We start from the raw sequence: 144,179 nt of genomic DNA, 5'->3' as shown, positions 1-144,179 counted from the left end.
TCCATTTACTGATTCATTGTTCAACTTCTTGCATTTTATGGAAATGAGCCATCTCTCTTCATCCTAAGAGTTTGAGGTATGAGCTTGCAGAGTCTCTTGCTTGAGCCCAAAGTGGTATTTAACAAGCCACAATTTCTCATTACTGTATCTACAATATGGGGGAAAATCATGCTTGTCTAGCTTACATAGTTGCTATTAGGAGCATCAAGAGAATGTAAGTGAAATATTTTGAACACTAGAAAGGGCTACATAAAGCCAAAGTATTATTATAAAAATCCCAATTTGTGGCCAGAATAAAAATATTCTCCATAGTGGAATTTCAGATTAATCATGACTGAACAAAGCAACTGCTTAAGATGAGAATATGTTTAAACTCTACTGAGTTCATCAGAAGTGCTGCATTAAGTTTTTGCCTAGACAGGTCCATGAATAGTATTTGTGCTATTTTTGTTCTACAAACCGTTCAACTTTTTGATGAAGTGTAACACAGCTATGTACAGGGTTTTCAAACACATACATTGCACAATCCTGGCAGATTGCAATTGTAGTTCTTTGCACTTGCCATAAGAGAACAACTTGCCTGGAAAAGGTTGTCACGGTGACGCAGAAGGAGCACACATTTTATAATCTTGAAATGCAAACAATTCTTATAATACAAGCAGGGCTCATTTTGAGGGAGAATGCGCTGGAACGCAGTTCCGGCAGTTCCCCAAAGAAGTCACATGACAGGTGGCCCCACCCACCAGACTCTCAGCCATTTGGGGCCCGTTTTGGCATGGATTGGGGCTGAAACAGCCCAGTTTGGGCATCTGATAGGTGGCGGATCACTCTCCCGCTCAGCAGCAGCCTGATCCTGACCATTTTGGGGCCCTTTTCAGCCCCTTTTTGCTATTTTGAGCCCAATTTCAGCCCTGAATGGCTAGGATTGGGTCCAAAACAGCCAGGATAGGCGATGTCAGGGGGTGTGGCATATGCAAATCAGTTATGCTAATGACACACCTCCAGTGGCGTGGCATATGCTAATGAAATATGCTGATGAGTTCCTCCAGCTCTTTTTCTACAAAATGACCTCTGAATACAAGTGTTTATAGTACAAGTAGGCAGGGCTTTTTTTCTGGGAAAAGAAGTGGTGGAACTCAGTGGGTTGCCAGCACAGGGGGCAACTCCTGGTGGGAGGTGGTGCCCCTGGTACCACATGCAGGACTGCACAATGATGTCACTTTGGGTCAGCTGGAACAAGGGGGGAGTTTTTCAAAGTTTAAATTGCCCTCGGCGAAAATGTTCACATGGCTGGTGGCCCCGCCCCCTGATCTCCAGACAGAGGGGAGTTGAGATTGCCCTCCGTGCCGAGTGGCGCGAAGGGCACTCTAAACTCCCCTCTGTCTGGAGATCAGGGGGCGGGGCCACCAGCCATGTGACCATTTTCAGGAGGTGCCTGAACTCTGTTCCACTGCATTCCAGCTGAAAAAAAGCCCTGCAAGTAGTTGACTTTAATGTCCTGGTCATGATGACTCCAAGAGATAAATTCCTCTTCTCTGCTAAATGAGACAGGCTGGGGGGAAAGCAGCCATAAGCTGTAACAGTTTGTCCCTGTAGCAGAAGCATCTATTGCTTAGTACAGTGCTATGCTTGAGGTGAACTTTGCCAGAAACATTGAAAGGGGATTTATTTAAAGTATTCTGCATTTCAACTTAAACCCCTTCTATCAGCCAAATAACTTCACACATAATCAAGACACCAAAAGCAACGATCTTCAAACAAATATAGGTTTCTTATTTATTAAATAACCCCATGACACATACCATCATTTCTTTTTTTAATAAAATTTTTATTTATTTAAAATAATAATAAACAAAAAATATTAAATGTTAAACAGTGAATACAGAAGGTAGTGTTGTGGAATAACAAGAAAGTTGCTTACAAATATGCTTTAACAGCAAAATACCGTAGTTTTTAACCTTTACAACTAGAAATAATGTATAAAATGCTTTTAATATAAATTTGCTTGTAGAACTAACTATCCAAAGTTTTTTGATATAAATGGTTTGGAGGGTGTGCTTCTGTCCTATCTATAAAATCTAGAAAATGCCACCATTTTTCATAGAAATTAGACAAAGATGAGGTGTTGGCTAAATTTTCTGTTATTTTGTCTATGATAAGTTGGTCCCATACTTTAGAGAACCAGTGAGAAATTGATGGTGGTGTTTGTTTCTTCCAAAAGTAGGCTATTGAGGATTTAGCAATGGTTAATAAATTGTTGATTAGCTCTTTCTGTGAGGATGGTACGTTTTGATTTTGCCAGAGATACACATACCACCATTTCAGGCAGAAATGTGTAAGGACCAATTACATTTAAGGTCTTTATATACCTTAACACTAATTATTTACAGAATAAAAGCTCAAAGGTTAGTGCAAACATCCACAAACACCCTATCAGAGTGATGCAAAAGGATGCATTTCCCAGAATTCATGATATCTGACAAGACATTGAGTGACAAATGAATTATACAAACGTTTGAGAAGCTGGAGCCATATATCTGACATACTCTTGGGAATGGAATGCAATCAAGGTCAAAGTCTTCAGAATCACAGCCTTACCTTGGTGATGTGTTAATGATGGCTCCTCTAAGGAGCAACTCATGGATTGACTCCAGAAAGTTCAGCAGAAGTTTGATCTTTCTGGCATCACAGTTAAGAAAGAAAAATGCCAGCCTGGAGTTTCCAGCGTCACCTTCCTGCGATACCAGATGGATGCAGCTGGTACCCACCCTACATAGGATAAGGTTATGGATGGCAGGATATGGCAGACAGATCCCTGTACTATGGCAACAAGAAGTCCAGGCTCTTGGTTAAATGGTTTTATTCAGAAATCGAATCATTTCCATATATATGTCCATAGGATTACTCAGAAGCAAGGTAAACAGCTAAGCAGTAAGTGCAAGATTGACAGGAATAGTAATTCTTGGGAAAACCCTTCCTCTTAACACACACATTAGATAAGCACCTGCAAGAAGCTTGTGAAAAAAACAGTTACGGCATTGGACATAGGACATCAAGTTACAGTATGAAACATTGGTTCAGTATTAGCATTGGCATGGATGGGGCTCAGACATGACATTTAGACCAAAATGCAGGCAAGATCTTCAGGCATTTCTGGGACTCCTAAATTTATATCACACTTTCTTAAAAAACGAAGCCATTACTGCAGAAGCCCTTCACCGCCTGTTCAATAAAAGTGCTCAGTAGGAGTGGACTCACAAACATAGAATCATAGAATCATAGAGTTGGAAGGGGCCATACAGACCATCTAGTCCAACCCCCTGCCCAGTGCATAAGGAAGCATTTCTGGCTATAAAGAAGCTACTGACCTTCAACTCTGTACTTGTTCACTGTGATGAAAAGAGACCTCTGTCCATTACATGTGATGCTTTCCCATTTGTGGCTGGGGCTGTCCTCAGTCACATACTACCAGATGGTACAGAAGCACTAACAGTTCTTTATTGTAGGACAATGACCTCAGCTGAAAGGAGCTATGCTCAAATTGATAAAGAAGCTTTGGCTATTGTGGCAGGAGTTTTTAAAAAATCACAATTATGTGTATGGTTGTTCTTTTGTAATTCAAATAGTCCACAAACCACATCTTGGAATTTTCACTAAAGACAAACCAATGCCTCTCATTTTGAGTGATTCCGCACACTTCGGATAATGCACTTCCAATCCTCTTTATAGATCATTTGAAATGGATTTTTTTTGTGTGCAGAACAAAAAAATCCACCTCAAACGATTGATAAAGTGCATTGAAAGTGCATTATCCAACGTGTGCAGAATCAGCGTCTCCCTGTATGCAATGCTGGAGAATTATGCCGAATGCATACGATTACCAACTCACATACAGGCCAGGGAAAGAAATTACAAATGTGGATCCTTTAAGCCATCTAACATTGTAGATACTTGACTGTGCCATTTTTCTACCAATGGAAGTCTTTGTGCTGGAGTCAATGGCAGAGCCCCCTCTTCAAGTTGCACAGATTGCTAAGATGGCATCAAAAGATCCCATCTTGGCACATGTTCTCAACTGGGTGTGGAGGGGCTGTCCCACAAAAATACTGGCTGAAGTATTCAGGCCGTTTTCATCTTGTCGGAACTAATTGTCTGCTCATAGGGTTGTTTATTATGGGGGAACAGGTTGTCCTTCCAGAAGCAGGACGCCGAGTCATCCTGAGAACTCTACATATGCAGCACACTCTTGCATGGCATAGATGAAAGCACTGGCCAGAAGTTATCTGTGGTGGCCTGGACTAGACATTGACATTGAAAGGGTTTGGAGTGAATGCAACATATGTCAAGCTACCCACCACAATCCACCAAAAGCTCCAGTATTGGGGAGTGACATATCTCCACATAGACTTTGCTGGCCCTTTCCAGGGCAAAACTTTCTTAGTTATTGTAGATTCATTTTCAAAATGGCTTCAAGTAGCCATCATCCCAGTCATAACCTCAAATGCTGCCATCACAGTTGTCTATCAACTTGTTGCAACTCATGGAGTACCTGTCAGGCAGGCTTTGCTGACAGGTGTTATCAGTACATTAGATTAGACTACTGTAACTCGCTCTACGCAGAGCTTCCCTTGGGCTTGATCCGGAAACTGCACGAGTGGTTGCCAGAGCTCCAATCATGGCACATATAACACCTATCCTCCGTCAGCTGCACTGGTTACCAGTTGAGTACCGGGTCCAGTTCAAGGTTCTGGTGCTGACCTATAAAGCCCTATGTGGACTGGGTCCAGCATACCTTCGGGACCGCCTCTCCCCATATGTTCCCTGGAGGTCACTTCGATCAGCCCAGAAGCACTTGCTGATGGTCCCTGGCCCCACGGAGGTCTGCCTGGCCTCTACCAAAGCCAGGGCCTTTTCAGTCCTGGCTCCGACCTGGTGGAACTCTCTGTCTAAGGAAACTAGGGCCCAGCGGGACTTGTTATCTATCCGCCAAGCCTGCAAGATGGAGATGTTCCTCCAGGCATTTGGTGGGGGCTAGGCTGTCCTCTCGCCGGCCATACCACTGAAGACCGTCCACCACCCATGCAGGAGCTCATAAGTGTGATGCAGGGCATGATGTAAGAGCCAAGCCCTGCGCCTAAAAAGCTGTATTTTAATATCTATATCTGCCAACTGAGAAATTTTTATTGTATGGAATAGTGTTTTAATGTTTATTTATAATGTTTTTACTGTTTTCAGACTGTATGTTGCAAATTGTGTGTTGTCACACCACCCTGAGCCCATCTGACGGGAAGGGCGGTCTAGAAGTGCAATAAATAAATAAATACATCTGGGAACCGACCTTGGGAAATTCAGCTTTGCATCTCTTTCAGGACTTTCGCTGACTTCAACTGACTCTTGTTTGCACTGCGGGGAGGGGACTGGAGGTATAACCTCTCGGGGGAGACTTTGCTTCAGCATTCCAGGCAATTACTATGTATCAGTGCACTTCTAGGGAGTTTTATCTAAATAAAGTCGTTTAACTCATACAACCATGTTTGATGAAGTGGAGAGTCTGAGAGAATCCCCTAGCCAGGGCCGATTCCAGACAGCCCTCCCCATGCTGAAACGTTGCACGTTGTCATGCGGAAAATGCAAAATATCGCGTTTTCTTGTGCGATGACGCGTGACGTCGCGCAAAACTCGCGCGAGAAAATGCGATATTTCACGTTTTCCGCACGATGACGCGCGATGTTTCGGCATGGGGAGGGCTGTCTGGAATAGGCCCAGGCCTGACATTTTGCCTGGAATCACTTCAGTCTTCGAAACCAAGATTCCCTACGTGCAGCATGGCAGCTGGAGGGGATAATGGCTCTCCTGTGAACCCCGAGGACCTTTCTCAAGACCCTGCGGAACTGCCGAAGCTTGGGACTAGCTCGGAGCGTGGGGCTGGGGTGATGCCCAAGAGAGGAGCCAGGTTTCTGAACTGGTTGGGTATAGCACCCCAAGGATGGAGGTCACATCCTTCATACGGAAGGATGAAGGACCAGAGGGAGCGGTGGCAAGCACACTTGTTCCAATCCAGCTTGGGAGGAGGAACGGGAGCTCCAGAGGATCCAGGAGGGGACCTGGAGGATGAGGAGCAACTATTTGGATTGGCAACTCTTCGGGGGACCCAAACCAAGGACATCAAGGAAGGAGACTTTGCCACGATGGAGGACCAGGGCATGGGTGCAGATAATGAGGATGAAGAGCCCCAAGATCAGACTGGAGTGTCTGACCTACAGCTGATGCGCAAGGAGATGGAGGAGGTCAGGGAAACGGTGCTGGAAATTATGGATGGAATGCGTGAACTGTACTTAGACGCGGGCCTGCGGAGGTGGAGGGAGGCACCAGTGAGGCCTCTCAACCAAGGAGGGCTCCGGGGGGATTGCCTCCCGGTCCAGTTGCACCTGCCCTCCCAGCAGGCCCAGCACCACCTCGTCTCCCAGCAGGCCCAGCACCACCGGTCCCCCAAGGGGGCCACAAGACCACGCACGAGAGGAGCGAGGGTCCCATGGGACTGGAACCCACTGCCCCTGCCTTGGCATAAACTAGAAGCCCACTTTAATGGAGACCTCGAGGAATTGGGCTATTTCTTGGTGCAAGTGGGGGAGTTCCTAAGAGAATGGAGCCACACTTTCCCAGATGAACTGAGCCAAGTAAGCTACATCAGGTCTTGGCTCAGCAGCTAAATGGTATGTGACTTTATACTCAATGCAAGCCCCAGAACTGGGGAGTGTGGATGTGTTCATCCAGGCATTTAAAGAGCAGTACGAGGACCCTCTCGAGGAGGGGAGGGCAAGAACCTGAAGTGGATAAGGCAGGGCAACCGTCCGGTCCAAGAGTATGCAGCAGAATTCTGAGAGTATGCGGCTAAACTGAGGGACTGGATGGAAGGAGTGAAGATAAGAGTTTTTCAGAGCCTGCCTGAACTCTGATCTGGTGGCCAAAGTGATGGTGCAAGATGACCCTTGAACCCTCCTGGGCTGGATCCAACTGGTTTGCGAGATGAAAAATCGGGAGCAAATAATGAAGTTGCTGAAGTTGCAGCATCAGACCGGTCAGTGGAAAGGATTTGTGGACACCCAACCCCGGGAACCAGGGAGGCCACAAGCCAACATTCCCTTGAGTGAGAGAGATTGGAGAATGAGACAAGGGCTGTGCTTGAGATGCGGGGAAGCGGGCCACTTTGCCGCCGAGTGTCTGGGTGAAGGTAGGAGCCACCCAGAGATGGAGCTGAAGCTGAGGAGGCTACCAGAAAGGCTCTCGAAGGAGCAGCCCTGACTTAATTCCAGGAATGAAGCTGCAGCGGCGGCTGCAGCGCCAGAGGAGGGAAGGGATACTGCGAGTGAAGATCTCGTCGGACAACAAAGAGGAGCTGAAATTGCCAATGAGAAACGGTGGAGACCTGCTGTGAAGGGCACCAGCCGGTGGGTTGCAGAAGTCCTAGTGCCGCAGAAGGTGAGACCTAAGAGAGTGTTGTTTTTCTTAGTGGTCACTTCGTTAAACCCCTGGAGAGGGACGAACATCAAGGTTCCTTGATTGACTTGGGATGCAGCAGAGACTTGATTGTCCCTGTGCTCATGACGGGGTTGGGCCTGGAGTTGGCAAAGCTACCTGAGCCTCTGGTGTTTGAACAGATGGATGGGACAATGATGAAGGGGATCCCCTCTAATTACAAAACCAAGACCACCCCAGTGGGAATGGGGGGACATTGGGAGGAATGGACTTTTGTGGTCAGCCCAGCCACCAAGTTCCCTCTGGTGTTGGGAGTAAGATGGCTGTGGGACCACGATCCCTACATGAGATGGAAGGGCGGGGAGCTGTTTCCCTTCGGAAGCTTGCCAAAAACATGTATGGGACGTCAAGTGGGGCCAAAACCCTCCCCCCCTCCCCAACTGTATGTTTAACTATGGAGGAGAGGTCCCCTCCCCCCAGCACAAACAAGAGTCAGTTGAAGTCAGTGAAAGTCCTGAAAGAGCTGCACAGCTGAATTTCCCAAGGTTGTTTCCCAGATGTTCCCAGATGTACTGATAACACCTCTCAGCAAAGCGTATCCAAGATACAGTGAAAGAAGAAAGCTACACAGCCGGAAGAAAGCCCATCCCCCTTAGGAGACAGACATTCACAGTTATGGCAGGCAGGCTGGCTTGCCAGCATAACAGTGTCAAACAATGGCACAGCTTTCACCTCTGCAGTTTTCCAAGACTTTGCCAATAACAATCTCATGAGAACCATCACAGCGGCACCACATAGACCCCACGTGAATGGGAAAGTAGAGCGGATGATGCAGACCACAAAAGATGTACTGAAAAGAATAATTTGGGGGGACTGAGCAACAAGACAGACAAGATTCCTGTTGGCACATCATGTTATACCCTGTGTTGCAACTGGGTCCTGCCTAGCTGAGTTGCTTATGGGACATTGTCTCGGGACATGCCCAGATCACGCCCACTCTGACATCGCAAGTGACTTGCAATGCCTGCTCTACAATCTCCCCTCCCCATATCCTCATATCAACCTACCCCCCTCCTGCTACCCATCTGCCTGGCTTACCTGATGCCGGCAGTGCTGTGGGAGAGTGTGAGACCTCCCTAGCCCCCCCAGCACACACACACACAAAACAATGCCAGTCCCACCCTGTTCCCAACAGTGTGTCTGAGGGGGAAGTGGGGGAAAGCTGAGCGGGGCTGCAGCCTCCAAGGTATCATTGGCCCCGTCTTGCAGCAGAACAAAACAGATATCCAGAGGCACCAAGAGCATCTTCCAGGGCCAACTTATCCTTAGCAGCCCCGAGCCAGGGACCATCTTCTGGGATCTGCAGAAAGGTAGCCCTGCCGGGAAGTAAAAAATAGGGGTGACGCAGGTGGGTCAGGGAGGGCATACAGCTACTGTCATCCAATGGCAAGCTAACAGGCAGGGAGAGAATTGTACAATTTTATTGAACTGCCAAAAGTAGAGGGGATGTCTGGACCCAGGTTGCCTCCTGGGAGCTGCACCGTCATGTATGTATGTATGTATGTATGTATGTATGTACGTATGTCATTTATAGTCTGCCTTTCTCACTGAGACTCAAGGCGGATTATATAGTGTGAGATTAGTACAATCAGTATCAAGGACATTTCCATACAGTGTCAAGGACACTTCCATAAACAATGTCATAGGGTAAATAAATACAAGTTTACAAAGACATAGCATTATCAAGGATCCAATACAGAACCGAAGAAATGCTGAAACAGAACATAATTAGTTCTAGGACTGACATGAAGCTCAGATAGTATATAGGAGCACATATTTAAAGCAACAGATAGTACGTAAGGCAACATAGTGGTGAAGTGTATGGTCCCTAACTCATTAGAGAAACATCTGAGACACGCTCCCTACAATACAGCCCTCCTATCTGAGTAAAAAGACTTATTGAATAATTCGATTTTGTACATGGGTTTACGATGACATAATCTAAGTTGCCATTGTACCTCCTAGTTGGCTCCCAAAGCACTTTCGGTCCCCCGCCCCCATAGGACTGCACTGTTAGACAGAATTAGGCTTTCTGACATTCACATAGTTTGCCTGACTTAGCCAGTATTTTTTCTATGAAACATTCAAAAACTGTCAGAAAACATTTTCCCTCAGCTCTCTGACTAAAAACTGTAGTTTACACCTCCTCCCAGGGTACAACTACAGGCCAATCATATCAGACTCCATTCATCCATCCAGTGCCCCTGCTTCTTGATTCAAAGCCCTGCATTTAATATATATGTTAATACAATTATATTATATTATATTATATTATATTATATTATATTATATTATATTATATTATATTATATTATATTATATTGGGGAGGGAAGGCAGCATGGTATAGACCAATCTCATCAGATCTCAGAAGTTAAGCAGGGTTAGTACTTGGATGGGCAGCCACCAAGGAAGACTGCAGATGAAATAATAAAGAGTCCAGTAGCACTTTTAAGACTAACCAACTTAATTGTAGCATAAGCTTTCAAGAACCACAGCTCTCTTCGTCAGATAAAGGGAACTGAGGTTCTCAAAAGCTTTTATTTATATATATATATGTATGTATATATATATATTCTAATATATATATTAGAAATATATACATATATAATATATATTAGAAATATTATATATTAAATACACACACACATATAAGCAAGCAGAAATGAAATTGAATACATTACATGCAACACATTACATAGCACCTCTATTATTACTTACTTACTTATTTATTTATTTATTGAAAAAGCACTGCCTGAGGCTTGGGAAAGATCCACATTAATTGCAAACATGTTGGGGCAGTCAATGGATTTAGAAGGGTGTAACTCTGTTTATGATTTCACTGTGCATTTGAACTCGTCACCGTTATAAACCTGCCCTCCCTTTCTCATTCCTACAGATTTCCAAGCTTCCGATTCCAAGTTTCCATCTACAGTTTTCTAATTATGCTGTTTCACAACTTGCAGCTTCATTTTCAATTAACTTGGTAAGCATCCAGAATACATACTGTGGGTAAACTATGCCTCTGGCTCAGTCCAAATGTTCTGTTTCCCAGAATATGTTAATTTGGAAGAATTTGGGCTTCCTCTCTTTAAAAAAAAGAAAAGAAACACCGATTGCCAAGTAATATGTTTTTCAAAATATTGCCTACTGGCCCAATCTCAAGACTCTCCGTGCTGGCAAATAAGAGCTAACAACTTGACTGCTGTTCCAATTGAATGTCATAAATCATACCAGTACATCAGTACTGCACAGACTAGAAGTATTCATTCTGTGGCTCACAGAAAGCCATGTGCACAGTTACCATAAACCAGGGCATTTTTCTGGGAAAAGAGGTGGTGGAACTCAGTGGGTTGCCCTCGGAGAAAATGGTCTCATGGCCGGCGGCCCCGCCCCCTGATCTCCAGACAGAGGGGAGTTGAGATTGCCCTCTGCACCGCTCAATCTAAACTCCCCTCTGTCTGGAGATCAGGGGGCGGGGCCACCAGCCATGTGACCATTTTCAAGAGGTTCTGGAACTCTGTTCCACCGCGTTCCCGCTGAAAAAATGCCCTGCCATAAACCAAAAGATCTGTATTACTTCCATTCTTAGCATGTGTCCTGCACCTCAGGGACGTTCACTGCTTACCTATTCTTCTACCAATGGCTGTTTCAAGGTGGGAACTACCTGCCAACCCCAAGCCCCTCCAGCCTCAATTTCCTGACACATGGGACAGTGCCCCATTGGGGAACAGGGCTCAGAAAAGCCACAGGTAGCATGTCAAATAGCTACAAGGGGCTCCCAAGCTTCAAGTCTGTACCAGTGCCATAGACACAATTTCAGCATGAGAGTTTTAAATGCTGCCAATAATCATATGGAATGAAATCCTGCCCTCAAGTCATAGCTAACTGATGGCAACCCCTGGTGGGATTTTCATGGCAAGAGACTAACAGAGGTGGTGTGCCATTGCCTGCCTCTGCAACCCTGGTCTTCGTTGGAGGTCTCCCATCCAATTACTAACCAAGGACGACTCTGCTTAGCTTCTGAGATCTGATGAGATCAGGCTCACCAGGGGCATCCAGGACAGGGCATGCCACTTTTAGTAAATGTGATATTTTAGCTTGGTGTTGTGGTTAAAGTATTACACTAAGATCTCGGAGAGCTGGATGCAAATTCCCAAAGATCCCCAAAGATCTGAATTTTAGAAGGACCACATATGTCTATATGAGCCGCTATGGCAACTCTGCTCCACACAACATTTTATAGGTTCTGTATTATTATGGTTAATACAAAACATGGCTTGGCACACCATTTCAATTGATCTCTCAGTCAAGTGAGATTGGATTTGAACAAAACTGGATTGCACGTAGACATTCCTTTCTTTATAGGTTACCATGGCTAAGTGCAGTGATAGTTTAATGTCAAAGACTCAGTGTATATCCTTAATTTGTGTTCTTTTAAAAGATCTGAACATTTTTTTTCAAAATGTACAAAACTAGACAATTCTGCGTGATTTATTTGTAGAAAATTTCTTTTGCATCTCTTTGACTGCTTTTCCCAGCACTGAATTTGATTTTTTTTCTTCTTAATATGATTTTCCTGGTGCAGAATTCAGGGGTTTGGGGTGACTGCTTATATCCAGTAGAACAAAGCTAGTGTGTAATTGTGGCATTGTAAAAAAACTTACATCTGTTAGTATTTGTAAAGCAATTACCCAATGATTCTGAATCTTAAAGAAGAAGGGCTCTCTGCCCTTATTCGCCACAATTGTCGATCTCTTTCCTAGTAATCAGGACATTTTTCAGGGGGAACGTGGGGGAACAGAGTTCCGGAACCTCTTGAAAATGGACACATGGCTGGTGGCCCCGCCCCCTGATCTCCAGACAGAGGGGAGTTGAGATGGCCCTCCGCGCCGCTCTATCTAAACTCCCCTCTGTCTGGAGATCAGGGGGCGGGGCCACCAGCCATGTGGCCATTTTCTCCAAGGGCAACCCACTGAGTTCCACCACCTCTTTCCCCAGAAAAAAAGCCCTGCTAGTAATGATAATACGAATGACCTTACGGTTAACTATTTCTCTGCAACTGAATACACTTAGAAACAGGGCTGGACGTGAACTACACAGTGGAATGGATGAGGCCAGTGCTGGGGATTCATTATGTGCTACTTGTGTTGTGGGAAAGGTGTTAAAAAATTACCCAATCCAGTCCTCAAAGCTGTGACTCACGCATGCCCCTTTGACCTTCAGCGAGAGCTTTGCAACAGGCAAGCATTCTGAGAATTAGGTCATTATCTTGGTGCAGAGTTTCTGACCTCCATTCGATTCTCATGGGTGGAATGTTTGAGCAAAGTTTCTTAGGGGGTGGCAGGGCATTGATCCTCTTAAGTCAGACACATCCCGAAAACCCAAGGCTCTACATGTCAATGCAAGGTTCTGTCACGCCGTTCCTTTTGGGGGGTAACTTTCTCCAAAGATCCAGGAGGGTTTGTGCAGACGCATCCAGTGTCCCTCTCCTTTCAATGTGGAGATCTCATATCTACAATGAAGGGCATCAAGTCTTCACACACGCATTGTACAAACAAAGCAATCTGTGGATAGCACATACACCCAACACGTACTTACTTACGTATACACAGTCTGTCAGGAGCAGCTGGGACATGAGTGAGTAATCGTCACATCCAAGGACAAATTAAGACATGCTGGGGCCCTAAAGCTTAAGAGACCTACAGCATTACCAAAAATGGCAATTTAGTCATTTTTAGTATTTTTTTATTTAGAGGCCCCTCTTAATCAGACACCCTGCAACTGAGTTTACTTAGTTTGTACATAAATCCAGCTTTGATCTCATGTGTCTGTTGCTGCCATTCACGACTGCAGAGTAGAGAGAGCACAGAGCAATATTGGCCGTTATCACACTCTTTAACATCGCATCAAACTCGCCGAACGAGGGCAACTTCATGGCACGATTTCTGATGTCACCTCGTCATGACTCCGTTTTTGTGGTGCGATGATGTCAGAAATCGTGCCATGAAGACGCCCTCGTTCAGGGAGTTTTGTGTGATGTTAAAGAGTGTGAAAACAGCCACTACTATTTTCAGGCTCTAGCACGGCTCCCCATCCTAAGAGTCTGTTGGTTTCTCCCTGACCTGGTGTTGGGACACTTCCAGATCAGGCCCAAGACTTTGTCCAGTAGCATTGCCAGCCTCCATGTGGGGCTGGAGATCTCCCAGAATTACAACCGATCTCCAGATTATAGAGATCAGTTCCCCTGGAGAAAATAGCTGCCTTGGAGGGTGGACTGAATGGAGTTAGGCCCCACTGAAGTCTCTTCCCTCCCTAGATACTACTACCCTCCCATGGTTCTATCCCCAGATATCCAGGAATTTCCCAATTCAGAAGCGGCTACCCTATTTGTCCAGCCAAAGCCATAGTTTTTGGTCTTAACTATATACAGGGCTTTTCCCCAGCTGGAACGCGGTGGAACGGAGTTCCGGAACCTCTTGAAAACGGTCACATGGCTGGTGGCCCCGCCCCCTGATCTCCAGACAACGGCGCGGAGGGCAATCTCAACTCCCCTCTGTCTGGAGATCAGGGGGCGGGGCCACCAGACATGTGACCACTTTCTCCGAGGGCAACCCACTGAGTTCCACCACCTCTTTTCCCAGAAAAAAGCCCTGACTATATAGCAGTCTGTTTTCATTCGACTCTGCATGTATGCCTGCTCCCTTGAACCATCATCTTTGACCTCATCCACCAAATGACTCCATTTTCAACAGCCCTTTCTTCATGATGATTTGAAGCTGCAATTCGTTTCCATCCCCAGTTTTTTCCTGTGAATGTGGGTGTCAAATATTTTCCACATGCCTGTGCTTTAATATTTGCTGAATATTTGGAGTCTGTATTTGGCATACTTTTACTATGAAGTTCAGTGGCATTTGCTTTGTAATTCTATTTCGATCTTTCAAATACTAAATTTTACTACAGTCAAATATGAAATAGCATTGCATGCCAATGATCAAATGCTGCTAAATATCAATTATTGAAATCATCACACGCATGGTAGTATTTGACAAGTAGGGTATCCACAGGGATTTGAAGGGGGCATTTCACTTCCTCTCCCCCCACTATTTCCTCTTTTCCTTCTCTGAAAGCTCCAATAAGCTATTCCCTTTTCCTGCTTCCTTCTGTCCTTCCTTCCTTCATTTATTTTATGTCATTTATATCCGCCTTTCTCACTGAGACTCAAGGTGGATTACACAGTATGAGATTAGTACAATCAGAATCAAGTACATTTCAATACAGTATCAAGGACATTTCCACAAACAATGTCATGGGATAAACAGAAAAGAGTCCAGTAGCACCTTTAAGACTAACCAACTTCACTGTAGCATAAGCTTTCGAGAATCACAGTTCTCTTAGATGCATAGGATAAACAGACACAAGTTTGAAAGACACAGCATTAGCAAGAATCCAATAGATTCCGCACAAGTAGGATAATGCACTTTCAATGCACTTTATCAATCGGTTGAGGTGGATTTTTTGTTCCGCACACAAAAAAATCCGTTCCAATGATCTATAAAGAAGATTGAAAGTGCATTATCCAACGTGTGTGGAATCAGCCATAGAGCAGAAAAAATACTGAAACAGAACATAATCAATTCTAGGACTGACAACCCACCCACCGGCCAACCTGTCAGCTTTCCCTTTTCCCCTCCCCCTGGCAGACACTCCTTGGGAAAACTACGGCCCAGATGCTCAGTGCTGGCTGCTGGGACAAGCCCAGTTGCATGGTGGGGAACCTGGAGGGACTTTTGGCGGGCACCTCATTTCCCCCTGCACCCCCCTCCCTGCAATATTTCCTCTTTCCCTTGTCCGGACAATTGCCATATCCGTTCCCCTTTCCCCGCCTCTTCCTCTTCTCAGCCTCTCCTTCTCAACCTACCTTTAATCTGCGCCCTATCTTCAGCTACATTTATGAATTATTTACTTCATTTCTCCACAATGGCAACCCAATGTAGCTTATATCATTCTTCTCTTCTTCATTTTATCCTGACAACCTTGTGAAGTGGGTTAGGTAGAGTATATGACCAGCACATGCTCACCTGGTGAGCAGACTGGTGACTTGAACCTGGTTCTCCCAGATCCTAATCTGAAACTCTAACTACTATACCACACTGGTTTTGTGGGACGGCTGTAGTTTAACATTAGCAAGCAGCTGGAAAGGGTGAATCCTGTAAGTTGGGTGGTAGACAGTTGCTGGGTGGTTGCTGCAGGGCCTGACCCCAACTAGTCCTCCCTTAAAGGCCCGAATAACCCTTTAAAGTGCCCTGCTCTCCCCCAACCCCGGCTTTTACTGGCAGAAACGAAGGCTGTTTTGGTTGCAACTAAAAGTTCTTCTTTTATCATTTGGGGGAGCGGATTGCCCTCCATTTAAAAAAAAGGTTTTAGATTTGTCTGCAAACCTGGGGATTTCCTCAAGTTTGAAGAAAGACATTCTTGGCTGTTCATGATGACTCCACTCTCTGGATTTAAGTATCTACATATGGGGCCACATTGGGGACATGCGAGGAGTCGAGGGCTTGTGGGGGGGGGGGGATCTCATTTCCCCTCCCCCACTATTTCCTCATTCTTTCCCTGAAAGCCCCCATAGTCTTTTCCTGCTTCCTTCTTGCCTTACCACCCACCAGCAAACCTATCTTTATCTGCCCTCCTGGCTTTAGCTTTCCTTCCTTCCCTTCCCCTGGCAGTTTTCCCCCAGGAAAACTCTGACCAAATCGTGCAGTGCCAGCTGAGCCTGGTTGTACAGTGGGGAACCTGCAAGAATTTGCGGAGGTAGGGTTCCCGGGTGCCCACCAGTGGTGGACAAACTCCTGGGGGCTTGCCCCATTGCCTGCCAATTCATTGGCGATCAGCGGGAAGTGGCAAGCCCTCCAGAGGTCACTCACCACTGGCAGGCACCTTGGGAGCATATGCAGTGTGTGCACTCCAAGAGGGGGGCACGATGATGTCACTTCCTGAAGTGTCATCACACTGGCCGTGGGCATGCTTCCGCACTTTGCTGGGGCCAATTTTGGCCCCAAATGGGCCAGAATTAGCCCCATGCAAAGCACAGGAGCATGCCCATGGCCAGCATGATGACATCATTTCCTGGAAGTGATGTCATCAAGCAAGCACCGGGAGTGCGCTCGTGAAAGGATCATGGGCAAGGCACAAGGTCCCCTCCCTCCCTCAGGGCGGGTAAGAGGACTTGGCAACCTTATGCAGAGGGTACCTCACTTTCCCTTGTATCCTCTCACTGCACAATTTTCTCTTTCCCGCCTCCTAGCAATCCCCATATCCTCATCTTTTACTGCTTCCGTCCCTTCTTTCCACCTATTCACCAACCTACCCTTTATCTGCCCCTCATCTTCAGCTATATTTTAAAAATATGTACTTCATTTATAGTTGCTTCATATTTATTGTGCATGTTATGTGCTGTCAAATTGTCTCTGAGTTATGGTGACCCTGTGAATTTATGACTTCCACAATGTCCTGTGTCATTAACCACCTTGCCGAGGCCTTGCAAACCATGATGTTCCTTATTGAGCCAAAGTTTTACTTGGTTTTACAGGAGGGTTAGGAGGACTAGATTTGCTCTGAAAATGTAAATGAGTTTTTAAAAGCTGTAAACCCTGTAATGAAATAACAGAAACCAGATCCATTGTATTGAAATGTTGTGCGATAGTGTTTTAGAGGCTTGTACTTGGCTTTCAGTCACAATGGGTTGCAATTTTTTAAACAAATTAATAAAGAGAACAAAAGACTGCTAAACAGTTCCAACATAGCAAAACAGACAAGTTCTAAATCGGTCACCTAAATATCTGTGAATATATACATACCTACGGGACTGCCTCTCACCATATGTTCCCCAGAAGGCCCTTTGTTCGACTGACCGACACCTTCTGGGGTCCCTGTCCCAAGGGACATTCGCCTAGCCTAGACCAGGGTCTGTCACAGTTCCGCCAGGCCTGTAAGACGGAGATGTTCCACCAGGCCTATGGTAGTGGTTGAGGTTGGAGGAGCTATTTGGTCAGCCTCTCTACTGTGGCCTTGGTCCACTGTTAACTGAGACATCTGTAACCTGCCCTCTTTACCCTAATGAATTCTGATGAGCAGGGCTTTTTTTCAGTGGGAACGCAGTGGAACAGAGTTCCAGCACCTCTTGAAAATGGTCACATGGCCGGTGGCCCCACCCCCTGATCTCCAGACAGTGGGGAGTTTAGATTGCCCTCCGCACAGTGGTGCGGAGGGCAATCTCAACTCCCCTCTGTCTGGAGATCAGGGGGCGGGGCCACCGGCCATGTGACCATTTTCGCCAAGGGTGGTTTAAACTTTAAAAAACTCCCCCCTTGTTCCAGCTGCCCCAAAGTGACATCATTGTGCGGTCCTGAGTTCCACCACTGAGTTCCACCGCCTCTTTTCCCAGAAAAAAAGCCCTGCTGATGAGGTGTATTAACATCACACATCGCTGCTTGGATTTAGTTTTAATTTTATATCTTGTCCTGTATTATTGATTTTATGTTGTATTGATTTTATGTTGTAGCCTAACTCAAACAGGGCACAGTATCTTATTCCAGGACACCAAAATACTGGACAACACTTCCAACTACTTTGTCAGACTGCACAGGGAAGCCATTGAAATTCACAAGCATAAGCAAAACTTCAACAGGAAAGAAGAAACCTTAAGAATGAACAGAGCATGGGCTCCAGTTCTGAAAAACACCAGGCCAACAAAACACTCCACACCCGACAATAGCCCTGCAGAGAAGATTAGCACATCAAGCACCAATCCATATGCAAAAGAACCTTCTCAGGATACAGTGAAGCCTCCTGCCATTAGCATTCCACACCCTGGGAAACTCTTACAGAATGACTCAGCTCAACCCCACCCCTCCTGAGTAGATACAAATGACCTACATCTTTTCCACACTGTGACACTGAGAGATCTCTGTCTTTTGGTGCTACACCTCTGAAGATGCCAGCCACAGCTGCTGGCGAAACGTCAGGAACTACAATGCCAAGACCACGGCAATACAGCCCGGAAAACCCCCAACAACCATCGTTCTCCGGCCGTGAAAGCCTTCGACAGTTACTTTTTGTCTTATGGAATTCAAATATAATTTGTAGTCATTTCTGATGCTGTTCTGTCTGTTAAAAATGTGTCATTTTAACTGATTGCTATTTGAGCAATTTTACTTTATCATTCGACTTTTATTCGCTCTCTTGAGTATTTTTTAAACAATTGTGTAAAAAAAAAATACATGCTATTTTTTCTGTTTCGTCAGACCAAACAAAAAGTATGGTTTGGTGTGCTCTTGATCCATGGGGGAAGAAAAGTTAAAGCACAATTATATTGTACTTTATGTTTGCTGTTTAGGGGCAGAGTTTCAGAAAATGTGTTAACCGATCTGTGGAATTTGTCAGGGGAGAAAATGGACTGTGAATTGTGAAATTCCCAGACTTCCCCTTCCTCCAAACGGGTCAGATTTTTTTCAAGTGAAGAAATATAGGCAGCTTACGGAGGTGTAGGAGTTCAGTTTTAGTCATGCCCAGGGATTTTTTTCTGGGAAAAGAGGTGGTGGAACTCAGTGGGTTGCCCTTGGAGAAAATGGTCACATGGCTGGTGGCCCCGCCCCCTGATCTCCGTGGCACGGAGGGCAATCTCAACTCCCCTCTGTCTGGAGATCAGGGGGCGGGGCCACCAGCCATGTGACCATTTTCAAGAGATTCCGGAACTCTGTTCCACCCTGTTCCCGCTGAAAAAAAGCCCTGGTCATGCCTCTCAATGTCCTGTCATTTGTGGACTAAACCTTGGGGATGTGTAGTGTACACAAAGTCTGTTGGCACTTGCTTCAGGGTTGCAGAACCATTTGGTACTTTTCTAGCATTTATTCCCTAAAATACTGAACTTCGTGGCTGCAAGGCTATCAGCAGGTTGTGGTTGAGGATCCACTCTTGTCAAGGGACCACCCAGGCATGCAAGCATGCATGTCCTCGAGATCTCCCAAGATTACAACTGATCTCCAAAGATCAATTCCCCTGGAGAAAATGGCAACTTTGGTATTATACCTAGGCTCCGCATCCAAAATCTCCAGGAATTTCCCAACCTGGAATTAGCAACCCTTGTAGAAGAAGCCATTATGAAGTGAAGAGTTACCTACGTGCATACCTGCTATGTCATAAAAATCAGGAGGCAGCACAGGTTTAAACAGCTGCAGAGTTTAATAAAGGACTTCCTTCTGTGCAGTTATCACAACCACTAACTTAATTTGCTTCCAGAACTTCCCTTTTTTTGCCCTTCCAGTCTACTGTAGGTTCTTCAGAGTGGTTAATTCCGGACAGTCCAAAATGCTGGCATTGATCGAGGAATAGAATTGTTGCAAATACCACAACAGCTACAAGTGCATAGCCCTGAGTTTTGTTTGCTGGCCGTCTGGAATGTGATAAGGTTCTTGGCAACCAACTTGTTTGCACTGCTTTGTATCAGTGTAACCCTAATTAATAAAGCTTTGCATTTATCTCAAGTACACTTCTCCTAACTGTTAAAAAACTCTTATATTAACATATTTATCTACTAATTCATTTGAGTATTTTTACTCCTGCCCTTTCTAAAAAATCAAGGCAGACTCATACAAAACAATTAAAAATAGATAGCAACTGTTTCAAACTTACAAGCACTGGCAATAAATTTAACTAAAAAGGGCTTTGCAGAATTTTTTAAAAAGTTTTCAGCTGATACTGAAAGGCCTAGAAAGAAAGAAACTTCTTTTGCTGTGAAGAGGGACTAAGGCCGGTTCCACACTCTTCACCTTCAATCGGAACGCCTCGGAACGTTGCGAATAAAACGCAGAAGATAGCGTTTTCTCGTGCGAGTGTTGTGCGACATTGCTCAAAACTCGTGCAAGAAAACGCTATCTTCCAGGTTTTGTTCACAACGTTCTGCGGCATTCCGGCTGAAGGTGAGTAGTGTGGAAACAGCCTAAGTTTCAAAGACTAGGTATGATTGCAAAGAAGGGCTCTCAGGCAGGTTCCTACTGAATGGATTTCTCTGATAGGGGGATCCTTCCATAGAACTTCCTTAAATGACCTCAGAGCATGTAATGATGAAAGCTGTCCTCCAGATATGCTATTATTTTACTTTAATAGAGCACCATGAGGTATATTATCTTTCTGGTCTATATAACAGTGCCCTGACCTGGATAGCGGGTGATCCTGATCTCATCAGATCTCAGAAGCTAAGCAGGGTCAATATTGTTTAGTAATTGGACAAGAGCAGGGCTTTTTTTCAGCGGGAACACGGTGGAACGGAGTTCCAACACCTCTTAAAAATGGTCACATGGCCGGTGGCCCCGCCCCCTGATCTCCAGACAGAGGGGAGTTGACATTGCCCTCCGTGCCACTGAGCGGCACAGAGAGCAATCTAAACTCCCTTCTGTCTGGAGATCAGGGGGCGGGGCCACCAGCCATGTGACCATTTTCGCCAAGGGCCATTTAAACATTAAAAAACTCCTCCCTTGTTCCAGCTGACCCAAATTGACGTCATTGTGCGGTCTTGAGTTCCACCACTGAGTCCCACCACCTCTTTTCCCAGAAAAAAAGCCCTGGACAGGAGACCTCCAATGAAGACTAGGGCTGCAGAGGCAGACCCACCAGGGGTTGCCATAAGTCAGCTATGACTTGAGGGCACTACACACACACACACTATATAACAGCACTGCACAGTAGATCAGTAGTCTATCCATTGGAGACCTAGAAAAAGGGGTGTGCTGTTGAAGAGAGTCTTGCTTGGTGAGTGAAGTGATGGTTGAAGTGAGATTTGAACTGGGAACGTTCTCCTCATGGTCCCCTTTCTGTAAAATTAAAAGATCAAAGATCGTTACTTTTCTTCAAATGAAAATACGAGGATGGATTCTTTGATCCACCCCCCCCCCCCGCACGTCTGTGAACACTTGCTGTTCTTTACTTCTGATCACTGACTTTATTTTTATCCCAGGTCAGCTTTTACGGTGCTTATTAAGGTCCTTCTTGCACACCATTGACACAGCAGTTTCCTGTTTATGGCACTTCTATTTCTTGTCCCTGAGCAGCCAGAGTAAATCTAATTTTAGAGAGCTTGTGTAATGACCTACCGGCTGAAACCCAGCTGTGAGCTAGGAAGTCCACAGGTCCTATGTCTCCCCTGCCCTGAACGCACTTGGTAGCCTAGGCATCAGCACCCCCCCCCCCGGTATAGTATGGAGATTCTAACACTGACTTGCTCCACAGCTCTGATGTCAAGAATATTGAGATAGTTTATGGGGAGCACTCAGAGCAAATCAAAATGTTACATACTGCTGAGGACTGTTGTTGTTCTTTATTCCCATATATGTGTTTTGTAGTTACTTATCTCGTTGTGCATGTGTGTTATGTGCTGTCAAGTTGCCTCTGACCTATGGCGACCCTATGAAGGGAAGACCTCCAAAACGTCCCATCATTAACAGACTTGCTCAGATCCTGCAAACTGGAGAACGTGGCTTTGATTGAGTCCAACCATCTCTTTTTAGATCTTCTCTTCCTATTGCCTTCCACTTTTCCTAGTATTATTGACTTTTCCAGAGAATCTTGTCTTCCCATTAATTATCCAGTTACTATTTATTTCATTTACACCCAAGCTTCCTCTCCAATGGGGACCCAAAACAGCTTACATTGTCCACCTCTCCTCCTTTTTATCCTCACAACAAACCTGTGAGGTGGGTTCGCCTGAGAATGTGTGACTGGCCGAAAGCCACCTAGCCATTCTTCCATGGTGGTGGGGGGTATCTGAACTTGAGTCTCTCAGACTGGCTCTCTAGTAGTAAATGGATAGGGCAGGAGAATTCCTGGGAATCCTGCATGAACTGGCTTACGTTCCTTGATGGAATAAAATAAGGTGATAAATACAATCGATTTAAAAAAGAGATACTCCCTTGTTGAGGAAAAGCAGAGTAGCAGTGTTTAATCAATAAAGTGATAGAGGAATTAACTCTTTTGATCAATTTCTTTTTCTTTCTTTCTTCGACAATATATTAAAAAACTTTGGGGATTTTTCCTTTTAACACAAGAGCTAGTATTAGGACTGCTGGAGATAAGGGAACATGACCAGTATCTATAAATACTGCTAACAGCCGCCCGTAACCACCGTAAGTACTACTATAGTTATTGCTACTAGCAGTAGTTATAACCGAGGTTTACCAAGCTTTTAAGGAAAGTGATCCGTATCTTTTAAGTACCTCACCCTCGAAATAGCTTTGATAATTATTCCCAACTCCACTCTGCAGGCTGAAACTCTGCTCACACTTGCCCAGTGGAAGAACCATGAACTACATACAAAACTTCCTTGTTGAGGAAAAGCAGAGTAGCAACGTTTAATCAATGAAGTGATAGAGGAATTAACGCTTTTGATCCATTTCTTTTTCTTTTTCTTTCTTTCTTTCTTTCCTTTCTTTCTTTTCTTTCTTTCTTTTTCTTTCTTTTTTCTTTCTTTCTTTCCTTGCTTGCTTGCTGTCATTTATAACCCGCCTTTCTCACGGAGACTATTTCCAGGTTAGGCGTAAGGAAGTTAGAATTGCTGAACACAATGAATCAGTGACTACACAATCCTATGCATGTCTACTCAGAAGCAAGTCCCACCACGTTCAATGGTAAACATTAAAGGATTGTACCCTTCCTGTCTTTAACGGTACAATCCTATGCAGAATTATATTGTCGAAGGCTTTCACGGCCGGAGAACGATGGTTGTTGTGGATTTTCCGGGCTGTATAGCCGTGGTCTTGGCATTGTAGTTCCTGACGTTTCGCCTGACACTGGGAGATCTCTCTTTTGGTGCTACACCTCTGAAGATGCCAGTCACAGCTGCTGGCGAAACCTACCTCACAGCTCTTTTGTTGTGCAGATAAAATGGAGAACATTGTTGTAAACTACTTTGGATCCCCATTGGGGACGAAAGAAGGGTATAAATAAATAGCTTAGACTGGAATAACTTGGCCCAGGATCGCACAGTTTGGCTTTCAACCCTGTGTCCATGGGATTAAGCCCCAAATGAATTCAGGGGGACTTGCTTCTAAGTAAACTTGCCTAAGAATCAAGCAAGGGGGGACATGTGCCCTGTTTTTTTTTTTTCTCTCCCCTCCCCACATCATTTTTGCTGTTTGTTCTTGGTGGTGGAGAGTGCCACCAAGTCAAAACTGTTTCAAATACAGATTTTGATCAACATTTAAGAATTTCTTTCAATTCATTCATCTCCTGTAGTTGCTCTCTTTTTGTGGCATTTTATAAGGCATTAGAAAAAGACTGAAGAAATGACTCAACTGGAGAATGCAGGATAATTATAGCAGATGTGCTGAATACAAATTTTCTTGTTATAAAAGCCTCTTATTACATGCCCTCAGTGTGTTAGTTGTTGCAATATTATGATAACTCAGTGGCTCTATGTGGTAAACAAACCAGAAGAAAGAAAAACTTTGGGTAATTGTCCTTATAGAAATCCACCAGACAAGTCGCTAGTCTGAGAGTGGACTTCTGGGACTTCATCACCCTGGCGATGTTGGTCAGCGTGGCATAGCGGATAGACTGTTGAACTAGGATCACGGGGCCTGGGTTCGAATCCTCACTCCTATCATGGAAGCTTGCTGGGTGACCTTGGGCTTGTCATACTCTCAGTACAACCTACCTCACAGGGTGGTGGTTGTGAGAACATGGAGGAGACAAGGATATTTGAAGCCCAACTGGGAGGGGAAGCAGGATATAAACAAATGCATGTCCTGATCTGGATAGCCCAGGTGAGCCTGATCTGGTCAGATCTCAGAAGCTAAGCTTGATTAGTCATTGGATGGGAGACCTCCAATGCAGACCAGGGTTTCCGAGGCAGGCAATGGCCTCTTGCCATGAAAGCATCGCCAGGGGTCGCCATAAGTCTGCTGTGACTTGAGGGCCCTTTCCTCCACCACATATCATCAGATCTTGGAAGCTATGCAGAGTCGTCCTTGGTTAGTAATTGGATGGGAGACTTCCAATGAAGAACAGATTACAGAGGCAGGCAATGGCATCCCACCTCCTTTAGCCTTGAAAGCCTCACTAGGGGTCGCCATAAGTCAGCTATGACTTGAGGGCACTCTCCACCACCAAATAAATGCCTGCCTCCATGCATGCCCTTCCCTTCAGCACGAGCTGGCTAATAATCCAGGGGGGGGGGCTCTTGCCAAGAGTTTGCGATGACTCTGTTCTATACGGGGCTGGTTTCAGGGAGGAGGAGGAGGTAGGTGTCCCTGCAGAAATTCCGCGGCAACCATTTCCTTCGCAGTCATTCGCCGGCCAGTGTTATTGTTAAGACCGGGCGGGCTACTTTGCAGGGGTGTGAGGTTTTCTGGGGAGCGTTGCATCGGTCCCAAGCCCCACGCGCGCTCTCCCAGCGGCTGGCGCTCCCGAGGAGCCTCCGTTCGCCTCGACGCCGGGCCGCCCCGTCGGGGGAAGCTCCCGTGCCCCGGCCCCAGCGCGCAGCAGGAGGCCGGCCGGAGCCCGCGGCCGAGGGCGGAGGAGGGCGGAGCCGGGGCGGCGGGCGAGAGTTTAGGGTTAGGCACCTCCCGCGGCCAATCCCGCCGCGCATCTGACTTCGTGCCTCCTCCCGCCGGGGGCCTCCGCCGCGGGAGACGCTCGGCCGGCGCAGCGGAGGGAAGAGCAGGGCAGGGGCGAGCGGCGCTCCGGGGCAGCTCGCGCCGGCCGGCGGCATGGCGAGCGCCGCCGCTCCTCGACGCCGGGCACGGGGACCCTTTAAGGGGAGGGCGCGGCGGCTGGAAGGCTTGGCCAGGGGATGACTCGGGATTGGGCCGCCGGGGCAGGAGCGCTGCGGAGCGGGGAAACTCGGCGGGGGGCGTGAGGGGCAGCGCGGGGCCGACTCTCTGCCGCGGCCGCGGAGCGCGCCACCTCGCCGGGCTGCCTTCCCCGCGGGGCCCGCCCGCCCGCCGGCCCGCCCTCCCCCGCGGTGCTCCGGGCACGGCGCTCAGTAGGATGGTGGTGCACAACGGCGGGGCTCGCCTGCTGCTGAACTGCCTCCTCCTCCTGCTGGCCGGAGCGAAGCAGAGCCGGGACCCCGCGGCCGCCCGCTGCCAGCTCCAGCGCCAAGTAAGTGCGGCCCCCGGGGAGGCGCGGGAAGCGCAGGTGGGGGGCGGCGGGGGGAGCGGAGGCGCCCCGGGGCGGCGGCGGGAGGCGGCCGGGCAGGGCGCTGGGGCGGCTCGGGGGAGATCCCACCCGGCGGGCGCCTCGGGGGCTTCCTGGCCTTGGGGCCGGGCGAGGCGAGCCCTGCTCCGTTCCGCGCGCCTGGGAGGGTCTGGCTTTGCCGCCGAGGCTTGTTGCACGCGCGGCAGGCTTGTCAGTTGCCGAAACTCCGGCGGCGGCGGAGGGCGGCTGGGCTGGGACGCGGGCGGGCCGGCGGGCGAACTTTGCAGCGCATCTTCGGCGGGTTTTCTACGGGGCTTCCCGTGGAATTCCGCGCGAGTTCCTCCCGCTCAAGGGTGTCGCGGATGCCTTCGGGGGGACTTCTCGAGGTGCAGGCTTTGGGGCGGGGGGGCTCTTCCAGGGCAAAGGCAGCGTTTGCCCTGCAGGAACTCCCGGAAGGGGCTCCGAGACTCGCGTGTTGGCTGCCGCGGGCGAAGGCGCCTGAGACCTTTCCCCGGGGACTGCGTGAGGAAAGCGCAGCCTTCCCGGGGAGCCGGTTCTCTGGAACGGGGTCGAGCTGCACGGATAGGGTCCGGCTGCTGTGTGCAGAAACTCCTTGGCAGAGGGGAGGGTACTTTTCCAGGGAAGTGTTCGAGGCAGTAGAGTTACTTCAGTCCAAGTCCATGGAAATCAATGGGTTTAGACGGGAGCGACTCTTTTTAGGATTGCACTGTACTCTTCCCCCCCCCCCCGAAAGAGGCTGGGGGTGTAAATTGGTCTTCGATGGGATTTAAAGTGCCCTTAATGAGATCCAGGGGTGAGAGGAGATAAGGTTCACTGGAGGTGCCAGCCTGCTGTTTGTATGGGTTTTCTGGGGGGGGTCTGTGTTTACTTTTAACACTTCTCCCTCCTTTGCCCATCTCCCCTGGCCTTCAGCATCCCGCGGAGGCGGGGATCGACCGCAGGGGCCCTTAGTTCCAAATGCTCCTCGTCTGCCCTCCCTTCCAGCGATTTGTTTTATCTCCTGCCTTTAGGAAGAGAGACAGTTTGCTCTCCACACTCTTAAAAGGAGGCTCGGTTTAACTAAGCCTCCTGCTTTTATCTCTCGGGAGGGGAGCGCCTGCTTGGCATTTTTGGACTATCAAGATCTTTGGGCTGGAGCCTCTTCTCTAGCTAGGCTCTTGGAGGGGGGAGATCAACTAAAGAAGAGATCCTTTCTTCCCGCTGCATCATGTAAAAACATGTAGAAAGCCACCTTTGGAGACAAGTGGAAAGGCCAGGCGTTTTTGTGGATGACCTCTCTGACCCCATACCTCGGAGTTGCTAAGATAGGGAGCCCCAGAATAGGACAAGATTGCACACACTGGAAAGATGTCATTGAAAAGAACAGTGGGTGCTCAGATCACTTAGAAGTGACCAGTGGGCTTACTCTCAAGTAACTGCATAGGATTTCAGCCTAAGGCTGCCAGTAAAGTGGTGTCTTAGTAAACACACGCATTGGGTCAGACTGGGTTGGTCTGCTTTTAAAAATGCAGTTGGTAGCAATGACAAGTTTTTTTTCCAGCGCTCCTAATATATTCCCTCTTGCAAATGTTGCTGGAATGTACTAGCGTGCTCCCTGTGCAGCTTTGGATCAGTAATGTCAAGCTTGGAGCGTTTTAATGAACACTGAAAAGTATTTGTGCTTATTTGGAAGAGAGGCCTGCTGAACTATTTACTTCCAAGTAAACATGAACAGAATCACGTTGCATTCCAGTATCGCACAATTCACAGTCGTTTCTTGGAGGTAAAAGGCTGCAGAGAATGACTATAATCCTGTACTCCACTAGGCTGCTTAAATCCCCTTTACGGTGATGAAAGTTTTACAGAGCGATCCCAAACAAGTCTGTTCACAAGTAAGTCCCATTTTATTTATTGGGCTTGCTCCCAGCAAAGTGGTCTTAGGGTTGCAACCTTAATAACTTCATGGTGTGCAAGATTAACTGTTGTTCACCGCCCAGAGCCCCTGAGGATGGGAGGTTTATAAATCAAAATAATAAAATAAATAAATAATAAGATTGCAACCATTGCTAAGTGTGAACAGCTGGAGAAATCAGAGGAAGGAAGCGTATATAACAACGTCTAGTGCAAGATGTGGGTCTGGACCCACATCTTGCTTTTCTGCTACAGACTAGTTTGGCTACCCACCTTAAACTCTAGATCTGTATGTGGTGATGTGTTTGTACTTTCTAGGAGGGTTGTCTGGAAATACACTTCATAATCCTGCTGTATAAAAGGCAAGCCGTATTGGCAACAACTCACTTTTTATCCTCGTGCAGGCGCATTGGCGATGACTCTGGCCTTGAGGCTGCTGTGAAGAGCCTGCTTGCCACTGAGAGGTAGCCCGCCAAATCAACAGCATAAGCATTCCTCCCTATGCCTCCCTTCAGCACCCTCCTGCTCTGGCCAACAGGCCGCTGTGAAGCACCCACTTGCTGCCAGGATCGTGGGTTTTTTTTAGCACAATGGGCATCATTCCTTGTTTAAAATAAAACTTGCTATTAAGCACTGTAAAAACATTGGGCACAATCTAGAAATGTTACTGTCAATTAACAAGTGTGGTCTTAGATTGCCAACAGCCTAGAGAAAAAAGATGTCCTGCCCCTTTAATAGAGGCTTAATGAATGGAAATGAACAGTTGAAGCTTTTCATCGCATGGAGGTAAATATCATTCCTCTATTAAAGGGAAGGGGCATTTTCCCCCTCTAGGCTGTTGGCAATCCTAATGGCATCTGATGCAGGTTTGTTCAGAGGTCTTCATTAAGTTCAGTGGAACTGACTCCCGGGAAAACTTGAGCCGTACAGCAACTGTAATCCCTTCCCAACCACTGGGAGTTTAGTTTGTCACAGTTAAGTTCCATTCCATTGGGTATTGCCTTAAACTGTGTTTGCCCATTGGATTCACTACCTACCCTCCGTTTTCAGCACGTAAAGTTCCTGGAAAGCTCTGGTACTATAGGAGGATAAAGTGGAAGAGGGGGAGCAATGTTATAATTTGCCTTGGGTTCCCATGATTGAGACAAGCAAGGTATGAATATCTAAATAAGTGAATAAAATATCCCAGCTGCACGGGCATAGGGCAACTGGTTAAGTTAATGGTGTGCCAGAAAGCTTTCTGTTGCATTTGGGCTTGGAAAAAAATGAGATGTTGGGGTGCCGGGTCCATGCCTTCTGACTCGGCTACCACCCGTGAAAAGTAGCTTTGAGGCTTGTGGCAGGGTTTGCGTGTAGCACATGGCAACAAGCATAGAGACACAAATACAAGAGCAGGGATACTCCGTGGCTCCTGCTTCCTGTGGCTCTTCTGAGCCCTGTTCCCCAATGTGGCACCTGCTTCATGTTTTAGGAAAATGTGCAAGAACCTTGCCGAGAGAAGACTGGTGGTTCCCACCTAGAAACAGCTGCTGGTTGAAGAACAGCTAAGCTGTGACCTCCCTGAAGTGCGGGTCTCTTGCCAGAGATGGAAGTAATGCAGCTCTTTTGGTTTACGGTAATTGGGAATGTAGCTCTCTGTGAGCCATGGCATGAGTGCCACTGTACTCAAGTAACAAGTGTCCCTTGGGTTCCAGTGTGGGGAATTCCGAAGCTCTCCCAAACCCGAAAAGGGTGTGCCGTTGTGGGTGGGTTGGTCATGATTAGTTTTGTCTGCTGTAAACTTGGTTCTGCAAGGGCCCTTCAGTGTATCATTGCCTCTCGGCCTTCTGTCCGCCTCTACATGTGGTCACAGTTGTCTGTAAGTGAGTTGCTCCAACTTTCCAGTTCCGACCTTAGGCTTGGCTCACACTTGCAGGAAAATGAAGTAGGATGCCAGTTGTGGATTTCATTTTGGGATTTTCCTTTGTATAAAACCTCCATGCTAATAGAAAACTTAGCAGATCAGAAAGAAGTTCTGTCTCTTCACTTGGTTTGTGGTGCTAACTTTCAGTTTGCAGCATTTGACAGAATAGAGCTGCATTCCAAAATGTTATCCTCCCCTTGTGTCTTGAAAGATGCACTCGGTTCTATCCCCTCTCTCTTCCGCATGTGTGAACCAGCTGTTGTATTTTTATTTATTCTTACTGAGACTCAAGGTAACGTACTGTAATGTAAGTCAGTACAGTCAATAGGATAAGGAGACATATAATAAATGACATCATAAGACCAGGATTGCAGAAACGTAAAACAAGGCATAGGTATTAAGCATGCCATCCTAAACCATGCAAGACTGAAGAATGAGTGTAACACGCCTGCCCCATTTAGTTCCTGATAATAACAGGGCTGCATTCTGCATGAACTGGAGATAAGGGGAGACGTATAGCGAGTGCATTACACTAGTCTAGTCTTGGTATTGCCGTGGTATTGATCAAGGTGGCCGGATAAGACAGTCAAGGTATGGGGCTATCGTTAAGGCTAAACTAAGTTGGAAGAAAGTGTTTTTTGTGGCTGCATTAATTTGCTTCCCCAGCAGGCCAGAATAACCCTTAGGCTCTCGACAGAGTCAGAAAGGGCTAACTGAGCCCTGTCAAAAGTGGGAAGCACTTTGTCTTTCAAGTCCGTAGGCTTCCCATCCACTATAACCTTCATCTTGTCAGCGTTCAGATTCAATTTGTTCACTCTCAGCCATTTAACTGCAGCAGTCAGGCAGTGGCTTGAAACCTCTGCTGCATTCCCAGGAGATTTTGATAGAGAGAGATAGAGCTGGGTGTCACCAGCATACTGGTGGCATTCAGTTCCAAAACTACAAATGATTTCTCCTAAGGGCTTTATGTAGAAGTTGACTAGCATGGGAGAGATAAAACTGCATCCTGTGGAACCCCACAGGACAAATCCCACACTGATAACTGGTCTCCAATGGCAGCCCTTTGAACCAAGTCTGTCAGGCACAATTTAAAACAATCCAAAGCACATCTCCCAATACCTACGTCTGCCTCCAAACGTTTCAACAAGATAATGTGGTCTACTGTATCAAAGGCAGGTGAATCCAGTAGGAGCAACAGAAAGGCATGGCCTGGGTCAGCGTTCAGACAGAGATCCCCAGCTAAAGTTGCCAGGCCTGACTCTGCCCCGTGGCGCGTCCGGAAGTCAGACGGAAAAGATTCCAGAGCGTGTGAGTTATCTAGGGAGGCCTCTGAGTTGGTCTGCCACTGCTGTGTCAATCGACTTGCCCAGAAATGGCAAATTAGAGACGGGGTAATAATTGGTTGCATCATTAGCTCAAAATCGGTTACAGTTCCTGAATCACGTAGCAAGAAACCAACAGCAGACTGACAGCTTAATTTCTCTGAGCATTTATATACCTTTCAAGTCCAAGATTCCCAATGTATTTTGAACTCAGAGCGATTAAATTCTTAATATGATTTTCTCCTGAAAAAGTCCTCAGAATGAGTTGAGGACACTTGGGTTGAATAACCGTGTTGCTATAGAGATTTTTTATTATCATTTTCTATAGTACAATGCAGTGGATTCGTGCGCTCTTAGTCTAGACGTACGTATAATGTGGGTCAAAATAGCTACCTGGATAAAAGAAGGGCATGTTGTGTTTCCTTTGGAGGAAGAGGGCGCTGTGACTGCATGTCACATGCTAGTCAGCCTTATATATTGATGGTAGGCCTTTTATATTTATTTAGTGCATTTCTATTACAACCCTCTTCCAAGGATCTCCTAGTGGCATACATTGCTCTGCATTCCTTCATTTTTTTCTCACAACAATCCTATAAGGTAGGTTTAGGCTGACAGAGAGCAACTGGCCTAAAGTCATCTCGTGAGCTTCCGTGACAAAGTCGGGTTCAAATCTGATCTCCTAGATCTTAGTCTGCCCACTATACCACACTGGCTCTTGCCAAGCGGCCAGAAAAATGCTTTTAATAGAAATTTGATGTCTAAAAGTCTGTGCAGGTGAAGCTTTCACACAATATGGAGAGAGGTATCATCGCATCTAACGTCTTTCTGTGAAGCTATAGTTAAAATACAATTATAGAGTCTGGTTGAAGACTTGGCAAGTCAGTAGAGTGTACAGTTAAGAAAGCTCAAATAATTTTGCATTGAAAGTTATAAAGCTTGGCTGTGAAACAACGCTTAAGGGCATCATTCAAGACCTCAATATTGTATCCCCTCTTCTCTTGCTTGCATATCTGCTTTATTAGCGCTGCAGTTGCTACTAAATGTAGCACTTACAAAAGTGTAACCACTGGAGGAGCTGTACATTTTATTTATTTTGTTTAGACTCTTGACTTTTCTCCTCAGTGGGGACCCAAAGCGGCTTACATCATTCTTTTCTCCTCCATTTTATCTTCACAACAACCCTGTGAGGTAGGTTAAGCCAAGACTCTGTGACTAGGCCAGGTTCACCTAGTGGGCTTCCATGGCAGAGCAGGGATTCGAACCTGGGTCTCCCAGATCCTAGTTCAACATTCTAACCACCACTCTGCACTGGCTGTCATGTAATGAAGTTCTGCATACATGAGGACTGGGAGTGGAGTGATGATACATCCCTTTTCAAAACACCATGATGAAACTCTTTTAAGATTGCCAGCTATTTTCCTAACCCTGTTGCTGTGACTTTTAACAGCATGCTAGCTTAGAGAAATTTAGCAGGAAAGGTTTTCCCTATCATAGAAATAGTGGAAGAAAAGTGTTATCTGCTATTTGGATATAGGCCTAAGAGCAGGGCTAGTAAAAAATGTCCATTTTATGCTGAAACCAACAGAAATGATGCTCCTAACTTTAAAAAAAAATCTGCCTGTGGCCTATCAAGGTACAGAAGGACATGTTAAGTATCTTGCATGGTCAGCAGAACCTCACCCAGACTCAGTGATGCTCCTTAAAGTTCCCATTATTGCAATGAGCCACGTCCACACAGGTGTTCACATGAGCCTGGTTGCTTTTCACCCTCCCACTTTGCCCCTTCAGAGCTTCAGGGGGCTGAGCTGGGCTTCTGCCACGGGTCAGTCCCTATTGCCCAGTGCCCAGCTCCTCCTCTGGGTTCTTCTTCATGCCCTTCCCCGCCTCCCCTGCCTTTCCCAGCCAGCTTGTCTTCCTATCCTTCCTTGTGTCTCTTGACATCTCCCTTTTTTATTCTTGGGGCCTCAACCATGTTGGCCAAGCCCAGTTCTGCTCCTGTTTTCTCTGAGCCTTGTCAGTCTCTTAGCCCCTTCCTTGCCTTGCTCCACCCCTGCTGGGTTTGCACATGGCTAGCCAGAAATCTTAGATGCCCCTCTGTGCCCCCAGCCAATGCCCTCTGCTGGCAAAACTCCCCTCCCTGCTACTAAGCTCAGTAGCTGTTTTGTGGGAGGGGAGACTTTCCTCAGGTAGTGCACTCCCCCACTCTTCCTGAGGCCCTCATGCTGCTACGACCCCCCCCTTCCAGAACAGTGTCCTGCCTTGACTTGAAGCAGCTGCTCCTTTGGGCCAAGCTGGCCCTTCTCTGGCCTCTGCTGTCTCCTACATGCCACATCACCTAAATATAAAACAGTGATTGCTAGTTTATTTTGTGTGCGCGCACGTGCACATCCTGCCTCATTTCCGTGGGATGTAAGGCAGCCAACAAAGCAGCAGGTAAACAACAATGTCATAAGCATCCAGCAACAAAATGAAAGACAGATTTAAAAAAAAATTCTGCCAAAGTAGTTTTCCTTCCACCAAATGCACTCTCAAAAAATGCACTCTCAAAAAATGCGGCAAGTGAACGAGCTGTCTGCACCTGCTTTGGTAGGCCATTCCAAAGGGAACGACCTACCATGGAGAACGTCCAGACCAAATGGCTGCTCATACAGACAATTCTAGGAGTTTGCCAGCAGAAGGAGGTTTGAGGAAGGTCACCTGTGGAATATAACGGCACTCGGAGATGTGGTTCAGTAAATAGGAGGGTCTCAGGTTGTGAAGAGTGATAACCTTTGATTTGGGCCTCGAAGCAAATTGGGTAACCATTACCGTTGATGCAGCGCTGGCGTCGTATGCTCTGAGCCCCAGTATTGAGTACAAGTTGGAGCTTCCCTGACGTCTTCAGAGACAGCTCCGTCACAGTAATCTACCCAGGTAATCTATGTTAAATGATCTAAAGGAGATACTCTTGCTTAATAACATATGTGGAGTGATTCCGCACATGTTGGATAATGCACTTCCAGTCCTCTTTATAGATCATTTGGAACGGATTTTTTTGTGTGCAGAGCAAAACATCCACCTCAAACGATTGATAAAGTGCATTGAAAGTGCATTATCCAACGTGCAGAATCAGCCGAAGAGACACATCGAACCAGTGCAACTTGTAGTGATTTTGGCAAGAATCTCAGCAACCAGCAGGTGGGCCCCCCCAGGAGTGGGCAGTGGTTCCATTGTGGCCTGCTGGCTGGTCATTGTGGGATATTACAGTGTCAAAGCAACGGAGCTATAAAACAGGTTTGAATCTCCAGCATGAACTCACTAGCTAGCCTTTGGGCTGATTCACACATTACAAAGGTCTGGTGGCAGCCGCAAGGACTTTTGGTCAGGTGTGTGCTGAGATTTAGATCAGGACTGCAGGGAGGAGAGGCTTTTGGCCTCCTGCACTGGCACCCTTTTCCTGACTTAAAATGGCCCTGGGGATGGTTCTTTGCCCTATTGAGAAAACTTAAGTTACTGATGGTTACATGTAAGTTTCCCCATGAGAGCAAATAATGTCTCCTTGGGGTTGTTTCAGGTTGTTCCAGAAGGTTTAAGTCCTTTCTTCCTCCATGCCATAGCCTCAATCCAAACTGGGCTCATGTGTGTCTAGGAAGCCCTGGACTTCCAGAACATTGTCAAACTTTAAAAATTATCTGTGAATTGGCCCTTAGGCAAACCGTTTTCTTCCCTCACCCTAAAGGACTTCATAAATACGAATGTGAATTAAACTGCTGTACCATGTATTGAACATGGGTCCTGCAACCCTGTTTTGGGCATTCACCCTCTGCAAAAAAAAATATTGCCCTGTCGGCTGCAGCTGAGCCATTACTTGATACTTCTTTTGCCTGAAGTTGGGAAACCTGATCTCTGAGCTCCATTTAGCCAGATGGAGTCGTACTTCTTATAGAAACCAGACCTTCAAGGGGGTATCGATTATTAAAACAGAAAGGTTTTCTAAGTTCAGCCTTTTCCATGTAAATGAATGAAAAGATCTTAACTTGGGCTGGGTTGCACCCCCTTATTCTCTTTGCTCAAAATGCCCAGCAGTACGTTTATACCTTGGGTACCATGTTGGTGTCTCCTTTGGTTCTGGCATTTTGAGCAGGGGAGGGGTTTCCTGATTTATATTTTGATTTCGGTATTGGGTTTACAGTATCATCCGGAGCAGAGTTGCACCCTTCTAAGCTCGTTGACTCCTTCGGACCTGTAAAGGTGTAACTGTGTTTAGGATTGCATTGGGGAACACTTGCTGTGAAAATGAATGGGCTTTAAATTCTTCCTTTCAGCTGGAATTGTGCCTGAGGTTGGTGGGAAGGATCGTGTGATGAGATTTTGCATATATCAAACTGCATAGATGCTTTGGAAAATCTCCTCAGATTTCACCTGGAGCAAAGGCAATTGTGTTCTGAATGACAGCCAGAAGGTGACATGTCTTAAAAAGGGCTCATTAGTTCCTGATTACTTGGCCACCTGTAGCTTTTCTTAGCATCACTCTGTTTCTCCAAGTCATTATGACAGCGAGAGAGAAAGATACTGTTCCTTAACAGTCAGCTTCATTTCCCAAGTCCTCTAGTGGGGAAAGAACGCACACAGCAGTGTCCCTGGGTTTGTCTGAAGAGCATAGCAGTTGTGAATGTGTGAACTGGACAGCAAATGTACTTTCTTCCCACACAAAGGGTTGTATTAGCTTTCTAAATCCAGTTTTCAGAGCTGCTTTAAATGTTGCTGCTTGATGATCGATAAAACTAACTTGTGGCTTTATTTATTTATTTACTTTGTTTATGCCCTGCTTTTTTCCCAAGTGGGGACCTGTTATGAGCCTGGGCCTACGTAGTGAGGCCTGGCGGCTCCAGGGAAGCCTGTACTAGATTGACTACGGGGCCTACATTTCCCAGATCCCCTTTGGACCCTGTGATTGGTTAACAGGATTTGGAGGGGGAAACGGAACCAATAGAAAAGTAGGGTGGTGATGCCTGAGAGAAGGGATAAAAGGCCTTGCCCGCAGTGGGAGGGTGTTCTTTTTACTCCTAGGGAGCAGAGCTGAGGAGAGGCTGCTGCAGACGGAGGCACCCCTCATCCAGAAGGGGTGAAAGAATTGGAAACCAGTCACAAGAGTCTAGTTAGGCGTGTTAAGATGTTATAGTTTTGGTTTGTTACCAACCTTTACTATTCTCTTTACTTTACAAAGTTTTGAACACCAGTTGTTAATACACCTTTTTAATAAAGCTCTTTATTATTCAGCCTGGGTCTTTTCCACTGAGGTGTTACTGAAGGTATAAAAGGATGCTAGGTTGGGTTTGGTATTCGGCACTCCTGGGTACTTGACATGGGCTGTTTTGCTTACTCTTGAATCCCATGATGCTGTTCAGAGATGCCTGCAGTTCCAGCACATGGCCAGTAGGAGAAGTTAGCGCATGCCTTGAAGTGAAGAAGAGTGCCAGATAAGCTCTCTCGAGAGACTTGCAGCCGGCATGCATGTGTGATCGACACTTATGATCCCCCATGGTGCCATAAAAAGGCAGGCTGCCACTTCAGGAAGGGCATTCTGGGATGATGGAATGTTTGATCGGGGTCATATAGCAGGTGGTAAACTGATGTTACTTGGTACACATTTCCAGGGTGGTACACATGCTTTTTGCCTGCTACTTGATTTATTTTTCTTTCAGGACACCAAAGTGACCTGTTCAGGGCTTGCAGGCCCGGGTTCAGACCTTAGATTTTGAACTTTGGCACAGGACAGTTTGAATGTAAATGGCAGAATATATGTCACTGGGACGCCATTGGTTGATTGTGATGCATGTATTTAAATAGTTGGGTTTTCCTGTTCTAAATATGAGTGGTGGTCTTACTTTTTCTCTGCTGCTTTTGAGGGCATATGTGCATATGATTAACAGGGAATCCTAACCATGTTAGATACTTTTGCTGTTTACACACAGTCTGCTTTACTGTTTAAGAAAAGGTGACATCCTAGGCAGAGTTGCACCCTACTACATCTGTTGAGGGCAATGAGCATAGAAGCGGGTTGACTCTGCTAAGGATTGCACTGTTCTTACTGACCTTCAAAATGTGAAGTTTGACTCTCCAGAGCTTTGTGGCTCTGTCTGCTGCATTGCTGCTAGTTGACTCTCTCTTGTTTTCCTTCAGGAAAACCAATCTGCCACCTGTCTTACTGCTTGATAAGTTCCTTTTTTAACGTGCAGCATGAAATTCAGAAACTGGTCAGGAGTTTCCTTCCTTCTGTTTTCATCCCACTGGAAGCATTCTTCTGAAGTGTCAACGATGTTGAAAAGCTGAAAAGTAACAGCTGACTAAAGTTATGTCATTCTTTGCTCCTCAGTGTTTTAAAGTTAAAGGGGAACCTCCCAATAAAAAAAAAATACAAATTTTGAGAGAGATTTTGAATGTCTGCTTGAGTATATTTCAGCCACTAGGCATAAGAATGCTGTACCTTCAAACATCTCTAGTAATGAGTTTCTTCTTCAGTTGCGTGTGTACAACACTTGTGCTTTCTAAGTCTTGTGGAATTTAGTTAGACACTACATTTAAATCCCATAGTTCCTGCAAGCAGCTCAGTGGCGAACATGTCTCCCCTCCTCCATCTTCTCCTCACAACAACCTTGTGAGGTAGGTTAGCTGAGAGTGTGTGACAGGTTCCAGGTCTCCCAGCAAGCTTCCTTGATGGAGTGGGGATTTGAAACTGGGTCTCCCAGGTCGTAGTCTAACACATTAACCACTACACCATGTTGATGGATCAAGATGGGTAGCCGTGTTAGTCTGTCTGTAGCAGGAGAAAAGAGCAAGAGTCCAGTAGCACCTATAAGACTAACAAAATTTGTGATAGAGTATGAGCTTTTTTGAGTCAGAGCTCACTTCTACAGATACCAAGAAGTGTGTCTGAAGAAGCTTATACCCTATCACAAATTTTGTTAGTCTTATAGTTGCTACTGGACTCTTGCTCTCTTCTACCAGTACTCTATGCTGTAAGCATCGAATACTTTTAGAGCTGCGTTCTTCAGTCACGGAAGCAGTGCCCCACCTCCCGTGACTCCCCGGTACATGGCTTTTGTAACAGTTGAATCCAGGAGATCTTGTGAAGAGATCCAGTGGTGTGGGTATATTCCCTCTTTGTTGCTACACAGAGCGGTGTGGGAAGTTGTCAGGGTTGCCATTCTACTTTGTTCTTGTGGTGTAATAACTGAACGAGTGGAATCCAAGCAACTTTATACATCATTCATAAATAGTTTTTGGTTATGAAAAGAATGGCAGATGACAAGGTGTCCTACTTTCAGATACGGCAGCAAATTTCAGACCTGTGTCAGGTCAAAGTTCCTGAGGCGTTTTTGTCAACTCACAGCATCCCCCGCGAAGGAGGAAGCGTATCTTTCCTGAATGGAGTGTTACTTCCTGTTTTGGCCCTATAAATACTGCTTTCTCCCGTCCTAGGGAAAAACCTAGCAGGGCCACTGAACTCTTGAGCTGTTTTTAAAATAGCTTGAATCTGAAGCTGGTATCTATTTTTAATGTCTTAAAATAACACTTCTTTGAGAGAGCCAGCCAAGCTTACTTTCCCCTGAAGGAATGAATGCCTTTCTGCTGCCAGACACCGTGGGTCTACTCAAAAGTCTCTGTGCGAGACCAATTAAAATGTGCAGGATATACCACCTCCAGTTCATTTCCAACTGGGAATACATATAGGATAAGCTTTGGGTGGATTGTATCCAAATTCATACTCCCAACAGGTAGACTACCCTGAAGTGCAGTCCTGAACAGAGTTACACCTTTCTCTTGAAGTCAGTGGACATAGAAGGGTGTCATTCATTTGGGGGTTGTGGTGTAAGTAATCTTATGGTCTTTTCACATAGTGTTTTAGCCAGACACCTAAGCTTTTACGTGTACATCTGAAACTGTATGAATACGCTAAAGGTGTTTGGTATCTCAAGTAGGTGCATATGTGAGAAAGCTGGGATTGGCTTTGCCTTCCTTTTAAGTTGCAAACCTGGATTTGTTGAGTGAAACTGCTGTCAGTGGGAATCACTTCCTTTGTTTAAAGGTAGGGTTTAGCTTAAGGAGATATAATTACTTGGGGAGAACTTCGAGTACTGTGCTCGTAAGGTCCTATGCACAAATGTTCAGCCCAGAAATGTTTTTGTTAGTCTGTCCATCTGTTGTACCTTGCTTGATGTTTGCTGGCACAATGAAGCCTGGAAAACAATCCATTTTCTTCCGGGATGTTGCCCCTCTGAAACCTCAGTGGCCTGCCTGGATGTTGGAGTTGTGGTCTTGCTAGAGTTAACTGAGCAAGTGGGCCGTTTGCAAACATGTCTTGGTAGGGTGCTCAGATGGTAACGTAAGATGAGGTTTCTGCATCTGAAGTGGTGGCCTAGGAGTGGGGCTTCCAGTCTTCATGCATGACTACTTGTTGCTGCTGCCAGGAGTCTAAAGAAGAGGACCTTGTAAGCAACAAAAGTAAGCCTCTCGGCAGGCTTCTGGGAGAAAAAAAATGAATGGAAAAATTTTCTGATGCCCTAAATAGAAAGTGATCTGATTTAGCATATTTATTTTGATTTACCGTCCGTAAACAAAAAGAGCCCCCGTGTTCCTTTTGAGTCCCAATACGAACACATACTTGAACTGAAATAGTAGATTAGGGAGTGGGGAAAAAAATCAAGTGTGGCTTTAAAAATCACACTGAAACAAATCCAAAGCTTTGTGTGGAAATTATTTTTATTGGAAAAATACTTGGAAAAATTTAGCAATGTCGCGCTTGCCTCCTTTGCTTTAAGAAAAGAAAAGCAGAGTGCCCTGTTAGTCCAGTAATGTTGGCACACCCAAACATCTTTGCAAAATAAGCCATGGATGTTTCTGTATAATTCAATTGTCTTCCATGGAGGTCACTGGAGCATCTCAGTTTCGCTGTCACTCTGCAGCGACGCTTGTATTACTTGTTTGCTTCATATCAGGATTGGGGATTACAGTATCTCTTCTGTCATGTGAGAGGAGGCATTGAAACAAGAATTGCAGCTTTGCTTTGACCTGCAGAATCAATCAGGTGAATTCATAACATGATTTTTTTAAAAAAATTGGATTATTGTATGTATTTGTGGTTTTATTCACCCTCGCCACCACCCCAGTTTATCCACCAGTCATATATGTGCAATCTCGCACAATTCCTAGGTATATTCACCGGAAAGTATTTGTTATAGCTTCAAAACTGCTGAGGTGTATTTGCAGTGCACCAAGGGATTGTTATTAATTGAATGAAGCAATAAATCTTTAGACACTGAGTTTTTTTTTCATGGAAAAATAGTGTTCATTGGAATCCAAGCAATTCATATGCATTTGTAGAGGCTATGATATCTGCATTAAAAAAAACACCCTGTGGTTTATTATTCCAATAACAAAACATAAAAAACGGAGGGGAGAAGAATGACCTGAGTCATTCCCCATTGGGGAGAAAGGCGGGAATGAAAAATAAATGAAATAAAGCAGAGGACGCTATCCGACTTGTATGTATCTCATACTGCCCAGGTTGTACTACTACAGTTTTAACAAAGGATAAATGATGCTGTGCATATCTAATATATCGCCGTAGAGGCTATTTCGTTGCATGTCTGGATTTAGGGTCCTGGTTAGAACAAAATTTTAACACACCTTTTTGGCCCTCACATCAACCAAACTCCCCTTCTAGCTAGACCTCCGGCAAAGGACTTGATCTTTCTGCACACTGATGAGAAAGGGTGTATGATGAGAGAGAGGTCTGGTTCTACAGAAGGCAAGATGGTTGTATTATATTTTTACAATTTATTTATATTCTGCTTTTCTCCTCGGGAGGGGGGGACCCAAAGTATAAGAGGCAGGGGTGAAATAAACTTAAATTTCTGACCAGTATGGTCATATTGCCATTCCTTATCATTCTCTTGTGAATGTGAATGTCTTCCACGGAAGCCCTTTCCAAATGATCTGAGACATATCGAAATCAACAGGCGTAGAGGAGAAGTGTAGAGTAGCCCTGCCGGCCAGCTTGTGAGCAGTGAGAGCTAAACTACAAGAGATGAATTACACGAGGATGCTCATGTGAAGCAGGGTGGATAAAAATCAATGATTTTTTTAAAAAAATCAAAAAAATCAGATTTTTTTTTATTTAAATCGGATTTTTTTAAATAAAATGCTTTTTGAGGAAAATATATTACCATCCAAAGGTTATTCCATCATGAAATAAAGATTAGTTTTTAATTATGTAGAATAAGGCTGTATATGTTTAATTTTTTGGTAAATAAATTCCATTAATCCATTCACAATGTCATGCTCTTCCAGAGGTTTTTGTAAGATTATTGGGCAGTTTGTCTGCCTACAAGATATTATCACAGATGCTTGGTTTTGCAGTTCTCAAAACTGAATTTGTGTCAAGCTCAGCAGAGATCACATGCCTCTTCTTCACAGCAAAAATGTTATAACATGAACAGAGTTGAGAAAAAGACCTTAATCCTATTGTTCTACAAACCAATGAAGACAGAATCAACCCCTCCAGTGCTAAGTTTCAAGAAGTTCAGTGAATAGAAACAATATTTTTCTGATTGTTTGGAGTGGAATAGATCTGCACAAGAAGAAACTAAGTGTGAGGAGGGAGGGGCAAGCAGTACAAAATGAAAGTGAAACTTTTTGAGCACAATACTGCACAAGTCTTTGGATCTTTTGTGTGTACGACCTGAGGTTTATCACATTCTTTCCTTGGAGGAAAAAACCTATAATGGCAGCAGGCCGTAAAAGAGACCCAGTTTGGGAATACTTTAATGAAGTTCCTTTACCTATTGGTAAGGCAGGCATCTACTTGCATATTAAAGTTATACCAGCAAGAATTAGTCTTTATGTAGAAAACTATGATTTAAATCAAGCCTTAATGACTAGTGATTTAAATCGTGATTTAAATCAGTTTGATTTAAATCAAATCCACCCTGATGTGAAGGGAGTCGCAATGTTAGCTGGGAAGCTGAATTTTAAGAGATTGAAAGGCTCTGTCAATTTCCCCTCTCTACAGAGCCAGCAAAGATCCCTCCTCAAAGGGTTTGGTTATTTCCTCTTTGCCTCCTAGAAGGGGAGGTGAAACTGACAGAACCTTCTGGAGGCAAAGAGGAAATTAACAAACCTTCTGAGGAGCCATTTTTGCTGGCTCTGTAGAGAGGGGAAATTGACAAAGCTTTTCCATCTCTTTTAAAACTCAGCTTTCCGGCTAACATTGCGTCTCCCTTCACGTGCACGTCCTCGTGTAATTTGTCTCTTGTAGCTTATCTCTGAGTCTGTGTGTGTCGCAAGTGTACGCATGTGGGTTCTGACCCCTTAGTCAGGGCATTGCTCCCCCATGACACTCTAAATTATTTTATTTATTTAAAACATTTCTGTGCCACCTTTCCACCCAAATAGGCTTCCCAAAGTGGTGAACATCAAAACATTGAAAACATTTCAAAATTTGAAAAATTTAAAATCAAGTATACATAAAGTAATTCAATAAAAACGTATCAACACACATGAAGCCAAAACCGGGGAAGAAGGCCAATAACAATTATGAGGGAGAAAGCCTGCATGCGTGTGCTTTTTCACATGTGTCAGTGTTGTGCTTGTGAGCCAGAGATCCCTTGTCAGGAGCGCTGACTGGCACATTTGTGCCTTGTCCCTTTCTATGTCCCTATGCGCCTTATGTCTTTTGACAGAGGTGACGACTAATGGGGCAGTGCGCTTTGCTTCCTAAACGCTGAGGATGTAAAGTATATGTAATTGAGACATCTTTTGATTTTGTTTGTACTGCTGTTAAACGTAATCTGTTCTATGCATTATACTAATTGTTGCGGTGACTTTCTTACTGGTATGGCATGCTGGTCAGTACTGGCTTTCCTTCACTCCGACAGGAGGGGAATCAGACTTAGAAATATTACCCACAAACAACCTGCTTTATAGTTTTGTAACACAATCACCAAGTTAATTAGCTCATCTCCAAATCACTCATTATTACCTTAAAGCCATGTATTTCTCTCCCTTTTGATGCCCTAAATTGGAAAGGGATATTGTTAGAAATCCTGTGGGCTTTGATTTATAAACTGCCCAAAGTGTTCAAGGATGTACTCATAGGGTCAACCAAAAGCACTCCGCTTGCATTTTATGTGGCTCCTGTTAAAACTACTTCCTCCTGTTTTGAGACACAGGGTTTACAAGGTGCCACAGTAGAGTATTTCTAGTGGTATCAACTACCCCCCCCCCCTCAATTTGGTTTTATATCTGCCGTGCTCAGACTATCGATGGCTCCTACCACACAATATCCATACAAAATGCCGGTCTTTTTTTGTTTCCTCATGGGGCCTTTAGTACATTAGATCTGAAAAGAGAGAAGAGGGCTAATGAAATTCTGCGTGGGCCAGGGGGCAACACCTTTTCTATCGGAGATGCCTTTTAGATAGACCCCGATCCTTATGTGTGCTCTTTTGTCACATAAAGATCAGGCTTGTTTAAAACAAAGGAGTGTTGACCTTCCAACCTTCCCCATGCCTGTGGCGGCTTTCAAGATTCTTTGTTTGCTTTTAAGCGGATAGGTGACACTTCTTGCCTCTCTGGATTTCCAGTTCTCCTCATTCATCTTATCACCACATAAAAGAGGGGTTTTCTTTCTTTAATTGCTTTGCCTTTATCTTTAAGTTAGGCTACTCTCTGTATGAGGCTTTAAAAAGTGAATAAAACATTTTACGCTGGGCAAAGCAGCAAGATAAAAGATATTTGCCGCATCACACTTTTCTTAATGGGAGGTGCTGTGGATGGACACGTAAAAATAGCAGAATAAAACAGAAGTCTCAGTAGTGCCTTCAAGACTAACAAAATTTATTTCTCTGACAAATTGAGCTCTCACTCGGAAGCTTTTGCTGGAATAAATGTGGTTAGTCTTGAAGGTACCACTGAACTTCTGTTTTATTTTTCTGCAACAGAGTCGCACACACATTTCTACCCCTCTGGAATTGTTAAATATCAGTTATCGAAAGAGCTTTATTTGTGCCTAATTTTAAACCAAGTATTCTTGTTCTTTAAAAAAAAAAGAAAAAAATACCCTTTAACTTTGTTGATTAGGGTTGCCAGGTCCCCTTACCCTCCCGGTGGGAGTTGGGGGGCGGGACCTGGCACTTACCAGCGCAATCTCCTTGTGTGTGTGCGCTGCCACCAGGTGCAATGCCACTTCCCCAAGGGACGTCATCACGCCTGGAGGGAGTGTCCCCGCTGGGTGCCCGTCCAGGAGATTTTTTTGCCTCCCGGGCCCCCCTCCTCGGCTGGCCAGGTGAGTGACAGTGGGGAGCAGAGGCTGGGAGCAGGAAATCCTCTACACCCATCAGGAGACTGGCAGCCCTAAGATGAATATATATATTTTTAATAGCACAAATTACTTTTTTTTTCTTCCACTTAATAGATGTATTCCAGAATATTCTAAATTAAATGATTTTTTTCTCAAGCTCATAGGAGAGTGGTAGGCCATTTTTTCTGTACATCTTACCTACTAAATTCTCCCATTTCTTCAGTCTTCAGATTTTTTGAAGCTATTCAATCACTGACAGAGCAATAGCCTATTTTCCAAATAAGGCCATTTTCATGCGTCTTTACATAGTGCAAAACTCACAGAATGAGGGTGTCTTCATGGTGTGATTTCTGACATCATCGCGGCACAATTCCGGAATCGTGGCACAATGACATCAGAAATTGCACCATGAAGACGCCCTTGTTCCTTGAGTTTTGCGCTATGTTAGGACGTGTGAAAACGGTCTAAGGTAGCATTTTTGCTGCTACTCAAGTTAAATCTGACTTGATAATCACTGAGAATTTTATAGACTTCAGGCAAACTAGTTTAGGTGGGTAGCCGTGTTAGTCTGCAGCAGAACAGCAGGATTTTAGTCCCGTGGCATCTTGGAGACCAACAAGATTTTCAGGGTATAAGCTTTTGAGGGTCAGACCTCCCTTTCTTCAGACACCCTTTCCCAGGGCTTTTTTTTCTGGGAAAAGAGGTGGTGGAACTCAGTGGGTTGCCCTAGGAGAAAATGGTCACATGGCTGGTGGCCCCGCCCCCTGATCTCCAGACAGAGGGGAGTTGAGATTGAGGGGAGGGAGTTGAGATTGAGGGCAATCTCAACTCCCCTCTGTCTGGAGATCAGGGGGTGGGGCCACCAGCCATGTGACCATTTTCAAGAGGTTCCGGAACTCCATTCCACTGCATCCCCATGGTAGACAGCCGCCTTCTTGTTCTTCAGAGCCCCCTCTGAGCTGGGTTTTGTGGAGATCAGTGGGAGATGGAGACTGGAAAATTCAGTTCTACTTAGGGAAAATTTAGTTTGGATCCAACCCAGATTTGGTTGCAGAAGGGATTCCCAAAAACTCATCCACTCTGTTCCAATGACTGTTGTTGATCCCCTCTATAATCTTGTCATATATATCATTTATTTTCACTGCTGTGTTTCCTTCTCTTCAGCAAAGTGAGCTGAACTCCTTCCTGTGGACTATAAAGAGAGATCCACCATCTTACTTTTTTGGCACGATCCATGTCCCATATACCCGGGTCTGGGATTTTATTCCCGAGAATTCCAAGAAAGCCTTTCAGCAAAGCCATATTGTCTACTTTGAGCTGGACCTCACAGATCCTTACACGATCTCTGCCCTAACCAGTTGCCAGCTCCTGCCACAGGGCGAGAACCTTCAGGACGTGCTCCCCAGGGACCTCTACCGTCGGCTCAAGCGCCACTTGGAATACGTCAAGCTCATGATGCCCTCTTGGATGACTCCAGACCAACGGGGCAAAGGACTGTATGCTGACTATCTTTTCAACGCTATTGCAGGCAACTGGGAGAGGAAAAGACCTGTGTGGGTAATGCTGATGGTGAACTCTTTGACAGAGGTGGACATTAAGTCCCGCGGTGTGCCTGTCCTGGATCTCTACCTTGCCCAGGAAGCTGAACGTCTCCGAAAGCAGACCGGGGCAGTAGAAAAAGTCGAAGAGCAGTGCCATCCATTGAATGGTCTGAATTTCTCTCAGGTAAGCAAACTGAAACTATCTCTGCATTTGTAATTCTCGGGGTTAAGCCACACATATTGCAAAGAGGGCAGCAGTGTTTTGAATACATTTTTCCGTTAAGGTTTTAGGGCGCAACTTAGGACCAGCTTTCTAGTATTATAAAAGAAGAAAATAAAGACCTTAAGTTCTCTCTTAAATTTCTTTCTAGTCCCTAAGAGACTGATTCTGTACATTTCTTCTGTGCTCATCATGTCAGGAAATGCCTGGTTATTGGGTTCATGAAATCTCTCATACAAATGCTGTATTTTTAATAGATTTTTTTTAAAGCTTTTCCAACCCACAGACAGTGGGTCCTTTCCTGCTTTCTGAGATTGTGTAGGACAACATGGTTTCTTTCCTTATGAGTTAGTGGCGGCAGTTTAAACCTGAAACTGGGAACAGGCCATTGGACGAGCAGCATATTTCAAGATTAAAATGGAACCCTTGCACTCTTCTGTAGTGTATTATCATCAGGGCTCATTTCGAGGGGGAATGCGTAGGAACGCAGTTTCGGCAGTTCCCCAAAGAGGTCACATGTCAGGTGGCCCCGCCCACCTGACTCAGCCATTTTAGGCCCGTTTCAGCCTGGATTGGGGCCGAAACAGCCCAGATCGGGCCTCTGATGAGTGGTGGATCACTCTTCCACTCAGCAGCAGCCCAATCCTGACAATTTTTGGCCCCTTTTCAGCCATTTTCAGCCCCTTTTTGCCATTTTGGGCCCAATGGCCAGGACTGGGTCCAAAACAGCCAGGATAGGTGATGTCAGGGGTGTGGTATATGCAAATCAGTTATGCGAATGACACTTCTGGTGATGTCAAGGGGCCTGGCATATGCTAATGAGTTATGCTAATGATTTCCTCCAGCTCTTTTTCTACAAAATGACCCCTGATTATCATCATACGCATTATAGTGAATTGACTGAAAACAAAATTAGTCATAAGTTGCACACTTTTTTGAAAATATATTGCCTGTATCTGTTGTCTACACAGGAATTATCATTATCTAATGTTGTAGATGGTTTTTCATAAAAATCCTTATATATCTCTTACATCTTATATGTGTTAGGCTTTTTTTCTCCTTCGGCCAACCTTTCACAAGTTGTCTTCTGAGGCAGTTTGTCAGGGGAATTATCAAGGAAGTACCATAAAACCTGAACTACCTCTGAAATGGCTTGCAGCAGCATGGCTGTTGAGAGAGCTGAGGCAGTGACATGTACAGCCTGTGGCATGTTTGTATTCTTACCTGAGGGTAACAGCAACTACACTTGCAGCAAGTGTAAGTTGGTAGCCCTACTGGAGGAGAAGATACAGGGACTTGAGGCACACTTGTCCATGCTCAATTTAATAAGGGAAGGTGAAGAGTACATGGACAGAACTCATGAAGCACTTTTCAGAGGGCAGCAGAAGGAGGATAGAAAGGCATCTCAGGATTTGGAGGAGCACCCAATACACATGGAAGAAAGTAACCCAAAAGGACAGGATAATCAGGAGACATTCTGAGCCTCTTATGCTAAGCAATCGGTTCCAGGATCTCCCCACAGAGATTGATTCTGGACCACTGGATCAAGAGCTACTCCCCCAGACTCCTCGAACCTCGAAAGAAATTTCTCGGCCCCTGCGGATGAGAGGACTCAAGCTTCCATTCCTCAATATAGGAGAAGGCCTGTGCTGGTAATTGGAGACTCCCTACTGAGAGGTAGAGGGTAAAGTGTGCTAACCAGACTTGTTGTCTCGAGAGGTATGCTTTCTACCAGGTACACGCATCCAGGATGTGATAGAAAGGATAGGAAGACTTATCAAACCCACAGATTATTACTCCTTCTTCCTGATACATGTGGGAACAAATGATATTGCCCGGCACAGCCCAGAATGCATTAAAAAAGACTATGTGGCTCTGGGTAAAAAAGTTAAGGATCTGGAAACACAGGTTGTGTTTTCATCGGTTCTTCCTGTCATAGGCCGTGGTTTAGGAAGGGAAAGAAGAATGCTGCAAATAAATGACTGGCCACGTAGATGGTGTCATTAGGAGCAGTTTGGTTTTTTGGGCCATGGCTCATGCTTTTGAGATGAAGCTCTTCTATCGAGAGATGGTTTGCACCTCACAAGGGTAGGAAAAAATGCAAACCTGATAAGGAGGGCTTTAAACTAAATCCTATGGGGGAGAGAGACAAAAATTCAAAGCCTATAACTGGAGAAGGGAACACTGAAGACCTGCAGGGAGTGGAACATATGCTAGGAAACATTAACTCACAGGTAAGCACAGAAACAAAAACCTCAGGGCATATAACTCATGGCTTCCGATGTCTCTACACTAATGCACAGAGTATGGGAAACAAGCAGGAGGAACTTGAAGTCCTAATACATGAAGGGGGCTATGACATAGTAGGCATTACTGAAACTCGGTGGAATGACACTCACAATTGGAATACTAGGATTGAGGGATAAAACTTGTTCAAAAGAGGTAGACAAGTAAGGAAGGGGGGAGGAGTAGCATTATATGTAAAGGATGTATATACTTGTGAGGAAATACAAGTATCTGAGCATAGAAATTCAGTTGAGAGTCTCTGGGTGAAAAAAGGAATAAGAAATAATAGCAGTACTATGGTGGGGGTCTGCTATAGACCACCAAACCAAGCAGAGGACTTGGATGAGAAACTTCTAGAACAAATTACAAAGTTCACAAAGAGATGGGACACAGTAGTCATGGGAGATTTCAATTACCTGGGTATCTGTTGGAAGTCTAACTCTGCTAAAAAGGAAAGGTCAAATAAATTCTTGATTTGTCTTGCTGACAACTTCATTTTTCAGAAAGTAGAGAGGGAAACAAGGGGTTCTGCTATCTTGGACTTGATTCTCACCAACAGGGAAGAACTGGTTGACGAGGTAAAAATAGTGGGCACCCTGGGTAGCAGTGACCATGTAATTTTGGAATTTACAGTCTTGGGGAAAGGAAAAGTTGTACGTAGTCAGACATATAGGTTGGACTTCAGGAAAGCAAATTTTAAGAAAATGAAAGCTATGCTGGGTAGAATCACATGGTCAGAAATACTTGAGAAGGGAGTTCAAGAGGGGTGGGAGTTTCTTAAAAGCGACATGTTGAAAGCACAATCGCAAATGATTCATATGAGGAGGAAAAATGGGAGGAGCTTAAAAGAAGCCACGGTAACTTCATAAACAGCTTTCTAAAGGCTCATTTAGGAAATGGAAATGGAGGGAGGGCCTTATAACCAAGGATGAATATAAACAAATAACCAATGCTTGTAGGGAGAGTGTTAGAAAAGCTAAAGCTCAGTATGAGCTTAGGCTAGCAAGAGATGCTCAAAACAACAAAAAAGGGTTCTTTGCTTATGTTCCTAGTAAGAAAAAGGGCAAGGACGTGGTAGGTCCATTGCAGGGACAGGGAAGTGAAATTGTAACAGGTGATGAAGAGAGGGCAGAACGGCTCCATTCCTACTTTTCCTCAGTCGTCTCCTGCGAGGGAGATCTTGCTCAACATGGCAGTAACAGAACACATGATGGGGGAAGGGAGTTACAGCCTAGGATCAGCCTAGAGGTAGTACGTAAACACCTAGTTTCTTTAAATGGAACTAAGTCTTCAGGGCCAGATGAATTGCACCCAAGGGTACTGAAAGAACTCACAGATGTAATTTTTGAGCCTCTGTCCATTATTTTTGAGAATTTTTGGAGATCAGGCGAAGTGCCAGGAGACTGGAGGTGGGCAAAAGTTGTCCCCACCTTCAAGAAGGGGGAAAAAGGAGGATCCAGGTAACTGCCGACCTGTCAGCTTGACATCTATACCTGGAAAAGTCTTAGAACAAATCATCAAACAGTCAGTCCTTAGCATTTAGAAAGAATGGCAGTGATTACTAAGAGCCAGCATGAGTTTCTCAAGAACAAGTCATGTCAGACTAAACTTCTCTTTTTTTGAGACAGTTACTACCTTGCTAGATCAGGGGAATGCTGTAGACATAGTTTATCTCAATTTCAGTAAGGCTTTTGATAAGGTTCCACATAATATCCTTGTCAACAAGTTGGTAAAATGTGGTTTGGTTCCTATTACTATTAGGTGAATCTGTAACTGGTTGACAGATGGTACCCAAAGAGTGCTAGTTAATGGTTCCGCATCCTCTTGGAGAAGAGTGACAAATGGAGTTCCTCAGGGATCAGTCCTGGGACCTGTTCTGTTCAACATTTTTATAAATGATTTGGATGAAAGAATAGAGGGAATGCTTATTAAATTTGCAGAAGATACTAAATTGGGGTGGGGGGTAGCAAATATGGTTGAAGACAAAATAAGGATACAGGATGATCTTGACAGGCTCGAAAACTTGGCTAAAACAAATAAAATGAATTTCAACAGAGATAAATGCAAAATTCTGCTTTTAGGAAGGAAAAATCAAATACATAATTGTAGAATGGGGGAGACTTGTCTTGGCAGTAGAATGTGCAAAAAGCACCTAGGGGTCATGAGGCAACAGTGTGATGTGGTAGCTAAAAAGGCAAATGGAGTTTTGGGCTGTATCAACAGAAGTATAGTGTCCAGATCATGAGAAGTTATGGCATCACTCTGCTCTGCTCTGGTTAGACCTGACCTAGAGTATTGTGTTCAGTTTTGGGTGCCACAATTTAAGAAGGATATAGACAAGCTGGAATGTGTGCAGAGGAGGACAACGAAGATGATGAGAGGTCTGGAGACCAAGTCCTATAAGGAAAGGTTGAAGGAGCTCAGAAGAGGTGATGACTGAGAGGTGATATGATAACCATCTTCAAGTATTTGAAGGGCTGTCATATAGAGGATGGCACGGACTTGTTTTCCACTGCCCCAGAAGCTCAGACCAGAACCAACAGCTTGAAATTAAATCAAAAGAGTGTTCGGCTAAACATTAGGAAGAACTTCCTGACCATTAGAGTGGTCCCTCAGTGGAACAGGCTTCCTCGGGAGGTGGTGGGCTCTCCTTCTTTGGAAGTTTTTAAGCAGAGGCTAGATGGCCATCTGACAGCAATGCTGATCCTTTGAACCTGGGCAGATCATGAGAGGGAGGTCAGGAAGGGTTACATCAGTGCTTAGTTCTCGCGGCCCCTTCTTACATGCCCAAGGTAAGAGTGATCACCACCTTGGCGTCAGGTAGCAATTTTCCCCTGACGGTGTTTTGCCATCTTCTGTGCATGGAGCAGGGGTCACTGGAGGTGTGGGAAGGGGAAGTAGTTGTGAATTTCCTGCATTGTGCAGGGGGTTGGACTAGATGACCCCAGAGGTTCTTTCCAGTTCTATGATCTAATTCTGAATCTACCCTACCCTCGTGCAGATAGAAAAATCTAGAGAACAGGTAGGGTATTTTGTTAGGGAATTTCTATTACCCCTATTCTAAAAGACCTATGTATGAGCATTTACTGGAGTTGACCTGTCACACAGAAGGCAAAAGTGTTTTCTTGGCAACAGATTTCTTCTGGCGCTGTGGTTAAGTAAGGTTAAAAAGCCCTATAGCAAGGACAGTATCTCTCTTGTTTTGACTTTATGCGCAAGAATTTAGCTTGGTTCAGCAGCACCCTCTCAGGAAGATTCCTTTGTGGCACCAGACATGTAGCATGTCTATATTACAGAGAGAGTTTACTATCTTGTCAATCAGGCCTGTTTTGTGCCATTTGATACTGAAGAATTGTTTGTATCTAGTTTTGTATTAACAATTTTATCTCTTTTCTGTAAACAATTAACTTTGGAAAGTATATAAGATTCTCTGCTAGGGCTGATTTTTATGCATATGTTGGAACATGGCATAGCATCTGGGTTTTATTATAAATAAAACTCATTAATTCTTTATGAATCACTGTTTGGTGTCTTAGTTAATTGTGGGTGATGGCTGTTGGGAAATATAATCTGAATGCAGAGTACCTTTAAAGAATTTTTTCCTTAACATATTCTTTTGCACATAATGTAAAGGATCATCATCTCCTTTTGGGGTGGGGTGGGAAGAGGCAAGAAGAGGACCAGCCATCACCACTGCTTACACTGTGCAAGAGAGACAGCTAGAGCCAGGTGGGCAAGCTGGAGGTGGGGACACCACATGGACTAGACAAGGGGACGTTGTGCTACGAGTGGCTGGATGAAGAAGGTTGGGGGCGGGGAGAGTGGGATTCCTGTGAGACTCGTGAATCTTCTGTTTGTATGTTTGACTGAGGAAAACCTTTTATCTTGAAAAGAAATTAACTTGTCTCAAAAGGAGAAAATATTTTACAAGAGTGGTTGTTTTTTATAGTGCTCCCCTATTTTTCCAATTTTCCTGCTGGGAAAAGTTGAAAAAAGTACACAAGTAGAAGAATTAAAACCAAGTTATTTTCGGAATGTGTTTTTTTTGGGGGGGGGGGATTCACGTCTCTTTTAATTCTCTGGGAATAATAGGAACAAATGTCCCCGATCCCACAGTAGTAGAGTTTCAGTCATAGAAACGTAATAAAGAAATGGAACCTTGTGTTTACTTTAAAAGAGGCGGGGAAGAGACTAGAATGTGCACTCCAGCATTTGGTAGCAGGAAAATGTTCTCTTTGTAGGAGGAAGGAATTAGATATTGGCAGGCCACTGCCAACAGGGCATTGCTTTAGATGGAAAATGTTTTAATGCATTTTGTTTCTTTTAATAGGGCTACATGAGCTTTTTGTGCTCTTAGAAATCCCTTTTCATGGTCATGCCCCAAATACACTTGTGGTTACAGATCTTTAGAAAAGTCTATTTGAAAAAAAATTGCATAGATGTCATCAGGGCTTTTGTTCAGCTGGAACGTGGTGGAACAGAGTTCCGGAACCTCTTGAAAATGGTTACATGGCTGGTGGCCCCGCCCCCTGATCTCCAGACAGAGGGGAGTTTAGATTGAGCGGTGCGGAGGGCAATCTAAACTCCCCTCTGTCTGGAGATTGGGGCGGGGCCACCAGCCATGTGACCATTTTCTCCGGGGGCAACCCACTGAGTTCCACCACCTCTTTCCCCAGAAAAAAGCTCTGGACGTCATGAAATTAAGGGAGGATTTGTGGATGTCCTCTCAGCAGTAATGTCGTAGGCCCTACCCTAGAGTTGATCACCCTGGCCACAAAACGATACATACAAGTCTTTGTCCAGACAACTATCAGGAGTGGAGAAGCAATTGGACTTTGGAAGCAGCCACGGTCTGAATCCTGGCCGAGCTTCTCAACCATTCCATGAAAGCCCAGTTTGGGGGGGGAAATGCTATCCCTGAGGTTAGAGGGTTACAGGTACACCCGGATTGCCTTGTCTTTATGAACCCTGTTGTTAAGAAAGCAGCTGTGTGGCTTGTTCTTCTCTTCACCCCCCTCCCCATATTTTTTGTACATATATTAGAATCATAGACTCATAGACTCATAGAGTTGGAAGGGACCACCAGGGTCATCTAGTCCAACTCCATGCACAGTGCAGAAATTCACAACTACCTCTGCCCCCCCCCCCCACCCAGTGACCCTTGCTCCATGCAGGGCCAGATCTTGGGTTCCCGGCATCCGGGACAACCCAAGTCCAGCTGACTCCGCGTGCGCACACAGTGCGTACACGTTTCCAGTGCTGCGTGATGACATCGCTTTGTGACATCATCATGCAGGGTGGCGTGCCACCAGAGGAGCGGCAGCAGCACTGATGTCTGAGAGGCCGCCCGCACCACTTGCCTGTCCCGCTGAGGGGGCGGCCGGCTTGCCACACGCTCCTTGTCCTGCAGGGCAGGTGAATGGCACGAGTGGCCTCCCAGCCCTCCATGCCACTCGCTTGCCCAGAAGGACAGGGAGTGCGCGGCAAGCTGGCCGCCCCCTCAGCAGGACAGGCGAGTGGTACGGGCGGCCTTCCAGCTCTCTGTGCCATTTGCCTGCCCGGCTGAGGGGGCGGCTAGCTTGCTGCGCGCTCCCTGTCCTGCTGGGCAGGTGAATGGTGTGGGTGGCCACTCAGCTGCCTGCGCTGCCACCAGCGTGCTCCCGGTGGCTGGCAGCTGCGCCCAGCGCCCCCTCTTTGGCAGCGCCGAGGGCAGACTACCCGCCCCCCTCGATCTGGCCCTGGATCCATGCCCAGAAGATGGCAAACAACTCCAGGATCCCTAATCAAACTGGCCTGGAGAAAATTGCTTCTTGATCCCAAAGTGGCGATCGGCATTACTCTGGGCATGTAAGAAGGGTAAGCGCTGATCTAGGACACAATTTAATTTAGGACACAACCCAGAAAAAAACCAAACCCATTTTCCATTGATTTCAGTGTGAGAGAGAGCAATGTGTTCTTCAATCTCTTCTGCTGAAAACAAATAAGACATGATGTGTTTTACTGTGCCTGGATCATGCCCATACTCTTCTCTCCCCCAATACTCTTATCAGAGAAACATAAATATTTTTTCCTGCTTCCATATGTTTGTTAAATCTATTGGAATCTAAGGAAGGTTAATGATAAAAATTCATTTTATTATTTCCCTCAACAGAGTCAGAGATAGAATTTTAGGTTAGCAAACTGGTACTGAGAATGCGCTTCTGCTTCTAGGCTTTCTTTTTTTCTTCTGAAAAAGGCAAGGTACGTAAAGGTCAAACATTCACATTAAATGCAGGTGCTTTTTTATCCACTGACTATAATGGTTTTCAAACATTTGCTTCTTATTTTCAAGCGGCTGGCCAAAAATCCCGAGGAGGTTGATTCGGTTTCATAGGTAGTTTTGCTGGTAGCAATGCAACTAATAAATCCCAGACTGCTTGTATTACCCATGTGACGTTCTAAAAGCTAACAAGCAGTCCAGAAGCAGGGGTTCATAGTATTTCCCTTCCATACAAAAGGGTATGCTCTGGTGAGTGTGTTTCTGTAAACCCCACCTACTTGCACATAGGGGTTTAATAATCACTGCTGTGTGGATGCTACTATTTGAAAAGAACGCTAAAAAAGAAAGAAAATTACAAAATTGTGATCTTGTGCGCAAAATTCAGTATTCTGAAAATCCCAGCTTGCTTTCTTTTTTCAAAATCAAGTTTCTAGTCCTCATGACTATAAAGTGTGCCTAAAGGTGTGTGAGAAATACCTAGTGAGTCTTTTAAAAATTGTCTTAAAAAAAAAAAAAAGATTTCCACTATTTTAGTAGAAGGGCTTCTGTACCCTGCTAGCCCCGTCCTCATGATAAGCAAATGCTGAACAGATTCTGCAAAATATCCACTAATATGCTCAGTTTGCATAGTTTATTTGGATTGCAGCATTTTATTTTCACCTGCAGAATTTGGATTGCCTGTGCACATAATGTTGTTTGCAATACTCAATCTAGGTCTAAGCAGGTCACCATGTTAAAATTCATCTAACCAGGTCCTACAGTAATTGGAAGACAAGATTTTACCAGCTAATAGCGTCAGTCCTTTGGCCTCTGAAAATAGATTGGGTAGCTCATACAACAGCTCCAGTTTTAAATGGAGCCGATCACTTGGCATGTGAACTTGGCTTTGGTGACAAATCTGAAGGAAGTGACTTTCAAATTTTGTAACTTCAGGGGAGTCTTTCCATAGTGATGTGTCTGCCAAGGAACCACTGCATGTCGCCTTTGGGAAGATTTCAGGCTGCGTCCTAAGGGGTGTGGTCAATTCATACAAAGAACCAGTTGCAGTTGTTGGGGAGCAGCACTCTTGGCAAAATGTCTTCTTGTTAGCCTCCCTCCTCACTCACTGTGACTCCTTCCTTGTTACCCCCATCTCTCCTTTCTGCATCTTACCATCTGTCTGTTGGATAGTTGCATCCTCCTCATCCGTTTTCCAAGACTGGTGTTTCTGCCACCAGCTTGTTATTCCAGCTCACTGCGCTGTGAGCAAGCAGTGCTTTAGGCCAGAGTTTGCCACTCAGAGATTAGAAGGAGGTGGATGGCACCAACTGCCTAGATGAGGAGGAGGAAGGACACCTGGTCCCTTTTGCTAGGAAGAACAAGAGGATGTGGCTGCTACTTCTCCTGGCCTCCTCCGCAGGAGAGTGAGTGACCAGTAAACAACTCTCTCACAAGCCCTGGGCAGAAGACCTCTCCTTGCCTACAGACAGCCCCCCAACCTGAAACAATGTCCCACTAACAACCATGAATCGGCCAGCAGAGTCACCAGCACAGGTACCAGACCCTGCATCAGACCCAGATGCCAGCTCTGCCCTCATAACTACCCAGGAAATACAGGACCCAATGGCGTCAACTACACTGTCTCTGGCTCTTACAGCTGCTCATCCTCCAACGTGATATACGCCCTCATGTGCCAACAATGTCCATCTGCTCTGTACATTGGACAAACCAGACAACCTCTGCGCAAAAGAATAAATGGACACAAATCTGACATTAGAAATGGAAACGTCCAGAAACCAGTGGGAGAACACTTCAATCTACCAGGACATTCCATCAAAGACTTTAAAGGTCACCATAGTTCAACAGAAACCTTTCAAAAACAAAATCCAATAGGAAGCTGCTGAATTGGAATTCATATGTAAATTTGACTCAGTCAGACTTGGATTGAATAGAGATTCTGAATGGTTATCTCATTATCAGAAGTAACTGATTTCATTATCAGAAGCAAACTGAACCCAATATCAGAATCTACTGATTGCATCTACTCCCCCCTCCCCTCACCACCTATATATTTCTGACCAGTTTCTTCATACCCTCCATGCATCTAACGAAGAGAACTGTGGTTCTCAAATGCTTATGCTACAGTACAGTTGGTTAGTCTTAAAGGTGCTACGGGACTCTTTTCCAGTAAACAACAGATGGCACAGGCTCACTGCTTGGGAAGAGGCTGGAAACGGAGAAAAGACATGGCTGTGCCACACTGAAGTTACAATGACCAACCTCCAGGTAGTACTCAGAGTTCCCCAAAATACAGATGATCTCTAGACTACAAAGGTAAGTTCACCTAGCGGAAATAGCAATGCTGGAAGGTGCACTTCATGAAATTACTTTCCACCTTCCTCAGATCCCTCCTTTTCCAGGTACCCCCTCTCCAGAGCCTCCAGGAATTTCCCAAGCTAGGGTTTGCATCCCTAAGAGATAAGTGACCCGAAGGGTGTTCCATATGGATGGGGAGCAGATAACCATGTCAAGTGACACCTCGGCTGAATCCACATGTCCCGGCATAGCACGAAACTGCCAAAACGAGAGCATCTGATGTCATCGTGCCACGTGTGTGATGACATCAGAAATCGATCCAGGAAGACGTTATCGTTCTGACGGTTTAGCGCTCTGCCAGGACGTGTGGATTCAGCCCTGCAGATGTGCAGCCATGCTGGATTACTGACGGACACCTATACTCGTAGTTGAGGTTTTGGATGGGAAGGAGGATCTGCTATCTCCTTTGGGGAGAGGGCAGGTCCCGGAGGGGTCCTGTTTCTCCAACAGAACATATTGCTTGTCCCTGTTCAATGGTAGGGGTCTGTGGCCTCTTCTGGGACCAAGCTGAGGTCACTTGTTGGGAACGGGTGGTGGGTGCTCTTGGAGCAATGGTGACTCCACAGGTGCTCTAAGTCTTGGGTAGGTTTTTTGACTCTTGTCATTGCTCTAGAATTATATCTATGTTTTCTTGGGATGATACGTTGCAGGAAAAGATCCCTCATGGTGGGAAGCTATCTTTTATAGCTTTGCCATTACCAGATTTTTCATTGAGCTGCCAAAGTTTCCAGGAAGTCCCAGTTTGAAAACTACTGGAGTAGGGATTCATTATGTACATTACTGTATGATTGCAAGCCTTGTTTCGGTGGGTCAGAGCAACTGATGGCCACTCGGTGTTCAGAAGGTCTAGGTGCTTTGTTTTGTTTGGAATGGCAGCAAAAGATTACTCATCTCCAGGGCTTTTTTTTCTGGGGAAAGAGGTGGTGGAACTCAGTGGGTTGCCCTCGGAGAAAATGGTCACATGGCTGGTGGCCCCGCCCCCTGATCTCCAGACAGAGGGGAGTTGAGATTGCCCTCTACGAGGGCAATCTCAACTCCCCTCTGTCTGGAGATCAGGGGGCGGGGCCACCAGCCATGTGACCATTTTCAAGAGGTTCCGGAACTCCGTTCCACCGTGTTCCAGCTGAAAAAAAGCCCTGAACTGGACTATTTATATTGATTTATTTGTCTTTATTATTTTTTGCCTTTTCCATTAGCTATTTTAATCTTATTTACATCTTAAATCTTAATCTAATTTAAATCTGTTGGAATCTCAAGGGCTGGTTCCAGGTTTGGGGGCCCTGGGCAGAGAGTGCTCAGCCCCCCCCCCACGTCCAGTATTAGGCTCCCCTGCCCGTGCTTCCTTCCTTGCCCACTTAGGAACTCTCCTGCCCCCTGTAGTCCCATCTGTCCAAGCTGCCTGCACGCCCTTTGCCTGATGGTGCAGGGTGGTGGGTGCAGCTAGGAGTGCCACTGCCCTGGCCACGGGAGTGCTGATGTTTTGTTCGCCACCCACATGCCGTTCTCCAGCACCTCTGGGCAGCATATGCAGCTGGGAGCAGAGGCAACCAAGCACTCACAGTTAGGCAATGGAAGAGTGTGAGTGCAGGCATCAGAGGAGAAATGTGAGCAGGATGTCGGCTGCAGTGGGCCTTGGCAGCCATGGACCCTGGCAGCGGCCCCACCTCACTGTGTGCCAACCCTGCTTAACTGAAAGCTTAAATGTTCCTACAGATGAGTGAGGTTTGCCAGCCAGACTCAGAGTGTACTTAAAATTCTCAGTTTAGGAGCTGTTGAATTATTATTGCTTGCTGGATTGAATGATGGATTCTCTGCCCAGACATTTTCCATCAATGCTGTTTATTTTGGATGAAGAAGGGGCTTGTTTGAGGAAGATTGCCTGTTGTGCAGATTGTGTAAAGTGATCTTAGGGCTACTTTTAATTCAGGAGCCTACACATCTTTTCCCTGTGGTAAATTTTAGTGTCCTGTATAGAGAGCTCCTGAAATATACTCAGAAATTATTGAACAAACATGGGCACTGGCAATTAAAAATGAAAAAGGGGAGGATCCATCCCCCCCCCATTTTCTTTATTTGTTTCATACACAAACAAAGCTCTGTACCTTTTCCCAGTTCCTTTCTTCAAAACATTCAGATCTGGGTCCCCCCTTGTCTCCCTCACTACCCTGAAATAATTGAAGCTTTTAACCCAACTAATTATGGGCAGTCCATATTAATGGTGCAAAGCCACAAAGACCTCAAGAGCTCATTGAGACCACAGTATAATCATAGGCTCATAGTCACATTATATTTTAATGCTTAAAATACAGGGTTGGCAATACAGGGTCACTAATGGCTAGTGATAGCCGCTTATTATCCTCTATAACAGGTTACAGAGTGGGTAGGGCAGATAAAATTATAACACTGTGTGCTCAAGTTGACAAAACCTTTTTACTGTTGGAAATTGCAGTGTCTGGTGTACTGCAGCAGCACGAAGGGAGAAGTGCCTTCTATGCAGGGGGCAGCAAGGATCACTTAGTTAGGACAGTGAGAGCAGCACTTCTCTTGTTTCCTGGGGGTCATTTCCTTGTCTTGTCTCCTATTGGGCTAAACAGGGCAATATCCTGCTTCTTCTCTCTCCTGCCTCATTCATTCACTCTTCTACAAGATGTAGTCAGATAGCAAGGACGCTATATCTCTCCTTCACGCTCAAGTATGTATTTCTTAAATAAACTTTTTACCTCTTTAATCAGCACAGCGTAACTTCTCTGCTCCGTTTGCACTCCGCTAACATTTACTCATAATGGATTCTTCTCCCCCACCCCAAAGCGCATTCACTGTTCCTTTTCTGCTGCCTGTAGGATATCTTTTTGGGGTGAACCACTTATTGCAGGGGAGAAGAATGACCCAAACTAACTTTTAAGAAAATTCTTGATCTCAGCAGTAGCCAGGGCTTTTTTTTCAGCTGGAACGCGGTGGAATGGAGTTCCGGAACCTCTTCAAAATGGTCACATGACTGGTGGCCCCGCCCCCTGATCTCCAGACAGAGGGGAGTTGAGATTGCCCTCCGCGCCATGGCGCGGAGGGCAATCTCAACTCCCCTCTGTCTGGAGATCAGGGGGCGGGGCCACCAGTCATGTGACCATTTTCTCCAAGGGCAACCCACTGAGTTCCACCACCTCTTTTCCCAGAAAAAAAGCCCTGGCAGTAGCTATCTGCTCATACCCTTGCTTCCAAAACAACATCCATACACCCGGAATCTCTAGTGCTCTAGAAAGTTTTTGTGTTGTCTTTAACAGAAGCGGGTCCTGTGGCAGGCACCCACCCCTTCTGTTCCCTCAGTCTCACACCTTCTTTGTTGTGCAGTCATATCCTGTACACATTTATTTGGAATTAAATTTCATATACTAAACATGGGTTACTCCCTCAACTACACCCTTAGGAACTCTATGTAGAAAGCGGAGAAAAGATGGAAAGAATTTTTGATTGGGAAGCTGGACTTGCATCCATCAATGTGTTGAAAAGTAAACCCTTATTCTGTACCCAAGTTCTGAGTTACTCCTCTCTTTTGGCCTGATTCTCTCTTGAAGTAGCAGCCCTCTGGTACATTTTGCTTATGGGTTCCTCCTAATTGTCAGAAAGGAATTTGGGACAAAGAGGCAGTTTCCACACAGCCTGCCGTTCCCGTCCTTTTCCCTCTTTAGGTGTGTGTTTTGCTGAGTCACTCTGACAACTCATCCTCCACACAAGCACTTACCTTGCGCTGTGAGGTCGCAGGACGGCCTCCAAATGGTCACTAACAAAAACAGTTTGGGAGGGGAGGTTGGGCACTTTCGTCATCGCAGCCTGAAATTGCCCGCCTCCTTTTCAAATTTTTTTAAACTTGGCACATGCGCCATTGCATTCCGCTTGTTTTGCAAGGAGGCTTCTGCAGCTGAACTGAAAGGGAAAGAGCTTTGGGGGAGGAACTGGGCAGAGATGGGTGGATTCTTCAGAGAGTATTAAGCGTTCATATGCCAAAGAACGGAAAAAGCTGCTCTGTCAACCCACAGCAGGAGAAAAGACTAGAGAAAATGCATTCCCAGTAAACACGGGGAAAAGGCAGTCATGAAACAGAATGCATACATTTTGCAAACGTAGACGTGAGGAAGTCTGAGGAAAAGCCGCCAGAGTTCCATGGGTGGGCCATGCCTATAATGGCCAAGGAAAAATCCACTTCACCAACACCTTCGTGAACTCTTTTTGGTAGATCCAATCCACGAACAATGATGGCGCCAGGGCGGGCGGAAGGGGGAGAGGAATAATGTAAAATTACTTCTTTTTCTCTGTTCGATTGGTACAGTTTCAGGACAGATGGTAGTCTGCTTGGGGGAAAGGGAAAGATCTAATCCACCAGTGTCTTTCATGAGTGCTTTCAGTGTGGGCTGTGCTTTGTACAGATTTATTTTATTAATGGTAAGGGAGAAAAAAAATCTTTGTCTTCTCTGGTTTTTTTTCTGTTGTCTTTGTTGGTACTTTATAATGCATGCTACTGAAATGTTACTTCAGTAAATATTTCAAGAAAAACCATCAATTTTAATTTACAAAGAAAACATGATTTTAATGTTCTCATCTGAACAATAGTTTGATGTTCACTGCATCTATATAATTGGAATCTTCTCTGCACATAGCATACACACCATTATCATCTCTGTTTTTCAATATAAACTGCTGAAATATTTGTAAAAAGGGCATTGTCGAAAGCAAAGTTTTTGTTTTGGGAGTTTTTAGTTGGTAACATGCATGGATTGTTTGCCAGGACCATCTTTTTTTTTTTAAAGTTATAATCCATCTTCTCTCACACATTTATCTCTTTGTAGGACAAGCAGGGCCCAAGGATTATTTTTTCAAGCCTGATACAAACTTGTAAAATGCCCCTCCCCCACACCAACAGCACAGTGCCTCATACCATTCATATGATCTCGTGAACCATGAAAAAGATTTTATGAAATTAGTGTACAGGTAAGTTTATTGCAATTAGTCCATTGGATGTAGCAAATTTACAATTTAAAACATAGGGTTAATCCCCAATCCATAAACTCCACAAACTATAGAACGTCAATACATCTATAACAGATAGAACCCTGATACTGTTTAGTAGCAAATTATCTGTCCAAAAGCTCCGCGAGATACCATCTTTGCTCGTATCTTTCTTGCTGCAACTGCAAATAAAGAGACTTTGTAAGACATCTCTGCATCTAAATCAGATAACAATATAGAAATTTTCTCCATCTCTGAGTATTGTTTTAAACTGGCGAGAATTACTGCCAGAAATTTATCTCTTGGGATAAAATGCAATGAACAAAAGAGGATACAGAGGGACAAATACTCAATTACTTTAGAGCTGCATAAGCATACATACTGGGTCAGCAAAACTTGGTTAAAATGACTATCCAAAACTGCTGTAGGCATTGTTTGAGAATGTAGAGAGGTAAAGAATACTCTAAGTACGTAATTCGAGATATTAATTAAATAGGCAGTTTTGAAATGAGCATGTTTAAATTACTTGTACTAGGGTGCTGCCTTTGAATTCAGGATTGGCGCACAATCTGTCTTTGCATCAGAGTCATATATCCAGTTCCTGATTTCAGAGTTGTTGATTGCCAGATCCAAGAGATCATCTGGAATGGAATCTCGGGAGCGTATACTGTAAAGAAACACGTAACGCTGCAGATCTTTAGATAGCAGTGCATTTAAAGACTGCTGGCTAAGCTTGTTAGCTCTAGTTTTGTATTTATGAAATTACTGTTACATTTCTTTAAAAATGCCGTAAGGGTTAAAGTGCTGCACTGGGATCTGGGAGAACCTGATCTGAATCCTCACTCTTCCATGGAAGCTTGCTGAGCGACCTTGTGCCAGTCACACAGTCTCAGGGCCAAGCTACAAGTGATGAATGACACAGGTTGGACACTTGTCAGCTTTCCTCAAGTTTTTATGGGAAATGTAGGCATCCTGGTCTTGCAGCTTGGCTCTCTGACTGCTGTCCAATGGACTTTTCAACTGTCCCTTGTCCAACATTCCGCCAAGCTGCCTACATTCCCCATCAAAACTTGAGGGAAGCTGACAAGTGTCCAACCCAGTGTTCCCTGTAGAGTGCGCTTGTGCGCAATTGCGCAGGAAATTTCACCTCTTGGCGCACAGAATTCCTTCTGGAGCGCAGAGGAGATTCCTCTCCAGTGGCCTTACCTTCCTGCTCAGCTGGCTCCCTCTGAAAGGTAAGGATGGCGTACGATTGCGCCTGGGCTGTGCCTCTGAAGGTCCTCAGGCGAAGGATGGCACAGGATTGTGCCTGGACATGCCTGGGCTGTGTCTCTGAGGGCCCATGAGGAAAGGATGGCACAGGATTTCACCCTGGCAGGCCTGGGCGGTGGCTCTGAGGGCCCTCAGGCGAAGGATGGCACAGGGTTGCGCCCGGGCAGGCCTGGGCGGCGGCTCTGAGGGCCCTCAGGCGAAAGATGGCACAGGATTGTGCCCGGGCAGGCCTGGGCGGTGGCTCTGAAGGTCCTCAGGCGAAGGATGGCACAGGATTGTGCCTGGACATGCCTGGGCCATGCCTCTGAGGGCCCATGAGGAAGGGACGGCGCAGGATTGTGCCTGGGCAGGCCTGGGTCGTGCCGCTGAGGGCCCTCGGGCGAAAGATGGCACAGGATTGTGCCTGGACATGCCTGGGCTGTGTCTCTGAGGGCCCATGAGGAAAGGATGGCACAGGATTGCACCCTGGCAGGCCTGGGCTGTGCCTCTGAGGGCCCTCAGGCGAAGGATGGCACAGGATTTTACCCTGGCACGCCTGGGCGGTTGCTCTGAGGGCCCTCAGGCGAAGGATGGCACAGGATTGCACCTGGGAAGGCCTGGGCTGCGCTGCTGAGGGCCTGTGGGTGAAGGATGGCACAAGAGTGCACCCAGGTAGGCTTGGTGTGGACTTGTGTGGGACATTCTGCATGCAAGCAGTTGTTTTCTCCCTAACATACATCCAGCTCCAGGTTGTGAAATTCCTGGAGATTTAGGATGTGAAGCCTGGAGAAGGCAGGATTTGGGGAGGGGAGGGACCTTAGCAGGGTATAATACTTTAGTGATCACACACCCCTCCCCCAAAGCAGCTATTTTATCCAGGGAAACTGATCTCTGTTGCCTGGAGATCAGTTGTAATTCTGGGGGTCTCTCCAGTCACCACCTAGATGCTGGCAACTATACGTCTCCTGCTCATGTAGAAGAAATTCTTCTTCTACCATCTTTGAGCTTGAGCATTAGGGCATTTCTCTGAGCAGTTTCTTTCCCTCTCTTTTTTACTTGCATAAAACTGACACCTTTGTTTAAATTTAAGTAAAAATGCACCTTTTTGTTGCTTGTTGCAAGCACAAAGCAAGCTCTCCCTGTCTTTCTCCCTCCTTTCCTTTGTTCTTCATAACATGAGATCTCAGGATCTGCCTCACCAACAAACACCCCTGAGTTTGGGTTGAGGAGGGTTGCCCTAAAAGTTGAGCATTCTGGGAGAAGGAAGGCATGTGAAATCCTAAACAGACCCACTCTCCCTTGTTTCTCCTTTGGTGGCAATGGTGGAGGGAGGGGGCTGGGGTGGGGGGAATAATCCCAGGTGAGCAAGGGAAGGGACCAAGACGGTTGGGCTTCAAAGTCCATCAGATGCATCATCTTGAGGCCCTTTGCTATGGGTCTTGGCTCCCTTCCCGCTTCCTTCTTGCTCCACTTCAGTTTGGATCCCGTTCAGAGGCAGCATCTCTATTCTCTTTGACTCACCCATATCCCCTCTTAACTCTGCTGCCGGAGAAGACATTTGTCTTGTGTTTTATAATCTGGCCCTTTCACCCCCTTCCTCAACATGTCTTTCTTTCTCAGCCCTATTTGGCTTGGTTCATTTTTTCACATGCATAGCTTTCCTCCCAGACTCCCCTCTGCTCCAGACTCTTTTGGCTCAATATCAATAAAATACAACGTAGGTAGGACAGGGTGCCTGGACCCACTGCTAAACCTAACCCTTAATTCTCAGATTTTTTTAAGGTTGTAATTATAAGCTTCTAAAAATGGATTTATGTGATAGTCAAATGTTTGTATAGTTGTATTTTTGTATGTGAACTGCATTTTTTTTAAAGGCACTCTCAAAACTTTTGTGCAAGTCAGCTCACAAAATAAATTTTTATGCAACTTTCAGCTCACAAACTAAATTTGTGGCTCACAACACTGCAGACCTTAGAGGGAACATTGGTCCAACCTGTGTCATTTGTCACTTGTAGTTTGGCCCTCAGCCTAACCTAAAGCCATCTTGGGTCTCCATTGAGGAGAAAGATGGGGTATAAATGAAGTAAATAAATCAACCCCTAAGCAATAAAGTATGGTTGCGAACCTCCAGGTGGTGGCTAGAGATCCCCTGGAATTATGATTGATTTCCAGGCCCCAGAGATAAGTTCTCATGGATAAAATGGCTGCTTTGAAGGATGGACTCCATGGCATTAACCTGCTGAGGTCCTTCCCCTCCCAAACCATGCCCTCTTCAGGCTCCACTCCTCAAATCTCTAGGAATGTTCCAAACTAGATCTGGCAACTTTATTGAGACCAGGGCTTTTTTTCAGCAGGACCACAGTAGAACGGAGTTATGGCACCTCTTAAAATGGTAACATGGCCAGTGGCCCCACCCCCTGATCTCCAGACAGAGGGGAGTTTAGATTGCCCTCCGCGCTGAGTGGTGCGGAGGGCAATCGGGGGTTGGGGCCACCGGCCATGTGACCATTTTCTCCTAGGGCAATTTAAACTTTAAAAAACTCCCCCCATTGTTCCAGCTGATCCAAAGTGACGTCATTGTGCGGTCTTGAGTTCCACCACTGAGCTCCACCACCTCTTTTCCCAGAAAAAAAGCCCTGATCGAGACCATGCAGAACAAAACATTCAGAATAAAGTAAAACCCTCTACCCTGCTCCTGAGGCCTTCCCAATTGAAACTGTAGGCTCTGGTACATCTTAGGAATGAGATTCTTGAGTCTGATTGAGTGAATGAAGAGAGTTTATTCAGGAACTACAACTTTGATAGAAAGCAGAGAAACTGAATAGATTAGATACTTACTAAACTGGGAGAGAGGGACTTCTGGGAAGAAGCAGGAAGTAGCCTACGAAGACCAATCTGGAGACATGCAAGAAGGACAGAAGAGAGGCAGAAAAGAAGCATCTTATTTTGCTATCTTTCTAACTGTCAGATTTGCTGCCCCCTGCAGGTATTCTGTGTCTTCTGCCTCTTTGTACACAAGACCGTGTATTTCCAACAGAAACGAGGGTTGTCAACTTCTTGGTGGGGCCTCCCAGAATTAAAACTGATCTCCAGGCTACACAGATCAGATCTCCTAGGGAAAATGGCTGCTTTGGATGGTGGACTCTATTGCATTATACCCTGCTCGGGTATCTCTCCTCCCCAAACCCTGTCTTTTCCACCCCCCCCCCAAATCTCCAGAAATTTCCCAAGGTTGCAATCCTAGCAGTAATGTCCCCATAATCTTGGTTCAGGCATGATCTCCCTGCTCCGAGCTTGGGGTAGCCCTATTCAGATGATGTAGGAATATTATGATAGGATTATTTCTGTCTATGTAGGGCAGCGCGGGTGTGTGTGGTTAGAAATGTTAGAAAGCACATAAATTGACATAAAAAAGAAGATTTTGAATATTCATTCACTGGTGAACTTGTTTATGGTCAACAGTCTCCCCTTTTGACATTTCCTGTAACATAGATACATGTTAATGAATACTATTTCATGTAACTTCTTTATTGTTTAAGGACAGAATCTCATTTGTATAGCAATAGACCAGTGTTTTGTAACCGTGAAAATGCTTTTCTTTAGTTTATGACTTACCTGAGTTTAGCAGCTGTGAAGTAAGACATTTAGAAGTGGGCCAGTAAGCTGGCAAGTTAATCTAAGATTTGTGTTGGAAGGTACACTTTCTGAATGCACAGTTGCTCAGTCTTTGCACTGGGTTTATTATTACCCCTGTTGACCGTGTGAAGGTCAAATGTTGAACAGTCAAGTATCTGGGGAGGAGAAGGGGGTGTTTTCTCTTAGCTGACAATGCATTTTGAAGCCAGAGGAGGGGGCTTGCAAGGTGATCTGCTCCCACTTAAATCCAATCTGGTCAATTAAAGTTGAGTGCGTAACAATGTTTAGTTTAGAGATTTATTGTAATCTCAGCCTTGTCGTATAATGGTGTTAGGGAAGATTTATGTAGCTGGCCTTGTAAATTTCTCAGAGTCTTGTTACCCTGTTAGAACAGGATTAGCTAGATTGCTACATTTGGCCAGATTTTTGGGATTATCTCTAAAGGTGAATGACTTCAGGCTTCAGCTTTTTGCACAGTGTCTGCTAAAGAAGTTAAGAAAATATGCACTTTAGAACATATCTGTTAAAGGACTGTGTTTTAGGAACTGTTGCAACTATACAGTCCGTGCAATCCTAAACACACTTTCCCCATTAAATAAACCCGCATAACATTCTGAGTAGACCTGTTTAGGATTGCTCTCAATGCCTGTCTTCCAGTTAATGCAGAAACTTTTAAAAAAATTATTTAATGTTTTTAAAATATAAGTTCATAAGGAATTGCTACTAAGTCAAATCAGTAGTACATCTCTAGTCCAACCCTGACAAATCTGTACTATAGACTTTAACTGTTTTAATAATCATTCCACCTGCACAGTGAAGGGGCAAGGAATGTCCAAGAGAGAATTCTCAGCACTTTCATCAAATTTGCAGTTCTTGGATTCTTTGTGGGAAGTCATGCCAATGAAACCTTGTACAACCCTGATATAAATCTGTGGTGTTTTGGTGCCCTGATGGAAATCCTTTTACTAGAAATGGTGGGGACTGGACCTAGTATTCAAACATGAGGCACAGATCTTGCGCAAAGTTGTATTTATTTATTTATTTGAAAACCATATACTGCTTCCTCTCTAGAGACCTGTTTGAGATGGCTCACAAGTAAGAACAATATAACGAAATGATAAAAGCAACATAAAATATCAGTGTTCAAGCCATTTAAAAACAAGCCAGGGGCATGAAAGTGATGATGTCATCACATACTCCCTGCGTGATGATGTCATCACATACTCCTGGGAGCACGTGCATGTGGTGGCATGGGCACCGCCAGACTTGGAATGCCCCAGGTGCAGGCAACCCAAGATACGGCTCTGCCCAGAAGTGACAACTGGTCCAGAATGCGGCAGCCCGTGATCTTGTGGGGATGCCATTTCTGGCACGTATCCATCCTGTGCTATGTGAGCTGCACAGGCTTCCAGTTCAGTTCCGGATCCAGTTCAAAGTGTTGGTTTTAGTGTTTAAAGCCCTTTACAGACTGGGACATGTGCCTTTCCTACTATGTGCCCTGCAGGGCCTTGCGCTATGCAGATAAGCAGTTTCTGGTGTTCCCCGGTCCACAGGACATTTGTCTGGCCTCGACCAAGGCCAGGGTCTTTTCGACCCTGGCTCCAGCCTGGTGGAACATACTCCCAATTGAGATACAGCCCCTGCGGGACCTGTTACAGTTTCACAGGGCTTGCAAAATGGAGATGTTCCACCGGGCCTTTGGTTGAGAGCCAGTGAATTGTCCTCTTCCTTTTTGCCGCATCCTGTGCTCCACTGGCAGCTGCCCTGGGCTGTGCTGTACATGGTTTTTTAAGATATTTATTGTAGCCTGAATTGATCATGGTGCCAGTTTGTTTGTATTGTTTTTATGTTTTTTTAGATATATATGTAGTTTTAATTGTATAATATATGTTGTTAGCCACCCTGAGCCCATTCATGGGGAGGGCAGGGTATAAATTTGATAAATAAAACAAAGTCTAGACAGCATCCTTGTTTTTCTAACTGGTATAGGCTAATCTTTCAATTTGGTGCTGGCCAAAAGAATCACGTGATATTGAAGTGCTAAATTGGCTATAGTCAGTTCAACAAATGCTAGCATTTGAAACCCGTTTGTGAGCAAATAAGATTTAGTTTGCAAAACTTGCAGTGTTGTGCTAAGCACAGTTACGTCCTACTGAGTTTATTGAAGTCAACAGGCTGAGAAGGGTGTTTAGGATGGCACAGTTATTCTCCGCCTTCTGCGCTGTTACATGTGGTTGAGTGGGGAAGTTTTTTGTCCAGGTTTTGAATGGATTGTGAACCAGCGGCAGCCGAGCAGCAGGCCGATGCTGCCTCCGAAGGCAGCTTCTAACGCAGCTGAGATTTCAGAACCCTTAGGATCCTTTAAAGGGCTACTTTGAGCCTGTCGCAGAGCCTGTCAGCTTGCATTAGTAAAGACATGCCATCTGCACAGCGGTCCATAGTTCCTGCTAGCTGGAGTGTAATGTTTTCATAACTTCCAGTAATTATAAGCTTGCTCGGGGCTTCTTGATAAAGACACTCTTGTCTCCCTCAGTTTGCCATTGGTCATGGCGTGTGATCACAAACAACTGCTCGCCAAATGTGAGCTTCGCTCCTGGACCCTCCTCCTCTCCCCCCTTCCCCAGTACTTTTACTGGGATTACTCATTGTAACCTCTCGAGATCCTGTGGCGCCTCGGAAAGCTTGGTGCCGTTCTGGAGCTGAGGTGGGAAAGGATGGCAGGAATTTTGTCCTAAAAAGCACTGAGATGGCAGAATAAAGTAGAAAGACTTGCTTTTGTAAGGCCAGCCAACCAATGAATTGCATTCCTGGAAGGTAGTTTTTGCAGCCGGAAAGCAGAAATGCAAATATACTTTTTTTAAAAAAACCCACAGGATCTCATCATAGATTTGCCTGGGACTAATTCGCCTAGTAGTTTTTTCCCCATTGTATCATGTTTTTCCCACATGATGGGGAGTGTCTTGGTCATGTTTCGCTGTTATCGACACTTGTCAGTAACAGGGAAATCCATAAAGTCATCTTTGTCCTGGGACTTTCTCAAACCATCCCACTCCCAGAGCAAATGGAACAATTATTCTGGGTACAGGAGCTGCATAGCTTGGTACGGAGGGAGGGAGGCCCAGTCTAAAGGAATAGGATGGGGTAGGAGCATAGCATAGGATCTGGGAATGTCAGAAAGAAAAAGAGAGGCGGTGGTGTACTTCTTTCAGTGACGATGATTCTGAACCGACAAAAGAAAGTACTTTTTTTTAAATTACATTTTTTATTTTAATAGAAAGATTAAAACCCCATTAAAGGGAAAAGAAAAAAAAGAAAAGAAAATATATTTAAGAAGAAAGAGAAAAAAGAAAAGGAAAGAAACAGAAAAGAAGAAGAAAAGAAGAAAAAAATAAAACATATATAATAAACCATTTTCAGTTTTTCTATGACATGTATAACACCATTGTAAATAATGGTTGTTGTGGGTTTTCCGGGCTGTATTGCCGTGGTCTTGGCATTGTAGTTCCTGACGTTTCGCCAGCAGCTGTGGCTGGCATCTTCAGAGGTGTAGCACCAAAAGACAGAGATCTCTCAGTCATTTGGTGAGAGATCTGAGAGATCTCTGTCATTTGGTGCTACACCTCTGAAGATGCCAGCCACAGCTGCTGGCGAAACGTCAGGAACTACAATGCCAAGACCACGGCAATACAGCCCGGAAAACCCACAACAACCATCGTTCTCCGGCCGTGAAAGCCTTCGGCAATACATTGTAAATAATATTCTTGTATTCTTATTAATACATAAACGTAACCTTTTCTAGGTATCCCCTCTTTTATTTAATTTCTTTTATTTAATTTCCCCAAATTTGGGGAAATTAATTTCCCCAAATTTAAATTTAATTTTCCCAAATTTAATTTCCCCAAATTTAATTTCTTTTATTTAATTTCCCCAAATTTGTCCTCTTAAAAGTCATATCCATAGATCATCTGTTCATTTTTTTCCGTTACCCTCAGGAAGTTAGTAAGGGGTTTCCAGTTCATTATAAATGTAGACAATGTTCTAACAAAAGAAAGAACTTTTAAACTCAATGAATCTTTAAAGTAGGGCATTTTAAAGTGGTTAAGATAGACTCATAAAGGATAGGTCCATCAAGTACTCTTAGCCATGGTGACTGAAAGGGAACCTCCATATTCAATGGCAGTCAACCTCGGAATACCAGTGATAGGAGGCAACGTCAGGAGGAAGATCTTGGCCTCCCTTTCATGTTTTTAAGCCTTCCAGGGAAATGGGTTGGCCACTGTGTGAAACAGGAAATTGGACTAGATGGACCACAATTCGGTAGGTCTATTCTTATGCTCTTTGTGAAAGGACAAGGGGAGCAGATCTCCCATATGCCACTACATGCCACATGTATTCTATTGTATTAGTGGTTTTTCATGTTTGTACTTATATTATTTTAATAGTGTTTATATATATGCTGTAAACTGCCTCAAGCACCAAATTTTCTCCGCTCCCATCACCATTGGAACACTTAGTTCTTTTCTGCTGATGTGACCGTTGATTCCCGAAAGGGGTGGATGCGTCTTAGTCTGGGGTCTCACCTGTGACCGTTCTGCCTTGAGTGACTCTTGCAGGAGTTTAGACTCTTGACCAAGTCTGTGCTCCTGACAGTGTTGCTCTCAGCTTCACTGACATACTCAAACTTCCTCACCACGTTAAGTTGTGTGTCCAAGAGGGGGAATAAAATTTAAATAAAACAAAACGTTAAAAATCTTGGTCATTCTCCAAATAAACTAAATAGGGAGTGACCTGTTCAGTGGTGCTCTCTGAATGGCATACATGTTGACAGGCAGTGTTGTGAATCAACGGAACACCCGTTGATTTGGTTTTTTTCTTCCTCATAAGCTTATTGCTCTCCTACCATTCTCTCTGTGCTTCAGACCCAAAGTAGGGCCCCATGGCTGATCTTCTTTCTGTCTTGCTTAACTCTTCCCTACTACACCAAAAGGTACAACCTTCATAAACACTCTCATTAGAGGGAAGGTGGCCCTTTTGGCAGATCTCAGTCTATATTATGGGAATATGTTTTCCTTGGTCACTTTTAAATCCATTTGCCCTGTGTATTGTTTATTAAAGATACACTGGCCTGTGCCCGTTGTCATGTTTCTGTGCACATTCCCATGTACTCAGCCCAAATGTCGTTCTGATGGAAAAGAGAAAATATACATAATAGATCTCCAATGCCATGGAAAAATGTCTTTCACGTCCTAGAACCTTTGTGGGTTTGCTTGTTTGACACTTCAGTATCCGTTTTGAGCCAAACAGAGTTCTCTACTTTCCATCCAACTTCAGATGCTGGCTTGGTTGAGTGAGGTGTTGGAGGGCTTCCAAACGAAGCCTGTGGCATCCGAAATGGCATTTGAAATAGTAAGTGGAAGCTCTCTGGAAACTGGCTTGGTGTCAAGCCCTTCTGATAGTGTGGATCTCTTTGGGTAATTAAGCAAGGGAGCACGTCTTTTTCCTGGCTTCATTTTGTGTTTCACTGGGTTGGAATGTGTTTTGTGCAAATAACAAATATATCAAGGAAGGAAGGTTACAGAAGACTGTGTTGACCCACAACAAGTATTCTGTACATTTTCTTTCTTTCTTTCTTTCTTTCTTTCTTTCTTTCTTTCTTTCTTTCTTTCTTTCTTTCTTTCTTTCTTTCTTTCTTTCTTTCTTTCTTTCTTTCTTTCTTTCCTAAGAATTAAATTACAACCACAAATGGCTTACTACTTCACACTTTATGTACTCGTTTTAATTTTTTTTAAGTTGTTAATGTGTGCATTAGGGGTGTGCGCTTTGGGTTTCCGATTCAGATAAAATACCCAAATCGGACCTGATTTGTAAAGATTCGGGATTCCTGAAATCCTGAATCAAAGTTTCCCCAAAGCATTTGGGGACAGCTGATAGTTTAAAGGGCCCCTTTCCTGCTGCTTGCAAGCGGCAGGTCCCTTTAAATTCTCAGCTAGCAGGCGGTGGGGGATTTCTCTTGCCTGACAGCTGATAGTTTAAAGGGGCCTGCTGCTTGCAAGCAGCAGGGTCCTTTAAACACACCAAACCCTTCAACCCCCAAGCCCCAGCCCCCCAGCCCAAGCCCCCCACTTACCTTGGCTCTGCTGCTGCAGTGGTGGAGGCCATGGCATGGCAGCTCTGACTTCCCCGCCACATGTGGCTGAATCTGAACTTCTTGGCCACCCCGCAGGCTGCTGCAGGTCCAGAGGAGGTGGTGAGCTGGCAGCGGCAGCAGCTCCTGCCCGCCCCGCTGCACTGTGAGGCTGCACGGTGGTGGAGGAGATGGAGAAGGCCCTTGCTGCCCATCAAATGGCCGCCATGATGGCCATTTGAGGGACAGGAAGGGCTGGAGAAGCCGGCTCCGGGCTTCTTGGCCACCCTGCGGAGCTGCTGTGGGCCCAGAGAAGGAGGCATGGTGGGGAGGCGGCAGCTCCGGCCCTCCCCGCTGCCCTGTGGGGCCGTGCAGCAGCGGAGGAGGTGGTGAAGGCCTTTTCTGCCCCTCAATGGCCGCCATGGCAGCCATTTGAGGGGCAGGAAGGGCCTGAGAACCTGGCTCTGGCCTTCCCCACCGCCCTGTGGGGCTGCACAGCGGCAGAGGGGGCAGTGCAGGCCCTGGAGGAGCCGGCTCTAGCCCTCCCAGCCATCCTGCGGGGCCGCACGTGGCAGAGGAGGCAGCGCAGGCCGCACAGGAGCTGGCTCCAGCCCTGCCCGCCGCTCTGCAGGGCCATGCAGTGGCAGAGGAGGCGGCACAGTCCCCGCAGGAGCCAGCTCCGCACTTCCGCATCGCCCAGCTGGCTGCTGCAGCAGAAGAGGAGGCGGTGCGAGCCCCGCAGGAGCCGACTCTGGCAATTTGCAGCTTTTCAAGGATCCAGCCATCCTTCAAGGAGCCTTCCTCCAGCCTCCTTCCAACAGAAGAGGCACTTAAGTGTGAGGAAAGCTCCGTAGGCTGGAGGAAGTCTTGCTCTGTGAAGCATAAGGATAGTCCTCACTGCCCAATACGGTACCTAGGTCGAAACTATGTTTTAAGTGCCCCCCTCCCAAAAGGTAGTTTCTATCACCTTTCCAGAAGGTGCTTTCCCTTCCCCTTGCAGGAGGCCGCTCCAAAGAAAGGAGTGACGCAGTGGGAAAGCCTGAGGCTGGGAAGCCATTTGCACCCTTGTGGAGGGGGAGCGGGGGGGGGAGCAGGAGCTGGAAAGCAGGCATTGGTGGGTGGGACAGAGTCGCTGCGCAGGCGCATGCAGGGAGAGGCAGCGGACTTCGAGAATGTGAATACCAAGTTGCAAAGAGCTTTAAATGAGTCCGTTGAAACTTTTGCTGGTCACTTGGTCGAAAGCAATTTTCAGTGGTTACAACTGTGGCAAGGCCTGTGAGTTTAAAAACTGTCTTGATCCTGATACGTGCAGGGGCTGAAAAAAACATTTTAATCGACTTTGCTTCTCACCAATAAATTAGTTGGTACCTCAAACGCAGGACTTATTTTTGAGTTTTGGTAGCATACGATTAATCTGCATTTTATTGATTGACTGGTGAAATGGCAGGTGGTTAATCCAGCTACAGATCCTTTGGTTGGTTGACAGCTAGAACTTTTTGTAAATCTACGATGATTGTACTAGGGGTAGATCAAGATGGGTAGCTGTGTTTGTCTGTAGCAATAGAAAAGAGCAAGAGGCCAGTAGCACCTCTAAGACTAGCAAAATTTGTGGTAGGGTATGAGCTTTCATGAGCCATAACTCACTTCATCAGATACTTCACTTCTTTAGGTGTCTGAAGAAGTGAGGTGTGACTCATGAAAGCTCATACCCTACCACAAATTTTGTTAGTCAGTGGCGTTTCATCAGATTGGAGGGAGGTGTCCAGTGGGGTGCCACAGGGCTTGGGTTTGGGCCCGGTACTTTTCAATATTTTTATCAATAATCTGGATGAAGGGGTAAACGGGCTACTCATTAAATTTGCTGATGATACCAAATTGGGAGGAGTGGCAAACACCCAAGAAGACAGAGTTAAAATTCAACAAGACCTAAATATTCTGGAGAAGTGGGCGGTTGTGAACAGGATGTAATTCAGCATAGATAAGTGCACAGTATTACATCTGTGCCACAAAAATGTGAAGCACAAATACAGGATGGGGGATACATTTCTGGGTAGTAGTGTATACGAAAGAGATCTTAGGGTAAGAGTGGACTGTAAACTAAGCAGTCAGTGTGATGTGGTGGCAAAAAAGGCAAACTCAGCCTTGGGTTGTATCAAAAGGGCCATTGCATCGAAATCGGAGGAGGTCAAAGTCCCTCTCTATACTGCCTTGGTCAGGCCGCACCTGGAGTACTGTGTGCAGTTCTGGAGGCCTCACTTCAAAAAGGATGTGGACAAAACTGAGAGGGTGCAGAGGAGAGCGACGAGGATGATCAGGGGTCTGGAGACTGAGCCCTACGAGGAAAGGCTGAGGGCCTTGGGAATGTTTAGTTTGGAGAAGAGGAGGTTGAGGGGGGACATGATTGCTCTCTTTAAATATTTGAAAGGCTGTCATTTGGAGGAGGGCAAAGAGCTGTTCCAGTTGGCAGCAGAGGGTAGGACTTGAAGCAACAGGCTTAAATTACATGCAGAAAGGTACCAGCTGGATATTAGGAAAAACTTTTTCACGGTCAGAGTTGTTCAAAGGTGGAATCAGCTGACTCGGGAAGTGGTGAGCTCCCCTTCACTGGCAGTTTTCAAGAAGAGACTGGATGAATATTTCTCAGGGATGCTTTAGGCTGATCCTGCATTGGGCAGGGGGTTGGATTAGAAGGTCTGTATGGCCCCTTCCAACTCTGTGATTCTGATTCTGTATAGCATATAGTAGGAAGGAAGACCAGATGGGGGGCCTAGAGCATCGCTGTAATAATATTTAAAGTACAGCATTCCATTGTACTTAACTGCAAAAGAGAAGTCTAATTTGTCTGTAAACATCACCTACTAGAAAAAATGTAGGATTCACCCAGGATTAGAGGAGAGTAGAATTTTAATGCCTATAGCTACACCTGCAGTATATCATAGGAGCACCGCAGATGCGCAGTTATGATTATGAGTGGGTTTTCTCACAATTCAGTATTGAGAGAGAGAGATCTTTACTTTAAAAAAAAGTGGCTGGCATTATGCTGATTGTAAGCACGCATGACAGTACTGGGCATTTATACAGGACTTTCCAGTATGGAGTGTTCCATAATCTTCATGGATGCGGTCTGTGTAATCCTTACAATAGTTCTGTAAAACAGGCCAATATTATTATTTCTGTATTAAAGAGTGGGACTGAGAGGACTGCTTGTGTAAGGCCACCCGGTGAACTCATGGCTGAGGTGAAATTGGAGCCAGGTGGTTCCCAGCTCACTTCCTTGCACATTTTATTGGTTTGTTTAGCTATTTCTACCATGTATCTTTCTGCTTCCCCCCCCCCCCTCCTCTGCTTTACCTTAACAACAATAATCCTGTCAGGTAGGTTAGGCTGAGTGTGAGTGAGTGGCCTTCGTCACTCAGCAAACTTTCGTGGTGGAGTGGAAAGAAGACAGGATTATCCTTCTAAAAAAATTTTGAAGTGGGGATTTCAAATTTGTTCTTCTAGGCTGATGCTCCAAGCATTACACCATGCTGGCTCAATACGTTAGCTGTGTTGCCTAGGCCTTGGTACTGTCTTAGTCAAAACTTCCCATGTTGTATTCATGTTAGACAGCATGTTTTTTTGAAGGCACACCTCTGGGGAGCCACAATGGTCTACAGCTCCCCATTAGGTATACGCATAGTGGTGAACCTGGGTTAGCCTCTTGTGTGAAACGACTTATTCGTAGGCAAAATTTTGGTTCCTGTTTTATTTTGGGTTTTCTACACTTACGTAGCTATCTGTCAAATATCCAGAGGAGTTAGCCGTGTTAGTCTGTAGTAGCAAAATCAAAAAGAGTCCAGTAGCACCTTTAAGACTAACCAATTTTATTGTAGCATAAGCTTTCGAGAATCAAGTTCTCTTCGCCAGATGCATGATACAAACTGGGCAAATACAGAAGAGGAGGAGGGAGAGGGGAGAGAAGAGGACATATATCAGAAGGGGACAAGATGCAATTAGCGGGGAGGCAACCAAAACATTCCTTTGCTAGTAAATGTAAACATCTCCTTTTGGTGTGGAGTCAGTTTGCCGTGTTAGTTTGTAGCAGTATGAGCATCCAATTCCTATGTAGTATAAGCCTTCGATAACCACAGCTCTCCCTGCCAGATGCATCTGACAAAGAAAACTGTGGTCCCCAAAAGCCCATACCAGGCGCCACTGGGCTCCCCCAGACCACGCCGCTGTAAAGGAAATCTGTTACCTGTGATAATGTGATAACCATTCATAGTCTGTATTCAGTCCCAGCTTGCACGTGAAGCCATGAAGCTGTGTTCTGCTGATTCTGCTGGGTCTCAAGTTGAGATCTTTTGTATCACTACTTGATTCTCTTCGCTGGAGATGCCAAGGATTGAAATTGGGACATTCTCCGTACAAAACAGAGGCTCAGCCACCGAGCCATGGCCTCTCACCTTCGAAATTATTATTTAAAGTTCTCTGTGAACAGGTTGTGTTTTGGGCTGAATTGGTTCCTTTTCTTACTCTTTCCTATAGGAAATAAAGCTTTCTATGTGTGTCTCTGTGTGTGTAATAATGGGTTGGGCAATTCTTATTCTCCCCCATTGCTCCCCCTCCAGGACTCTCTGAACTCTTAAACTGCCTATTTTCTCCACTGCACTGTGTTTAAAAGTCGGGAGGGACTTTTAAACTTTTAAATTAACCCTCTTTTGGTTAATTTCCAGTATTGCATTCTTCTGCATATCAGGGGAGTGCCTGCAGTAGACAGAGAGCCCTGCCTTGTCTGTTGGTGGCCCGATTTTGCAGCGTTCGTTCTCTGTGCAAGGGCCAGCCAGTTTACTATTTGACAAAGTGACAGTTTGAAATGGCCAGCTTCAGTATACATAGGTGCTGGCTACAGACTTTTTGAAATTTGAAAGTGGAACCAAACTGTTCTGTTGTGCTTTGCTCTTCAGATGTCTAAGTTGGTATGACTAGTTCCTTGGATCTGTGTTTTCCACTGGGGAACACCTTCCACTGATTTATGTACTAGATCCAGAGAAGTTATCTGTGTTAGTCTGTAGTTGCAAAATAGTCAAGAGTCCAGTAGCCCATTTAAGACTAACCAACTTTATTGTAGCATAAGCTTTTGAGAACCACAGCTCTCTTCATTAGATGCATCTGACAAAGAGAGCTGTGGTTCTCGAAAGCTTATGCTACAATAAAGTTGGATAGTCTTAAAGGTGCTACTGGACTCTTTACTATTATATACTAGAGAATCCCATGCTTCTATCATGGAACTTTTGAGTTCCAGAGGATTTGGGCATTTTTTTCTCTCTTTCGCATAAAACTAGAACTTGGAAGCACACAACGAAGTTAATGGCAATAAGTTCAGGGTGGGAAAAAGGAAACACCTTTTAACTCGTCAAGTAATTGAATTGTGAAATTGGCTTTCAGGGGTTGTGGTGATGGCCACTAACATAGATGGATTTAAAAGGAGATTTAATAGACTCATAGAAAAGAGGTCCATTGGTTGCTACTAGCCATGGTGATCTTCATATGGTGACCTTCACATTTGGAGGAAGTCAGTCTTTGAAAACCAGTGCTAGCAGGCAAAACCAGGAGAGGGCTTGGGTTCTATGGCCTGTTTGTTGGTCATCCAGGGTGGACTTGTTGGACATTGTGTGAAAAAAGATATTGGGCTCAATGGACCATTGGTCCAATGTAGCAGGGCTCTATTTATGATCTTACAGCATGAATTCCAGGTTCACCATTGAGTTTACATGTATCAGCTGGTCTTGTTTGCCTCTTAGATGGTTGTGCTTCAACTGAACAGTCCTAGAAAACACCCAGTTTTCCTTTGCAGATACATTGCTGGAGGAGACAAGCTGTCTTTTATGGAAATGTGTTGGCTGTTGCTGATGTTCTTTCTTTGAGGAGTCCCTTGGAAATGACTCAAAGCAACTCCAGAGTTCTTTGGAACATCTTTTGAAAAATATTGCCTTAAGTTAAAAAATGCAATATAAAATAATTTCCAGACTCAGGAGACATCTGCAGGTGTAAAAAGAAAAGCAGCCAGGTGGAAAAGTAATGCACCTTTTCATGTATTTACTTGGTCACAAGCCACATTCCCCACAGTTCCTTGCTTTCCCACAGTGAAATTTTACGCCTTCATTGGAGACTGTGAAGGGAAAGTTAAAATCCTGAAATCCATTTATAATGAACACTACTTAGGACTGTAGCTAGAAGGAAGGGTGGCTTTTTGTGGATGTTTGACCACTTCAGGGATACCTCTGCTTTTCCTTGAGCAAAACACTACAGGGAATGCGCTGCTATTGAGGATGCCGTGGGTCTAGTGCCCAGGGCACGATCTCCAGTGCTAGGGGTACTCAAACTGTTCTCACCCGTGAATGCAAAGGCACTGCAATAATTGCCAAGCAAAACAATCGTTTACCCAATATAGTGTATTTTTAAAATATATATATATATATATATATATAATTTCAAATATGTGAAAATAACTTCAGGCTTTTAAATTTTTTTCTGGTACTTTTGTATGGATTTAAGTTCTCCTGCCCACAACCTCAGGCACTCAGCCTTTGGCTCATGATATGAGAATAATAGTTTAGATTTCTAGGCAAGAAACTGGTTGAAGTCAACTAAAATTTATTGGCTAAGCGTAACCCATGCTTACAATGCTGAATTGTTATCGACATATCGAATAATCAACATGTTCCCCATCTGTGGATATTTACATCCACAGATCGGGGTATGTAGACAGAGGGGAGATTTTCCAACAGATTTGGGGAAGCCTCTCCCCCAGGTTTGCAGAGAAATCTGAAATCCCTCCGTCGGGTGGGTGGCCTCGCAGTCCTGGCATCCCAGTCCACGGCTGTTTTCTGCGTTCATGGTTTTTTTAAAAAAAAATTAAAATATCCGTACATTGCTTGGCTAAGACATCTGTACCCTTTATAACCAACTTTCATTTGATCTTAATGGATTTTTGGCTTTTAAAAAATTCTTCTGTTATTTTAATAGGAAGTTTAACCTGCTGCTTATATAGCAGTATAGTTTACAAGTTGTGAGCTGCTTCTAGAGGAGGTTTCGGGGGTGGTTTGGAAAAAGCAGCTGTTAATTATTTTAAATAAATGTAATTTTTTCTTCTGTGAATGAACTTCTGCTGACATTAGGGTTACCAGTCCCCCAGTAAGAGCAGGGGATTCCCCACTCCCACCCTCTGCCCACCCCGACCCCCACTCATCTGGCTGGTGGGGTGAAGGTGTGGGAACGGGCCTCTTGGGTGCTCCTGGGACAGTATGATGACATCACTTCCTGGTAGTGATATCATTGCACCACACCAAAAGCACTACCATACTTCACAGTGGGCCAGTGTGGGTCCCAAACGGGCCAGATTGGGTCCCTTTGAGATCCAAATCAGGCCACTGAGAAGTGTGCACGTGCTCCAGCGTCTGTGTGATGATGTCACTTCCTGGAAGTGATGTCATCATGCAGGCGTGGGAGCACGATGGGAGGGTACGGGGACCTGGCAACCCTAATTGGCATAATGCTTGGTGCTCGGGAGATGACTTTTTGGTGTGATCTTGTGAGCATACCCAGGTGAAGTTATAGTATGATCTGCATCTCATGAAGTTGTTTACAAGGAGTAGAAAGTGACAGACATAAAGGATCATGATCTTACTGTGTCTTTATTGTTTTGGCTTATTTCAAATGATCAGATATCTTTATTACGGTCATAGACCACACAATAATAGCATACCACCTACAGTCAGGGTAAGTCATATTATTTACAAATCTATTCACTAAAATTTCAGGGTACAGATTCTTAAATATTTAAAACCTTAAAACCTGAGTGCCTAAGACCAAATTATTAAATATTTAAATCCTTAACATTGTAAAATATTTAAATATTTCCCCCTGTAAAATACTTCCTAATCCATATGGCTTGCACAGCAAAATTTGCCACCTTTAATGTAATTTCATGGTCCTTATCGGCTAAAAGCTTATCTAGATAGAATCTATCATTTCTACCTGGGAACTGATTACAAATTGGAGTTATGAAGATTGCCCTAATATTTTGATAAAGCTCACACTCGAAGAGTACGTGTCCCCTAGTTTCTATCTTTCCAGCCCCGCATATACATACTCTTTTCTCGAGTGGTTGTTTTGCATATCTGCCCTCCATGACCGCTGATGGTAACGTGTCCATTCTAAGGAGGGTAACTGCTCTTCTATAATCTGCTTTATCCAAGTTTTGTAAGTAAGGCATCATTATCACTTGGTTTAGGCTATCTATTCCCGGAAAATACCCTTTGACTTGACTCAAGTCGTTCTGCCTTTCAATATCCAGGATTCTTTGTTTCACAAAGGATTTTATTTCAAATGTATGTGAATTATTTTAGTTTTTTGTAAGTTTTCTTTTAAAAAAAAATTATTTATTTATTTATTTATTTATTTAGATTTCTATTCTGCCCTCCCCACAAAGGGCTCAGGGCAGATTAGTGCAACCCCCCCCCCCAAAAAAAAACACAAGAAAAACAATGCTGGCAATGAAAACACTCTTAGGAGTAATAATAAATATAAACTCATAGACATTTGGTAATGAATATTTATTCTTAAAGTGACCAAGTGCTCATGCAAGATGCTAAGGAATACCATAAATACAATAAATATTGAATTCATAGAAAAATAGATGTATATTCTAAAGCATCCATCCACAAATCCTTAAAGGATCACGTTTAAGGATCATGTGACGCCACTCCTCATGAATAAGTTCGCACAAAGGAATATGGCACAAATGAAGTATGGATGGTTTCCTTGCCCATAAGGAAGTTGTTCAATGAAAACTGAGAAACGTACGCCGGCCCCGGTTTGGGCAGGGCACCGACGGGCTTGGGCTCCCTTTATTTTCTTATCCACGCTGTTTCTCTGTAAAAAGGAAAAGGACAAAGTTAAAGAAAACCGGATTCATCAATTTCACAACATCATCACCAATACTTACCTGCTTTGTCATGTTTTTCATGGAGCTTCATTCCCCGACTTGGGTATAAGAGACTTAAAAGGACAATTTTATTGAAGGTTTATATGTTACCAGTCAGGTTGATATTTGTATTGTTACATGTTCACAGGGTTATTTAAGTAGATATTTGTAGATGGATACTTTAGGATATATATCTATTTTTATATGAATTCAATATTTATTGTATTTATGGTATTCCTTAGCACCTTGCATTAGCACTTAGTCACTTTAAGAGTAAATATTCATTATTGAATGTCTAGGAGTTTATGTTTATTATTACTCCTGATTGATTTTCCTTGGATATTCTAGTTGCTATAGTCAGGAGAGCCTTCTTTGTGTTGTTAATAAAAACACTCTTGGCAAATCTGTACATTCGCTTCTATAAAAGTTTCCAAATATCTAAAAATAAGTCAATGCACAATTGTTGATACGTTTATAAGGTCCTCAAATCCACTAAGTTACAGTATGTGGGCTTTTCCTTTCCAGTGTGGTAAGGGCATGAAGGGCTCATTTCCATTGACCATCAGTTAGGTTCCCAGAGACTGGCAAATAGTTTAAAAGTACAATAACGTTCTCAAAAACAAATGAATATTCAAATACAAAATGAATATGAGTAATGACTTCCTTGTAAAAGGGCCGAATAGAATCATAGAATCATAGAGTTGGAAGGGGCCATACAGACCATCTAGTCCAACCCCCTGCCCAGTGCAGGATCAGCCTAAAGCATCTCTGACAGGTATTCGTCCAGCCTCTTCTTGAAAACTGCCAGTGAGGGGGAGCTCACCACCTCCCTAGGCAGCTGATTCCACTTTTGAACTACTCTAACCATGAAAAAGTTCTTCCTAATATCCAGCCGGTAACTAGATATATCTGAAGCATATGCTTAAGAGACATATTTTGTAAGTTATACTGTTAACGATTAAACACCACTTAATCCTTTAGTAAAAAGACACTGTGGTGTCCAATATACCCTAAACATAATTTTTTGCTGAATATGTTGTAGTTTATGATTCATAGCAGCAACAGGTATTTGTAAGGTTTAAAGCCATTGCTTTGGCAGGATTGGACAAGCTAGTTCGCCATTCACCTCTGAGACTTTGTGTATCATATTTACTGACCAACATCAAATATTTATAGACTGATATTGTAGATTTCATTTTCTATGTTGATTCAATAAGAGTTTCCAAAAGTGGGAGAGATTCACAAGCACTCAAAGCTGCAGGGCCATTTTTGCACACCAACAAATGTTGCAATTGTAGATATTGCCAATTAGCAGAAATTAGTACAAAACAATACAACCGTTCCGTGGTAAATACAAAGATTCTCTGTGTGTACAATATTTTATAGTTTTTTATCTATATCTATCTATCTGTCTGTGTGTGTGTGTGTGTGTGTGTGTATTATATAAAGTGCAAGTGCTTAAATAATAAGTGCAAATTTCCAAGTTAATAGTAACAACCACCACTAACTTAAAGCAGTTATTCCTGGAGGTCCTTCAAGCAACAGAATAATCACATGACATATATAAACGCTCAATGACCATCAATAATCCTCAGTCAAATAAATACAGTGATTACAGTAAAACATTATACATACATAGACGAATAAATATGGATATATAATTCTCTAATACGAATATACGTATTACATATATGCATATAATACGAATGTGTCTTCTGGTCAGCTTAGTGACCAAGAGAAGAAACGTGGTTAAGAATATGGCTGGATAACAGAGAAAAGTGAAAATTATCCCCTGAGAAAGTGGTTATGAAACAGGCGATTAGCTATCACCCTGTCAGGATTTCTGAAGCACCCAGACCATTGGGGTAATGTCAGTTCTAGGGACGGCAGTCCATGGCAGATAGATCCCCAAACCCCTCACAGTAAGCACTCGTATGCATTGGTTGAAAAAGGCCTTTATTTAGAGATCCATTAAGTTCATGGGTACATCCATAGATGGGATAGGTTGGCAGGAATGAGTATACAAGCATATGCACTATTGATACAAGGAGCACTATTTCCCCCTCCCTTTGAGCAGTTAGTATTTAGGCGCGAAAATCCTAAAAAGTTCCATGAGAACACAATAGCTTAGTCTGGACGGAGAAAGGCAGAAGATTACAGGGAATCAACACTCCCTCTTTCCCCTGTAAAGAGTTACAGTACAGCTGCAAGGTCACTGAGCATACTTTCAGAGATAACATTTGCTTGTTCTGGGACTTTGCTTGTTCTGGGACTGCTTGTACTTTCATTTTCAAGCAGGTCTACATTGGTGCTTTATTACGTGACTACAGTACGCAATTAGGTACTTATTAGGTCAGGGAAACATAAATGGCATGGATGGGTGCAGACATGACATTACTGCCCCCCTTAAGCGCCCTCCCTCCTCTTTACAGGGGTCCAGGTTTGTCAGGGTGCAGTCTATGGAACTTAGCTATGAGCCTGGGAGCATTCATATGTGAACTTTCTACCCACTCCCTGTGCAAATCCGCAAAATACTTCCAGCGCAGCAGGTAGAAAAGTTTATTTTGTTTTATCTTAGAGTCCAAGATATCCTCTATTTCATGGTGCACTTGGCCATCTATTAAAAGTGGTTGAGGAGGCTGTTGGTTGCTTTGCTTTTTCACAGCCTGGCTGCGTGTAGTTACCGCCCCTCCTAACTGGGACAGTGAGAACAGGGTGTCAATCACCTCCTCCCTTTGGCTGTCATGTTGGGGCATGTGCTTTCGCATCTACCAGATGCTGGCACATCTGCCAGAAAGTTCGATTTGCCAGGGAGGTGTTTCAAGGTAAAGTTAAACTTGGAAAAGAATTCAGCCCACCTTAACTGCTTGGCACCTAATTTGCGGGGTTCCCCCCACCCAGAGTTTGTGTGTACATTGAGCAGGAGGTGATCATTTTTGAAGTGCTATGACCTGTTGTACCTGTGGGAAGAAGCAGAACAACTTAGCTAAATATAGACAGCCACAAAGAAGAAATATAGGTGGCACAAGTTACCATTTACCTCCAACACCTTTTCCAGGAACGGTTTCAAACAATGGACCAGCTTTTCTACTTTTCTACTTACCATTGTGTATTTGTATCAGACAGTCTATTCATTGCAATTTCAATTTACCATTGTATATTCGTATTAGGGAATTATATATCTATATTTATTCCTCTATCTATCTATAACGTTAAAATACTTTATTGTACACACAGAGAATCTTTGTATCTACTACGGGAATGGTTGTTTTGTTTTGTACTGGTTTTACCAGTAGGTGCCCTCGTGGTATTCAGCAGAAGTTGGCAAGTTTTCTGAGGTTTCTGCTGATCTAGCAGCAGAATCTCTGGATTGTAGTGCAGACATCTGGAATGGGGTATGTAATCATATTCTGTACAGATGCATGAACCTCTCTTGTCTCATGCAAATTTACCCCCTTCTCTTCCTCCCATGATTAGTCATTACATCTTCACTGGGCCCTGAAGTGTATATAAATCAGTTGGCTGTAATTTTTTCAAATAAACAAATAGTCTTTGCCCAATTTATTTCTGTAAATATTACATGGGATCAGGGCTTTTTTTCAGCAGGAATGCGGTGGAACGGAGTTCCGGAACCTCTTGAAAATGGTCACATGGCTGGTGGCCCCGCCCCCTGATCTCCAGACAGAGGGGAGTTGAGATTGCCCTCTGCGAGGGCAATCTCAACTCCCCTCTGTCTGGAGATCAGGGGGCGGGGCCACCAGCCATGTGACCATTTTCTCCAAGGGCAACCCACTGAGTTCCACCACCTCTTTCCCCAGAAAAAAAGCCCTGCATAGGATAAAGAACTTGCACCAGTCAGTACTGGATGTGATCATTTCTTTAAAAAAAAAGAAGTTTCAGTCGTGCCAGAAGCTTTGCTAAAAACAGATTTCAAACGAAAACCATTTTAAAAATTGTTTGATGGTATGAGGGGAGTTTTGTTTAAGTCTCAGGTAAACAGATGTTTACGAAATGATAATTGACAATTCCTTGAGTGCCTGAGCAGCCTTGCTTTGAATGAAAGTTTGAATGCGATTGGTTTCCCCTCGTTATTTTCGCCCTCTCCGAAGCTTTTATTCTTGAAATAGGTATTTGATTTTGATTGTTAGAGATCTGGGTAAGAGTCTCTTTTGTAACATGCCATTCAAAGTTTCCTTTCCACTTTTCTTTCAAAGGGAGCAATAGCAGATGCAGGAATCAAACGGTGTTGGAAATTGGAGAAGTGATTGACACTAGAAGGCTGCTTAGAAGGAGATTACAAGGGGAAAGATGCATGTTTACATCGGGTATTGGGCAAGACAGATGCCTGAGCATCAGCTGATTTGCTGGTGAATGCTTTGAAGTGGTCTTGGCGCTAATGTCCTTGAGCTGCCCCTTTACTCCATTTTAAATGAGGGCGTGATTAAGTCAAGGTTACTTTCCTTGCGGTTGCTAATGCTGGATTTATCTGTTGTAATCGTGAGCAGAGCCTCTTCAGACTGAGAGGATGTTTAAGTGCCTGCAGGTGCCACGGCTCTGGCAGAGGACGTTTGGATGGGACGCCTTCATAATGTCTGCCATTTATCAGGCTGGGTAACTCTGTTAGCAGCTGCTCTGGTCCTGGGATTCAGAATTTACCCAAGGACATAGTTTTTTCCTTCCTGAGTTTTTATGTACAAAAACAAAGTTTTAAAGGCATGACTAAGGATTTGTAGGAGAAGGTTCTGCTGTGTGAGTCTTCTTAGCAACCAACAATGTCTGTTTTATTGACTCTCTGGGCTTTAAATAAGGTCCCCCCTCCAAACGGTTGTGCACAAACCTAAGTGCAGTTCTACATATTACAAAAGACAGGGACCACCACTGCAAAGACTGTGTTATATTGAGCTCACCACTCCTCCTTTTACGTTTCTAGCTCAAGCAGCCTCTTCCTCTTGACATTATTGCAATATGATTTTTCCTGCTCTCTCCAGCGGCAGCCATACAGAGCCGATACAGGGGAAGTGCATGTTGTAATGGCATGATGCTATAGCAGACATTATGGCAGAAGGAAAAGACCCAAGAAGGGTTTGTCCTCTGAAGAGTATAGTTCCATGCTAGAAAGCAGAGTAGTTTCTGAAGCTGTATTGATTGGGGAAGGTTTGGAAATCCACACTTACCCTGGTTTGATCTGAAAACCCGCGTTTCAGTTTGGCTTCTCACTTGTGCAAATCAAACTGTTCTTTATTGTTGCAGTTTTTTCTTTCCCTTGCACAAAATGTTTCCCATAAACATTCTTTTAAATAACATTATTGCATGTATCAGTGATGTGTGAGCAGGGCTTTTTTTCTGGGAAAAGAGGTGGTGGAACTCCGTGGGTTGCCCTCGGAGAAAATGGTCACATGGCTGGTGGCCCCGCCCCCTGATCTCCAGACAGAGGGGAGTTGAGATTGTCCTCCGCGCCGCTGAGCGGCGCGGAGGGCAATCTCAACTCCCCTCTGTCTGGAGATCAGCGGGTGGGGCCACCAGCCATGTGTCCATTTTTAAGAGGTGCCAGAACTCCGTTCCACCACGTTCCTGCTGAGAAAAAGCCCTGTGTGTAAGTGTAATGTATTTCTGCTGTGTAAATTGGGTACAGGAACACATGAACATAATGCAAATTAATCTAAAAAGCCAATAGAAGGAAGTTGGAAATAGAAACTGTAGCCAAGAATATAAATGAAAATAAAAAGAAATGTAACAGAGAACATTTGCTCATCTCTAATGGAGATGGGAGGTGAGGGAGAATTCAGAATCTCTCTATATCACGTTAAAGCTGTGCTTGGATTGCATTAGGCTGTTGCGGCTCTTGGGAAAAAAGAGACAAGCTGTATTTATATTCTGGCCTGCAGCCCACCATTTATGTCACTGTATTACCAGTCGAGCCACAAAAACAATATTTGCAAGTTATAGCTATTTGGTATATGCAGAATAATCGTGCCTTGCAATTTGTTCACAGGCTGTACCGTTTGGACAGCAGATGGGAGATCTGGTGTTGTTTTTGTTGTTTTGCCAGTAACACCGTGACAGAGAGTGTTACTAAAGGGCCGTGGCTCAATGGTAGTGTCTCCGCCTTGCATGCAGATAGCCTCATGTTCAATCCAGTCCGAATAGACAAAACTGACCTTGATAGACTAATGGTCTGATTCAGTATAGGACAATGTGACGATGTTCCTTGCACCTAAAGAACTAGACCAAGACTTGGTTTTTAGGAAAAGACCTCGTAGGTACAGGTGGACCATAGATGGAACCACCATGGAACAGTGCAGTAGCTCTAAATATCTGGGGATTACCTTTAGCAAAACTCTATCTTGCAGGGCCCATTTGGCAATAACCAAACCTACAGTCCACCAACAGGCACCATTTTGAAATTCTACTCTACGAATGAAGGTTTTCTAATAGATCCAGCACTGAAAATATATCTGGGCAAGGCCTCAGCTCCTTTATGGTGTCGAGGTCTGGAGTTGGAAAGATTGTTTAATTACAGCTTTGGGATCTATCCGAAACCTTTTCTTAAGGAGAATTTTAGCTTTACCAAAAGATACTCCTGCAGCTGTTCCTCGAGCAGAGCTTGGCCTGCCCTCAGTCAGAGCTTGTGTACATCTAGCCCTACTCAGATTCTGGAGGCAGCAGCGTAATGGTAATACCAACCCATTAGGTAGATTATGCTATGAAATGATGCTGGAATATGACGCTGTACAACTAGCCAGCTATAATAACATCCTTTGATATTACTCCCTCTGCAACGATTCCCAGGGTGTCCCGGTTGCTGGCTTTAACGTCTGGGACTGGATGTTCCACTGTGACGCCATATTGGATAGGCAGGCAATCTCTTATTCTACATTCTTCCAATAGTTTACACTATTCAAGAAGGAGCATGTTACAGCCCCCTATTTAGTTAACATCCTTCCTCACAACCTTAGAACAGCCTTTACCTCCGTTCAGTTCCAGACTATGCCCACAGCACTGTTAGCTGGTCTGTACGCCAAAATACCTCAAGCTCTTTGCTACGGTATTTGTGGAGCCCATGTTGTGGAGGATCTACCATATTACCTATTATTTTTATTTATTATTTTTTTATTATCCTCTTATCCTGTTCTCTCTATGCAGAGCCAAGGACTAAATTCCTAGCGCAGTTTTTAATGGGTCTAAACTCCTCTTCAGACTTTGGGAAGTTGCTTTTTCTCCTGTCTAATACTGTGGCATTTGTTTCTTGTAGATTCTCTCTTTTCGCTTTAGCAGCCAAGAAAATTCAGGCTAGAGCTGTTTCCAGTGATAGTAACGTTTTTGTTTGATTGGCATTTTCTGCCTAGATCAATTTAATCTCTCAATATCTGTACATAAGTTTATGTCTGTACTGTATCTCAATATCTGTACAGATTTATATATGCAACTCTTTTATCTATGTTAGACTGTTTTATGTGTCTGGATTGTAACGGCCTTTAGCCACAAACAATAAACGCTACTATTACTTACCACTATTACCTAGAGAACTAGCAGATCAAAAAGTTTTATGTCAACATTCTTTCCAATGTGCTCATTTTCTATGTACATAGAGATTTTATTCCATGAGGAACATTGAGAATGTGAACCTTGCACACACACTTTTTGTGTGAATTGGCACAATCTAGGAAAATTTATTTTGCATGACATAGAAACAAAGAAACATAGAGCTGGAAGGAATCCCCATAGATCATCTAGTCCAGCCTCCTGCACAATGCAGGAAATTCACAGCTATCTCTCCCCTCCCCCGCCCCCGCTCACCTTCCCCAGTGACCCCTGCTCTACGTCCAGGGGGAGGTAAAAACCTCCAGGATCCATAGTTAATCTGGCCTGGAGGAAAATTCCTTCCTCATCCCAAAGTGGTAATTGGCATTATCCTGGGCATATAAGGAAGGGTAATGAGAGCCAAACACCAGCTCATCCCATCGTGCATTCCCCCTCCTGATCTGTGATATTAAATCAGAGAATAGCTGTCAGGTGACCATCTAGCCTCTTCTTAAACGCCTCCATGGAAGGAGAGCCCACCACCTCCCAAGGAAGCCTGTTCCACTGAGGAACCGCTCTCTCAGGAAGTTCTTCCTAATGTTGAGCTGAAAACTCCTTTGCTTTAATTTTAACCCACCGGAGCAACAGAAAACAACTCCAGTTTATCCTCTGTGTGACAGCCCTTCAAATACTTGAAGAGGGCTGTCACCTCTCAGTCACCTCTTCTCCAGGCTAAACATACCCAGCTCCTTCAACCTTTCTTCATAGGACTTGATCCTCACCATCTTTCTTGCCCTCCTTTGGACACATTCCAGCTTGTCAACATCCTTCTTAAACTGTGGTGCTCAAAAATGAACACAGCACTCCAAGTGAGGTCTTAACTAGTAAAAGCAATACCATCACTTCATGTGATGTGGATACTATAATTCTGTTGATACAGCCTAAAATTGCATTTGCCTTTTTAGCTGCAGCATCCCACTGCTGACTCATGTTCAGTGTATGATCTATTAAGACCTCTAGATCTTTTTCACAAGTACTACTGCCAAGACAAGTCTCCCCCATCCTAGAAGTATACCTTTTATTTTTCCTACCTAATGCAGAACTTTACATTTATCTTTATTGAAAAATCGTTTTCTTAGTTTTAGCCCAGTTTTCCAGCCTGTGAAGTTCATCTTGAATCTTGCTTCTTTCTTCTTCTTCTAACTTCTGTGTGTAGCTATTTGGCCTCTCCAGAGGGCACAGTCTAAATTCTCAAGCTAGAGTTGCCATGTTTATTTAACTGAGTTTCTTTCACCCTCATTGACTGTATGATTAGGAAGAACTCAGTATTTGATGCTTCTCTGCGACCCCGTGTCTAACTTGGCAGAAGTTCCTCCAATAGAATTTCTGTGCAAACACAGGCATGACTTCGTCCATTTGATTGCAAGCATGTAAAGAAATTCAGTAGCAAAAGTGAATGTTCAGTCTGGGCTGAAGGTGTTCTCGTTGTTAGATTAATTACTGAACAGAAATTCTGTAGGCACTGATGCACAATGGCTAGATGTAATATTGTGGCTGCGCTCCTATTTGTGGCAACACTGACTAACATGAATGAGCTGAAACTGTTTCCCAATATATCAAGAAGGAATTTTGTCCCCATAAAGGACAAACCTAACAGTCGTAAACCACTCTACTTGATAATGTGACCGGGAACTTTTGTAGGTCTCCACATTAGTGTGCAATAAAAAAGTTGAAATGAACAATGCTTTTCCTGAAATAATAAGGGCAATATTTCATACCTTCAAAAAGAAATTGCACCGCAAATTTAAATCTGTTAAACCTCTGTATTACTTAAACCTTTCCATCGTCAGAATTTTTGGCTGAGGGAGAAACTCTGAAATGTAGCTCAGTGAACACAAATTTTTTAGTACCTTAACGAAGTGACAGTTTCCGATTGGAGTCCGTATAACAATTGGACCTCTTTTTCAACTATATTTAAATGTGTACCCTAGATGTGGAGAATGGTGAGATGAACTGTCTTCACAAATAAGGTTCTTTGTATCTCTGGATCCTTAGAATCTCTTGGCTTCTTAGGATCAAGAACGTGCATAGAATCATTTGGGCATAAAAATATTCTTATTTGTAGCAAGTGAGAACCTCTTGTATTGTGAAAATGTCCATGAATAGTATTTAGAATGTTCCATAGCTTTGTTTGCAGTCAGATTTGCAAAATTTCACGAAAGTTCCTGCAATTGGACGGACATCTGAGAACAAATTATATTGGATAGGTTGGAGACATCTTGAGATGGAGAAGATGAAAGAATACTTAGTAAAATTAAATATTTCTGAATCGGCAGGACCAGATGAGACGCCCCCAAGGCTTCTAAAGGAACTAGCACAGGATACAGCGGAGCCACTAGCCATCCATTTTGAAACCTCATGGAGAACAGGTGAGACACCAGAGGACTGGAGAGAACCAGTTGTAGTAATATTTCACAGGATAAAGGTAAAGGTAGTCCCCTGTGCAAGCACCGAGTCATTACTGACCCATGGGGGGACGTCGCATCACGACGTTTTCTTGGCAGACTTTTTACGGGGTGGTTTGCCATTGCCTTCCCCAGTCATCTACAATTTACCCCCAGGAAACTGGGCACTCATTTTACCGACCTCGGAAGGATGGAAGGCTGAGTCAACCTTGAGCCAGCTGTTTGAACCCGGCTTCCACCAGGATCGAACTCAGGTTGTGAGCAGAGCTTGGGCTGCAGTACTGCTGCTTACCACTCTGCACCACGGGGCTCCAATTTCACAGGATAAGGACAGAGTTTTAGGATGTTGTTCGATCCAATATGACTTTCCTGTAGCCGCTTTCAGAAGTTCTGTCAAATTTCAGTGTAACCAAGAATGCAGTCCAGATGGCTCCTATTGACTTCTAAGGGCAAATAGGCTACAAAATAGGATATAGTTGAGAAGGGTCAAGGTCTGCCTCTTACATGGGTCCTTAAGGGCAGCTTTAGAGGCATTGTCAGGTCTTGCCAGGTACTTCCCCAATCACTTCACTGCATCATTCTGGTGTATGAGTTAAAGATGATTTTATTAAGGAAAGATATCAGTTCAAGAAGCTGTAACAATGGAATGCCTAAAGGTAGTAAAGCATACTCAATTATAGGACACTGTCTCCACCCCACCCACCCCCAGTGGGAGGGGGAGGCTGTTGGAGGTTTTGGCACACATTGCCTGGGAAGGGGGGAGGAAGGAGCTCTGCTTAGTCTCTGTGTTAAGTCCAAGGTCGCGTTCTCAGGCTTCAGCAGGAACTGGTAACCAAAACACCTTGCCTGGAAGATAAGCAGTTAGCAACAAAGCAATAGAATACTGGTTTTACTCTGCATGTACTCAGAGACACAATACTATCACAATTACAATACACCTGAGGCATGGCAGATATGCGGCAGGCCTATCTGACAGGCATACGCCCTGCCCAATTGGATCCCGGAGTGCACTTTTTTGAATTCTTCCTTTATAAATCAAATGATTGCATGTTGCAGATTTAGAAAGTGGTGATATCAAAAACGTTCACAAGTGAAAAGTTAAGTACTGCACAGGGAGGGGGAGATCAAAACATTAGGGGGGATCCATTTTTCCTAATGGCAGTGCTTTCCTCCAGTACCAAGAGACGGCCTCTGTTGTATCCCATTCTGGTGTGTTGGGGGAAAGCACCACTGTCATTAAGAGAATGAACCATGGGTTCTGTTCAATAAATTTGGCAGCATAGCCCCATGAAAAATACAATGAAACGCCTCTAAGGGCTTTTGAGGTACAAAGTTGAATACTTTGGATGAATACTTGTCAGAGATGCTTTAGGCTGATCCTGCACTGGGCAGGGGGTTGGACTAGATGGTCTGTATGGCCCCTTCCAACTCTGATTCTGTGATTCTAAGTTCTCCATTTCAGTTGGCCAATTAGATCCTTCTATTTTAGGATTAAATTGATTCTGTGATGGCATCAGCCAGTAGGCTAGAATCAATAAGCCAACTGAATTTTAATAGATAGTAATAATAATTATTATTATAATAGTAGTCGCAGTCGTAGTCTTCTTAGTAGTAATAGTAATAACAACAAGATTCAATTTATATACCGCCCTTCAGGGCAACTTAACATCCACTCAGAGCAGTTTATAAAGTGTGCTATTATTATCCTCACGACAATCATCCTGTGAGGTAGGTTGGGATGAAAGAGCTCTGAGGGAGCTATGACTGACCCAAGGTTACCCAGCTGACTTCAAGTGAAGGAGTGGGGAATCAAACCTGGCTCTCCAGATTAGAGCCCTGCTGCTCTTAACCACTACACCAAACTGGCTTGGTAATAGATAACATGTGGGCAGAATTAGTTGTTACAAATAGTTCCCTCTCCCCTATAACATAGTAATAAAAGGAACAACATAATGCCCTTGTTTGTAGATCAAGATGGGTAGCCATGTTAGTCTCTAGTGGTAGAAAAGAGCAAGAGTCCAGTAGCAACCATAAGGCTAACAAAATTTGTGTTAGGGTATGAGTTTTCGTGAGTCACAGTTTACTTCTTCAGCTAGAATGTGAGTCCATCTGTCCTTGTATCTTGGAGAGTGATTTCAGATGCCAAATGACAATTGCTGGTGAATGATAATAGCAAGCAGGATTGGATAGGGTGGGAAGTGCAGAGGGGTAGTGGGTGTGGAGAAATCGGCATTCGTAATGAGATGGGAAGCCTAGGTCTCTATTCAATCCAGTGTCCTTGTGTCACGTTTCCTTCTTCCTGTGGCAGCCAATGATATGGGGGAAGGGACGGGAAAATACACAATGTGATGACATCACATTACATATTTTGCTTTTATGTGCATGTTCTGGGGGGAGACGAGGGAGATCTAGCCACGAGGCTGTTGGTTTTGGCAGGAGCCCTGTATTTTAGATTTCATCAAGTCCTCCTGATGAGAACTTGCCAAAGAACCCAAAAGGGATTACGAGTTTTTACATTCTTTTTGGCGTTTTCATACCAATGCTAATTTCAGCAATGATGGTTTCAGACATATGCTTGCAATATTCAGCTGTGGTTTCCACCCAGTTTTGTTATTAAGAATAACACCACCCCCCAGATCAGCTGATACGCAGAGATATTCAGGAATCCAAGTTCTTTTCCCAGATACCAGATTCTGCCCTGTTTGTGGTGAGCCTTTAATGTTGAGAGCAACATGAAAGCATTTCTTCCAATTGGTAGGCTAGTTTATGAGCTGAAACCTCGTAGCTTAGCAAAACTCTTCTTTTGGACAGCTGTGAAAGTTTAAAATGGAGTTGATTTCAGGAAGAGCCTTTTTATGCTTTCGGTGCTGGCAGTGTATTGAGAGGTGGAGGCATAACTGATAGTGTCCTAATCTGTTTTAGCCTTACCTTTCATATGAAATTGTATTTTCCTTGGAATTTATTATCCTGTGGGAAATCTTTTTTTCGGTCAAAAGGCATGTTAAAATGAAATAAAGAACAGCTTCACAGCCTTCTTTTATCTATGTTCATCCAAGGGTTTCTTTTCTTGAAGAAGTTTGCTTGTCAGAAATAAAATCAGATGTGAGAAACTACTGCTTTCCTTTCAATTAGCTTTACAAACTCGTTTGTGCGGAGCCAGAATATTAAAAAAGAAGGTGTTGTAGATACCTGTTGACTCTTAATGCTTTAGTGTAGGTCAGGGATCTGCAACCTGTCACTCCAGGGCTTAATACGGAAGCAAATATAGTGCTTTCAAAATGAAATGAGATCTTTATGTTAAGGTATATTGGAGGGATAGGTGGGAGGTTAGAATAACTAGTGTGTGAAGGAAATGACAGGCAAAGGTTTTTATGGGACTATGGGGTTTCTTAAAGATGTTTTACAGGCAGGGGAATAATAGAGGTGAACCAGCTGCCAGTAATTCAGGTGCAAACTATGCACAGGACACTAAAACAATTGTATATTTGTGTATATGTATTACTTATTGTAAGATCTTGTATGTGCCACTCTCTAATAAAGGACTCGCGACAACTAGTGATTGGGCTGCAGAGATTGTATGGATTATTAACCAACTATCGGTAGTGCTTTTTCTTTCTTTTTTTAAAGTTCCAGCAGCTGTATATAAAGATGTGCCAATTTCCGCCAATTCCCCCTCTCAGGACATGGGGGAGCCTCCCCAAAAGTGCTGGTAGTTAACCAGTAGGGGTGAGTATTGTCACAAAAAAGCCGTGACTGTTAGTAAGATAAGAGTATATATGGTTGTTGTGGGTTTTCCGGGCTGTATTGCCGTGGTCTTGGCATTGTAGTTCCTGACGTTTCGCCAGCAGCTGTGGCTGGCATCTTCAGAGCTGTAGCACCAAAAGATGGAGATCTCTCAGTGTCACACTCTATATACTATAAGAGTATATAGTTTCATTTATGTGGATGAACTTTCATTTTCATTTTATTTTCAAGTGCTTGCTCTGAATTTTGACTTAGTTAATTGTAAAATATGGCGGACGCCTGTTCTAGGGACTGGCTTGCAAGGTTTAGCTTATGTTATCATAGTCTCTCAACTGAATTTTCCAAGTGGAATAACAGAATCACAGAGTTGGAAGGGGCCATACAGACCTAGTCCAACCCCCTGCCCAATGCAGGATCAGCCTAAAGCATCCCTGACAAATATTCATCCAGTCTCTTCTTGAAAACTGCCAGTGAGGGGGAGCTCACCACTTCCCGAGGCAGCTGATTCCACCTTTGAACTACTCTGACCGTGAAAAAGTTTTTCCGAATATCCAGCCGATAACTTTCTGCATGTAATTTAAGCACCTTGCTTCGAGTTCTATCCTCTGCTGCCAACTGGAACAGCTCCTTGCCCTCCTCCAAATGACAGCCTTTCAAATATTTAAAGAGAGCAATCATCTCCCCCCCTCAGTCTCCTCCAAACTAAACATTCCCAAGGCCCTCAGCCTTTCCTCGTAGGGCTTAGTCTCCAGACCCCTGATCATCCTCGTCGCTCTGTTCTGCACCCTCTCGATTTTGGCCACATCCTTTCTGAAGTGAGGCCTCAAGAACTGCATACAGTGCTCCAGGTGCGGCCTGACCAAGGCAGTATAGAGAGGGACTTTGACCTCCTGCCATTTCGATGCAATGGCCCTTTTGATACAACCCAAAACTGAATTTGCCTTTTTTTGCCACCACATCACACTGACAGCTCATATTTAGTTTACAGTCCACTCTTACTCCAAGATCTCTTTCGCATACACTACTACCCAGAAGTGTATCCCCCATCCTGTATTTGTGCTTCCCATTTTTGTGGCCCCGATGTGATACTGTGCACTTATCTATGTTGAATTTCATCCTGTTCACAACCGCCCACTTCTCCAGAATATTCAGCTCTTGTTGAATTTTAACTCTATCTTCTTGGGTGTTGCCACTCCTCCCAATTTGGTATCATCAGCAAATTTAATGAGTAGCCCGTTTAGCCCTTCATTCAGATTATTGATAAAAATATTGAAAAGTACTGGGCCCAAAACCGAGCCCTGCAGCACCCCACTGGACATCTACCTCCAATCTCAAATCAACTCAAATTTATTATTACAGTCATAGACCAGCAAGCCAGATACAATACATAGTAAAACCTGTGGGTAAATAAAACTGCAGGTCAATAAAACAGTATAGTAAAATATGACATTAAAATTATTTTAAAACCCAATACATCATAAAACCTAATGAAACGCCATTGACCACCACTCTTTAGGTGCGGTCCTCTAACCAGTTCCCTGTCCACCGAACTGTCCTATAGTCCAGTCCACAGTCTTCCAGTTTACCCATTAGAACGTCATGGGGAACCTTATCAAAAGCTTTGCTGAAATCCAAGTAAATCACATCGACAGAGTTCCCATGATCCGGTAAGCTTGTCACTCGATCGAAGAAGGAAACCAGGTTGGTCTGACAAGATCTGTTAGGAACAAAACCATGTTGACTTGCCCGGATCACTGAGCGGTCCTTCAGATGCTTACAGAGTGATCCCTTTAAAATCTGTTCTAATATCTTCCCAGCAACAGAAGTCAGACTGACCGACCTGTAGCTTCCCGGGTCATCCTCCTTCCCTTTCTTAAAGATTTGGATAACATTCGCTTTTCTCCAATCTTGTGGCACATCCCCAGTCCTATATGAGGTCTTGAAGATGATGGTCAGAGGCTGTGCAAGTTCTCTAGAAAGTTCTTTGAGCACTCTTGGGTGCATACCATCCGGCCCAAGGGATTTGTATTTGTCCAGTGCAGCCAGGTGCCTCTCCACAACCTCTGTGTCAATGTCAACTTGCCACCCAGTTGTCCTGTCATGTTTACTACCATCTCTAACCTACGAGTCTGGCTATGAACTTCCTTGGCCCCCAACAGCAACTGGAATTCAAGAATGGTAATTCCCCCCTAAGGTCCCCACCACCTTCACCCCATGTACCAATTCTTCCCTGTTGGTTAATATTAAGTCTAGTATGACTGAGCCCCTTGTAGCTTCCTCCACCATTTGAAAAAGGAAGTTACTGGCCAGGCAGGTTAGGAAGTTGCGAGATTCTTGTCACTTTGCTGAGCTTGTCTCCCAGCACACATCGGGCAAGTTGAAGTCACCCATAATTATAAGGTCTGGATACTCTATCAATGTGTTCAAGGAGGGCAGAATCCATTTCTTCTGCCTGGTCAGGCAGTCTATAGCGGACTCCAACAACAATACCCTTTGTCCTTATTTCCACCCATATACTTTCCACTGGGTTGTCAACCACATTCTCCAGAACTTGCTGAATTTCAAGCCCTCTCCTCACAAACAATGCCACTCCGCCCCCTCTTCTACCCTTCCGGTTTTTCTTGAACAACTCGTACCCATCCACTAGCACATTCCAGTCATGGGAATCATCCCACCAAGTCTCAGTAATTCCTACTACATCATAGCCCTCTGTTTGCAAGAGAAGCTCAAGCTCGTCCCTCTTATTATCCATACTTCGGGCATTGGTATATAGGCACTTGTAGCCTTGTACCTTTGTTTGATCTGTCCTACCCAGGTGGGCCCCCGCTGTTACCACTTCTTCATTGAAATCCCCATGTTGATTATCCCCATGTTCCCTTTAGTTTAAAGCTCTCCTGATGAAGGTCTCCAGGTTCTTTCAGGAAGCAGCTCCATGCTTAGTGTAGTATTGGTGGTGGCTGTTGGTCACCCTGTTCACATATTGCAGTAAACACACGTACAATCTGCATGTTACGTGCATACATCTCTTTGTGAGAAACAGCCAGTTCACATTCAATTTACATGTTTGTTTGTTTTATAATCTGCTTTCCTTACTGAGACTTAAGGTAGATTACACAGTGCAAGTCAATACGATCAATAGCTGGGACATTCAGTGAACGATATGATAGGGTATGGATTGCAGGAATTTGAAAACAAGCATAAATTTGAAAACAACCATAAATCCAAATACAGAGATGAAACACTGCAAAAACAAAGCATAAGTAATTAAACATGAGAGCCAGTTTGGTGTAGTGGTTAAGAGCAACGGGACTCTAATCTGGAGAGCTGGGTTTGATTCCCCATTCCTCCACTTGAAGCCAGCTGGGTGCCCATGGGTCAGTCACAGCTCTCTCAGAGCTCTCTCAACCCCACCCACCTCACAGGGTGATTGTTGTGGGGATAATAATACAAACTTTGTAAACCCCTCTGAGTGGGTGTTAAGTTGTCTTGGAGGGCGGTATATAAATCGACTGTCGTTGTTGTTATTAACACGGAAATTACGCAGTAAGCTCATTATGTACATCAGCAGACAGTACCCAGTAGTATAGACTATAGCCCAAACACTGGAAATACTGATATACTATCCTAGGCCCATGACAGATATGATGGTTGTATGAAATGTCTGAATATTTGATCCTGCTGTTTTGGGGATTTGTATTTAGAGTTGGTCTTCATAGGATGCCTTGCTGCGGTTTAGGTTATAGGCTTTGAGCTTCAAAAGCAGCTCAGAGGCAGGCATAGCACACTTTAAGGAAGTGCATCTAAGTGAAGAGTCCGGCTTTTCTTCTCAGCGCTGAGCATGGACTATTATCATGACAAAAGGGGATTATTGACTTTCATAGCCATGCTGCCTTTGATTCAAGGATCGCTTTGATTCAAGGCAGCAGCCTCCTCTTTGCAAGACACAAGGCCCTGGTCTCCTGCTTCAGGTGAAAGGGGGGAGTGGAGTAACGGACCAATTGTGTGAGTATCCATAGGGCTGAGAGGCTTGAGCAAGAATGGCAGGCCAAAGCTATGCTGGGGAAACAATTAAGAACAAATTGTCTGTGCGGCCCGTTCTCCTGAGGCAGGGAAGATGTTCTCCCCGAGCTATAATTCAAGGGCCTGAATGGCTCTCCAAACTGAGAGCTGAGAAGAAACAAACACAAAAACACACACACACAGAAGATGAGGCAAACGGATCGAACAGATGTGGGAGCTTTTGTTGAGAGGCCTCGGAGGCTAGCGGGGTGGCGATAGGCTAATTTGAGGCACATAATGCCAAATTCCTTTCATATGCAGAGCAGCGCTTTGATCCGGCTTGGATGAAAGTGATGAAAAGTAGAGAGGATGGCTGGGGGTCTTTTGTCTTTGACAAAAAAGGCATCTGCTGGACTCTAGCCCCCTCCCCATCCCACCCTTTCTGCCTAGCAGGCTGCTCCAACAATGCTGGCAAAGGGGACAAGGGTCCCCCCCCCAAAAACCCCACCCCATCCTGCCAGCTGAAGAAATCTCAGCTCGGAAAATGAGGCCCGAAGCAATATGTTGACTACATAGCTAAATAAATTTCTTCCACGTTACCAAAATTCGGTGTGTATATGGGAAGTGGAGGGGGGTAACAGTGGAAATGGAGAGCTACAAGTGTGTGTGTGGGGGGGGTGTTTCCAATAAAGTTGTTACTTTGTTCTCCAAATACATCCTTTTAGAAGATGCTTTGATGTTGGTGTGAATGCATTTGAGCAGGGCTTGGGTGTCCTGGTGTGGGTTGTAAGGGGCTGAGAAATATTTTTGAAAGGGTAGTAACTCTGGCCTGGCTTTCTGCAAGCCAGCTGGAGGAAGGTTTTTGGAATAAGAAAATGCTGAGCAATGCAGAGGAGCAGAAATCTATATCCAACAAAGTTTATTAGGGGAAAAATAACCGTTGCCCAACAGCCATGGGGTATGCTCTAGTTAGCCAACATGCATTTTCCGGCTGACTTTCCTCCTCTTAGCTAACTTTCACTTCCCATAATAAACAATTCCTCTGCCTTAATGGATGCGACATGCAGAATTTCTTTTGAGAGGTGAGGGAAGCAGATTTTCCACCATTGAAAATGCCTGGTTTCTGTTTTCTTTCACCTTAATGAAAATACTTCTCCAGGATGATGCGCATGTGTGAGATTCCGCCCCTTCCCCCAACCATCTAGAATTAATAGGGGTGCTGTTGAACCCAGCCTTGTTGGGGAAACAGATTAGCATTACTGCAAAAAAAATTTTTTTTTAGTTCAGAGTATCTAATTCACCAGCTGTCTTTCTCCCTTCTGGACTTGGCCCGTGGACTAGACTGACCTAGCCACATGGATGCATACTATTGTAACCTCCAGAGTGGACAACTAGACAGCTTGGAAATGTTAGTCTGTGCACAGTGTGGCTGCCTGTGTGTTATCCGTAACAAGGTGGGATGAACATAACATACCAGTTTTCAAACAACCTTGCATGGTTTCCGTTTGTTTCTAGGCTCAATTTGAAGTACTAATTCTTAGCTTTTGAAAACCCTTTGCATCCTGGGACCTGCCTATCTGAACGGTGGTCTCTTAGTTGGGCTTTTCCTGCCTGCTCTTTCTTGCAATGACACCCCTTAGAAGCATTTGATGTTCTTCAGCTCTTTCCATTGTGCGTCCAAGGTGCTTATAAAGGTATTATGTATACCAGCTGTAGAGATAGTAGTGTAGCAGGACAGTTCTTTTTTGAAGAATGTTTCAGTGATGTTTTAGGGCATATGTCTGTTCATAACAATGAGGGGGGGGGTTATCCAGAGGAGTCAGCCGTATTAGTCTGTAGTTGCAAAATAGTAGAGTCCAGTAGCACCTTTAAGACAAACCAACTTTATTGTAGCATATGCTTTCAAGAACCACAACTCTTTGTCAGATGATTGAGCCTTGTGGTTTTTTAGTGGTTGTTTTTAATGCTGCTGATGATGTTGTTGATGATACTTGCTGTCATTTTTTTGGTAAGACCTCAGGGAGAAAGGCAGGCCATAAAGAATTTAAATAAATGAAGAAATGTTAGGCTGTTGCTCCTTTCTTACCAGACCCAGCCACTGGGAAATGGCAAAAGGCAGCAATGGTGGTAATGCGTGTGGTATGTTACATCTAACGTTAACCTAATTAAGGCTACAATTATATGTGCCCTTGAGAGCAAGTCCTGTTGAACTCAGTGAGAGTTTGTTTTGAGTAAATGTGATGAGCTCAGCCTGTACACAGTATTTCTAGGTCAACTTTGCCCAAGCTGTATATTTCGTGCTTCATAAATATTAAGACTTGCAAAACTGGCTGGAGATTATTTTAACCCTCAGAGGCAATGGCTGGGCACGACTCCTTCACAATTTCCAAGTCTCCAACCACAGAGGAGAAAATGGGAGAAAGCAACCTCTCTCTCATCTGGGACGATAGCACCATTCTGGCCCGAAGCTGACCGGAATGCCAGGGATTCAGCAGACCTGGGCACGGGGAATGTGTCTGCCGGCCTTCACTTCTTTGTAATGACTGGTGCAATGCTATCTGTGTATGCCGAAGGAGGGGAGGAGAGATTACGGAGTGCTGGGACCTCATTAGGAGCTGCAGCCCTTAGAAAAGCTTTTTTAAAAATTTTAATTCAGACTTATGTTGTTACTGAATGATGCTATAATATGTGACAGTTCATTATTTCCTTAATTATGTTAAAAATTATAAAAAATTAAAAATAAAAAGTTTTTTAAAAAGAATGAGCAAAACCAGAAAGAAAGAAAGAAAGAAAGAAAGAAAGAAAGAAAGAAAGAAAGAAAGAAAGAAAGAAAGAAAGAAAGAAAGAAAGAAAGAAAGAAAGAAAGAAAGAAAGAAAGAAAGAAAGAAAGAAAGAAAGAAAGAAAGAAAGAAAGGCTGTTTTTAGAATTAAAATTACTAGTCACTAGTTAAATCAAAAAGAGTCCAGTAGCACCTTTAAGACTAACCAAGTTTATTGTAGCATAAAATTGGTTAGTCTTCAAGGTGCTACTGGACTCTTTTTGATTTTGCTACTACAGACTAACACGGCTAACTCCTCTGGATCTATAGTCAACTAGTTGGCTTTGCATCACAGAATTGGCAAGTCCAAGTTACCCACAAACTGATGCAGAAACATATGACTACAAATTTATACATGGGTTAGGAAAACCCAAAAAGGACCTTCTGAAGGCTGAAGATACTCCAGGAGGCATAGCATGTACAAGAACATTATTATAAGCAAGTCCTCAGCTTGTAGTACTTTATTTTAAAAATGGCTAAAATCTACTGATGTATTATTTAGTGTCGCGGCTGAGAACCAATAGAGGTCCTTGGTTCAAATCTTGCCCTGGCTATCAACTTACACTAGAATGCCTTCTTTGCAGTTTAAATGTTATTATTATTATTTAGGTGGTCCATTGGGAATGTTGGAATAGAGCAAGTTAAGTGTTATAAATACCTGGTTATTACCTTCAATTATAATCTTAATTGGTCGGTGCACCGGAATAGAACTATGAAACTAGCCAGGGCTTCTCTAAATCAATTAGAGTTTCTTCTTTATTAGAGGGAATCAATATGTTCCTGCAGCAATTAGAATATTTAATTGCCTCAAGTTCTATTTGGTATCCGTATATGGGTTAATGCCCTCAATCTAGATGTGGAAAACTTACAAGCAATATTTCTTAGACAAGTTGTGGGACTACCCATATGTGTGTCCTATTTTACCATGTGTCTAGAAACTGGCCAAAATCTGATCAGCACCAAGGCCTGGATTTTGAAGATACGTTGCTGGCTTAAACTTCATTTTAGAGCCGAACCAGGATCCCTTTTGAATTCTTTGAAAAATGAATTGCAGAGTACAATCTGGGATGCTTCAATTAAACTTAAACTTAATCAAATTGGGATCGCCCTTGATTTAGTTTAAGATGATGAATCTTACATCTTTAAATCGATCAAGCAACGATTCATAGACATAGAACAGCAAAAATGGTGTCCAGCTCTGCCTAGAATTTGTTCACCCGCCATGCTTGGTCTTGTCAGTCTTCCAGGTAGGATGGCAATTTATCTTCACGCTGCTGATATTCCTGCTCAGGGCAGAGCCTTTTCTTTGGCCAGGGTGAATGCATTCCCTTCCAGATGCTGTCTGGCAGGTATCTCCAGACCCCGAGGCAAGAGCGCTTATGTTCATGTGGTCTCAATTCCTTAGACACAATTGACCATTTAATTTTAGATTGCCCTTTTTATGAGTCTGCCCGGGAATGTCTGCTTTCTAACTTACTACATTCTAAACATCATCTGAGTAACAACCTCAAGTGTCAGTCTCTAAATGATTTGGTTCCTGAAATTACTGAAGCAGTTGCCAAATTTCTTGTGGAAGTTCTTAAATTTAAAGGTAATTTTAATTAGTAGTCTATATGGATTTGTATATCTGGAGTTTTTTTATGATATGGTTCAGATACCTTTCCAATGTGTGATTGCTGTTATCCCAATAAAGGTATATGATGACGACGATGATGATGATGATGATGATGATGATGATGATGATGATGAGTTTATTAAATGAGATTGAATTATGGGAACGGTTCTTTGCTTTGACCCACTCAGAGAGATCATATTGCAGTCTGCGTATTAAGACTATGGTTGAATATTGCACTGAATAGTGAATGTGACTGGTGGTCACGTTTGGTTTATTTATAAAACTTTATATTCTAATGTCTTAAGAAATCAACAGCAGTGCATGTATATACATGTATATAGAAATGTCATGGTATTCAGTGTACTGACTCACACTATGTAATCTGCCTTGAGTCTTGGTGAGAAAGGCAGACTATAAATGATGTGAATAAATAAATAAGTGAGATATTGTCAGTTTCAGTTACCATCTGCAGTATGGTGCTCAAACTCACCTGCCATACAGGCAGGGCTTTTTTTCAGTTGGAATGCGGTGGAACGGAGTTCCGGAACCTCTTGAAAATGGTCACGTGGCTGCTGGCTCCGCCCCCTGATCTCCAGACAGAGGGGAGTTTAGATTGCCCTCCACGATGCTCGGCGGCGCGGAGGGCAATCTAAACTCCCCTCTGTCTGGAGATCAGGGGGCGGGGCCACCAGCCATGTGACCATTTTCTCCAAGGGCAACCCACTGAGTTCCACCACCTCTTTTCCCAGAAAAAAAGCCCTGCATACAGGACTGATGTAACACTTACTGATGAGACAATAGATCCAGAGGAGTTAGCCATGTTGGTCTGTAGTAGCAAAATAGTAAAGAGTCCAGTAGCACCTTTAAGACTAACCAACTTTTGAGAGCTGTGGCTCTCAAAAGCTTTTGCTACAATAAAGTTGATTAGTCTTATAGGTGCTACTGGACTCTTTACTACTGATGAGATAATGTATATGAAGTGCTTTGAATGCTCAGGAAAAAATCTATGTAAATGCCACTTAAAATTGTTGTTGTTGTTAATTATTGTTACTTATTATTACGAAGAAAATACGTCACATCTTTAATACGGAAAAGGAAAAGGAGAATTGCTTTTATTTTGGGAATCAATTTCCCCCCCAATTTTTTGCATTGTTATTCTTTCCACCACAATCCGTCTCTACCTGTAACAGTGAACAAAGGCATTTCCACAGAAGAGGGGGGGGGACTTTTAAAATTCACACACTCAGGAATTTTCCAGGTTATGAAAGCCTGAGACTGTAGGTCACTTAACTGTGTACCGAAGATAAACTTTTCACAAAGGGCTCCCTGTTTGAAGCTGCACCTGGTATCACAGTTGCCTGATATGATAACATTAGCAGCAACATCTATATTGGGAAGCTTTTTGGTTCTGTTCCTGTGGAAAAGTCTTCCATTTATAACTGCTATTAGCTTGAATGGTACATCTGTCATAAAGGCACCACTGTTTACTGAACGTTAAAAGACTATTGGTTTCTTAACTGCAACCTTATTCACCTTCTTGATAAGCAGGCTTAGATTTTTACCTCACACACATTGCAGGAGCATCACGTTGTTGTTAAGAGTTCCATTGCAATTTAGAAGGGATTCTGTCACAGCCCTGGGCCCCCATTCCCTGGGGAGGGGGGGTAAAGCAGGGGCACAACCATAAGGGAGGGAGCTGCTCTGTTGCAGAATCAAGGAAAAAGCTAGTTGAACCTCCAAGAGCAAGGGAGAAGCAGACAGGAGGAAGCCCAAATGTCATCAGTTCGCTATGGAGCAAAGGCCTCCCCTGTGGTAAAAGTCTCTTTAAGAGAAAGGGCTTGCACAGGAGTAAGAGCAAGGAAGCAGGAACTGGGAATGACCATGAAAACAGAGATAAAATGCTCGAGCTGGGGTAGCGGAACTGTAAGCAGAGTGTCAGGCAAGCTGGTACTCTTTGCAGGCCAGAGAGTACAGAAAGGGTTGCCTGGCAATGAGTGAGAAGGTTGGGAGGGCAGGGATAAGGCGGGGGTTGATGTCACGATGTTTACCATAGAGTTTCCAGCAATTCCTAGAGCTACCCATTGTGATGTATCAACAAGGAGGCCAGCAACGTTTTTATTTTTATTTTATTTGCTGCTCCTGGTAGTGCTGGCAAGCAACAGCCGCAATTGGCAATAGGCCTCATGTCGTAGTGGGAAGTCTGGCAAGCCCTAAGTACAGTGCCTCCTGGATGCTTAGAAGGCAACATTCTGGGTCCAAAGGGAAGCCAGAAAAAACTTTTCACATGTGACCCAGGCCGACCAGCTTCCCCCCTGCTTTCACCCTGCAGAAAGGGTGCAGTGGCCAAGACCAGAGCTTAAAGGAGCACAGTAACTAATTTCATAATGTAATTTGAATATTGTGGTGTCCCTGAAGAGAAACAACTTTACTTCCCACTTGGTGACAGAGCAGTTGAAACTGGCAAGTTGAGGTAATTTAACAGTGCCATTCCTAACAAGTGTTATACCCGTATAAGCACATTGGGTCTCTAGTGCCAAGAAAGCTGCTGTTTCCAGGTGTGGTGAGCCGTCGAAGTATGCATTACATGCGGTTATGTTTACGTACAGTATTGTGTATCTTCCCTTATACTTAAAAAATTTAAAAAAGAACCATGTTGCAATTATAAAGGGACCAACCACAAAAGACAGTTACGGTAAACAGCTAGACCAACATGGAGAAATCCCACCATACCCTACTAACTACTCGAGTTACAGACAAAAATACAATAATAAATGTGCAAAAATAATTACACTTATATCCAGTCAAAGACTCCAGGAATCGAATACTCTTGCATCCATTATGTAGACCGCAGGTAAGTCCAATGAGGTGGCAAAATGCAATAAGCTTTCTGAGTTCTTTAATTCTATTTTCTTTCTTCCTTGTTCAAAAGAGAAGCTGGCTCCTCATCAAGCAGAGCTGTGAAAGGTCTACATAATCGATGCAAGAGTGTTTGGAGTACTGTGTGCATTTCTGGAGGCCTCACTTCAAAAAGGATGTGGACAAAATCGAGAGGGTGCAGAGGAGAGCGACGAGGATGATCAGGGGTCTGGAGACTGAGCCCTACGAGGAAAGGCTGAGGGCCTTGGGAATGTTTAGTTTGGAGAAGAGGAGATTGAGGGGGGACGTGATTGCTCTCTTTAAATATTTGAAAGGCTGTCATTTGGAGGAGGGCAAAGAGCTGTTCCAGTTGGCAGCAGAGGGTAGGACCCGAAGCAATGGGCTTAAATTACATGCACAAAGGTATCGGCTGGATATTAGGAAAAACTTTTTCACGGTCAGAGTAGTTCAAAAGTGGAATCAGCTGCCTAGGGAGGTGGTGAGCTCCCCCTCACTGGCAGTTTTCAAGAAGAGGCTGGATGAATACTTGTCCGAGATGCTTTAGGCTGATCCTGCACTGGGCAGGGGGTTGGACTAGATGGTCTGTATGGCCCCTTCCAACTCTATGATTCTATGATTTTGTGAATTGACTCCGAACTTTTAATAGCATCCTGTAAATTATTGTGTGCATCGGTCTTGATGTGCTTTGATGTATTTATTCCTAGAGTCTTTGATTGGATATAAGTGTAATTATTTTTACACATTTATGATTGTATATTTTGTCTGTAACTTGAGTAGTTAATAGGTTAAGGTGCAGTGGGATTTCTCCTTGTCGGTCTTGCAATTATAAAAGGAGCATGGGGGAGATTTTTTTTAAAATGCCAAATGCAAGCTTTAAAACAATAATTAAAAAAAAACAGCCAGGCTGCAGCCTCAAAAAGAACCCTCGTACAAGGGAGGAGCTGTTTAACTTTCCCTTTGGGCCATTTCAAATTCACCCCTCCCATGCCGACGTACCCCAAAGGCTTTTCCAAGAAGGGGGAAAGATAGAAGTCTAAGATTTTCAAGGACTTGGGTGTATGCAGCGTGCTGAGGTTCAAAACAAGGTTTATCAGAACTGCTTCAATGCAAAGAAGTATGTTGGATGTTTTACAGTGGTCTAGCTAAGTCCAGCTTGTAATGAGAGGCAGGGAAGGGAATGTTTGTGTGACAAGTAAAACTTGTGGGAACCACTTCGGATTCTGCTGTGCTAGAATTATCAAATACACTACCCGTATATAGACTTGCCAGTCCACCAGTGGGGACGGGAGACCCCCAACCTCCGTCCCCTCTCACCTGGCTAGTGGCGGGGGGAGAGAAGGTGCGAGAACATGACGGTGAGGGGGAAATGCACTCCCGTACACTCTGGAGCGCCTCTGCATTGCACTGGGAATGATGTCATTTCTGGTGTGACATGTAAGCAATGCATCATGATGGCGGCCAATTGAGTAAAAATCGGCCCCAATTTAGTGTTTGGGATGGATCGATTTTTACTCAATCAGCCCCTTGTGTGACCCGTTACTTCTGCATCCCCCCTACCTCAATGTGACATTCCCATCCCCTGCGTTCACCTTCAGGGTATTTGGCAACCCTAAACCCCTCTCTTCCCTCCCTTGTAGCAGTGGCCGGGGGAGGGGCGGGGGGCAATGAAACTTGCGTGACCAGCTGGAAGGGAGTTTTGAGATGAAAATAACTTTGTAAGGGGAAAGCGTTAAGCAGTCTTTTACTCTTTTTCCTGTCTCAGGGCTGTGCTTTTAAAATTGCAGCCTGGCTGCTTTTTAAGTTGTGGGGAAGTTGCACATCTTCAAGCGTAACATGTTATTCAGGGATTTCCAAACTTTTTGATACTGCAGTTGCTTTTGGAACTCTGATACAGTGGTGGATGCGACAGCAAAATGACTGCCACAGTTTGACCCGAATATGTTTTTAAATCTCTTACTGTTAAAGAAAGCTAGACTCTCTTTCAGTATATCAGTAGACCAACATGACCTTGCAGTGTTATATCTAAATAGTCTTTGTTTACTTTAGGCTTCAGTTATTAAACGTACCGGTGCAGGTGTGGGGATCGAAGTTTCTTAGCAAATGAGTCAAGGATTCACAAGCATCTCTGCTTTTTCCCCTCCCCTTCCCCGCCTAGGTGATCTTTGCTCTGAATCAGACTCTTTTGCAGCAAGAGAATCTTCGCTCGGGCAGCCTTCAGATCCCTTACACGACGGAGGACCTTATCAAGCATTACAACTGCGGAGACCTCAACTCCATCATATTCAACCATGACACGTCTCAAGTGAGTCTCGTCCCCTCTGTGTCTTTCAGTTCCCAGGTGGCTTCACTCTCATGTTAATCCTCCAGTGTTCCCAAGAGAAAGAGACTTTAAAACCAACATTGTGCTGTTAAAGTGTGTATGTTTTGGTTTTGCATTACAGTTCACGTTTCTATTGTATTTACTCAAATGGAAGACTAGTTTTTTCCCCAGGCTAGATTCGCGCTAGAAAGACACTACACTTCCAGGTGTTTAGCGAACATTTAGCACAATGCCAGGATGCTCCGCGGGTGTGTGGATTCAGCCTCAGTGTTGATTCTCAAATATTATCAGTAGTTCATAAATAATAGTTAACGAACCCATGATTTTTTGTGATGTCTCAACTGAACCAACGTGTTTGTAGTTAATACCAGCTTTGTGTTTGCTCAGCTTGTTTGGAAGGGTGAGGTGAACTACAAGGAGCTACTTTTGCAAAGCTTTTTAATTTTGTTTCAAAGAATGTGTTTGGCTTCCATATTCAGACCCTGGAAACATTCAGGAATGATCTGACAAGCATGCAACCTGGTGTTTCTATCATAACGCCTTTCAATTTGAGGATTTGATGTGGCTCATATCTTGATGCTTGTTATGAGTCAAGCCCACGTAGGATCTCAAACTGGAGATCTTCTGATGGACCAAAAGGGGGAAACTTGATGGAAGCTAACAAGACCAGCTAAGGGAGTCTTCTTTGCCCTAGCAGGTTAGAACATTGTGTAGAACTTTCCCTGTTGTGGTATTAAAACCATGAAATGTTCTGTTTAGGTAAGACTGCTATGTTTTATTGAGATTAAGAGGCTTAACTAGATATTTGGCAGGATGCCTGCCCAAGAATGTCTGTCAGAAGAAATGCATAACTTGATGTCACCCCATTGCAAAGAACTGCTAGAGAACTGTTGCGGCAATGGGAAAATATTGAGTGCTGTGGTTTTGCTTTGAGTGTATTTTGCTAAATGTTTTCATGGAAGCACCGATCAGCAGTCGACATGCATTCCCTGGAGGATGTTGTGGTAAAGCTAAAGGTAGTTCCCTGTGCAAGCACCAAGTCATTACTGGCCCATGGGGGAATGTTGCATTACGATGTTTTCTTGCCAGACTTTTTACAGGGTGGTTTGCCATTGCCTTCCCCAGGGATGTTGTGGTATGTACTATTTAGTATTTAATCTTAATTTCTGTTGCCTTTTAAGCACCTCTTCTCTTCTTTCACAGGTTCCAAATTTCATAAATGCCACTTTGCCTCCTCATGAACGCATCACTGCTCAGGAAATTGACAGCTACTTTCGGCAGGAGCTTATCTACAAGCGGAATGAGAGAATGGGCAAAAGAGTGACAGATCTGTTGGAAGAGTATCCTGACAAAAGCTTCTTCTTTGCTTTTGGAGCTGGTATGTGTTGAGATCTAATTGGCACACCTCCCATTTTGTTTAATTGGTTCTCTTCTGGGTTGGATAATATTGATTTTTTTTTAGAGTTAAGACTAACCAACTTTATTATAGCATAAAATTTTGAGAACCGCAGCTCCCTTCATCAGATGCATCTGATAAAGAGAGCTGTGATTCTCGAAAGCTTACGCTACAATAAAGTTGGTTAGTCTTAAAGTTGCTAATGGACCCTTTACTATTTTGCAACTACAGACTAACATTGCAACTACAGACTAACTCCTCTGGATCTATTGATTTTTTAAAAAATTAATAGAAATGTTGAGACTTTTGCCATTCAGAATGTTAACTCTTTATAGTTGCTGGAAAATGAGCTGCATGAATCTAAAGGTTGCATCCTTTCCCATCTGAATGATGGATATCGTTCAGAATCATCTAAAAACTGTGGTGAAAATGAGCAGGTACTGCTGGCATAAAAGTTCATTAGTGGCACAGGAACGTCACAGCATGATATATGTGTATCCAACATTGTTGGATTCTGTTCCCTGAATGCCCTCTGTGTTTGCGGATCCCCACCTTATTGATGGTGGCAGGGGTCAGTTTGTAGGAAAAGAGCTGGAGGAACTCATTAGCATAACTCATTATCATATGCCACACCCCTTGCCATCACCAGGAGTGTGTCATTAGCATAACTGATTTGCATATGCCACACACCCCTGACATCACCTATCCTGGCTGTTTTGGACCCAATCTTGGCCATTCAGGGCCGAAATTGGGCCCAAAATGGCTAAAAAGGGGCTGAAAATGGCTGAAAAGGGGCCCAAAATGGTCAGGATCGGGCCGCTGCTGAGTGGGAGAGTGCTCCACCACCCATCAGAGGCCCGATCCGGGCCATTTCGGCCCCAATCCAGGCTGAAACGGGCCCCAAATGGCTGAAAGTCAGGTGGGTGTGGCCACCTATCATGTGACCTCTTTGGGGAACTACCGGAACTGCGTTCCTGCATGTTCCCCCTCAAAATGAGCTCTGGGTGGTGGAATCCTATGTTCTGCCTATCCATAGCAGAGGTGCTGCAGCACAACAGAAAGCAGGTAAGCAGCTTCTTCCACCAATAAACTGCTGCATCTAATACGTTTCAGGAACTGCATTAGTCAGTAGTGGTGGTAGTGGAGAGTGGCCGTAGCAGAAAAAATTTGAATCCAGTAGCAGCGTCTAGAGACCAACATATTTTTTCCCAGGTTATAAGCTTTCGTGAGTCAAAGCTCACTTTGTCAGATACATCTCTAACCGGACTCAAATTTTGTTCCACGTTAAGTAAAACACTTGGGTTCTGATGCAGGAGGCCCGTTTCAGTATCTGTCACGTGGCTAACAGAACAGCTGTATCTTCTGGGTCATCAATCTAGAAAAGGAAAAAAGAGGAATTTGGCTTTTGCGCATATGCATCTAAATAACATCTCTTTGAACTAGTTGCAGCTTCCCGCGCACGTAATAGATGGCTCTGGCTTTGAACTACGGTCTTGGCAGTAAGCTGCAAAGTAATGAATCAGTGATAGAGAATATTCGTTCAGGCATGCATAAATATTGTATTGTGGAGGGGGAAGAGATATTCACAGTTCTGAAAATATCTTCAAGGAGAGAAAAGTTGATCAAGAATAGGTTGCTTGGGTCAGATCAGAAGTTTGCCAATGAACAAAGGAGTTCGAGCATGTTTGATGTTAGTGGCACCTCTCTTAGCAATTGCCGCTTATTCATGAACTCGTTTTTGCATCGTAGTGCCTAGTGAGGCTCTTGTACTGACCCTTGGGAGCAATTGGAGTAGGAAATGTTACGTATTTTGGTGGTTTTCAAGCATTGTGGGGAGAAGCCTAGGCCTCTTGGGAAGTTTATGAATGAGAAATATCAGTAACGGTGGACAAGCTTGACATGACATAACACAAATCTGCCTTATAGCGAATCAGTCCCCTGGTCTCTCAAAGTCAGCATCGTCTACTCTGACTGGCAGTGTCTCTCCAGGACCTCAGGCATCGTCCTTCACATCGTATACCACCTGATTTTTGTTTAACTGGAAGTTCCAGGGATTGAGCCAGGAATGCTAATGCTTTGCCACTCAGCTTCCTTAGTTTGCTTACCAATACTAAGCCATATGTCCCCCCCATGTCCAGAACTTCTCAGGTTTGAATAGTGACTGTTTAATATGAAATAAAAGAAAGGCATTGGGACGGAAACTCAGTTTGTACTCTCTCTCTGTTGACCCCAGCCCTTGAAAATATTATCTGCATACCCCACCCTGCCGCATACCTACACCCTACTGCCGAGAAAACGTCGTGATGAGACGCTCCCCCATGGGTCAGTACTGACTCAGTGCTTGCACCTTTGCCTACCCCACCCTTGTTTCTTTTGATTACACAAGAGTAAGACTGAATGCTGGAAACTGGGGAGGGGGTCATATATGATCGCTAGAAACACTAGAGGTTTACTCCTCTCTCAGATGTCTGGAATAAAATAGAAACCATTCTACTGCTTGGTTCATCTAAACTGACAGGACACTTGAAATCTTGAATCTATTGCTTGGTATCCAATTTGTCTTCAGAAGAAAGACTGAATGAACTAAAACAGCAGTATTATTTTTTATGTAGGTAGCCAACTGTAGGCTTACTTTAATAAACTTCTGTAGTTATTGCCTCAACGTTTTTTTCCAGTACAAAATTAAATTCAGCATGTGACAAGCTTTCCAGTTCTTTGTTTTATTTTTATTACCTTTAAATGGCTGTCATTTTACAGGGTCTTTAGTTATCTTTTCATTCCCTATATTGTGTTCTGTTGATGAGTTTCAATTACAGTGAACGATTATAATATGTCAAGATGGGTCAACACAACAATTGATTATGTTCATATGTGGTTTGAAGAACATGTCTAGTATTGTTTGTACCTCTAGCTTGCAGTATGAGCTTCAGCTCTTTGTAATGCCCTCTTCAAAGTGAAGCAAGCATTAGAGTCACACCCTCACCCCAACCTTTTCTCTTGGTTGGATAATATGCCTGACCCAAAATCCAATTTCCCCTCTCCAAGTTAGTTTCTTCTGTTGTAGTTGCAGCCGATGTTGGGCCAACCAGCTAGTAGCCAAGAGTAGGAAAGATTCTCCTTGCCTCTTTTGGTCACTACATTTATCCACACATATGGGGAAATGTGCTACACGCAATCCTTCCAGTATGCACAGTCACCATTTTATCTGAAAGAGACAATGCATATACATTCCAGCTTTGAAATATGTTACCCAAACCCTGTTTTTTTCAGGGTTCAATTTTTTTCTTAAAGACAGATTTGCAATTGTGATTATCAGGAGGATTGTGTGTTGCATATTCTTCTCATGGTGGTGGTGGGAAGTGCCGTGAATTTGCAGCTGACCCTGTAGGGTTTTCAATGTCTTTCCCTGGTGGTCTCCCATCCAAGTACTGACCAGGGCCAACTTTGCTTAGCTTTCGAGATCTGACAAAATCAGGCTAGCTTGGGCCATCCAGATTAGGGCATTCTCTTCATCCCCATGGTCAAATATAATGACTGACAAGGTCTCTTGGAACATGTGGTGGCAACGGAGAACTAGTGGGGCCAACAGCAAGGAAGATCTCCCTTCTTCTTCCATCTCTCTCACCTGTACCTCAAATGCACAGTGTCAGTGGCGCCCTGTGAAACTGTTCTCATTATAAGTGGTTTGAAGTAGCTTCTCCAGAGATGCGTCTCATTTGTCAATACCAACACAATGACTATGGCAATGTTGTAATTCTGGTAAACGTGGGGGGGGGGTTTCCCAATCAGATCTAAGTTTGATGTGTTCCTTTTTAAAAGAACAATTTCATGTTGGAGGCACAGGTCCCAAAAGTCTAGCCCTTCAGGTATTTGTTCTTGAGTTTCAAAGCCCTGTGCGGGCTGGGATACATGAACTCTGCCGAGTTTCTCCTCCCATAAAGGTCTTTGTTTACCCTTCACATCAACCCTCAGCCTTGGGGAGAATCTTTCACAGTTTTGGCACCTACCCCGTAGAACTCTTTGCCCTCAAGACGTTGCACAAGCTCCCCCCTTCTACTGCTTTAGCTGGCAAGTTAAAAACTTTTTATTATAGAAGGATTTTTGAAAAATGTTACCAGAAGGCTGGCTTGAACTTTATTTATAATGGATATTTTATTACTGCTTTAAACGGCTGCTGGCTTTAAATAACCTTTTTGCTTTTAGCAGTTGCATTATTTTAATTCTCTATGTTATTGTCATAACTTCAGGTATTTTATAGAAAAGCCATTAAAGTTTACAAATAGTTAAACTTTAGGCATGGAAAGATGAGGCATCACTAGATATGGACAGGAGGTTTAATAATGTGTTAAACGGGGGGGAAACTCATTTGACTAAACAATTGCTTTTTAAAAAAATCTTCGTAAGCTTCTTTTGTTTAACGCATGAGTTGGCCGTGTATGGCAAGTTGAAGAAAGTAGATATATTGAAATCAATTCATAGTAAACTGAGGTCAAATCGAGTATGCTCATACAAATGTTTGTATCGCTGAACATTTTTTATAGGTCTCTCTTCATAGTGAGGTGGTGGTGGTGGTGGAGAGCCCCCTCATAGCCGACTTATGGTGAACCCTGGTGGGGTTTTCATGGCGAGAGACTATCAGAGGTGGTTTGCCATTGCCTTCCTCTGCAACCCTGGTCTTCCTTGGAGGTCTCCCCACCAATTACTAACTAAGGCCAACCTGCTTAGCTTCCGAGATCTGACAAGATCAGGCTCACCTGGGCTATCCAGGTCAAAGCAAATGAAATCATGCCCTCAAGTCATAGCTGACTTATGGCAACCCCTAGTGGGGTTTTCATGGCGAGAGACTATCAGAGGTGGTTTGCCATTGCCTGCCTCTGCAACCCTGGTCTTCCTTGGAGGTCTCCCCACCAATTACTAACCAAGGCCAACCTGCTTAGCTTCCGAGATCTGACGAAATCAGGCTCACCTGGGCTATCCAGGTCAGGGCTCATAGTGAAGTACATCCGAGAAGACACAAACCAGATCACTGCATTATCCCTTGGCTGCTTTGTATCCTGTCTTTCTCTTTGAGGAGCTGGGGGCATTTTCATCTCTCTGAGTGGGATGGGATAAGGTCAGGCCTGTAGGTGCAGCAGAATGAGGTGGCAGATTCTTGAGGAAGTAGAAGAGACTTGTTGAAATTGGGGACGTCTTTTAATGCATACTCCTATGTACACTCGTAAATACCCTGTAATTAAAAAAAAAAAAGTCTACCAAGTCGGACAGAATTGTTTTAGCCCCATCTATTTCCTGCTGTGGTTATTATTTGTAATCCACTTCATTGATAAGCTGTCTTTCTCCCCAGTGGGACCCAAAGTGGTTTCATTGTCCTATTCGCCACTCATATATCCTCACAGCAACTCAGTGAGGTAGGTTAGGGTGATAATGTGTAACTGGCCCAAAGTCACCTAATAAGCTTCCAGAGTGGTGAGTTGAACCCGGGACTTCCAGATCCTAGTCCAACACTCTATAACCACTACACCGCACTGGCTGTCTAGTATGGTTTTCTGCTTGCAGGGAGCTATTTTACTCAAGGGAGCATTCAAAAATTGATCTCCCACCCACAACCCAGAGCAGTGTACCAACCTCTAGACGCTTTCTCCTCAATTTGCAGTGTATGTACGGCAGGCCAGACTGTTGCACCTTGACATTTTTGGCTTTTTGTGTTTGACAAAGGAATGACAGGCAAAACGTGAGATCTTTTCCCTCTCTGTTTGTTCAGCAGTTATCTGATATGATACTGGTGGGATTGTGGCAGTGACAGACCCCACCCCAAAGCAGGATCCTACCTGGAGACAGATACTGCATTCCAAGTGCAGAGTTTACACAAAGTCTATTCAACCTAGAGATTTCTGCAAAGGAAAAAGTGCTGAGGCAAGAACTTACCTGACATCCCAAACAATAGCGGGAAAAGTAAAAGTTTAACACACTCCAGTGGAAAGCCAGAGCAGGCGAAAAAGAGGGGGCGAAAGTGAAAGATTTAAATGGGAGAGAGGGCACAGGGATGAAAGCTTTCTCTAGACTGGTTCCTGGCCTAGCCCCTGCTTCAAAGAAACCTTCCTCCCCTTATGCATTTTAGTTTGTTTTCTCGTTCAGGTGCTAAAGTGCAAGCAGGGCTTTTTTTTCCTGGGAAAAGAGGTGGTAGAACTCAGTGGTGGAACTCAGGACCGCACAATGACGTCACTTTGGGTCAGCTGGAACAAGGGGGGAGTTTTTTAACGTTTAAATCGCCCTCAGCAAAAATGGTCTCATGGCCGGTGGCCCTGCCCCCTGATCTCCAAACAGAGGGGGGTTTAGATTGCCCTCTGCACTGCTGACCCGGAGGGCAATCTAAACTCCCCTCTATCTGGAGATCAGGGGGCGGGGACGCCGGCCATGAGACCATTTTTAAGAGGTGCCAGAACTCCGTTCCACCGCGTTCCCGCTGAAAAAAAGCCCTGAGTGCAGGTAAAGGGTGCTGGAAGGATAGAACTAGATAAGATGCTGGAACTCTGTGGTCAGATGACCAGAATGTTTTATTGCTGCTTAGTAGGAGAGAAAGGGATTGGTATCAAGGGGTGCTTCTGGGGGGGGGGGGCGCAATTTCCCTTTTTCTCTCCCTGCTGCTGTCAATGCAGACTCATTCCCAGTGGCGATGGAGTGTCTGCACGGGGGCTTCCTTTCATACTGGTCCTTTCCCCCTTCTTTGTCTCTGGTAAGCTTCTTGCTATTTTTTTAATTGGTGGTAGGAATATCACTATAGCATTATAGATCCAGAGGAGTTAGCTGTGTTAGTCTGTAGCTGCAAAATAGTAGAGTCCAGTAGCACCTTTAAGATGAACCAACTTTATTGTAGCATCAGCTTTTGAGAATCATGGTTCTCTTCATCAGATGCATCTGAGAGAGCTCCTAGAAGCTGTGACTGACCCAAGGTCACCCAGCTGGCTCCAAGCGGAGGAGTGAGGAATCAAACCCAGCCCTCCCAATTAGAATCCTGCTGCTCTTAACCACTGCTCTTAACCACTACACGAAACTGGCTCTGAAGCAGGAGCTGAAAACACAAAAGGGGGACCATGGCGCATCATCGTGATGTGGAAATCCCCCCAAAAACCGCTGCATGGGGGGGCCTGCAGAGGAAAATGTCTGTGTGGAAGCAGCAAAGGCCAGAAGAGAGGAGAGGACAACTGTGCTTCCCCACATCAATTATTCCTGCCTCAAATGATCCCCCCTCCCCACAGCTGCTACTTGTCTTCTTGAGGGGAACTTACTAACAATTCAGTGGGCAAATTGCTGCTCCAGAGGAGGGGGGATGAGAAGTGAAAATGGGAAGTTGATCCCCCCCCCCCAGTGTGTCAAGTTGCAGCCAACTTATAGCAAGCAGGACAAGAGACTAACAAAGGTGTTTTACCTTTGCCTGCCTCTGCATAGCAACCCTAAACTTCCTTGGAGGTCTCCCATCCATGTACTAACCGGGACCAGCCCTGCTTAGCTTCCCAGATCTGACAAGATCCGGTTAGCCTGGGCCATCCCCAATTGCATGTTCCCAATCACCCTCTCCCACTTCCAAGACACTCTTTAGCAATAAAACACATGTTCTCATGTTACAAGAGGATGAAAGGGGGCATTTCTCCATGACACACAACCAGTTATATTTGTGGTGAAGCTGGTATGTTCTCATACCACGGTATGACAACTTAAGATATTGTTAAATTAATTACAAGAGCAGAGAATTTATTTCAGTGTTTTTACTAGGACATCCCCGTGCCCCATATTGTTTGGTCCTCCTGTCTGTCAATCCTGAAAATCTCCCTTATGATGCTTCTGTTGTCCATTGTGTTCACTGATAACAAATCAACATAGTAGGAAAACTGAGCAATGTGTTGACCGAAGGGCCATGTCTTAAAGTGGGAAAGCCCAAAGCCAGGTTTGCCAACAAGTGCTCCGGTGAGCATAGTTTTGTGGCGTACAAGTCCATCACATTCACATTTTGTGTTTTTATGGTAGACACCTAAAACATTGCAGGCCGTAATCACCCCCCCCCTTGATTCCAGAGCAGAGGAGCATGCTGGAAGAGAAACTGAACCTGGAAATTTAAGCCACTGTGTTGGATACATCAGCCACTCTGTACCCCATTGTTGTGGGAAGGACCAGTGGAGCTTTGCTGCCCCCCTCCCTCAGCAACATGCTCATGCATGCTTTTGTAACCCTGTGGTTGGGTTCCTGTAAAATGCTGCACGTTGGGTTGCCTTCAAAGACATCAGGTTGCCTTCACTTGATTCAGAACATGCCAGATTATTATTGGGTTCAGCTGATGAGAATACATCTTGCCTGTTTTAAAAGAGCTTACACTTGCTGCGAGTTTATTCCTGAGTTCAATTCAAGGTGCTGGTTATGACTTTTAAAGTCCTTCTGACGGACCATCTCTCCCATATGCCCCAGTGCGCCAGGTAGCACCAGGATAAGAGATGAATTGTCATTAACACAGCTTGCCTTTTATATAATAGGATCGTCCTGCCAGTTGTAGGAGATAAGGATGCGTTTTTCAGCTGAATTCCAAATGTGTCCCTGTTGCCCAGGAAACACGGTGCTGTTTTGGGGCCCTGACTAGATAAACCAAGGGAAACAACGATCTTAAGTCTATCCCTAAAAACGTAATGCATGAAGTGGCACGAAATATGTTGGGACGCTGACATCTTTTTAGATGTCCTGTTTTGTTTCTTTCTTTAGAACGATGCATGATTCCATGAACACTTTTTGTTTTTTTAAAAAAACCCTTCTTATATGGAAGCTGATCTGTTGGCAGATACAAAAATGTATAATGGTTGGTCTTCTGGAAGAGAAAAAAGCCTTCCTCGATATGGAACCTGTTCCTTCGTACGTGAGCGGTACTCCGTTTCCTTTGAGTCCGTATTAAAAGCCTGTGGCCTTATTGACTCTCTGTGGAGTGTCTGGTGAAGCCGATACACACAAGTTCTCAGCCTCCCCCCCCTCCCTTTTTTAAAAGTTTGGACGTGGAAGAATAGAGATTCATGGCAGCCCCCCCCCCCCGCCCCCCACAAGAGTAAATTGACCTCTCAAATGCATCACTTCACCTAGTGGTATGTGGATAATGGAGAACTGAGTACAAAATGAGGAGGCCGGGGGGGGGGGCTTGCTAGTGGAGCAAGGGGTCGGGGGCTTTTCTCTTTGGGGGCATTCAAGTGTGTGACGCCAAAACAGGTGAAAGAGGCCTGTGCCCCTAGCGTGCTTCTGTGGCGCTAAGTCTCCCATCAAGCAAGCCTGTTTGATCTTACGGCTTGGGAAGGGTGAATCCCCTCAGCCTTCCTTGTTCTGGCACTCTCTCTCTCTCTCTCTCTCTCTCTCTCTCTCTCTCTCTCTCCCTCCCTTTTGAAGGTTTTAAAGAGGGTGGACGGATCTCTTACACAGAGTACGTCCCTGGCGGTTGAAGGGCCCAGGCAGTGCCTGTTTCTTAAGAACCAGGAGCGAAGTATTAACTCATCACATCTTCAAAGGTGGGGAGGGGGGAGAGTGGAGAACTCAGGAAGGGTCCTTACCCTGGTGGAATGCTGTTGTCTCATTTGGAAAAGCAGGAGATGTTGCAGCATCAGGGTATCATCTGTCAGGTATCGCTTTAATGGTTGGGGGGAAGCTGTTTTGGGGGGACTTCAGTGCTGAAAAGCTGCGTGTCAATCTTTGAATAAATGGTTTTAGCAGAAATTGCTGGATTGCCACGTTTTGTGGTGTGTGGAGACTTAGGCCGATTCCAGATGGGCACAAATAGAGCGAGTGCTTTCGCTTTTTCAGCGACCTCACTCGTAAAAACCCGCAATTTCCCGTCCCGGCTTACCTGCGGTCCATGGCGCTCAGTTGCGCTCTATAAGCGGACGGTGTGAATGCGGTATTGCGGGTTTGCACACTTCTGGACGCTTCGTCGCTGCGGAGAGGCCCTCCCCTTTCCCTCCTTCCTTTGCCGGCCGGCCGGCAACAATATTCCCTTAATTTTTTTTTAAAAACCAGGCGCCATTTGCGCAGTCACACGTTTGTGCACATCGAACTGTGCAAATGTGCACAAATGCACAAAAGTGCACAAATGTTGACGCTGCGTATTTGCATACCTGTGCGTTTGCGCAAAACACGTAAAAAAATTTTTTTTAAAAAACCGAAATGCGAACCAATGAAGGCCCCCAACGTCAACTGTGACGGGGAGGAAACAACCAATCCCGGGTACCTCAGTTGGCTGTGCGAACATCCGGAAGCGGGACGGCACGGCATGCTGCGAGACAAAGCGGATGGAGACGAAAGTGAACCCGTGGCCGGTAAGCGATTATTTCTGCAGAAAAACCGCAATTTCTGGCCATCTGGAATCGGCCTTACTCTGAGACCACACTGAGGCATTGAGCTTTTGCTTTCCAGTTCAGGCCTGATGCATCGGTTCCATATTAAACGTGAATGAAAGATCATGAACCAAGCATGGGGCAACTGGAACTGTCTGTTCCCTCTTGAAGACATGTCAGCAGTAATGTTAACCATAGTTGAAGGTCTCTAACTGCCCTTTTAATCAGGACTTGTCAACCAAGGTAGCCTTAACCACAGTTAATGCTGATTATGGTAATCTCTTACGGTGGGAAGGAAAAATTGGCACCCAAGAGGAGGATAGCTGTGGAAACTTTGTCCCTCCCCTCTCCGTAATTTTTCCTGTAAGAATTCTCCAAATGACATTCTCTTCTCATATCTGAAGAAGTGAGCTCATACTGAAATAAATGTTGTTAGTCTTTAAGATGCCGCTGGACTTTAAATATTTGGGGTTTTTTTTGCTATAATAGCCTATCGTAGCTACACTGAAATTTTCCTGGTTTAGTAACTGCAGTTAAGGGGGCATTATGGTTGCCAGCCTCCAGGTAGTGGCTGGAGATCTCCCGGAATTACGACTGGTCTCCAGGTCACAGAGATCAGTTCACCTGGAGAAAACGGCTACTTTGGGGGGTGGTCTCTATGGAATGATGCCATGCCAAGGTCCTTTCCCTCCCCAAACCCCGCTTTCTCCAGGTTTCACCTCCCAGATCTCCAGGAATTTCCCAACTTGGAGCGGGCAACCCTGGAGGGCATTGCTTTGTCTGCAGTAGCACTTTGCATGGGTCTTCTCAGTCATGTGTAGAGATACACAATTTCTGGAAATATTGAAGCTGTAGTGGGGAAAAGATTTTTTTTCCATGCAGGGGGAGGAGGGGATTGGGAAAAAAGTAAAATATATGCAATACTTACTTTCCTATCAAACCTAAACTGCATTTGCTGCTTTCTCAACATAAAATACATCATGTATAGCTCAGCATGTAAAATTGTGTTAATTGGCATATTTGTGGAACTTAAAAAGTATAAATGCCTCAGTTGTCTACAAGTACATTGGCAAGTATTAAAGCAAGTGATCGCTGCAAACGGCTGCACAGGCAGGTCCGAAGACTCTCCCAACTTATTGTAAAAGATCGCTCAGTCCATTCTAGGAATGTGTTTGATGTGATACTGAGTATGGAGTTCAAAGTTCCTGATTTTATTTTGCTAATTACATCAAATTCTTAACGAGGTTATGATTCTCTTTTTAAATTATGCAGTTGGCCTTCCTGAAAACTGGGGCATGATACCCTAGGACTATAGGTTACCCGATAGGGCAGAAAAGAGCTGTCTCGCCACCCATAGAATGGCGCCGTCATGTAGTCCCCAGCCATGACAGAGGTGTCCACTGGTGTGGGAAATAACCATGTGATCAACGCTGACATGAATTTCCATTACCATGTAATGCCTGACTGGTGCAAATTGTTTTTTTTTTGTTGCTATTAGCATTCTTCATTGGTTGGGTATTAATTGATCATTTGACCAGGAGGTGTGACTTCTCTGTGTGATTGCTTAGCTTTCCATAAATAGGGCCATTTCTGCATGTCCTTAAAGAGACAGCCCACTCACCGAATGGGGGCAGCTTTTCCACTTCACTCCAGATGTCTGTGTTTCCAAAATGGTTGCAGACTGTTTGGCTTCTGTTTTCTCGGCACCTTTTCTGGCACTATGAAAAGTGTGGTTCCAGACAGGGTGCCGAAAAAAGAGAAGCCAAACAGCCGACAACCGTTTTGAAAACGTAGACATCTGGAGTGAAGTGGAAAAGCTGCCCACATTCGGTGAGCGGGCCGTCCCTTTAAGGACGTGCAGAAACGGCCCAGGCTATCACCTCTTTCTGGAACATGGTTCTCTTCCCAAATCTTTTGGTGCTTAGGAGAAATGCAATGGCAGCATAAAACTACTTTTACAAAAGGTGGGCAGGAAGTATGCCAGCCATTCCATCTATTCCCTGCCTGTTTTTTAACATTGCAAGAACTGGGATTGAGAACATGTTTCTGGACAGCCAAAGGTGCCCCCTAGGAAGTACAGCAATTCTTTCTTTCTTTCTTTCTTTCTTTCTTTCTTTCTTTCTTTCTTTCTTTCTTTCTTTCTTTCTTTCTTAATTTCTACAGTTTTATAAAACAGAAGTGGCAGCACTCATAGTTAAAGTAGCAGCACAGTTTTAAAAGCGGTGTTTATTTAAGCATTTATATCCCCTTTTTCTCCAAAAAAGGGCCCAAAGTAGCTTACATAAATAGAGTACAACAAATAAAACAAACTGGCATTAGTCTTTGCACAAGTGGAAAGGCTAAAATCACTTATTTGCTTCTGCAAAGTGAATGCAATTGTATCCCTGCTGACTTTTCTGTATACACACATAGCACATAGGTATTTATTCTGCATAGCACAAGGTATTTATTCTGATAACAGTTTCAAAAGTAAATTAAATAAAAATCGTGCAAAACCATGTATTGAACATTCCATTGCTCCATACGCACACTATTGTTTTGTTAACAACTATTTTAAAGCACCCTGTTTGCTGCAGTCCTTCCTGTACTGCTGGCACAAGCAGAACTGTGCCAAGCACGTTTTCCTTTCTGCTCACATATTGCTGGATCAACACCAGAATTTTTTGGAGGGGGTTATGGATTGAGAGCACATGAGAGAGCAGAAAATACGAAATAAAGAGATGGCTCCCATCTTGGAGGTAGTTGTTGCTTAAGCTAGGAAGGTTAGGAATTATTTCATGAACATCGTTGGAAATTACTTATCTTAGTAGCTTTCAAACGTAGCTTTCAAAGGAGCCTTTCCAGGGCCCCTTGTCTGGTGAGAGAATCCTGCATGTTGCAATGGATTATCCACTCATTTTGGGACTATTGATGCGGGGGGGGGTGTCATTTATCTTTCAGGAAAAAGTGTCTTCCAGTAATGATTTTTTTTCCTGATGGAGTCTGTTTTCACACGCACCTGTAAGATCATGTGAAACTCAAAGAATGAATCATCTTCCTAGTATGATTTCTTGGCACGATCCTCTTTAATGGCACAGTGACGTCAGAAATCTCACCGTTAAACGGGATCCTGCTGGGAAATCGCACTAGGAAGATGCTTCGTTCTGTGAGTTTCGCACGATCTTCTGGAGGCTTTGGCCCTGTGAAAATGGACAGACAGGAAGCTCCAGGAATCACTGAAATGCATTTAGAAAACTACTACTATATCCTTTGAATTTGAACTGAGGAATTTAAAGAAGGTTTAGCATCTAGCTAGCTTGCTGAATCTAATAATCAGGGCTCATTTCAAGGGGGAACACAGCAGAACGGCGTTCCAGCAGTTCCCCCAAGTCAGGTGGCCTCACCCACCTTCCCTGGCCCAGCAGCCACCCGAACCTGGCCGTTTTGTCCCCGATCCCGGCCCTTATCCAGGTTTCAGCCTGGATAAGGGCCCGGATCGGGGCCAAAATGGCCAGGATCATGTCGGTGCCGGGTGGGGAAAACGGCCTGGACCAGGTTGCTGACGGGTGGGGGAAGCCTCCCCCGCTGGGCACCAACCTGATCCTAGCCATTTTGGCCCAGATCCAGGGCGAAACGGGCCCAAAACGGCCCAGACTGGGACTTGGTACTGATGCGATCCTGGCTGTTTCGGCCCCAATCCAGGACATGTTGGCCTTTATCCAGGCCGAAATGGGCCCAAAACGGCTAAAAATGGCCATTTTGGGTTCATTTCGGGGCTGAAGGGGCCCAGTTCGTGGCCAAAGGGGCCTGGATCAGGTTGGAGTTGGGCGGGGGAAACCTCCCCCACACAGCAGTGACCCAGCCACGGTTGTTTTGGCCCTGATCCTGGCCCGAAAGGGCCATTTTTTGCCCTTTGGGGCCCGGACCAGGACCAAAACAGCCCAGACTGGGTCAGTGCTAGGGCCCGGCTCCGACCCGATCCAGGCCGTTTTGCCCCTGATATGAGCCTGAAAGGCCCAAAATGGCCACTTTCGGTCATTTTAGGCCGTTTTCTGCTGGGAATGGGGCCAAAACAGCCAGGATTGGGTCAGTGCCGGGCAGGGGAAGTCACCTTCCAGCACCGACCCAGTTCCGGCCATTTCAGCCCTGATCTGGGCCCAAAATGGCCATTTTTGCCCATTTGGGCCCCATTCCCTCTAAGATTGGGGCCGGAACAGCCGGGATTGGTTCCTTGCTGAGTGGGGGAACCCTCCCCTGCTCAGCACTGACCTGGTCCTGGCTGTTTCAGTCCTGATCCAGGCCCCAATGGGGCCCAAATAGCCTCTTTTGGCCATATGGGGCCCGTTTCGGCCCAGATCAGGACCAAAACTGCCAGGATTGGGTCAGTACCTGGTGGAGGACCCCTTCCCTGCCCAGCACAGACCTGATCTGGACTGTTTTGGGCCTGATCCAGGCCAAAACGGGCCCAACATTGCCATTTTGAGCCATTTTGTGCCTGTTTCGGCCTGGATCAGTGCCGAAAGGGCCCTGATCAGGTCACTGCCAGGTGGGGGAACACTCCCCCATCTGGCAGCAGCCAAATTCCGGCCTTTTCGACCTGCTCAAGGGGTGTGGCATATGCTAATGAGTTATGCTAATGAGTTCCTGCAGCTCTTTTTCTACAAAATGACCCCTGCTAATAATCCATATCATAACAATCAGTTTCTTTACTGTCACTACACACCCGTGGCCACATCTACGGTGGTGCCGCAACTTGCATCCCGTTTGGGGTGGGTCTGCTGCATATTTTTGCAAAATGCCCTCTTTTTCATGTTGATGTTTTTGACCATTTATGTGGACAGCTTGGAATGTGGTTGTTTGTCTGCATGGATTCAGATTGTTTGGGATTTTGTTTTTCCTTGTGTGTAGGTCATTTCATGGGCAACAACACGGTGATTGATGTTTTGAGGAGAGCAGGGTATGAGGTAGAACACACCCCTGCTGGTCAAGCCGTCAACAGGTAATGCATGAATTTTCAGTCTCTATCTGGTGTAGGAAAGAACCTGTAACATATGAATTTCACTCAAGATGTGCTGCAAACCCTTATTTAAAGGAATTTGCAGACCAGTTTATTTTACTGAGTATATTCTGCTTCCAGCAGCTGGTGAAATTAGATAATTACCCTGAACAGCAGCTAAATGTTTGAGCTAAACTCATCGAAAACATTGCATTTACCTGACAGGAATTCTGTTTGTGATGGCATTGGGCAGAGAGAGGGACCCGCTGGGGCTAATTACTGATGATATCATCATGCCCGGCAGAAGTCGCGCAGAGAGCCTGCTCCACAGGAGGCCAGTGCGGCAGGTGTGGCCAAACACTGTTCAGCCTAAGATCTGCCTAAGGATATAACCCTGTTTGCTGCCAGTCTTGAGTTTACCTTCTACTAGCAAAGATGTAGTCGGCTGGCAATTTCTTATTTCCTACCAATGTAACCCTAATTTTATCCTTTATGCAGTAAAGTAATTTTACAGAGCTAAACTGGAGTGTGTGTCTGTTTTAATTCACTCCAAAGCACAATTTCTGTTAAACTCTGCTAATTTAAGTATTAAGTATTTATCTCCCTACAAGTTTCCATCTTGGTTACAAACCTGCTTAGCATTAACCATGTTTAGCACCCCGTGCAGTGCTTCATGGTTTAAAAACAAATCATAGGAGGAAGGAAGAGAAATCTATTGGACAGGAACAGAATGCATGAGCCTATGCCAATCTCAGTTTTCTAACCATGGTTAAAACAGTGGAAATCTTATATAAGTGCCAAACCAGTAGGCCTCTAGCGTACTCCTGATCTTTGAACCACAATTAGGAAGCTGGAAATATTATGTGTAGATTGGACCGCCGTGGTCTGACCGCATGTAGGAGTTCACTCCAGTGGTGGAGGAGAAAACCACACAATTGTAGGACCTGCTTCTGATCTCTTAATTGCAGTTGAGAAGCCGTTATTGTAGCGCCTTTCCCACTGAAACTGAGCCTTTACCAGCTCCGATCAGGAGTGGTGGTTAGGTGTTGGTCCGTGTTCCCACATAAAACATAAGGGAATAGTTCTTTACCTTTGGTTGTTTCTCTCTGTAATTTTCAACAATTGAACACACTTTGGCCTTTCTTCTCCTTCTGGGAGCCCAAACATTCTTCCAGAGTGAGTCACTAACCATTTACCCCTCTCTAAATGGTAAGTGAATTGTAAGCTTACATACTTGCACTTATCCTGGCCTGGGGCTATTCCCTATTTCATTTTGGCGGTGGGAAGGGGAATGCCCCTAAAGGTTACTCCTAAGTCCACCTGTGATGTCCCGAGAGGCTTTTGCATTCCATCCCCTATATTTTTGTGTGTCTGTGTCTTTAATCAGCCTGCCTGAAATTTGCTTTACATTCTCTTTCCTGAGTTCAGGTTCAGTGAGTACACTTGGCAGAGTATTAAAGGCATGAAAGCTCTTTTGCTTTACATTTCCTCTTCTTGTGTAAAATCAGCTTAGCATTAAGGGAGGAGGAAAATGTACTGTTTTGTGGATATTTTCTTCTGCTGTGGACGGCCTGTGGCACACATTTCGGAAGAGAATGGATATGATGGCTCAGAACTTTGTTGGGTTGCGTCCATATGGAAGTTTCACTGCTGCTCCAAACTGGAGCAGATTTGTTTGGAGCAGGCGCATGCAGTTGCAGTCTACTGTCTGGTCCCTCCTCCCCACTCCCCGTTTTGCGCTGATCTTTCTGACACCATGTTTCATACAGTCTTTTTGGAAAGATCACCGTCAAGGTGTTTTGCGTTCTGTGTGACTGGAAAGTCATTCCACATGGGAGTGGATGAGGGCTAACAAGCTGAAACATAACCCCGAGAAGACAGGTGCTATTGGTGGGGGGAAGGTTTGACTCAGGAAATAAGTTACCACCTGTTGTAGCTGGCATTGCACTCCCCCTAAAGGCGCAAGTTTGTAGTTTGAGGGTGCTACCTGACCTGGGCCTTTTGTTGGATAAACAGGTGGCAATGGTTGCCAGGGGGTGCCTTCTACCAGCTTTGGCTGGTGAACCTGCTGCAACCCTTCCTGGGTCGTTTCCACATGGCTTACCTACTTGCATTATGTCCCGGCAGATCACGCAAAAAACGCGGAAGATCATGTTTTTTCATGTGAGATTTGTGCGACGTCGTGACGTCGCGCAAATCTCACGCGAAAAAAAAACGATCTTCCGCATTTTTTGCGTGATCTGCCCGGACATAATGCAAGCAGGTAAGCCGTGTGGAAACGACCCTGGGCAGGAATGAGCTTGCCACTGTAATAAATGCCCTGGGAACATCTAGATTAGAATACTGCCTTGTGCTCTGTGTGGTTCTACACTTGTAGACTGTCCAGAAGCTACAGTCGGTACAGAATGCTGTGGCCAGAATGGTGACTGGAGTGGGACTTAGAGACAGTCACACCAGTCTTGTTCCAGCTGCTTTGGCTTTTGATTTGCTTCAAAATTCAGATCCAATTCAGGGATTGCTATTGACATTGAAAGCTTGGGACCTGCATACTTTAAAGGCTGCCTTCTCCAACATGAACCTACCCATCCACTCTGGCCATCTTCAGAGGCCCTGCTTCAGGTGCCCCCATCATCCGAGGCGAGACAGGTGGCATACTGAGAAAGGGCCTTCTCAGTTGTGGCACCAAGACTTTGGAACTTTCTCCCCCGGGAGACTTGTCTGTTCCTCTCTATTGCTGTCTTCTGCCAGTGGGTGAAGGCTTTTTTGTTTGGTCTGGCATACCCCCAATATCTGGCATTGGCCCGCCTCCCTCTTCTTTGTGTTCTATCTTCCTCTATGTGTTTATTGAATTGTTTGTATACGATTTTAAATGTTGTTTTAAATTTAAATGGTTGGGGGGGAAGGTGACATATACATGTTTTAAATAAATGCATTAATGTTATTATTTATTATTATTATTATTGATGTCATTTATAGTCCGCCTTTCTCACTGAGACTCAAGGCAGATTACACAGTGTGAGATTAGAACAGTCAGTTTCAAGGACATTTCTGTAAACAATGCACAAACACAATTTTACAAAGACATAGCATTAGCAAGAATCCAATACAGAGTCGAAGAAATGCTGTCACAAAACACAAGCAATTCTAGGGCTGATATGAAGCACAAGTAGCTCATAGGAGCGCATATTTAAGACAACAGGTAGTACGTAAGGCAACATAGTGGTGAAGTCTATGGTCCTTAACACATTAGCAAAGCATCTGAAAGCCCAACCCCCCCCCCCCCTTACAGTGCAAAAGCCTTTTTGAATAATTCAGTTTTGCATTGTTTGTGGAAAGCTAGGAGAGTGTTGTATTCCTTTCCTCATTTTCCCAGGTCCACTACTCCCCCACCACCACCTTTGCACCACTGAGGGCTTTTCTGTGACTCCTTCCCTCCCAGTCAGTAACTGTTAGATCTTTATAGTGTTATAATGCTGTCGTGGCATGATCTACTAGTACATCTGGATTCCAAGCTTTCGTTTAAAAAAAAAACCCTTCTAGATTGTATCTACAGATTGGTATAACATTATAACAATATAGTGATATAGAAATTACTGATTTTTAAAAATCTTCTTGTGGCATGGAGGGGGGAAATGCAGAGAAATTAGTGGTATGGTGGAGGGAAGCGCACGAAAAACTCCTGTGGAGGAAATCACCATCCCCTCTTCCAAAGTCTTAAGGGCTCTTTCGTCTTTGGAATTGCATGGTTGGAGACTACAGAATCCTTTCCGTAGTGTTAAGGAGGTTTAAAAGGTAAATTTCCCCCAGAACTCATAGCATGTACTTGCAGTTGAAGCAAGGATCTAACAGTATTTCTCAGTCTTTTGATAATGCACATATACTTCTTTTTTTTCTGAATTAAAATTGGAGGTGTACCCCAAGCAGTTTTCTTTTAGAGTATACAACAATAGTAAGAACTTATCCGCCCTCAGAGGAGCGCAAATCGTTGCCCTGTGCAAGCTTTCTGTGAGGGTAGGCAAGTCTGTTGTGCCTCTGCATTGGTCACTTAACCACTTCCAGGGCTTTTTTTCAGCTGGAACGCGGTGGAACGGAGTTCCGGAACCTTTTGAAAGTGGTCACATGACTGGTGGCCCCGCCCCCTGATCTCCAGACAGAGGGGAGTTGAGATTGCCCTCTACCTTTTGAAAATGGTCACATGGCTGGTGGCCCCGCCCCCTGATCTCCAGACAGAGGGGAGTTGAGATTGCCCTCTACGAGGGCAATCTCAACTCCCCTCTGTCTGGAGATCAGGGGGCGGGGCCACCAGCCATGTGACCATTTTCTCCAAGGGCAACCCACTGAGTTCCACCACCTCTTTCCCCAGAAAAAAAAAGCCCTGACCACTTCCCATCACACGGGTGTTCCCAGGTTGTTATTAATGGCAACAAATATGGAACCCAGTAGTTTTAGTAGAGACTTTCCATCTAGAGACACGATGCTGACTTTTAAAGGCCAAGAGACTGCAGGAGGAGACGTGATGCAGCCCCTATTTGTCTTGCCTGTGCCTGCATCACCTTCCTCTCTTCCTGCTGCAGCAAGACCCTATTCTGCCTCACAGCAAGCAATGGGAAGCTGTTTCCCCACTGCTTGTCATCACCTCACAGTTTTTCAACTGAAGTGAGTGTCTCCATTTTGTAATTTGGCAACCCTACTTGAAAGGAATCCCCTGAGAAACAAGTTTCTAGTCCTCATGGTCACCAAAACAAAAAAAAGAGTTCAAAAAGTGTGTGATAGGAGAAGGTGGAGGCAAGCCCACCCACCCCCCACCCAATGGTAGGCCAAGGCCCAGGTTGGGAGGAGGTGCCATCAGGCCAACCCGGGATGAAGACTGACCTTGGAGCATACCACGGCAGGCCTCGCCACTGGTGGTCGGGGTGTGGATGCATACCCACACCATTGGGTGGTGGCTGGCTGCATTGGCAGGGGCTGTTGGGGGAGAGGGTGTGACCTTGGGGCTAAGAGAGTCTGGGTGAGTGCAGAGAGGAGCCATGGGCCATCATGGCAGGTCTGTTTGTTAGGCTGTGCCTTAAAGGTAGTTGTTGGGCATGCCTTGGGTGGCCAGAGGAGGAGGTGATAGAGGTGAGAACTAGGCCACGGGCTGGGAACGGGGAAGCTCACCGCTTCCCAGTGGCAGGATAGTTACGTAACCAGAGCCAAATAGAGGTTGCATTTGCACCTGTATCTAGTGTCCAAGTGCTTCCTGTGACCCAGGGGCGGACAGAGCCTCACCTGTTCCCCAGTCTGTTGTGGTTGTCAGTGCTACGGGTGTCCAGGAGATGCTCAGCCCTTGACAAAGAGTTATCCTGAAAGGTTTGGAAATGAAGGAGGTCTGAGAACGTCGTCCATCTTCGTCCAGTATGGTTACCTGCCATGTCCAATCCTCTTCTCCTTAAGTACCTGTACAAATGAAATCCAAGTACAATTGTTTTAATTGCACCATTGAATGTATGTAAAGAACAAACTTTGAGAAGTGTAAAAATGTGTCCTGTTGGCATAATTTATTCTGCCTGCAAAATCTGAGTTCTCCCCCCACCCCTTAAAGAGTATAAGTTTTGGAGTCTGACCCTTCAGAATATTTACCCTGCATAATCCATTCATTTCAATGGATGGTGAAAATGCTTTATGCCGTCTAGTATTTGCTGGTTCACAGTATGTAGTTCAGACTGTCTTTGTTACACAGTGCCAAACACGGTGCTAAATCTTTATAGCTAGCAATAAGCTATTTCAAGTAAGCTTTAAAGAAAAACAGGCTAAAAGTGTTGGAGCCTTTGTTAAATTTTCACCAAGAGAAACGTGCCCTGACCCAGATAGCCCAGGCGAGCCTGATCTTGTCAGATTTCAGAAGCAAAGCAGAGTCGGCTTTAGTTAGTAATTGGATGGGAGGTCTCCAAGGAAGACCAGCGTTGCAGAGGCAGGCAATGGCAAACCACCTCTGTTAGTCTCTTGCCATGAAAACCCCGCCAGGGGTCACAGAATCATAGAGTTGGAAGGGGCCATACAGACCATCTAGTCCAACCCCCTGCCCAGTGCAGGTTCAGCCTAAAGCATCACCACATGTCAGCTATGACATGATGGCACTTTCCACCACCAAGAGAAGAGAGGGCGATTTTTGCTGATTTCCTCTTTCTCGCTGCAAACCTCAAATTCTCTCTATGCTGTTCCTCGATGATCCCAAGGAGCAGCATTTTGTGGATCATGGTGGGCCACAACTGAAATGGGGGAAACAAGGAAATCCTGTTCCACCAAAAGAAATGTCTTCTGTTCTTACAGGTTTACTGTAAGATCCAAACCAGTGTATGGGCAGCTCATACTGCCACTGCTTTGAAACTTTTGTTTTCAGTGAGATGAGATGTTTGCTGTATAGTCTCATGAATAGTCTACTGTTTCTTCCTATATGCATGTGAGAAATGCCGACCTTCCCTTCTAGGTCATTCTTTTCAGTGGTTTTTTTATTTTTCCTCTCCTAGTGGGAAGAATCAAAAGACCCTGTCTGCCCTCTCTTCGTCTTCCCCAGAATATGCTTCCTATATCATCTCTCAAGAGCTCCACCCTTCCCAACAGCATCCACAGAAAGAGGAGGAGGAGGAGGAAGAGCTGCTGCCTCACTTGCTGCTGCCTGAGAGTATTGACCTGCTGGAGAAAGTGGACAGGAAATACAAGAAGAAAAAGAAGAAACAGCAGAAAAAACAGCGCTTGCGCCAGTTCAATGACCTCTGGGTACGCATCGAGGAAAGGTAATGAGCTGGTAGAGGTAGACTGTTGTGTGCTTATGGATGGAGGACAGTCATGCTGCTATCCCATTCTCCCCACCCTCTGCAATCAGGGCCCTGACCTGGATAGCCCAGGTGAGCCTGATCTCGTCAGATCTCAGAAGCTAAGCAGGGTCTGCCTTGGTCAGTAGTTGGATGGGAGACCTCCAACAAAAACCAGGGTTACAGAGGCAGGCAATGGCAAACCACCTCTGATGGTCTCTTGCCTTAAAAACCCCACCAGGTGTCACCATAAGTTCGCTATGACTTGATGGCAGGATTTCATTTTACTCTGACCTGGATAGCTCAGATCTCAGAAGCTAAGCAGGGTCTGCCTTGGTCAGTAGTTGGATGGGAGACCTCCAACAAAAAACAGGGTTGCAGAGGCAGGCAATGGCAAACCACCTCTGTTAGTCTCTTGCCATGAAAACCCCACCAGGGGTCACCATAAGTCAGCTATGACTTGAGGGCACTCTCCACCACCACCATATCGCTGTATGACATGCTGAATTCATTAGGCGATGTTTCTTAGTGTAGCCAACACAGCTGTATTACTGCATCTGCTATGATTACGCAGAGCTGATATAATAGAGTGCTTCTGAGTGTGTGACCCGTGAGTTTGGGGAAGCAGGATTTACCTTTCTGGTTCAAATCTCAGCTTCTTTCTGAATTTTTAAGTAATGCATGATCAGCCCTTCCCCCTGCAATGTGAAAGATCATTATATGAATTATTAAGGAAAGATGGGAAGGAAGCTACTGAAAAACAACAAATAAAGGAAATATTTTAGTAGCCTTGTCATGTTAATTCTGAGCCAGTCCATAGAGTGTGGATCAATAGATCTGCAAAATGGAGCTAGGTCTTAGAGAGGAGATTTCCTTTTTTCAAAAAGTCCCAAGTTTTGTAGAAACATCAGCAATCTTTTTTTTTTTAAATCAAGGAATTAAACCCCCCCCCACCACCCCTACAATGCCCATGGCTTTAAGAAAAAAAATGCCCACTAAGCTCTTGGTTTCCCTTTTAGAGGGTGCTGGGCAACCACAACTTATAACTGAGCCTTCCGAATATTGGTTTCTGAAATCAAAGCCGTGTGGGAGAGGGAGCAGGGGTGGGCTTGGAGGCCAGAATGCTCTTAGGAAGATTCCCATCCTTCTCCCTGTCATATCATGGAGGAGCAGTCACCACCAGAGACTTTACTACCCACGGAACTGAGCCTGGCAGCAGCGGCCCTGCACAATTCGGACAAACTTTTCCCAGGGAGAGGTTGCCGGGGAAGAGAAGGAGAGAAAGTTGAAGGAGGGGGTGCAAGCCAAGGTTGGTTTGCTGTCGGTGGGAAGAAGAGAAGGAAGGAGAAAAGGAAGAAGCTACAAGGGCTGCCAGGAAAGGGAAAGAGGAAATGGTGGGGAGGATACAGGGGGGAACGAGTTTCCTCCCCTACAGGTGCTTGTGGACCCCCTACTTGTTATCAGGTAATAAGCAGAAGGCCACAAAACATGAAAGTGTTACAGTGACATGGAACTTAGAGCAAAACTCAAGAAAGAACACTAACATTTCATTGTATTGGGGGGGGGTGAGAGAGCAGCTTATTTTTGTAATTTTTGTCCATTTACCCTGTGTTTCTTGCACAAACTATAATAGGAAACTCTCACTGTTATTAGTAGCAGGGCTCCTTCTTTTAATGTTTTGTTATATCAGAGTTGAAATGCAGTAAAAGCCGGTTAATATCAAGCCTTTAGACAGATCTGTGAAGGTGCAGGCATTTTTGTTTATTAAAATATTTATATCCCACCTTTTCTCATGGCTCAAGGTGGCTTACAAAACCTACAAAACAAAAACAAAACCTCAAATACTGCCCCTCCTTCTAATAAAGATACCTACAGTCTATACTACAGGCAGGGATCCTTGTCAAACCTGTTCTGGTTTACATCTGCACCTTGAATAACTTCGTGCAAAGAAGGGCTAGCTTTTGGCAGTTACACCATGAATTTTGCTACATTGCTTTGGTCCGGCTCCTCTATAAACGTGTCTACTGGCAAGGTTATTCTTTGGTTTGAATTGCCAGTTGGCTTCTTTCCACTAACTTACGAGTCTCCTATGGGGCTTTTAGCCACATAGAGGTAGCAGGGTTTAAAAGGCATGCTAATTGCCTACAAATTCCCAGAGTGGTTTGGGGGTAGGTGGGTGGATAACTGCACATGGCCAATACACAGCTGAAAGAGAACACGACAGCCGGATGATATTAGAATAATGGATATGAATATGCTTTTTATTGTGTTGGTTGGTGTTTGTGCTTCCTTCACCTGGAATGTGTAATAGTGGTTCCCATCAAGCAGTTTAGAGCTGAAGGAGAGATTTGAAAGGATGTCAGCTTCCCGCTTCAACTCCACTTTTGGGGCAGGGAGACTTCTGTGCATGTGAGAGTAGCTATTCCCTTACCCTTTTTGCTTCTGGTGCCTGGTTCTAATTTTTCTGGCCTTCCTCTGCTTTTTTGTGCTTTCCCTTTTCCATATGTCTCATTTTGACTTGATCTTTTTAGTCTTGGTAGGCTTTATCTGTAAGGTGGGGGCTTCCAGAGTGTGCTAAGAAAAAGGGAAGGCTGGTGGGGATGGAGAGCCTCGGATATCATTGTTGTGCTGGTAAATACATTTAGTTCTGGATATCTTTGTTCTTTGTGTGAAAGAGGCCAGTGGTACCATCTGATACAGGCGATTGGCATGTGAGTTAGTGCCTTGTGCTGTAAAAACATTTCCCCTAAATCAGGGCTTTTTTTCTGGGAAAAGAGGTGGTGGAACTTAGTGGGTTGCCCTTGGAGAAGATGATCACATGGCTGGTGGCCCCGCCCCCTGATCTCCAGACAGAGGGGAGTTGAGATTGCCCTCCGCGCCGCTCAGCAGCGCGGAAGGCAATCTCAACTCCCCTCTGTCTGGAGATCAGGGGGCGGGGCCACCAGCCATGTGACCATTTTCAAGAGGTGCCGGAACTCCATTCCCCCGCATTCCAGCTGAAAAAAAGCCCTGCCCTAAATACTGATGCATTATGCGACAGCTGCCAGGAGAAGCATATTTTTTAAAAAATGGGGAAGCATAAGGGCATAGGCCTTGTCAGACTCGGATCTAGGAGACTCGGGTTAAAATCCCAACTCTGCCATGGCAGTTCACAGGGTGACCTTGAACTAGTTGCTTGCTCTCTTGGCAGAACTGATGGCTATTAGGATAAAACGGAGGAGGGGATAACCATATTGTAAGCCACTTCAGGTCTCCATCAGTGATGTGGGTTCTCCAGGAAAATCTGAATGGGAAAATTTACTGGTTTGTATTTTTTTTAAAAAAAATTTAAATAACGTTAGTGGAATTTATATGTTAACAAAAGAATGCAAACACACCATTTTGAGGCCTAGACTATGTATGAGCATCTGGGGTTATCCTTGCTTCATATCCCACATTTAGCCTATCCAGGGGTCATTTCATAGAAAAAGAACTGCAGGAGCTCGTTAGCATATCTCATTAGCATATGCCACACACACACCCCTGACATCACCGGAAGTGTGTCAGAAGGCAACATCCATCCCTCAGGCCCCTTTCACCAAAAATCTCCAGGTATTTCCTGAAAATAAAGCAGAATGAATTTAAAGCAGTTTACCGTTCTCTGGAGAGCCATCCCCAGTGGCCCAGCTTGCACTCAGTCACTCACTCACGAGTCACGAATGAAAATAAAGCAGCAGAATGAATTTAAAGCAGCTTACCCTCCTTTGGAGATGCAGGCCCAGTAGCCCGGTTTGCACTCTCTCTCTCACTCAGGAGTCATGAATGAAAATAAATCAGCAGCTTACCCTCCTTTGGAGATCCAGACCCAGTAGCCTAGCTTGCACTCACTCTCTCACTCACGAAAATAAAGCAGTGGAATGAATTTAAAGCCGCTTACCCTCCTTTGGAGAGCCAGCCCCAGTAGAGCCCGGCTTGTACTCACTCACTCTCTCTTTCTCTCTCAATCTCTCACTCTCACAAGTCATGAATGCAAATAAAGCAGCAGAATGAATTCAGAGCAGCTTACCCGCCTTTGGAGAGCCAGCTCCAATAGCCCAGCTTGCTCTCACTCACTCTCTCTCTCACTCATGAGTCACGAATGAAAATAAAGCAGCAGTATGAATTCAAAGCAGCTTACCTGCCTTTAGAGAGCCAACCCCAGTAGCCCGGCTTGCACTCACTCATGAGTCACGAATGAAAATAAAGCAGCAGAATGAATTTAAAGCCGCTTACCCTCCTTTGGAGGGGAGGCAGTGGGGAGGAAAAGGAATCACGTGAGTGGGGCCAAAACACACGTGACCTCTTTCCAGATCTATAGGAACGCCGTTCTGGCGCATTCCCCCTCCAAATGAGCCCTAAGCCTATCTGACATTACTGATTCGCTGCACAACAGCTCTGGCAACTATAGATGATGATGATGATGTTATCTGTGCTTATATACCGCTCTTCTAGACAGATTAGTGCCTCACCCAGAGCAGTGAACAAGATAGTGTTATGATTTTCCCCACAATACAGCTGGGGAGCTGAGAGGAGTGGCTTACCCAAGGCCACCTACTGAGCTCATGGCAGTAGTGGGATTCGAACCAGTAAAGTGCTGAGTCACAGCTGAACCACTTAACCACTGTGCTACAGCACAGATAAACAGACTATATTTACATATGATGGGGAGAGATTTTGCATGAGAAAATACATCATTGGAAAATTTTCCAGCCTGCACCACTGGGGGTGAGGATCTTTTGAGTTAGAATGGAGTGGTGGAGGAGAGCACCGCAACAGCGGTTGCACAGAGAGAATTGCGTCCGGGACCTAGAAGGGGGAGGAAAGTTTAATCAGAATTTGAAATGTTTATTCTCTGTATGATTAACCACTCCATCATTATCCTATGGAGCTATTTTTGTATTATGACAGTATGAAGGGAAAAAATTGAAGTGTAGTGTTTAGTGTTTGTAGTTCATTCCCCCCCTCTTCTTTTTCCATCCCCCTTTGTCCCTTCCCTCTCCCCTTTCCTTGTGATAGTCTTGTGTAGTGCTGTGTAGTGTTTTGTAGTTTGAAAAATAAAAAATTTATATAAAAAAAAAAAAAGAGTTAGAATGGAGTGGTTTTAATCCCCATCCCGTGTTTGAGGAAGGGGCCGCAGCGCAGTGGTAGAGCATCTCCTTGGGATGCAGAAGCTCCCAGGTTCAATCCCCGGCATCTCCAGTTAAATGAATCAGGTCAGAGGTGATGTGAGGGATCCTCATGTTATACCCAGAGAGCCACAGCAAGTCAGAGTGGACAATACTGACCTTGATGGGCGGTTGAGCTGATTGCGTATAAGGTCAGTTCCATTTGTTCATGTTGTTTCCAAGATCTCTTCTTTGCTTTCTCCCAAACGTGTTGTTCACTTGGTGGTAGAGAGTGCCCTCAAGCCATAGCTGACTTACGGCGACCCCTGGTGGGGTTTCCATGGCAAGAGACTAAAAGATAGTTTGACATTGCCTGCCTCTGCAGTCCTGGTCTTCGTTGGAGGTCTCCCATCCAATTACTAGCCAAGGCTGACCCTGCTTAGCTTCTGAGATCTGATGTGATCAAGCTCACCAGGGCTATCCAGGCCAGAGCACTTGTCCTTTTAATAGAGGCTTGGAGGTGGAGAGTGCCCTCAAGTCATAGCTGACTTATGGCAACCCCTGGTGGGGTTTTCATGGCAAGAGATTAATAGAGGTGGTTTGCCATTGCCTGCCTCTGCAAACCTGGTCTTCATTAGAGGTCTCTCAAACTCCTCTGGAAAAGTAAAGTAGTAACTTGGGGTATGGTTTCAGTGGCAGAATAAATCTGCCTTTCAGCACTGATGAGGTTTACTGATGGCCATTGGAAGGAGATTCTGCAAGAGGATATAATGAGTTTCTGCAAAGTGAATACACGGCCAGGATTGCAAGAGTCTGGAGCTGGATTTATGTTCTTTTGCCGCGTGCTTTCATTGTGCATTCCTCGCAAGTCCAAGCAATATACATGCCTTCCTTTCTGCCCATACTCTCATGTTATAGCAACAGGCATTGGCCACTTACTAAACATTTTACTTTGGGCCAGTTTCTGTGTCAGACTTAAGTATTTGGCAGTTACATATAACTTAGTTTTTATGGAGTTGAGGCAGAAAGAATAGAAGTGAATTGCATTAATCCACATGTTGCTGCCGTGAGGATATTTCTGGATGTTCTTGGCATCGCTGTTTGCCAACAGTGTGTTTTTTATTTCAGGGCCTTGTGCGCTTTTTCCCCAAGTGTCATTTTGGCTTTTTGCTAGAATAGGGTGGATAAAAATAGAAAAATATTCCTCTGTAGTATAACTTCCAGGTACATAAAAGGTTATGCTGTACATTTTTCTCCCTGAATGGCTGATTTTCTATGAAGAGGGATACTTTTATACGGAGGAGCTTTTTTAATTTAAATGTTTTATTTTATTTGAAAAGAAAACGAAAAGGGAAAAATTGAAATAAGCCTCACACACAATAGAAATAAAATATGACAACCACGGTAAGAAACCTACACATAAGCATCCATAAAAGATTTCAAAGTATCTAAAAATGAGTCCATCCTATATGCCATACATTCAGATATAGAAGAAGTTGTAAGGTCCTCCATCCATTGAATTATGAGAGTAGGCCTTTGTCTCTCCAATGTTGTAATATGTTTTTCGCTACAGTAAGGGCAAGGAGGGTCCATTTTTGTTGACTTTGTTTAGGTTACAGGTAGGTTGTTTAAACGTACATAAAAATCCTCAAAAATGAATGTGTATTCTAATACAAAGTTAATGCATAATAACTTCCTCCAAAAAAGGTTGAATAACTAGATATGTCCACAGCATATACTTAAGATCTGCATCCTGTAAGATGCAGCAACAGCAATTAGATACTGTACTTAGTCCTCTACTAAAAAGATGCTGTGGTGTCCAATATACCCTAAGCCATGTTAGCCAGGAAGGGTAGTTTAAAAAGACAGAGCCGGTAGCAGGGCAAGGGCTTTGCAATACACTAGAGTTGTGTGAAGGGGCTGTGACAGGACAGAAGGGAAACTACAGTCCATTATAACCTCTCCAGGTCCAAGCCCAGCTCTGGCAGGCAGCCCCAGCCCATTTCCATTCCTGGCTGCCCTCTGGTTGCACTCCCACACAGTTTTAGACTGGAGAGGTGAAATTGACAGAGCCTTCGGGGAAGGCGAAAATAAAATGACAAGTCCTCTGAGGAGCGATCGCCACTGGCTCTGTCTTTTAAAACCGTGCTTCCTGGCTAAATTTGCATCTCCCTACATTTGACAAACATGTGTCAAGGCATCTCATGTAGTTGCGGCTTAAGATCCATAGAAGTGGCAGGTATGGCATTTAAGACCTTATTGCTTTGGCAAAATTGGGTGATCTAATTCCTTATATAGAAGACCTTTGTAATCATGAGAGTCCCTCACTCGTAGTCTGAAACATTATAGCCCCTATTGAGGCTGAGAACTAAGCCTAAGAGATTGAGCTATAAACTGGGAAGCACCTGGTAGAAACTTTTCCTGTGCCTTGAACTGGCCTGTTGACCTTAGACATGCTGTCAGCTTGGATCCCTCCCAAAATCTCAACCGATGGAAAGATTCCATCAGCACAGTTTAACCTCTCCACCTTCCCCCTCCTGCTACCGTCCAAAATAACCCCCAATATGCTGCTGCTGGGGGGACAGGGGAACTTAACCAGCAGGAACAGCATGAGAGAGGAATCAGAGGTCTGCTTTTGGAATGGAGAATCAGCAAAACTTGTACCCCCCCCCCCTTTGCATGCCTAGAAGTAATCCACGTATGGGATCCAACCGATTGCCAGTGCCCCCTTCATCTTTCTGCAGTGCGGGGGCCATGCAAGTGAATGACCTCACAGGATTATTGACAGGTTTGCGGAGGATGATGTCCGTGAAATGTTCTGAAGAAATTGCTGATTCACAGGTGCACGCCCAGAAGAGATCTGTATGAGGGTGTTATCGTAGCAGCCATTTTATTTTCATTTCTTTTCCTTTCCCTGGTACAGAATTTGGGGGCGGGTGGTGGGTTGTGTGTGAAATTCTACACTCATCACTGATTTTTGCCTTTTTTTTAAAAAAGTCATTTAAATTTAATTTAAATTTAAAAAACTTTAATGTATGAAGCGGGTTCTTAAGCTTGTTGTTGTGGGAAAGGGAAGAGAAACAGTCTCTAGTGCCCTGGCTTCTTTGCTTGACTCTCGTACCTTTTTGCTGATGCTTTGATAACTAGGTCTGGCAGGAAGCTCTGGCCCATGCGACTACTCAATATAAGCCAGTGGCAAATGCTCCCCCCCCCACCCAAATTCTGTTATAGCCAATTAGGGGAAAGGGAGCCCAGAGATACAGAAGGGGTGTGTGATTCAACTACAAAGGATTGCACAAGACTACAATTAGGAGCGATTAGAGCAGGTGATTGAACACGAGTGGTGATTAAAAGGGATTGAAGGTTATATGGGCTTCTCCCGAGACAGCAAAGCAATGCTGACCTCCTTTAAGCCTGGCTAAATCTACACTTAGCTACAATTTGCTAGTCAACCCCTGACAGTATTAAAAACTCAAAACAAAACAGGACGTTTAGCTTCACCTTCAAGCCACGCTTTTATCTAAGTTTAGTTGATCAGGCTTAACTGCTACAGCAGAGCCAAACGGAGTTACCTCCTCAGCACACGATGTTCCATTTCTTTAGTTTGGCTTCATGCAGGGCTTTTTTTCACCTGGAACAGGGTAGAACAGAGTTCCAGAACCTCTTGAAAATGGTCACATGGCTGGTCGCCCCGCCCCCTGATCTTTAGACAGAGGGGAGTTGAGATTGTCCTTGCGGAGGGCAATCTCAACTCCCCTCTGTCTGGAGATCAGGGGGTGGGGCCACCAGCCATGTGACCATTTTCTCCGAGGGCAACCCACTGAGTTCCACCACCTCTTTTCCCAGAAAAAAGCCCTGGCTTCATGTATTTTACCTTTTCTTTGGCCTAGTGCTTAACAGTGCAGTCCTGTGATGTGTTACTTCAGTTAGTCAGCAGATTAGCCAGCTTCCTAACCCTGTTCTCCTTTTTATTTATTTAGGAAATGTACATGCTGCCTCTTCAGAGGCCTACTCGAGGCAACTCACCATTCAATACAATACAATAAAACCAAGCCATTAAAAATAAGCCAGAGCATTAAAACAAATGCCGAGAAGCTTAAAATGATCTCTGTAAAACAATGCTAGAAGCAGACCATATAACAGCTAAAAAAGATGGAACCTCTCATTAAAAGCCTGAGTTAAATGAAGTATTTTGGCCTAGCATCTAAAAAAGGGAGTCTCTCTACATGAGACACCTTATACGGGGATGCTCAAGTGTAGGGAGATGCAATGTTAGCTGGGAAGCATAGTTTAAAAAGACAGAGCTGGCAGAGATTGCTTCTCAGAGGGTTTGTTAATTTCATCGTTGCCTCCCCAAAGGAGAGGTGAAATTGACAGAGCCTTCAGGGAGGTGAGGATGACATTAACAAACCCTCTGAGGAGCGATCTCCGCCAGCTCTGTGTAGAGAGGTGAAATGGACAGCCTTCAGCGCTGTCTTTTTAAACTATGCTTCCCGGCTAACATTGCATCTCCCTACACTTGAGCGTCCTTGTATAAGACGTCTCATGTGGAGAGACACTGAAAAAATAGGAAAGACAGGTGCCAGGTGAGCCTTGAGGAGAGGAGGGCATTCTGAAGGTGAAATGCCACCACTGAAGAACCTTGTCTGTGGTCACCAACCTGCCTTACCTCTGGAGGCGAGGGACAGAGAGTAAAGCTAGAGTAGAGGATCTTCACTGAGCCTTTGCTTTCTTACTGGTTTTACTGTATGTCACGAAGAGGAAAGCAGAGAATTCACTAAAGGGCTGCCAGCAGACGCCCTGTGTGTAGTTCCTGATAAGGACGTACCTTTCAGTGGATGCTAAACCTGCTTTATTGTGCTCCTGTCTTCTTTGTGAATAACGTCTGATTAGAGTTGCACTCTCTCTCTCTGTTGCCTTTCAGTGCTACTGACCCACCTCCTCGGATCCGAATAATCAATGGCTACATCACTGTAGAGCCCCAGCCACGGGGACAGGGGCTTTCCAGTCACATCCAGACAGATACCAGCTGCTCCGGTGGTCTATTTCCGTGCCTCCCCACTTTGACATTGACTTTTGTGCTGCCCACCGTGATTATGCTCATGCCGGAGTATCTCTTCCGAGCAGAGCTTCCTGTTGCTTGGTGAAAGAACACTGAAGAGAAAACGAGGACTCTGGTGACCAGGAGATCACCTGTGTGGATTTTTTAAGGGCTCGACCTTTTCCTGATTCTGAACCACTAACATGATTAACGGGCTTGACCGTGCCCAATACAGGAGAAGATATTTTTAATGAAAGGCATTATTTATCCTTCTCTTGCAGAAGAATTATTTCATGTTATCCCATAATGCTTTGGGGAGATGTATATGTAACATAGCTGCAGTATGTTTTTAGCTATATGAAACTGACTTGAATATGGATTTGTTTGGGGGTTGGTTCATGGCTTCTGCTTTGTCTTTTTGAGCACCACTAAAGCAGTAATGGCTTGAGCTTGGAAAGAGTGTCTTGATTGCAGTTGTATTGGAATGAAGTGCTCTTTGTTTGTTGGCCCTCTTTCCCTGCTTTACCAGTAGCTCCCCCCCACACACACACACACCCTCTAAATGTAGCAATTAAGAGCCAAGCTACAAGTGACGCCTTACACAGGTTGGACACTTGTCAGCTTCCCTCAAGTTTTGATGGGAAATGTAGGCGTCTTGGTCTTGCAGCTTGGCTCTCGGTTACAGCGGCAAGACCAGGATGCCTACATTTCCCATCAAAACTTGAGGGAAGCTGACAAGTGTCCAACCTGTGTCAGGCGTCACCTGTAGCTTGGCTCTAAGGCTTTCCCCACCAGCTTTTTTCAAGAAAAACTCTACCTGCTAAAGATGCAGAGCTAGAGAAAAAGTGGCGATCCTATCCCTCAGAGTTTGACAGCTCAAAATTTCCTTGCTGCTTTACTTTGAAATGTCGTTTTGTGATTTTACCTATTCAGAAGGGTCACTAGATCCTTGCCCAAAGATAGTGCCTACTCCTTCAAAGCTTTCAGACCATTGTTGCATCTCTTGACCTGTTCCCCTTCCGGGTCATTTACCCGTTCTGCTTCCCTCTCCAGTATTCTGCCAGAACCCCAGCCTTGCCCTACAGGAGGTGAAGAAGGGGAGGAGAGACGAGTGGTCGAACTGGGAAAGTAGAGGCTGTGTGTTAATTTTTCAACCCTTGGAGAATTCGGTTATGGCAACCGTATCATTCAAACAGTGATCTGGACCTTGGCTATTATCTCCAGCATGGAATTTTGTCCCAAAGTGATAAGACAGACTAAACTGGTGATTGCTCAAAGGCCTCTGGGCAGCTACTGATGGAA

The 144,179-nt window shown here is 44.7% G+C and overlaps 1 protein-coding gene across 1 annotated transcript; it reads left to right on the top strand.

Annotated features, from left to right (window-relative positions):
* Positions 1-24,780: 24,780 nt before the first annotated feature.
* Positions 24,781-143,438, top strand: TRABD2A (TraB domain containing 2A). Its single transcript, XM_054987621.1, has 8 exons — positions 24,781-24,824; positions 24,919-25,687; positions 45,366-45,926; positions 109,035-109,181; positions 110,403-110,577; positions 125,835-125,925; positions 132,429-132,695; positions 142,761-143,438. Exons 1-8 carry the CDS (start codon positions 24,781-24,783, stop codon positions 142,981-142,983), a joined length of 2,277 nt encoding a protein of 758 aa, XP_054843596.1. The 3' UTR covers positions 142,984-143,438.
* Positions 143,439-144,179: the final 741 nt, after the last annotated feature.

This window comes from Eublepharis macularius, chromosome 8 (genome assembly GCF_028583425.1).
Source record: "Eublepharis macularius isolate TG4126 chromosome 8, MPM_Emac_v1.0, whole genome shotgun sequence".
Taxonomy (NCBI): domain Eukaryota; kingdom Metazoa; phylum Chordata; class Lepidosauria; order Squamata; family Eublepharidae; genus Eublepharis; species Eublepharis macularius.
Note: the sequence above shows the minus strand (reverse complement) of the source record. Positions and strands in the feature narration are given on the sequence as shown.

What these genes read in the sequence shown, in the direction of transcription:
- TRABD2A (XM_054987621.1), top strand. Translation starts at nt 24,781, where the DNA reads ATGACTCTGTTCTATACGGGGCTGGTTTCAGGGAGGAGGAGGAG. An exon ending in ATGGTCTGAATTTCTCTCAG is followed by an intron (nt 45,927 to 109,034) that starts GTAAGCAAACTG and finishes TTCCCCGCCTAG; the next exon opens with GTGATCTTTGCTCTGAATCA. An exon ending in GCTGGTCAAGCCGTCAACAG is followed by an intron (nt 125,926 to 132,428) that starts GTAATGCATGAA and finishes TTCCTCTCCTAG; the next exon opens with TGGGAAGAATCAAAAGACCC.